At 46.5% G+C, this 117,896-nt stretch overlaps 2 protein-coding genes across 5 annotated transcripts; both read right to left on the bottom strand.

The window, feature by feature from the left end:
* Positions 1-7,032: 7,032 nt before the first annotated feature.
* On the bottom strand, positions 7,033-27,161 carry LOC119464895 (juvenile hormone acid O-methyltransferase). Of its 3 annotated transcripts, XM_037725769.2 has the most exons (4): positions 27,020-27,161; positions 20,002-20,627; positions 17,376-17,535; positions 16,511-16,790 (listed from the first exon to the last, which is right to left on the bottom strand). In XM_037725769.2, exons 2-4 carry the CDS (start codon positions 20,566-20,568, stop codon positions 16,627-16,629), a joined length of 891 nt encoding a protein of 296 aa, XP_037581697.1. In that variant the 5' UTR covers positions 20,569-20,627; positions 27,020-27,161; the 3' UTR covers positions 16,511-16,626. The 3 variants fall into 3 exon arrangements, with proteins under 3 accessions (XP_049511442.1, XP_037580547.2, XP_037581697.1); XM_049655485.1 differs by lacking the exons at positions 16,511-16,790; positions 17,376-17,535; positions 20,002-20,627 and adding an exon at positions 7,033-8,831; XM_037724619.2 differs by lacking the exons at positions 16,511-16,790; positions 17,376-17,535; positions 20,002-20,627; positions 27,020-27,161 and adding exons at positions 7,036-8,831; positions 11,916-12,306.
* An 18,298-nt stretch (positions 27,162-45,459) lies between these two features.
* LOC119464894 (juvenile hormone acid O-methyltransferase) lies at positions 45,460-96,566 on the bottom strand. Of its 2 annotated transcripts, none has more exons than XM_049655487.1 (4): positions 96,491-96,566; positions 49,474-50,099; positions 48,120-48,279; positions 45,460-45,758 (listed from the first exon to the last, which is right to left on the bottom strand). In XM_049655487.1, exons 2-4 carry the CDS (start codon positions 50,038-50,040, stop codon positions 45,595-45,597), a joined length of 891 nt encoding a protein of 296 aa, XP_049511444.1. In that variant the 5' UTR covers positions 50,041-50,099; positions 96,491-96,566; the 3' UTR covers positions 45,460-45,594. The 2 variants fall into 2 exon arrangements, with proteins under 2 accessions (XP_049511444.1, XP_037581696.1); XM_037725768.2 differs by lacking the exon at positions 96,491-96,566 and adding an exon at positions 51,231-51,381.
* Positions 96,567-117,896: the final 21,330 nt, after the last annotated feature.

The raw sequence follows: 117,896 nt of genomic DNA, 5'->3' as shown, positions 1-117,896 counted from the left end.
CTGTGAATGCTACTTGAAATGTAGGACTGCAGTCCAAACTTTGCATAGCGAACTTTTTACTGTACTCGTCAATTCTAGCTTATGCTTGTTAATTACGAAGAAATCCAGCTTTTTCGGCAACCCTGTGGTCCGTATACTTTTGCTCACGGGTGTACATCTACACTTTTTATTTCAGAAGCTCGTATTTAAGCATAATAAACATGTGGTTACAGATAGGCAAACAGATTTGTTTCGGGCAGGTAGTAGGGGACATGCATTCAGCGTTTCATATCAGGATGCGGCGTCCAGGGTGAAGGCCTATCGTACGAAGGTAGCCAGACGGGCTTGATGAAGTGCAGGAAAATTACACAGCCGGTGCATTTCGTACACATTTTCAATACACGTGTCGCAGGACAGACAAGAAGAAACATGGAGGCCGCGGTACAGTTGCCGCCAGAAAGAGGTAACAGCCGGCGTAAGTGGTGTTATCAATATGTGAGAACAGCATAGGCGTGTGCGATCGTCACTGTTTTGAATATAATTTGATTTGGTCGAATGGTAGGTGTAGTGAATTACGTTAGAGTCTACATAAAGTTAACATAAATGAAAAGATAGCTGCTTAGTAACAGTTCGATATGCTTGTCCTTCAAATTTTCCTTCCATATTTTATTTCGAATGCAAAAATAATCACCACGACGTTGATTATTATTCTCTTGATGGAGTCCATCGCGTTCATACTGGTAATCGGATGCCTTTTGAAGCAGTTGTTAGGTGAAATATCCAGAATTTGTGTTCGTGCGTAAATACAAAACCAAGATAGGTCCCACGATTCCGTGTATAGTTAACGAGATCTGTTGTTCTCGTAATCGTGCTCGTACAAAATGCTATAGTCTCTCTCAGGGGGGTCGTTAAAGCGCAGCTGCAAATTTGAGAGCACATTGGTGTACTTACACTTGCAATTTGTAATGCGTGTTTGCGGTAACGTTATCCCGCTTCCGTATTACCGGTAATGTTACTCGGCTTCCGCATTTCATTAGTCATTCTTTCTGCCATTATTTTCTTCTTTTCGGCTTGTTAGCTCAAGTCAATGTTTTCTGGGAGATTACCCCTCAATTACGTTGGATAAGTTTTGTATTCGAACATGCTTATGAGCTAAAAACCAGCCAGCGTGTTAAAAATTACGGGGGATACTTACAACTTTCTAAGAATGTGAAGGCGAAGGCCTAGTTGGACAGCGCCCTGTGGACAGCGCCCCCCGAAGCTCGTTCCGCTCGCTCACTCCCCATCGCCAGGAGTCTCCTATTCGCCCCCGTCGGCACCTTTCGCCTCCTAAGGCGGCTCATCTTCCACGTGCGGTAGCGGCCTCTCTCTCCACCAATTCTGCATTCCCAGGCCGCTTGCGTCGCATTAGGGCCGCCTGGTGTTCTCAACGGGCGGCTGCCGCAGCTTCATCCATAGTTACTCCCTCTCGACAGCGGTTACGACGAGCGGCATTTCCAGCTGCTGTAGCCTCTTCCGCTGTGGGGTACTTTCTCGGTATTCCCCGCCCGCGACTATAGCCTGGTCCGTCGTCACCCATAGCGATCTGGAATGAAACACTGAGCTCACGCGGCGACGTGTACAAGGCGCACGAGCGTGTTGCCGCCGTTTTGAGAACGTTCTGCGGGCTCACAGCTGACATACGCCGTATACGCCCTCCGGCGACGCCGCTCACATTTCCCTCCTCCTCTTCAGCGCCGATGTTGTCATTTCGCTCCACGCTCCTACTGCGCCGGCGTTGCCATTTCCCTCAACTCTTCGACTGCGTTCCGTCGCCATTTCACTAAAGCTCTCCACTGGCGCTACCGTTTCCCTTTCCCTGCGCGCTCCGTTTTTCTGTACCTCACAACGCGACCTTGAAACATAGAGATGTAAGGCCTTCGCCTTAAAAAAGTTACAGTGCCGCTTCACTACGTGAACGCATGTTACGCGCAAGCGTATCCGTGTTCGTCGAAGGACAAACGGAAAGGGCGCGAACGCGGTCGCGCACGCTACATGGATCGCGACTGGTGCGAGGCCCGGTGTGCTACAGGGAACGCGCATATTGCTACACATGCAAACAAGTGACGCCACGAACATGTACAGCGAGCACCGCGGCGTCGAAGCGCAAACGGAAAGGGTGCGGAATTCACCAGCATCACAACTAATAAGCCAACGAAGTACGACGCTACGATACAACACGCATTATTGACGAACACAATATCATCGATGCATCATGCGCTAACACCTGTAAAGTCTATACGGATGCTGCTATTCTCCCAGATGGCGGGAGGACATCATTACTCAGTACTACGCATAATTTCATCAGCCGCCACCAGCGCTATTTATCTACGGAAGCCAGCGCTCTAGTAATGGAACTGCAAGCCATCCACGACGCTGTGCAAGATGCGACATCTAAGTTGCCTACCATGAAACAACTAGACATCTTCACTGATTCTTTAGCGGCTATTCGGGAACTCAAGAAGGCTGACAAGGCGATGGAAATCTGCGAGACAATACACACTATGAATAGTAAAACAGCTACTTGCGTCAAGGTACACTGTATTCAAGGCCATGCAGCGAACCCTCACAACATTGCGGCTTACCAACAGGCACACTGCCCTCCTACTCCAGATCTTCCGTCTATTCCCCTCCCACCTCCAGCCCCTAACTCGCTCCGAGCCCGTAAAAATTTTCGTCGGCAGGACACACGCGTTCTTATCCAACCGTGTGTCTGCTCCCTCCCCCTTCACCTTATACCAGGGCGGAGGAAGTTGTGCTTAGGAGGCTTCGGGCAGGGGTGGCCCCTACACCGGCTGAGATCTCAAGGTGGAACTGGTCGCATTTACCACTGGGTGCTACGTGTCCATACTGCTCCGTCCCTGTGACGGAAGCAGATGCATACCACCTAATATGGACATGTACTGGTTTACAATCGGAACGCTCGCGTCTCTTACTGCAAGCCGACCTCCGCTACAGTGTGACAACCAGCTATGACCGCTGGATACAAGATAACAGATTCCACAAAACACTGCTTCAATTCATACACAACACAGGCCTCACAGCACACATATAATCCACATATACACATCAAGAATTAGGCGTTAACGGCAAGTATTTATCGCAATAACAAAAAAAGGACGCGGTCGCGGCTGCTACATGGATCTCAACGGTGCGACGCCTGGAGCGCCACAGGGGAAGCGCACATTGATATACATGCTAAGATCAGCACCGCACAGCGATCACTGCGGTGGCGAAGCACAAACGGAAAGGGCGTGAACGCGGCGATTCTCTTCTCCACCTCCTGGCGCCTTTCTCCTCCAGCGCGATCGCTTCCCTCTCTGCTTCAAACATAATCACGCCGATTTCATAGACAGGCCATCTACACTTACGCGTAAAAGAACGGTGGGCGTGTAGAATTCTTAAATATGTTTCGGTACCGTATGATATAGCACCGGTGTATGGGCCGCACCTCCAATTTGGCAGATGAAAATAATTCGCCGTCGATTACGATACTCCCTGATGCGAAGTTTGAGCGTAGCTCTATACATGTTTTCATTTCGCGATATACTCTGGCAATGCATTTGAGAAAGACATGTAGCAGAGTCGGCGATCGTAGAAAATTTGACCTGCGGGTCAAGAGCGTCGGCTTTTATACATGACTCGTCGAAGGTTCCATTGTGTAATCGCTGGTTGCCAGCGTGGCTTCCAGAACGTACTACATGATTCGCGTCGCGCATAGAATCAGGCGCACGCGCGGAGATCGTTGTTCGGAATGCGCGTTCAGTTTCGCCGCACGCGATTGGCCTAGGCCGCGCCGACGTCATCAGCCGCGGGGCGCGCCCACGTTTTCGGTGACGTCAAAATGACGACACGCTCCTGTCAATCATTTTGAAACCGGGCACGCCGTCTGCCATGAGCAGAATGCGTCGAAAGGTGCTCCGTTTGAGCGATCACGCGCTCGCTATGAGACCGGCTTCGCATGGCACGTCTGGTGGATGGATTGGATCGAAACGGCGGCTGCGGCTACGGAATGGCACGTTCGGATCCAATCCATTGTCTAATTCGAGAAAATGGCGCTTGCAATGGGAGCTTCGGTTGTTGCGTTGGCGATGCTCAATGAGGAAGTGGAGCGGTTGGAGTTGCGAAGTGCGTTTGAATAGATGGCAGAAAGCGAATTCCAGCGTTGCTTTCATTTCTGGAAATGAACAGTGCGTTGAACCCTGACGCGCCGAGACCCGGGGGCCCATTCGGATATTGCGGTGGGACTACGTGTTGCTGTTGCCTCTTGAAAAGTGCGCCACTGTTCCCGTCGTTCTTTTATTTTTCGCTGTGCGCGAGACCACCTAGCGACCACGCAGGGAAACAAATCGTAATAAATTGTAATAGTCATATGTGTTACTGTTTGAGAACGGCTTTAATTTTGAGAAGAAAAAACATACTTTTTCATATAAAATTTTATTCATTAGAAGGCGACAAGCATTTTGTTTTGCAGTATATTGTCTACAAGCAGACGACAAACGAGGCGCGTCAACTTCCGGGGAGTGCACCGCTTGCCGATTGCTTGCTCTCTCTCTTTTTGCGGCCCGCCTAAAGTGCGACGTTGCAGCGACTGAACCCGTTATTTCCGAACAAAGACCTCCGATCGCGCCCCAGATTACAAAAGGATTTGATGACAACATCCAACGGATAGAACAATCGAAAACATTCGAGAAACGTGTGATACATGCAGGTGCGTCATGCGTCGAGGGATAATGTTTAACGAGGAATAACGTTAGCCGTTCAAAAGCAGTGACCAAAGAAAGATAAAGAAGTTATCGGTGAACAGACAGCGGCACGCTACTCCGCCATCTCGTAGCGGTCGTCGCCGCAGACACTACGCTTTTTTTTTCGCGCTTTCGCCACACCCTCCTCGCCCGCTTTCCGCCTCGCACTTTTTTCGCTCTCGCCGCATTTTTCATCCACTCCTTCTCTCTGCGTTCGCTCTTTCATTTGCTGCGCTCGTTCGCTCGGTTACGCCGGCAACGCCGACGCTCAACACAGGAACGGGCGCTTAAGAGCTGCGCTCTAGAATTCTGGGGAAAAGATCCAACCTTGAAGCAGTAGCTTTCGGTGCGCTGATGCCCGCGTGCTCATCAGCGAATGTTCGCGCGCAGCTGCTAGACGGCGGGAGCAGCGCTTTGAACTGAAATCCCCTGGAATTTTTTCCCAGGGGCTTTATTTGACCTCTGACGCCGTTACCTCCGATTTTCGGGGCAAGGACCCGAACGGTTCATCCGTGGCAGTGTGCGAGCCGCCGGCGCCTTCTTTTGTTTGTGCGGTTAGTTTTCGTAGTCATCTTGAATTTATGCTTCGGCTCATCTGTCAGCTGCCGGGAGTCCCCAGTGGAGAGGAAGCGTTTGATGGCGTACGACGCGGCACTTAAGCTCAAGACGCCGGAACTTCGGCGTCGACAAGTGCGTACGTTGGCGACAGAAGCAGAAAGAGGCGCAAGCTGCAACGAGAAAATCGAGGCAAGTCTTCCTTGGGAATGCGTGCGAGCTCTCGCTACTCGTAGTCGGAAAAATTACACCAATGGACCTGGTCTCGTGTAAGGGCCGCACCTCGTCAAAATCCCGAAACAAAAGTGCGGCCCTTGCACGTGGCTATACAGTATGTGCCGTACTTCTCAGTGCGCACATGATGATGATGGTGACCTTAGAGTCTTTGGCGCATACCCACTCACGGGGATCGGCCAAGAGTCGGGCAGTCTTGCATATATTACCATTCTTCTCTCGAGAAGCATCAAACATCGTCTTCGTCCACATGGCAGTGCTTCATCGACGTCTCAAAGTGCGTATTTGACTGATCCGGTGTTTTCATCTGGGTATCGCTCCTGACTGGTGAAGGACATGAATCAAAAACTTGCTTGAGATTATTGATGTGACCGGTGGGGTGCATAAATACTGCACGAGGTTGCATGGCTCGTAAAACGAACACAAAAAATTGTAGGCACCTTATTTAGTTGTTAGATATATAGTTAAAGGTTTCACAATAACTCCAGTTCACATTAACTCTAAAATGTCCGTAGATTTTGCGTAATGTTAAAGTGAATGGTTTTCATGGTTCTTTTCCCTGGCTTTCGGGATTGTCCGACTTTAACCCTAGATAACAATTATGCAGTTCGAACGCACAGCTTGGAATCTAGTATGCTATGCGAAGCTTTCGTGAAGTCGTAATCAAATTATATAAATTTGTTCATTTCATTCCTGCGTTTATGACGTAAAAGAGACGTGTGTTCGCATGTGCTCATGCGCACCCTTGCTACGCAATGTGACACACGCGGCGACCCCCTGAAAGAACTAGCTGGCATTGGCCCGACAGAAGTACACGTGCGATCGTGGTCTAATGGTTAGATCATTGGACTGCTGTGTAGGGGGCCAGAGGTTAGCTCCTATACCATCGGCCACGTAATTCAAGCGATTAAGTGTGTTATTCAGCAAGACAGCAGCAGCATGCAGCAGCCACGGTCAGGAAAGTCAAAGAGAGCTCAAAAATAAAGCATCGCTATAAAAGGCGCAGATGCAAAGGGCGCGTGCTCTGGTGCTACCGAGTGGTGGGGCGAGTTCGTCGGCGAATGTCAACTACGCTATCTCTTCGAGACGTACGTGCTGTCGCGGGACAGATTTGGGGTTTCCGAAAGTTTTGAAGCTGTGGTTGGGTGCTCGGGAAGGACTGCCTTCCTCCCTCCACCCTCTCCGACAGTATTGGCTGCGGGAGAGGAGGATGGCTGTGGCAGAGGAGAATGACAGATGCCTTCCACGCCGGCACTCGCGCGGCATGTGACAACAGGCATATGACGAATCGATTGAGAAGTAGAGCCACTTGTACTACAACCACATATGTATTGGTGAACGGCTCCCTTCTCTACGGAAGTACTCAACGAATCACCGAACGCTCCCTAAATATTATCACTGCATGAGATATACGCCTACAAGCGCATCTTTTCTCAAACAAGGCGAATAGGTTTCCACACACGTTAGCCTTTTCGGTTTCATTGAAAAGCATCGTCGACAGTTCTGCTGAATTCTTTATTTAAAACACAATTGGAGAAAGAGATATCGACATACAGTATTGGCAGCGCACTTTTCTGCGCATGAAGCAATAGGAAAATAAAAGAAGGCATGAGAATGCACAGTAAGATTAGTAAAAAAAAGCAAGACAGCTGATTTGAATAAATTATGTCCAGCGTTGTCCGTACATACAGCAGCACGAAGTAAGGACTAAGGCCAGACAGAGAGCTGATTGGGCATATAAGGTCTCGGTGGGGCGGAATTCACAGGTCAGAATGGCACATAAAAAATAAATACATGACTTCAAGTCAAAACGAGAGTGAGAAGAGTCAGAGGACATAACGCTGTCAATGTCGCCGCGCAGTATGACACTGAACTTTCACAAACTGTATCACACAATGTGTAACACTTCACAGCAGAGTACTTACTACAAGCCGATTATGTCGCTATTATCAAAGAAGATTGCGTAATAGCACCCGGTGGTTTCTTCTATACTGCCTTCAATGAATATGGGTTGGTTAGATTCGCCATTAACAGAGATGGATTCACCTTATTACCGCCACCCTGAGTCCACTTCAGGGTTCAATACAAAAATGTGAAGCGAAATGTTAGGTCGTCGTGCTCAGTGCTTGCGCCATCGTCCAGATTCTGAATGGGAATACAATCCGACACAAAGTCCCGATGTCTTAGCTCCCCTTGGTCTCTTTCTCGTGACAAGCTTATCTTGCATTCCATGTCACCCCCATTTTCATTGACAATGTGCAGTTTAACCATTTTGGCTGATAGTGGGAGAGGAGCATCTACCTTTTGCTCCACATGTACATAAAATTTAAACCATGAGTTGTGATATACAAGATTAAAACTGTACTTTATCGCACAGCCATTCAGAATATTGACTACCGCTTGCTCGTAGAAGCCGTTTCGCAGTTTCATGCCGTTCCTGAGCGACGACCACCTCTTCACGCACCATAGGAATTGGCTGGGAACCTTCGGTACTTCTTCGAAGACACGAATAGTTCCCAGTGGTTGATTGTTCCTGTCACTTTCTCTTGTCCCTGAAAAGAAGACGCTGCTTGTTGAGACTTCTGACAAGGCGTGGGCGACCAAACCTTCCTCTTTTGCTGTTTCACGGAGGGTTGTCTTCTTCCTCTTTAATTCTTCCAGTTGGCTTGACACTCTCTGTAGTTCACTCTGCAAAACTCCCAGGACCTCGAGGAGTTCTTGACCCTCCATGGTCGCCTCGTTGGCTGAGGCTTCACGACACCGTTCGTCGGCAATTCTTTCGATTACGTCCAACTCAGTGCACAAGCCTGCTCCGAAAAGCTTCAAACCGGCTATCTGCTTTTCTTGACTTCTGCCGCTGACTTCGACTGCACTCAATGCCAGCCTCATCGTCTGCGACACCTCCTTCATTTCATTCGCCATCGTCGATAGAGGGCCGAGAGTTTCTTCGTGGACAGCTGTGATTTCCTGAAGCCGTGACTGCAAAGAAGTGCTATTGTGCGATACATTTCGAAATGTCGAGTCTAAGCCCTGAAGACTCATCCGAATGTCTTCCATCTCCTTCGCAACTCCTTCGCTAGGTGGTGGTTTGGACGTTCTGGTCAGGACGTGCTTGGCGCAGTGGGATTCCAGGTGGGCGATAATGTTTCTCTGAAGAACCGTCGCCTCACACTTTGGGCAACACGCGGAGTGGTACGCACAGTCTCGGTGGAAGTGCTCGGCTATGCTCGAAACCGCCGTGCTGGTCTGGCAGCCGTTCTCTCGGTTCAAGCAGCTGACCTGTCACAATAGAAGGGAATTAGAAACCGTGGCGAACATTTCGGACATTAAAACAATGTGATAGAACACCTATGTCGCACCACACTTCACTGTGTTTTAATATAATATCTGCGTTGTATATTTTTTGACGATGTTAAAACAAAACGTCTTTTTTTTTATTTTAAGCGTTGTTTACGGGACAGCTTTAGCTCGGGTCTTCCTATCTAAGCACATCGGAAAGGAGAAATCGTTTTTCTCGACAAGCACACCGCCAAATATGATGAGGTTTGCTGCATATTTAAACGAATAGTTGGAATCTGGTGACTGTTGCGAAATTTTCTATTTAAGCCGTAAATTTTTAAATAAAAATTTACAAAGATTGCAGACTTTCAGGAAACGAAACTATGAGGTTTACAACTCCCTCTCTGTAATGAAAAGCGATATCACGATTCTGTAAATTTCACCTAAAAGTACATCTAAAGCAGACAAATTTGATATTTTACACATGACTCTCAAATAGTCCACTAATTTGTGAGTAGAACGATTGGCAAATCCCTTGTAAACTAACTTGTAAATCCTTTGCAAGCTAACTCCTAACTTTCCCTCCTATTATGCGCCATTTTGATCAGGACGCTCATACAGAAATCCACATGGACGCAAGTGGCGTCGGCCTCGGCGCTATGCTTGCTCAACGCAAGTCTGAATTTGACAAATACGATGTCTCTTACGCCAGCTACACTCTCACCAGAGCCGAAACAAACTATACTGTTACTGAGAAAGAATGTCTGGCCATCGCTTGGGCAATCACAAGATTTCGACCTTATGTCTACGGCCGACCTTCCGACGTCGCGACTGATCACCACGCCCTGTGCTGGCTGTCTTCCCTCAAAGATCCGTCTGGTCGCCTGGCTCGTTGGGCACTTCGTCCCGAAGACTATGACATTCGCATCGTCTGCAGGTCTGGCCGTAAACATGCAGATGCTGACGCCCTTTCCCGCTCTCCGCTTGCCCATGAGCCTGGAGCTGCGGCTGTACCCAGCAGCTCCACCAAATGCAAGCGCACGTTCAGGCCAAGGCGTGATTTACCACAATAATCAAGCGACGCGAAAGCGGTCCGGTCGTTGTTGTTGTTGTTGCCTCAAAACATGGCTCCGGTCAATGGCAAAGCAGGGCGAGCGCGAGCACCAACAATACTCTTCGTCCTCGTCTTTGGCTTGCGTCCGTGTTTGTCACTACAAATGTGACAAATTCCCCTAAGATATGAAGTGGCATATCATATTGGTCCACTCAAATGGATGAAGTTGACAGAGCTGCGATATCTGTTCTAGGTGCAGGGTTATGAATTTGTAAACTTCGTGCTTCTATTCGATATCTGTTCTAGGTGCAGATGTTATGAATTTGTAAACTTCGTACTTCTATTTTTTTTAAACTTACCAATTTCTGAAAACTTGAATTACGAGATTCAGGCCGTAAATCGAAATTCTGTTTACAAGAGTCACTAAAATTTAACTTCCTCTCTTAAATGCAACAAATTTAATTAAAATCGGTCAGGTGTTATCCCAGAAAAGTGTTTCTGCGTTCTACACCTATTTGAATAGGCGGCATCGGAGTTGGACTTGCGCTAAAGCTTCGTCTTAAGTAGAATACAATACTTGCTTGTACGAGAGACGAAAGGAAGAAATGGTTTTAAAAATATGCGCATAAAATATTGAACAATATTGTGCTTCTGGCTGTATTCTTTGTTAGTTTGTAGAAGCTGTCTCATAGAAAGGCGTGCGTTTTCTGTGGCCGTTGCAGGCCAACGTGAAACGTGAAACGTTGCAACGCAGGCCAGAACGGGAAAAGGACAGCTGTGCTTTAGCTTTGTTTGAAGCGCGTTTTGTTTTTGTCGTGTATAGTACTGTCAGACAGCACGGAATGCCGGGCGCGTCCTTACTTCCGTCAACCGATCATAATTGCCAGCTCCATCGTTGCGACCAATGACAGCACGAACCGTGCTCTTCACAAAACATGTGATCACCAGAGCAGCTCATTTCCACATATCGCCTGTCTTGACGCGTACACTACAGGTTTCTCATCTCCACACTAAAACAACCAATCACAGCACGCAAATCCCTCCTCCAAAAACACTTCGCTTTACAGGAGCCACCGGCAGATCTATGCAAATTCGTACATCATATAAATAAGTTGGCGTCGCATACATCAAAAGCACTGTAAAGTTCAGTGAACCCATTAAGATCTGGTAGAATTTCATAAATGCATTCTTTTTGTTATTCTGGAGTCGTCACACCCAGTGCTCAAGAGGGCAGAAAATAACACGAAAACTGTTACAGACTTCGTGAAAGCTATCAGCGGGCTCTTTCCGAACTTACTTGTAGTTCTAAAGCTCAACGCAAATTTGGTCATCCATTATGCATTTCCGTATTTTCCCACTTGCTCTTTAGGTTTCTTATCGTTCAACACAGAAAGTACATTCGGTTTTGGTGCGAAAGTTATTAATGGTCCCAAGTTCGGTTCACGCTGGTGTCCCACGACCATTTCCGCGGCATATCTAGTCCTTCCTATCACCCCCTTCCCCTTCCAACTCCCTGAAACAAGTCAACTGTGCTCCTACCACGTGACTTTGGTGTGCACGTGGCGCAGAACGTGTTCACGAACAAAATGGAGCATGCTGTGACTGTGCCCCCCCCCCCCCCCCTCTCTCTCTTTCAATTCAATATGCTTCACTCGATACGCCTCTCCTCTTGGCGCTGCAAGGCCTACCACTAGATGCAAGCGCTGCCGTGAAGGTAATTAGATACACCTATCTATTAGGTGACTCCACATATTTCAGCGTTGGCCATTCACAGGCTTCGTGGAACGCTCTACCAAAACGATCTCTTGGGATATGTGTGTAGCACACTTTCAGGTGCGGCCAGACCGGTACATTAAAGCCGGTCTACAGAACCTCTAGGCTACGCATGAGAGTTTCCAAGACAAGAATGGAAACCAAGCGAGTCAACAGCCTATATAAGAGACCCATATATATAACTTTCATATATATATATATATATATATATATATATATATATATATATATGAAAGTCAGCGTTGCGTATCGCCTACCTCACTCTTCATCATCTTCTCCACGGGAAACTCCCTCCAGTGGATTTCGTCTTCAGGGCAGAGCTCGCCGTCGAGAACGCAGACGTGGCCCCGGGACTTCAACTGCTCATAGCAGGGCTCGCAGAGAACATGGCGACATGGCAGGAAAGCGCTCTTTCTGGCGACGAGTCTGCATGCACTGCACACTCTGATGTCGTCCACGGGTCTGAGGAAGTGCAGGGTGCACCAGTCAAGGTCTTCGGAAAATCCGAACACAGTGTACGGATGAACTTGTGCAGGCATGGCGACCCACGGATACACGGCCAAGGCGCTAGCACGGCTACAGCGGCACTGCGACTGCGGAGCTGACAGTGCTTATCTGAAAACGGCGCTCAGACCTTGCACCTGGTCTCCATCGTGTTGCTGGGGAGACAATCAGCTGTCGCTGATAGTTGAGCCTTGTTTACTCAGGGGATAGCACTGTCCATCCTAACGGTAGACAAACCTTATCGGCCTAAGCAACAAGGAAGGGCTACGTGTCTGATCTTTCGTATGAAAAGGCAAACGAGGAACTACTCTTTGATTATTGGCATTCAAGGATATCAGGAATCATCAATATACCACCACAAATTAGACAAATAATTCATTCCAGTCAATGTTGATTTTTCAACCTTTTTCCCGATTTTCTTTTGTCGTGATCCCCTTCCATTTTTCACGGTGATGCGCAACCGTGACGGTGGCGCTAGTAGCCGGGCGCTGCCTTTCAAAGCATTGATGATTGTACTAGCTTAGAACTCAGTAGAAAAAATACTACTAGTACAACAACAACAACAAAAACTACTACTACTACTACTACTACTACTACTACTACTACTACTACTACTACTACTACTACTACTACTACTACTACTACTACTACTACTAATAATAATAATAATAGTAGTAGTAGTAATAATGATATTCAATCAACCGATCAATCACCTTTAATAACGTGCCCAGGAGCAACTTGCTGTTCTTAATTGGCACTGGTGCACGTGATAATTGCTATAATATGCAAACATTGTTGGTCAAGCGTCCACCCCGTTTGGCTGGGCACAAGAAATGCGCTCATTGTATAACATAAATAACATAACATAGCGTAACGCATAAAATATCAATATATAACATGTATACCGTACAAGAGGAACATTGATTGAAATTTCTGAAACTGCATATGGTAACTGTTATATGGAACAAGTCACCCGCCGTGGTTGCTCAGTGGCTATGGTGTTGGGCTGCTGAGAACGAGGTCGCGGGATCGAATCCTGGCCACGGCGGCCCCATTTCGGTGGGGGCGCAATGCGAAAACACCCGGGTACTTAGATTTAGGTGCACGTTAAAGAACCCCAGGTGGTCCAAATTTCCGGAGTCCCTCACTATGGCGTGCCTCATAATCAGATCGTGGTTTTTTGGCACGTAAAACCACATAATTTAATGTAATTTTTAATGGAATAAGTCGTCCCGTAGACGAGGCGATCACTTCTATCGTCCCTCACGGTGACGTAGAAATCGGCTACTTGTTTTTATCATGAAATAGTTCCTAACAGGAAAAAAAATATGCCGAATATTCGCGCGTTTCGTAAGCCAGCGCCCAGCACTTAACTTCCGGCACAATCGGGAGCAGCGATCCGCCGTCATTTTGTCTCGCACACGGAAACCCAAGCATCGGCCGTCTCAGCGAGGCGGCTCGGTTGGCTTGCAAGTACTACCTTTCGTTTGCTATTTGCACCAAAAACACCGAGTAAACCAATTCATTTAAGCCCACGTTAATCGTGTTGCCAAAAATAAGCGCACTATGATGAGCTGCAGGGCAGGTCGCAAGTGCTGTCGGCCGTCACTGCGGCGGTCAGCGAGCAAGGCCGTTCGTCTCGTTCGGCCTTGTTCCAATAGGGGCGAAATGCAGGAACGTGCACTGGGTGCATGCTAAAGAAACTCACATAGTCAAAATTAATTACGGCGCCCCCACTACCGTGTGCTTCATAACGAAATCATTGTTTAGGACCCGCCAACCCCACCCCTTTAAAAAAAAAGAAGAAAATAAGCGCCATCCTCTCGTGCAAGCGGGGGCGGAAACGTGGGCGTAGCCTACGCGACGTCGCTATAGGGCCTACAATGTATTGACGGTGCCTACCGCTGTTTACAAACATGGAGTAGGCCTATAAATAGTGAATTCCCATATCATGATAATTCTTGACTGATCCTTCATATTCGTTATACACAGATGCTGAAGTCCGCCGCCACGCAAGATAAAAAAAAAACTGTCAGCCCTTTGATCACGTGCTCTGGTTGTGCCCAGCCCTTAACGCCTCTCCACCCATCACGAAAAAGCAATGGGAGGAATCCCTCAAGAGCAGCACTCTTCAAATTCAACTCCAGGCTGTCCAGAGGGCCCACGACATCGCGACGAGACTTGGTCTCCCGGTCCCATCGTGGGCGGAGCCACCGACTTAATCTGGGGGAGCCTTCGGCTCGCCTAGATCTCAGTTCCTCAGGACTCAAATAAAGTTCTTGTCATGTCATGTCAGCCCTTCCACTGGGGCGGAGATGGAAGACCAGCAAAGCTGTACTATGGTGGGAATTATATATTTCCAATTATGACTATTAAAATGTGATGGTGTAATTGTTTACTTAAACTATTAAAGAATGAGAAATATATATGATCCGATGGTTTTCATGTATTTAGTGACCACAGGGACGATGACCTTATGGTCGCTAAGGTACACCGCCATAGGGTGTACGGCAAGGGTTGGCACGTTCTTCATAAATACGTCACCAACGCCGCGCGCATTCGGTGCGAACGCGGGCAAAACGCCGCCTCCGTCGACAACAGTTCTGCGCGTTATTTGTGTGACCGCACACAACCGCTGTCAAAACGCTGGCCAGGCGACGAACAGCTAAACGCCGTTGTCGACACTGTTCGGGGAGAGGCGGACGAGAGCCCAAAGAGAGTCGGCGGCAGAGGCCGGCAGGGCTGCGCGCATGCGCCGCAGTGGGAGAGCGGGCACGCACACGCACAGTCCAGGGTGCCTCGATGCCCTCCTCGCCCACCACTCCCCTTCCACTGGCAAGTCGCGTTTGCTCTCCACCGTGCGTTCGCTTTCCGCGAAAGCGCAAGTCCCTCACCCTCGCGCGCTTTCACTCGCACACACAGCATACGGCCAATGAGAGTTTTTTTCTATTGCCGGACGCGACGATCGAAAGGTGAGCCCTTAACAGCTTCGCTGTAAAAGACCTCTTCAGTCTTGCTTTGCGTTGCTCGGTAATCATTTGAAATATTTCTTGAAATACACCGTACAAACAATCAGGCCAGTGCGACCAGCTATCCGAATGATCAGTGCATTGTAGCATATCAATATTGCATACAATGGAATCGATCAATGGAATATTAGACATATGTAGGCAATAATAAATAAAATAAAATTGAAATGAAAAAAGTAAGTCAATTTAAACTGAGGAATTAAAGATCAACAATCGAATTTTCTACGAAAACAACAAGAGGGAACTCTGGCCCTAGTGTCTACGGCAGCTGCAAGTATTGTGCTTCAGGCCAGCATAAAAGTGATGCACAGTGCACGGATTTCCCTTAATGTTGTCCTTGCTGCTTGAAACCGCTTAGCGACCTTGCAAATTTACAATATTTACTGGAACTCACCGAGGAGTGGTCAGAACGCAGGCAAGGGCTTCTGTGGACATGGAAAGTGTGCATAACACAGGCTTGCGAGAGCGACAGCGAGTGTGACATGCCATCACGGATATGCACACTTCCCTCACGCAACGCCTCACGCCCTACCGCGGCATCTGGTGTTGCCTTTCGACCGCTCTGCTCCGTCAAGGCGCGCCCATGCCCGGCGTTCCGAATCAGTTGCATTGAAAGGGTCGGGTAGACCATGGGTAGACGTGCATAAGCTACGAAAGGCAAGTCAGCAAAATTAAGCAAAAACGAAGTTACAGACGAGACAAACAATGATTACGCTTTAGTAGACAATTTGCAAAATTTACCCGCCAGGTTGGCTCAGTCAGCTAAGGCGTTGCGCTGCTGAGCACGAGATCGCGGGATCGAATCCCGGCCGCGGCGGCCGCATTTGGATGGAGGGGAAATGCAAAAACGCCCGTGTGCTTGCGTTGTAGTGCACGTTAAAGAACCTCAGGTGGTCAAAATGAATCCGGATTCCACCACTACAGCGTGCCTCATAATCAGAACTGGTTTTGGCACGTAAAACCCCAGAAAGAAGATTTGCAAAATTTCTGTAACTTTTTTTGTACCGCCGGTACAACACATTCATATGGTTAAGATATATTCACCTTCTGCAAGCGTGTGCACTTGGCCAAGTGGGTAGGACACTGACCTTCTGATGGTGGGGTCATAGAGTTCGATACTCACCACCACCGACGTTTTTCCTTTGAATTTATTTTGTTTTATGCATTTATTTCTTTACAGAGATTCGTCCTACGTGACGGACGAACGGACTGGTTTTCTCGTTGGGTCGGTACAGAAAGGCTTACTCATTTCATAAGTGTGAAGTTAGTAAGCAGCAACTGTATATGATAACAGACAATTTCACTTGACAAAATCATTAGTACGAGGATTTATTCAATGTACTCCTTCGGCCGAGCACTCTTCCACAAGTGCGTTCTTTTCTTGTCTCTTGAGTTGTCTGTGAGAGGGGCCCAAACTACCGTGTTCGCTCAGCCCTCAGCACGGGATCTTAGATGCCTTGATGATGAATATCTTGTAGCCCCCGCTGTGATTGTCTGGAGCGTGCACTCTACGGATTACATCCCTGACAACGCCCTCGAGCTCAGATTTCTCTTCCTGGGTGATCAACTTGATGATGGGGAGAGTGCTCATATACACCGCTGAAAAAGAAGTTCACAGGAAAGTACATTAGGCTGCTAATTAAAAAAAGCAACACATCACGCAAATTTTACACCGAGCTGTTGTTATTGCCACACTTGACGTGAAATGTGGGTTTTCGGATGAGAGCGCGCAAGGCTATGCAGATTTAAGAGGTATTTTACTTCCTAACGGTGAAAATGTGCATTTGTCGTACAGCCTAATGTTTATCGAATTTCGAAAGAAATTATGGTCATGAAGTTTCGGAGGACTGAAAATATAAATGGTGGAATATGGGAAACGTATTTTCAAAGCTGTTTTCCAGATTTCGTGCCAGAACAAAATGAAAAAAAAAAACTTGAAGAAGCGGTAGTACCGTTTAGGCTACTTGTCAATTCAGCATTATATTTAGTAAATATATAGTACTGTGTATTATTACTATATCGTAAATTAGGAAATTTGCAGGTGCAAGTTGGAATCAGCTGGCGCAAGACAGAGGCGATTGGAGGTCGCTGGGAGAGGCGTTCGTCCTGTAGGGGACATAATGGTGAGTTGATGATGATGATGATGATGATGATATCGTAAGATGTGGGAAGCACGCTTATTACCATGAATCTCATCCTCATTCAATCCACGAAATGCGCTGGCCTTCAAAACCTCCTTGATAGTGGCAAAAAGGCCTGCCTCTTGCAGAAGTCTCGATACGAAACCGAGAAGCTGGCGCGTGCCCTGAATGTCTTGTGCTTTAGGGACGAACTTCAGCAACGTCTGTCAAGAAGAAAAAAAAATATCCAAACGATTGTACAATTTGTTGTTATCTACGTGAAGCGAAACTTTTTGAAGCGTTTCAATGAAATGTGAAGCCAAGAAGCACATGATACGTGCATTTTTTTTTCATTAACCTCTAGTCGAAAGCAACTGCTCACATTTCTCTCCCATCACAGAAGTGTGTGTCCTATGACTTCGTGAAGGCACATGCGACTGTTCGCTTTCTTCGGCGCGTATTGTAAGATACCCCACTGCGCAATTTTGTGTCGGTAAACTCACCTTGCTTAATAAAATTCAAGCTCAGCCTGCAAATTTTTGCAGTGCGGCAGAGATGCTGTATTTCAGGAAAATTATCGTGGAATAAGCCATACCCATTTTTGTGCATTGCTTCGTGACTGAGCTGTATTTATTCTTTGTGTAAGCCCTCATGCATAAAATGCGCAGTGCGATGCAACGAATACAGGAAAAGGAGACGACACACGAGCAGAAGGGACAGCTGCTCTAGTTGAAATATTGCATGTGTTCGTGCCTGTGTTCAAGCTTGAACATACAGCGGCTAATTGGAAATTGTATTTGCTACTAGTCGTTGTATTAAACACCATGAACACATGTACAGCTGCGTGTGTGTGTCTCGTCTTCTTTCTCTGTCTCTAAATCGTGCTGCACATTTTCATCCAAAATTCGAACCACCTAGTCAGCCAACGTGCGTTAAAGTGCAAAGCTTGTTGCTATTCAGATATTTTCACCTGCCCTGTGGTTTCTTTGCAAATCAAAACTTAGCATGCTTCATAACGGTGAGTGCTGTAAAGCGGTCAAGTTCGTGAAATGAGTGTGTGAGCATTTTCTGCTAGCGAAGTTTTAGAAAAGTTCTAGAAAATCCGACTTGTTAGAAGCATACAGCTGCTAATTTGTTTGTCCATCAAGTTTAGTACAACATAAAGGCAATAACTTCATTCACCAGATCTCTTATGCTGTCAAGCTTCCTTTGCAAAATCTCAGCAGCCTCAATTCTTGAAAGAGTTAACAAGCGCACAGTAGATTTACATTATTTTTAAAATTCGTCGGCCCTTCCCCTCCGTGAAGACGGTTATCCAGCGAAGTTGAAAAGTGCGGCCCCGGTGTATATCACTGGGTTAATGCCGAGGGTTCGATAAAGTATTTCTCAATTATGAGGTTACTCACACGTTCGGCTGTGACAGAGAGAACGGCGTCACTGACGGTATGCCGCAGTCCGCCGTTGTCGCTTGCGTTCGCCGTCTCGAGTTCGCTATAGGTGGCGTGGTTAGGAGCACTCGCGCCACGCCACTGCCGCTTGCGATTCTTCGAAATAAATTGCTTCGAAATGAACTCTGTCCGTCACGTCAGACAATCAATGGCTCATACTCCCTTAAGCAATGGCTCATACCCCCGTAAATGGCGCCTGGCCATTACGACGACTGAAGAGAAGTGAAATTCTACGCTGGAATGATGGGCGGCAACACAGCCTGCTGCGGAAGAAGACGACGATGCACGAGCCAATGCCGATGATGATAGTTTTCTGTACACAGGCAATTTCACCTAGCCAGATACGATTTTGCATAGACATATAAAGCTTCGCTTTAATAATTGCTGGCACTCCCGTAATCGAGAGTAGACGTAAGCATGAAATGGCTACCGGCAAAGCAGATTGGTGCTGCTACGCAGGCACGAAAGCTTAATGTGCCGAAATGAACCTGTTTTGAACGGGACCTCGTTGCAAGTCTCGTCTCGGCCAAACAACCATCCGCAGCGCGCTGGCGCTGCGGCCGCTGCGGAACGAGGCGGCACAAAACCCGGGCCGCGGAACTCACGGACCGCTGGCGTTGCAAAGAGCACATGCAACACTGTCTCGGCGCCAAAATATGACAATCAAGTGCATAGTGCACTCTATTTGCCTGTGAACTCCGCTATTGGAAATAACAAATTAAAGTTCAGCGTACGAGAAGGTAAAGCTTGAGTGATACTATATATACATATATGAACAAACACTAAGAAGAAATGGGAAGCAATATTTTGTTGTAACCTGTTTGGGCAGTAACTAGCGTATGTAATGCGGTCCAGTACAAGAGTTGGGGGCCAGAGATCACGGCTTTCTTAGGTTTTGAATGGTTGCCCGGATGATCTCGTTTTACTCTCGCAACGATGCCCAGATGTTCTCGCAGGTCCTCGTTTCATTCTCGCGCCCATTCTCGTCTTCAGTGCCCGGATAACAGCTTTGGATTTTCGCTCAAGATCTCTTGAAGGTCACCGACAACGGAAGCTAAAAGCATTTTATGATTAAAAACCTCCGTGCTGGCTCAGTGGTCCCTGCGTTCGTTGTTGAGCGCAAGGTTGGGCGTTCGATTTCAGGGCGCGGCGGCCGAATTATGATGCAGACGATTGCAGTAGCTACGTTTAAAAACAATATGTGGCCATAAAGTCTACCCTCCCCCTTTCTTTTGGGCATACCTCAGAGTGCATCGCCCAGCGGTCCATCGCTGCAAGCGTCCTCCAAGCCTCGGCAACCTCTACCACTGCGTAGAACACAAGAAGACACTCGCCTGCAGGCGACATGAGCCTGCTGATGTTCTTAAACGCTGCCTCAAGGTCAGCAACCCAATTGAGGCAGAAGAACGAGTAGACCCTATCGAAGTGGCCGAACTCTTTCAAGAACTCCGATACGTCACCTGCGATGTCGAGCACTCGGAAGCCGAGCTTCTCGTGGGCCGAGTTCATTCTCGCGTACTCGATCATTTCGTGAGAACAGTCCACACCGATGATTCTCCGGCAAGGCAGGCATCGGGGCAGCAAGACCTCTCTCGTGAAGTCGCCCGTGGCGCAGCCGATGTCGAGGAACTGCTGAGACGAGTCAGGCTCGGTGGCAAATGCCAGCTGGCAAAAGTCGAGCACGAACTGGTTGTAATTCCGCTGCATTAGGTTGTGCTTCGCGTACTCGGTGGCAGACAGACGAACTGTGTTTTCGGAGTGGTGACAGGTGTCACTGTCTCCTTTGTAAGCCGGGGTTGACTCAGACATCTCAAAGTATTTTTCCTCGAAACCCTTGGGGATGTACTCACAGCTTTGTCTTCAATTATCTGCACACACAAGGACATGAAAACGTAAATGTCTCCATTGATAATTGTAATTATCAGTTCACACACTCTCCTGACCACTAAGTCTATTTTTAGACAAGCTGACCGTATTAAATTAGCCATCTTCAAATTGTTTGTATTCATTTTAGTTTGACTGTGGTTTAATGTCATGAGTGTAGAAATACGATGATTATTTTCTTATTTCTGTACATATGTTACACACACCTTCGGTAGGCACAAACGGGCTTGCAGTGTTAATGACTAAGTAAATAAATAAATAAATAAATAAATAAATAAATAAATAAATAAATAAATAAATAAATAAATAAATAAATAAATAAATAAATAAATAATAAGAAGTCTTTTAGGAAGCGCTGTTCTATACAATGATGCCCAAAAGCAACTAGAATACCGATGCATTTCGTCGGACAATTTGAAAATTAATATGTCGATACTAGTGCAGTCCAGATAATTCGTTTTAAGTGGACACGCCTTGCGAGCTTACCGGATATAATTCGTACGTTTAAATATGTGCTGTAAAGTACATAATTAAAAAGTAAATTATTCTGTTCATGTTAATTATTTAATGAAGCATTTTGAGTTCTTGTAGAACTAGTAGAGGCAGTTACACTACTGCATCACCTCAACTGCGTGTAATCTTGGTGCCAAAAATGGAATATGACGCTGAATCTCTCGAAATGTTCTCTGGTCCGGTTTTCGAAAAAGAAACAATTGCTTCAAGCAGAGTACTTCTTTGGTAGTACAGAAATATCTGCTGTCTCAACTTATAAGTACTTAGGAGTCAATTTTTCCACTGATTTATCATGGAATACACACGTCAATTATATCACCGCGAAAGCCAGCTGCCCATTAAACTTCCTCCGACGTAACTTTAAGGATGCTCCCGTTATGCTCAAGGAAACTTTATAAATTTCGAGCGTTCGTCCTATACTTGAGTACGCTTGCGCCGCCTGAGACCGCATACAAAGCTGAATGTTGAACTGCAGTGCGTCTAAAAACGGGCTGCCAGATTCGTATCTGGTGACTATAATTTTCAAAACAGCTCTTCTGGTTTGCGCGAAAAGTGGGGGTGGCCACTACTTGAAAACAGGCGAAAATATCTCAGAATCTCTTCGTTTTATAATGTTGTAAACAATAACACTGGTATTCAAAAAGGGAAATACATAAAGGAGGCCAGCTACATTTACTTCCGCACTGACCACCCACCAAAGGCACGCGAATACAGTTGCCGAATGAACGCATTGAAATATCACTTTTTTCCACGAACAGTGCATGACTGGAACGGTCTACCTGCGCAAATTGCTACTGCCACTCCCATATCCTTTCTAACGGCGTTACAGAACCACGTGTTAATATGAGTGCAATATTGCTTGTCCTAGTATGTTTAAGTCCTTTTGTTGATTATTCCCAACGATGTTAGCCCAGATCACTATGTTGAGATGTTCTTCTTTTGTGTGTGCGTGAGATGCTTTTTCATCTTTGTATAATAGTTTTTGTTTTTGTTTTTCACCCAAATAGTGCATAGGTATTTAGGATGCTTTATATGCTGCATCATTTGCCTAACCCATAGTATACGTCTCTTGTTATTTATTTCTGATGTTACCCCTACAACAATGCCCTAGAGGGCGCTGTAGGCGTTGTATATAAGTATAAGTAAACTAATGGCCGCCTCATCGAGTAATTTAAGTCAAGGGTTAGAATTGTGCTATCTGGAACAGGCAATCTTTAAAATTTTCGACCTTCTAAAAGAAATACCAGGTATATTATGCTACGCATTGTATTGGTCGAACCAATTGTCTACGTTTATGTGTTTCAGATAGCGTTGCAAGACTGTCGGTTTACTATGCGAAGTAAGGAGAGTAGTTTTATCAGCCGTATAAACTTGGAAATATTCGCTTACTAACTAAACTAACAAGCATGGGGTCAGCGCGCACAGGCAAACATGCACATATCTCACTCGATGACCGCGGACACTCGCTGTCAAAACGCTGGCATGAGGAAGCGTGGGGGAAGCAGCGAGCGAAGTGACCTTAGCGCTGTTTATCGCTTTCACGCAAACTCAGCGACGAGAACACCTCACGCACAAAGGTATGCGCCGCCTGCAGACCGCTTTCAAGATAAGGCCCCTCTCTCCCGGGCTGTCAATCTCCCTGCGCGCGCGAGATTGAGCGCGTGATCGTCGGTTCTCCATGCGCGCGGTCGCGAAATGCGCAGTTGCTTTCGAAGAACAACAAGAAAAGGGTCAGTGGCAGTCGCGTCATGAGCTAGTCATCCTACGCAATAACAAACTTCAGGTTGAGCGGAGTAGCCATGTTTACTAACGAGAGAAAACGATGGAAGGAAAGACAGGAAGGTTAGCTATATTTCTTCCAGCTTCCAGCTATGTTATTGCGATAGCAATTATATGGACACTTCAACCGGATTTCTGCCGTCGGCGTCGCCGTCGCCGTCGCCGTGAGGTTACGTATAGATAAAATCTTCGCCGCGCGCCGTATGCCCCAGCGGAAGCGTGCGGGGACGCGCGCTATCACGGAGAGCGAATGCACTCAATCTCCCACGCGCAGGCAAGGAAGCGGAAAGCCAGCGCCGGAGGGAGTGGGGGGGGGGGGGGCACTTCTCTGCCAACAACCGCGCTCGTCGCTCGCCTGCACCGTCTCTTATCTCCACACGGCTCTGACCTTTATGCACTGTGCATTCGCCGTTCAGTTTCTGTTGCAGCGATAGACCGCACGTACCTTCGCCCGCTGCAGCGTATGGGTTTGCTGCCAGCGTTTTGACAGTCGTTGTCTGCAGTCATTCAGTGTGATCTATTCATGTTTGTTTGTGCGCGCTCACACCACGCTTGTTCATTCAGTTAGTAATAGTCGGGCCACATTTTCCAACGCACGCTACACATGTAATGCTGCCCGCATCGGCAATGCAGCGCTACAGGTGTGTCCCTGCCCACGGGAAGCGCTTCTCATCAACACCACCGTTTCACAGGCGCCTTCTCGTGGTCATCGAGTCTCTCTTCATGTCGGTATACTTACGCCGCAGCACACCTGCTTACTTAATCTGCTCATGTTTACTACAATTCATATTGCTACCAAAACCGCTCACCTTACATCGTATGACATTGCTGTGTTGCTATCGCATTCATTGCTTCGCCCTTAAGGCGAAACTGACATTTTTTTTGTTCCTTTATTCAGTTTGCTACCCCTCACGTAGGTAAGAGAGGGACATTTAGAAAGAAAAAGAGAGGACATGAGTTTGGAATAATCACGCGCACTATATGGCCAAGGCGCAGTGTGTCTGCAGTCGGGCCCAATACTCTATATAGAATGACTCGTGCGGCTTTTCCGATGAGGATCTGTAAGGCCAGGCTTTCATGGCCTTTGTTTCTGCAAAGGCCTATTGTGAAGTCTACTCAAGGCACACTGGGGAGCCTGGCGTTAGTTGCCGAAGCGGGAACAGTGGCAGAGGGGATGATCGATCGATAGTCGATTCACATCTGCGCCGCGAACACATGACGCAACCAGCAAACACTTAGTGGTGTCTTGCGCTGCTGAGTTGTTACAATAAAGATGTTGGAATGAACTTAGTATAATGCCTTGAAAGAGTTACAAACTGCAGTAGTTTCCGCCTTTATAATAACCTTTTCTTCTAACTAAGTGGTCTTCTGTAGTGGGCAGACTTGTCCTGTTTCGTGATTTTTGAACAGCAGGTTTCCTTATTGCGAGTTTGAAGCGCAATGAACAAACTGACATGCACTGTGTTATTGTGGAATTTTCTGAAAAAAAAAAGCAATGCAATTCGCACTCCAGGCCACACTCCGGGCCATGGTGGCCATATTCTTGTTGGCCCGGAACACAAACAAAACAGCAGACGTTATTGATTCAACGCATTTTACGGTGACAACAGTGGTCTCTCACAGTGCATGAAAATGCGCTTCAAGCTCTAAGGCTTTAGCTGTGTGGCTTGCGTACGCTACTTTCTACTAGGGCGCAGATATAATTCTCGTGCGCTTTCAATAAACGGGAGAATCTCTTACGAGAAGCCATGCAGAACGTCGTCCTTAATGTTCATGTGTAACATCTCATCTTATAGGATCACGACGTCTACTGACCTTGCAGAGCATGCAGCGCACAGCGAAAATTCCTTCCCCCATTGGAGTGTAAACAGGACGCAACTACCATTAACACTCTTATAAGCACCCTCCTGTACTTGCTATGCAACAAATGTCCTTTTAGATTAGGCTATACCGCAGATTTAATTCTCTTGGGCAACAGCATTGTTCAACAAGGGTGCTGCTATTGCTGGTACGAGTTACCACTTGATATACAGGGTGTTTCACTTATCTATGGCCAAACTTTAAGTATGTGCAAATGCTACGTAGCTGGATGGAACCAGGCTAGTGTTGTTTACAGTCGCTTCGACATACTCAGATTATTTTCTGCATTCCGCCTAATTAGATTATCAGTCCTAATTAACAATGTACTTATCAATTATTATAATTATGTACTGAAGAAAAACGAGCAGTATGCACAGCTTCGAGAAAGACGGCGACGACGAGTTGGTCGAAGCCTTCTGTCTGTTTTGCCTCTACTGTGTAACCTCTCGTTGCGGTGCTCTACTCTAAGGGTTTCATTAATTAAACTAGAACACCTCCTTACAATTATATGAAAAGTGTCAATGAGAAAGTTGTAGAGCAACATGAAAAGCTCCGTGTTGCAACTTTCTGTTGCTCACTACGTGCTACTTAAAAGTGTTTTACCGAGCATGAAAGAAGCCCTCGAATACACGCAATATTGCCGCTTGACTGGACGCTCGATGCACTTCTGTATTCGCGGGCATCTTTCACACTCGCAAAAACACTTTGATGTAGCACGTACTGAGCAACACAAAGCTGTATCCCGAGTTTCTTGCGGTCTTCTACAATTTTCTAATGGACATTTCTCATCTAATTATAACGACTGAGAAGTTGATAAACAATTGAAAGGAATTATTGAGTTGGCGGAATGCAATAAATAATCTGAGTATCTCCAAGCGACGGCAAGTAACATTACCTTGGTTTTGTACAGCTTATGATGTGTAGTGCGCGACACGGCGCGGCGGTAGGAGACAGTGATATGTGTGGTGCGCGACGCGGTGCGGTGGTTGGACACAAGGAGCAGACAAGGAGAGCGCGCGCCGCTCTACCGTGGCGCGCCGAAAACGACGACGCCGAAGAGCGGCCAGCGCGTGAACACGCGGCACAAGAAAAGAAATCAAAAGAAAAAAGCCAATCCAATCACAAAAGAACACGGAGCCTCGAGCAGCCAATGAGAAATCGACGAGTCGACCAGAGCAGCAGAAAAAGGAGCCGCGCTGGCAGTAGGGGGAGGAGTTCCAGAAGCGGCACCAGGACAAGGTCGGCCACCGGATCGGGAGTTGAAGACGGCCGTCGGGTTCCGGACCCGAGCCACCAGGACTTCACCCGGCCGGGGCCTCCTGCCAACCCGTTCCTGGGCGCCGCCACTCCATCCGTTCGAGAACTGCTGCCCGAGGCCGGCAAGCGTCTGCGCCCGTGGGCAGAACGAGAGCTGTCGGGCTACGGGCCCGAGCTCTACGACCAGCTGCCCGGTCAGAACGCCGCCGCCGTCAACCCCTGCTGCCAAGCCGCCTGCCTTCCCGGGAATCGCCACCCTGCCCGATAATCTACTGCTGCTGCCCGAGGCCGGTGAGCGTCTGCGTCCGTGGGCAGAACCTGAGCTGTCGGGCTACGAGCCCGAGTGCCACGATCAGCTGCCCGACCAGAACGCCACCAGCGTCGGCTCGTGCTGCCGAGCCGCCTGTCTTCTCCCTCCGAGCCAGAGCTGCCACGCTCTGGCAGCCTGTACGACGTTCCGACACAACGTCTTTTGGTGAGATCAACAACGCTTATCTCGTCGTCTCGTCTCCGCTTCGCCGCGTCAAGACAGTAGTGCATACGCACACCCGCAGCCTGCCCGAACTTGCCTCATATCATGAGCGTTCTAGCTACATGTTTTCATGTTATCTTTGTGTGTTTGTTTTTATGGGTTAATTTTCGTTTCTAGTTTCATTAAAAGTTTGTGTGTATTTTTCACAACAAACGGCTTTGTCCTCGATTAGGTTCTGGGAGGCTCCGCCTCAGAGAACCGCCAGAAAACATTAACACAAAAAAGAACCTGCTCATCACAAGCTGCGTAGCCATTTGAATATCTTCAATGCGTGACCCAAGTTAAGTGAAACACCCTATACGTTATACGATTTGTCAACAATGGCCTATAAGTTGCAGCCCAGCATATCAAGGCGCTTTCATGTAGTTTTCAACCAACTGCTCCACGAAAAGAGTCAATACTGAAGCTACTTATTGATATAAAGAACCTACTTACCTATAGTGCTTACTTAAAGGACCAAACGTTCAGTTTGCTGCAGTCACTCTACTGATTCCTGTCGTGTTTTTTTTTCAACCCAAAGTTTGCCGTAATGTGATGGGGCGTGTGCAAAAGAGAAGCGCCCACATTGAGCGGTCCATCAGCCTTGCAGGGCCTTATAAGTTCTGCGATGGAGAGATGATGTTATGCAAAACAAGGCTACCCGGCTCCATTCCTGAGTGACATGCACCGGTCAGTGACAGCTGTGCGCGTGCGGATCAGCGTCGTCTAACGCGGCTTTTCGCAATCGTTTGACGTGCGTTTGGTTCAAGTCTGACGGTTGCTCTGCGTCCTATAAATTGTGGCACACAAAGATTACGTTTGATCAAATACTCTTTAAAAACAGCCAGTGATGGAGAAATTTTGTTGTGACAGGGGCGCGATAAAACGTAAACCCAAAACATAGGGAACTATAATGTAAAACTTTTTCATTCTGTTTTTATTCCCGTCTCCTGTTGTCAAATTTACGTAGCCGCCAACCCAAGCATCAGGCGGTGACTCGCAGCCGTGTTTGAACAGGCAAATGAAACCCTCTCCTTGATTATAGGAGGTCACTTCAGTTTGCTTTCAAAGCGAATTGCATTGCCTTACTTGACAGCTTTTTCTTATCTAATTGGCTGACAAGAGGCGAGGAGCACGCGGAGGTGAAGAGGTTTTCGGCGGCGCCGGGCTAGAGCAGTGAAAGTATACATAAAAAAAAATTTAGGCCAACCATGTACGGCTGATTGCCGAAATGGAATAGAAAAGTTTCGAGCAGCTTTTCTTTATAGCGCGCATAGTTAAGTTCTTTTGATGTCTGTGAACTGTTCTGCGTCCCGCTGGTTATATAAAAAGAGTTCTCGCAAGTAGCGTATAAGTAAACTAATATATATTCATAAGCATAATCCAAACCTTCCTCTTTTGCATACCTATAGGAATGTCAAATTTGCGTCTCGTAATATATTTTCTAGCAAATATCTCTCAGAAGTCTCAGTGTTCTTTCAGTATGATATGATAAAGACCGCGAAGCAACCCTTTTTATCGTGATATATCTACTTTATTTGTTTTCCCAACCTATCCTTTGCCACTGCGACGTTGCTTGTCGTTTTATACCTTCGCTCTAGTTATGTGCGTTATCTTACAGTTATTCAGAGTTCGGAATATTAGATATGTATCTGACAAGTGGATTTCATTGCTGTCATCAGCATCATCATCATCGGCCTATACTCATGTCCAGTGCAGGACGAAGGACAAAATGTCGGGGGTTCGATTCCCAGCCCTGGCCGCCGACAATCAATAGAGGCGAAATGCATGTGCGCTCGTGTACTGATATACAAATGCAGGTTAAAGAACCCCGGGTGTTCAAGATTAATTTGCGGCCGTCTTCTGCGGTGTCGCTTACAGCACCTGAGTGTCTTTGGAACGTTAAACCCCACGAATCAATCAACGCTGTTGGGTTTAGGGATGGTAAGGCAGAGTTTAGAAGGTGCAAGTCAGTACAGAAAATGTGTAAAAGAACCCTTTCCAAGTTGCGTTTGCAATATAAGTGATGGTTAATGTTAGCTGTGGGACAATTATACCAAACCGTTCCTCCAGATATAAGGATCGCCTTTTCGGTAGGGAGGAGCAAAGCACGACATGAGGCAAAGCGGAATGTGTGGAAATCTGGAAGTGTGCGTGACGCTGAAACACCGTTATCATTAGAACCCATGTGAATTTTAAGATTCCTTGGGCACTTTCGATCACGTTTCTATATGCTTAATTAGGAAGCGAGCACTGAAACATGCTCTTCTTTAGTGTTGTTCACCTACGCAGCAATAGGTTAATTTCATTTATTAATTAATGTATTTCACATACGTATGTTCTTTTGCCAGCTGCACGACTGAGGTTATGCAGGTTAACGAGCCTGTGAGATAGCGTGCTGATGTCGTCTCTTTTGCATGACATACTTGCATGACATGAGAAGAGACGAGTCGTCTCTTTTGCGTGAGATATTTTTCCACCACAGGGGCTGTTTTTCAACTCTCGAGTTCATTACTCAGCAATTCTCTGCAGTCGTGTGAAGTGCGCTGCACTTACCTGCTTACGTCTTTTACATGCCATGAACATGTTTGCCTTAATATCGCTATGTGGCTATTTCTATACTACTGCACGCATTTAAAGTGACCAAGAGTGGTTTTGGACGAAAGGTGTCTTACAAACAAACGGTCTGAAAAGGGCTTAACGCTCAACATAAGGCTCTTTATTCAGAAGTGATGTAGGATTCTATGCATTCTATGCTCCTATATTGGCACCTTTACTGGCGTGTGAAAATTTATTAAATTGAAGTTAACCATCACACAATCGCCATAAGTTCTTTGCGTATCCTATTACACTTCGTTTTGCGATAATGACGCAAACAAGAAGCTAAGACAGTCAACCTTATATTTTCTCTGCTCTGGTTCTCGAAACAAACAGCCCAATGACCTCACTTTCGTTGCAGAAAAGTTGGTATGAGAATACCTAATTATTATAAAGAGAAAGATTTGATGTTGAATGCGGTTATGGCTATTTGGACGGGAACAATACGAAAAATTAAGAATAACAATATATCTTGCACTAATCGCCTTTACCTGAATCCTTATGACATCAGTCGACCCGCTCGTCCAAATAAAATGGTGGCTCCTCTCCCAGAGCCCAAACTCCCCAGAAAGCTACTTCTAGAATGAACCAGTAGGTCTCGATATATTCTTATTAGCCTGGGTAGGTTGATCATTCACAAGAACTGGATCGTAACCTGGATCACACTCAGCACAAGTCTGCGCAAATATGAGGCCTAAGTATTCATGTCGTCTATTGTATAGACTCGTGTAAGGGCTGCACCCGTGTAATGGGCGCACCCCGAGCTTGGCAGCCCAAAATTTGGGGAGGAGGAGGAATAAATGTTTATCTTCGAAACAGTATCCCGAGTGGGATACTCTAGGTGGGAAGTCTCCTCATTCCAGGAACCCTCTGGCCTTAACTGCCTCCTTGGCTCTGGCGACGACGAGGCGTCGTTGCTGTTCCAGATCCTCGGAGGCGAGCTTGGCCTCCCACGTTTCGATGAGGTCTTCGCTTTATTGTCTGGCGTTACAGCCTTTCGGTGACGGCGATGCGTCTGTGTTTAGGTGCCATTGGTAATCAAAGATCAGGTGCGCCAAGGTGTCCGGTACGCCGCAAATTGGGCAGAGATATCCTTGTAGTGTTGGGTAGATTCTACGCATGAATATTCCGTGGGTGTTAGCGTTACTTTGTAGCCTTCTAAGTTTGGTGCTTTCTTCTTTGTTTAATCTTGAGTGAGGTGGTGGGTTCACCCTGCGTTCCAGCCTGTGATGTTGAAGGATCGCTGAGTAGGCGATGGGTACGGTCTCTGCCCCCGTTGACGCCGGCCGGGCGTCTCGAGAATGGAAAGCGCTGGCCCAGCCGGCGTGATCGCCGTTTTCCTCCCACCCGGCCCTCGTGCCCAGGTACCCATGTCACGCAGGTGTACGGGAACGGGGTGCTTCGGCGCTTCAACATATTTAGGGCTTCTGTCAACACGCGACCCTTAGCGAAGTTTCTGACAGCTGCTTGAGAATCAGAAAAGACGACAGCTGTGTCCACGCACGTTGTAGTTGCTAGGGCGATCACCACGTCTTCTGCAGTCTCAGAGTTTTGTGCGCGGACTGTGGCAGACGCTAGCTCTCTGCCCTGGGAATCTACTAAGCTCAGGGCGTAAGCGTTTCATTGCGGGTATTTGGCTGCGTCGATGTATCTGGTGGCCGGATCTTGCCTGTGTCTTCGCCGTAGGGGACCCACTCGGTCTTCTTTTCTTTCCTTATTGTATGTGGGGTGCATGCTGCGTGGGATTGGTGCTATGTACGGAGATTCGCAGATGTTCGGGGGAATTCTTTCTTTTCGGTCCGTGGCGGCTATCTTACGGTGGGCGTGAGCTCAGCCTTTTCTTGCCAGGTGTTGCGTACGCCCATCTCGAGAATCCTCCTGGTCGGAGCCGTGGATGGGAGCCCCATGGCGATTTCGATGGCTCTGCGTGTTAGAATGTTGAGTTTTTCTACCTCTGCATACCTCAGCATGAGGTAGGGCGTTCCGTTGTTATTCGACTGGTGAGGAGTGCTTGCATCACGCGTAGCGAATCTTGTTCTTTAATGCCGCTTGTATGGCTTTCAAGTCTACTGACGAGATGCGTGAGCTGTGACATCGTTCGCTGAAGTCGCGGGATGGTGGCCGCCCCTGACCTGTCTTTGTGGATGTGTAGCCCTAGAACTCGTAAGGTTTCCACTTTTGGTATGGGCGTTCCATTGAGGGTGACGCTGGGATCAGCTTCATTGTAGCCAGGTGGTCTGCCTCTCGTTCTTGACTTGAGGGCGAGATGTTCAGACTTCTCGGGAGCACAGCAGAGGCCGCATTTTTGCAAGTAGCTCTCGATAGTATTTATTGCTTCCTGTAGGCGTGTTTATTGTGTTCCGGTGTTTGAGGCCCTTGTCGATAACGTGATATCATCTGCATAAAAAGCGTGCCGTAGGTCTCCTATGGCGATGAGGAGGCTGGGAAGTTTGATCATGGCGTCGTTAAAGAGCAATGACGGTATGACCGGCCCTTGCGGGATGCCTTTGTTTAGTAGTTGGAAGCTGTCACTGCGGAGGTTGTTTATTCCCACTGTGGCCGTGCGGTCAGCGTGGAAATTCGTGACATAGTCGTATGTCCGTGACCCGCAAGCCAGGTCTTCAAGGTTGCAGAGGATAGCTTCGTGACTGACATTGTCAAAAGCTCCCTTTAGGTCGACGGCTAGGATCGAGGATTGGCTTCGGGTGCTCAGGGTCGTCGATGAGGTCTTCCTTGAGTAGAAGGAAGGCGTCTTGCGTTGACAGGTTCTGCCATAATCCGAACATAGGGTTCGGAGAATATCCGTTGTCTTCGAGGTATGGGGTTAGCCGGTTGCGTATCATGAGCTCGAAAAGTTTCCCTACGCAGGAGGTAAAGGTAATTGGGCGTAAGTTCTCGATGCTGAGGCGTTTGGTTTGGGGATCATGGTGAGCTCCGAGTGCTTCCAGGCAGCCGGTAGCTCTCCTTTCTCCCATCATGCATTGAAGTACTGGAGTAGGGTTGCGGTGGTCTACTGCGGAAGGTTACAGAGATGCTTGTGGATGATACGATCCTTGCCCGGGCTGGTGTTTCTGGTGAGCATCGGCAGTGCTGCAGAGAGTTCAGCCTGCGTAAAGGTTTCGTCAAGTTCGGGGTTTGGTTTCCCACACTAAACATTGCCGGGTGCCGTCGTATTACCGGATGGGTCACCGCACAGCTTCTTCTGAATTTCTCGAAGGAGGATCTCTTCCGATCCGTCGTGGTTGTGCACGAGCCTACAGAGGTACTGTCGCTTCTGCCTCTTTGTAGAGCCATTGTCGAGAAGGGCGCGCAGGAGTTGCCTTGTCTTCTTTGTGCTCAGGGTTCCCTGGAGTTTGTTGCAGAATGCGTGCCAGTTCTGCACTCCTAATCTCTCCGGGTATGCCCGCGCTTGCTCAGTGAGGAGGGCAATTCGCTTCTTTAATTTATCGTTTAGCTTCTGTCTCTTCCATCTTTTAAGGAGAGCTCGTCTGGCTTCCCAGAGGTGGAGGAGGTGCGTCTCGGCAGCTGGGGTGACTTCATTCAGCTGTATTCTCTTGCTGTGGCATTCCGCCGTGTCGAGGACTTTCTTCAGCCAGTCATCTATGTTCTTGATGGTGGTCTCGACATTTAGCCCGTCTCTGAATGAATTCCACTCCGTTACCCGGGCCATTTCAATCCTCGCGGGCTTGCGAGTGTGGGCCACGGTCAGTTGGAGGATGTGGTGGTTGCTACCCAGGGTTTCTGGGAGTCGGCTTCATTCTTCCGAGGGCGCGTTTATTGTGCACGTGAGATCTGGGTTTGTGTCCCTTGAAACTCAATTGACTATCCTCGTGGTTTGGAGTGGGTCGTTCCACATGGTGAATCTGTTTCGCTGCGCAGTGTCGTGTAATGGGGCTCCCTTCTTCGTGGTGGTCTAGTATCCCCAGGCCGTGTGTGGGGCGTTGAAGTCCCCCACTACAACTAGTTGATGACCATCGGTAAGTTTCTTAATTTCTCGGACAAGGTGGTCGAAGTCTGAAAGGTTGTCTCTAGGAGGGCTGTACTCACTCGCTACGAAGAGGCCCTTGTTCGATTTCCTCTCCGGTATCAGTTGCATTTCCAACGGAGAAGCAATCGCGTTCGGTGCCTCGATGTTGCGCCGAACGATATCGCTATCTTGCTTCGCAAGATAGCGATATCCATCTAGTAGCGAAAGCTATCTTATACTGACCCTTACAATGGAAGGAACCGAAAGCCGTGGAAGGGCAGCACCTCGTCATAATTGTTAACGAAAAGTGCGGCCCTTATACGAGTCTATCTGGTAACTTGGGTAAGTTCATAGGCGTCTATGGTATATGAAAAGTTTAGAATATTTTTCTTTTGAAAAGCAGACATTAATACTGATACAGTTGGGTGTAGCTGTTATTGGCCAGCCTTGGCCTTTTTGTTATTGACAAACCATGGCCTTTTTTTCGCAGGTTGAGATTAGGGTCGGTATAATTGGTTCGGTGATTCTTTTAAGTGCAAAGTACTTTAGGGGCCCGGACAGCCGGCGTCTAATGTGATGTCATGTCGTCATGGTCACGCGAAAAAACAAGATCTGCCAAAAACTCGCGTCTCCTTGACTTGGTACATACCCAAAGTGACATGGAAGGGTAGGAATGTAGGATTAACATGACTGATAAGTCATGACATCAATAACATCACAGGATCATCAGTTACGTCAAGATTAACGATAATAAAATCACGTGTGGCGCATAGCCGCATTGGATATGTGGGTATGAGTGAGGGATATGCGGGAATTAGCAGAAACTTCTGAATATATCACTTCCGGAACGCCAGTCTGGTACCAGCGCAGTGCAAGAGAGGGTGGTACCACCGCACAAGGGCTCGATTCCTCCTCACTTGTGCAAGATTAGCGCAAGAATAATGTAATAAACCCGCACATATCGAATAGATCAAACAAGCGTCATGTCGCAATTTCTAACTTCTTAGTCTCTTCTATTCTCCCGCTCTCTCCGATGTTCTCAGATTTCTTCTCTGTCGGCACGCTTCACTGCCCCCACATTTTTTTCTTTCTTCGTCCTGGGATGGTATTTAAACACATTTGCTACGGAAACAGATCTTTCATTTTTGTTCACGCCGATATACCAGACAGTTTTTAAGCTGCCTTGCTGACTTGTGGTTTTCACGACACGATACGTCCCTTTATAGACAGAGCCAGTGTTTGATAGTCCTTTTCTAACGATAACCAAGCCTCCTACATCCAGCGCTGGTAACGTTGGGTTTTGCTTGTTATCGAAGTTTTTTAGGGGCGAAGCTCCTTATAGCGGCACCCGTTCCGTCCCCGTCGTCGTAGTAGTAGTGTGTAACCAGTAGTGTGTAACCAGTCTGAGAAAAATGAGAAAAAAAATTCCGAAGTTGTGTCCGTAGCGCGGAATCGAACCAGGGAGCCCCTCGCTTCCGAGCGCGCGGCGTTAGCCCACTACGCCACGAAGCGGACATGGACACACGCACCACGATGGCAATAAATACCCAACATTAACGAAAGGCCGCGTTTCTAGCGCGTTTCTAACGCGTTTGTGCTAGCGCGTTACGGGCCGTGTAAGAAGCTGGTGTAAGACGCTGTGGCCTCTCCGCCTTACCTTCAACGCGTTTCGAACGCGCTGCCCAAAGCGGTGGCAAGTCAAGTTCAAGTCGAGGAGCGTTTATGAATACGGGGGGTATACTCTCTCAGCAGTCATGTGATGGCGTCGGCAAACGCGGTGCACGTTCCGGCATGTGTAAATGGCTGCGTAAGACGCTGTGGCCGCTCCCCCTTACTAGAGAGTACTGCACGTTTCTAACGCGTTTGTGCTAGCGTCCCCTTAAGCGGGAGATCCGATGATTCCTTCCGGAGCTTCGCCCACTCATCATCATTCACCCCGTGGATATGCTGTGATTTTTTCATTCTTTCATGGCATTTTGCTTGGCTGTCTTCTGTCCTTGTTTCTGTAAGCTGTACCATCTTGTCGACGCCCCAGGATAGATCAGCTGGAATATAAGTTGGTTTATCAGTAGTAACAAAGAAGGGTGTACATCCTAGACCAGTTGTGTGCGATCGATTATGACGAGATACCGCTGCTTCAAGGCATCACTTCCACTCTCTTGGGTACATGCTGATGTATTGCTTCAGGTCCCGAATGCTTCGTTCCGCCAATCCATTAGCTGCTGGATGGTACGGGGCCGTGAATTTCAGTGTAACTCCACGTCGTTCTGCCCATGCCTGCAGTTTATGGCTTCGAAAGGCTGGACCATTATCCGATACCAAAACTTTCACTTTGTCAAACATGTTATGGCTGAGGAATGAGATCACGCTGTTAGCGTTCTCTCTTCCTGGCTTCGCTGCTACAGTCCTTGTGCACTCATCCACGCACACAAGGAACGCTTGCGTTTTATTCACACCTTCCGACTTCTTACGGAGTTCGGCGACGTCTGGGTGCACAACTTCGTAGTGGCGTCCCTGAATGTTACGGCAATGTCATTTGTTGATTTGTTTGTTTGTATTTTACCTTATTTAGTTGACATTCCTGACATGATTGCACATACATCTTCGCGTTCGTTTCATCTGAGGCCACGTAAATCGCGTCGCGAGCTTCATGTAGGTTCTCCAAAACTCATTATGCCCACCTGAATGAGGTCTATTATGGTACAGATCCAAGATTTTCCGACACAATTGTGGCAGGCACTTTAACTTTCCCCGTCACTGTGGGCTTCAGTTCCTCCCAAGGTTTCGAGGCATTTATTTCTTCTTGGTGAACAGGAACAGGCGTGACCGCGAACCTCGACATAGCATCAGCGTCCTCCGTGGAAGCTCCTGGGCGATGGCTGAATTCAAAGCAAAACTGCTGAAGCTCGTTCATCCAGCGTGCGATTTTTCCTTTAAGTGCCTGCCAACTTCAAAAGGTGTGCCAGTGCTTCATGATCAGTATAAAGCTTGAATTTTGTTCCTTCTAAGTAGGAGCGGAAGTACCGAATAGCCTTTAGGACAGCGAGAGCTTCTTTCTCAGTTGTTGTGTTGTTTACTTCCGTGTTGGTGAAAGTGTAGCTGTAGTAACCCACCATGCGAACCTGCTGATTGATTGCCCGGGTGGAGTCTCGTTGATACAGTGCCGCTCCCGTTACATAACGCGACGCATCTGTATTTAGTTCAAATGGAAGAGAAAAGTCCTGAAGGTAAAGCACAGGATCAGAAGAAATTATCTGTACCAGCCCTTCGTACGCATAATCGCAGTCTTTTGTCCCTTGAAAAGCTACATCTTTTTGCATCAACGTTGTTAAGCACCGTGTCTTCATAGCACAGTCTTGAATAAATGCTCTGAAATGGCGGGCTAGTCCCAAAAACACGCGAAGTGAATGGACGTCATATGGCTTCACAAGCTTAACGATGCGCGCCACGGACTCTTCCTTGGTATTCTTAGTGGTACCATTCAATACTCGACGCAAGAAAATGACCTTGTTTTTGAAGAACTCACTTTTATTGAAGTTTACATTTAGCGTGACTTCGGACAAGGCAGTGAGAACATGCGGAAGGTGTTCTTCATGTTGCTGCTCACTCTTAGAGTATACAATGATGTCGTCTACATATACATTGCAGGAAGCGATCAATAAAAGGGTTCAGAACTGTAATCATCATCTTCTGAAACAAACTGGGAGAGTTTTTCCAACCAAACGGAAGACGATTATGTTCATAAATGTCAAATGGAGTCACAAAGGCGGCGTATTGCTTGGTTTCTTCTTAAGTGGCATTTGCTAGAAACCTTTACACTTATCTATCCTGGAAAAACAGGTACAGCCGCCTGTTTCGTCAATGATGCTGTTTATTCAAGCCATTGGAAATTGGATCAGATGCGTCTGGTTGTTGATATCTCTATAGTCAGCGCACATCCTGAGGCTACCGTCTTCTTTTGGGGCGATGGTGATTGGCGATGCAAACGGCGATACAGATGGACGGATGATACCAGCACCTAACATTTTTTGGAGCACCTCTTTAACCCATTTCTTCTTTTCTCTCGATAGATTGTACGGCTTTTTCCGAACTATACTGATGTCGTGTAATTTAAAGGGGGCTTCAAACTTGGTGGTACCAGGAGGATAGCCCCCCAAGCAGAACAATTCCGGGCAGAGTTTCTGAATGCTCTCTCCATTTCTCGGCCTATGAGTTCGGTTTCCATCAGTCAAAGGTTTGGAATAATCTTCATCGGGGCGTACAGACACAGTGCCGTCCCAATGAATATTTAGCCTCAACGATTTATTGTCCGGGCCAGAAAGAAGGAAGTCGTATTAGACACCTTCTATCACCAAGGCGAGAGCTTCTGCGTACTGCGACTGATATTTTAGCCTTAAGCTTATCAATTCTCAGTGCTCTTTTTCACGACCATCATAACCTCATACAAGGACTGATATGCCTGTGAAAATGTCTTCTGCATTTGCCCTGCTTCTCTTGAGTATTGATATTGTTACGGGGAGATTTACAGAAAAGGTCAGTTTTCCGAAGAGGGACGGCGAGGGTATGGCGACGGTGAGCGACGGGCAATCGGTGAGCGAGAACGCCGGTTCTGTGGGGACGGCGAGCGGCGGTCGTAGTGTGGAGTCGGAGCAGCAACATCACAGTGCGGCAGGTCATTGCGGGCATGAAAAGGCGAGGACCGGCTGTCTTCCGGGCGGTAAGCGTACGCGGGACGAGGAGACAAAATCTGACGATAGCGACAATGGGGGGAAATATGACCTACTCCATTGCAATTAAAGCATATTGGCTTGTCGTCATGTGTGCGCCACTAGTTTGGGTCGCGGTGCGTCATGTGTGCGCCACTGGAGGGCTAACCTGCCTTGTTAAAAGAGCGTCTAGGGAAGGAGAGATGACGTAGTCACCGTCGCAAATGGCGGAATCTGAGGTCAGTGGGACATACGTCGCGGCGGCTGGTCGAAGGTGAACAAACTCGGCGACACATAAACGCGGCTGTGACTCGGTGGGGAGTTGGGGTACAGAAAGAAGTTCCAACTGGAGATGGCCAGAAGAGCAGTCGATGAGGGCAGAATGGGTACTCACGAAAGTCGTGGCCGAGGATGACTTCAGGTGGACACTGCTGCAGAACGGCGAACAGAACTGAGGTCTGGTGGCTGGCGAAGCTCACACGCGCAGTGCACATCCCAACGACGCAAGATGTACCGCCGTCGGCTACACGAACGACAGGCGACGCCGCGGGCGTCAGCACCTTGCGGAGACGACGAGAAAGGCGAGCGCTCATAACCGATAATTGCGCCCCCATGTCTATGAGCACCGAAAAAGACACGCCGTCCACTTCTATGTCCAAAAGGTTTTGTCTGGTGGTCAGGGTCAACAGAGGATTTCTGGGTTGGTTGGTCAATGCAGCAATATCGAAGCTCTACTGTCGACAAGAGCTCGCAGGTTCTGTCCGTTCACTTGAAGTTGTACGTGAAGCAAACTTGAATAAATCAGTAAGGTGGTCTCGTTTCGTTTTGGTTGAACACGCTGAGGCTTTTGTGTCATTTGTTTCTGTTTGAATAGTGCCGATGACTGCAAGGCGTCACCAGGTCCTGAGTCGGTCGCACGAAGTCTAATATTTGCACTCTCTTTAAATTGTGGTGACCTTTCATCCAAGTTGCTCGATTGAGAATCGCACTGTTCGTGAAGATCTGGCCGCATCTTGCAGCTCCTCTCAGACCAGTAGTGAGGGCATACTTGGAAGAAGAAGAAAAGCGTTTCTGTTCGGTCGCTGCTTTTGTGCGGTGCTCAGTCTTTTCTGTTTTTTGACTTTTACGGACAGCATTGACGACGATTGACTAACAAGAGGTCGGGTGAAGATTCAGCGGACCGGACGCCTTACAGGTACGACGTTTCTTCTTCGAGGACTTGGCTATTACCCTGCCACTACGGTGGTCGGCAGCCGAGAACATCGCCATGAGCCTTATGTTCGTCCAAGTGCTGCAAGCCATATGAATGATACTACAGGTCGTAATGTAAAGCCTGGGGGCTTGCAGGCGTCACAAAGCTTCGTAAAACCGGCGCGTTTGGTTCTTCACAACTCAGAAACAACTTCGCCGAATTCAGGAGTAATGACTGATGGTGAACTAGAGAGCAAGAAACCTCGCCTAGAGGACAACGACGTCGATAAAACATCGAATTATGATCTAAGTGATGAAGAAGATATGGGTGAGGATGAACCGTTTACTTTGGTCACGTAGGAGAAAAAACGAGCAGAAGGCATCCCAATTGTCTTTCGCCCAACAAACGAAGGTACTACTTTTTGGCAGGTGAACCCTAACCGAGTGTCTGCTGAAATAGTTTCCGCTGCCAAAGAAAAAGTGCAGTCCTTCTGGACGACCAGAGATGGAAGTTTCAGTGTCAGCGTTGCTTCCATAGCATCCGCAAAACGCCTTCTGATGCTCTCAAGTGTAGGTGGCCTAGAAGTCAAGCCCTTCATACCCGAGTCATACACGCGAAACGTAGGAAAGGTAAAACATGTGCCTCTGCAATATACAGACGAGCAACTCCTAGACTTCTTGAAGGATGCTGGGGTTGTATCGGCACGCAGGCAGATAAAGTATTACCGCCAGGAAGATGGAGCAGTGACGTCGCATCCACTTCACACGGTAATTCTGACTTTCAGCGATGATCGCCCGATTCCAGGAAGAATTTACTTAGGTTTCACCAGTCATCCAGTCGAGGAATATCTAGGACCAGCACTTCGCTGCTATAACTGCCAGCGATTTGGGCACATGGCGAAAAGCTGCCGCAGCACACGTCGATGCAAAGTCTGCTCAGAAGATCATGACCACAAGGAATGCAAGTCCCTCCTTCAGCCTAAGTGTGCGAACTGTGCGGCGAACCATGCTGCCTCCTACTCAGGCTGCCCACAGAACAAGGCTGCGGCACAAATGCGTCGACATGAACTCATCCATGGAAGGGAACCACGCCGCAATGAACCCTCCCCAAACCTTGAGATTGTTCATCCAGTGCAAGGCCACCAGCCTCAGCGGGCACCGAAACCACCACAGCCAAGAGAACCAACAACATATTCATCAAGAGAACCACCCAGAGTGCAATCAAGAGATCAATCAAGAGGATCGCAGTCAAGCGCCCCGACTAATGCGTCAATGCTGCGGAAACCCACGAAACAACAGGCAGAAAGTAATACACCAGAAAGCTCCCATGTTCGCACACATCATTCTCAGCGACCTTACGTGCCTCCTGCAGCAGTAACGCCAGTTAATAGCGACCATACCACCGCATCGGTGACGCAACTGATTTTGCCGATGCTTTTCGCAGCTCTTAAGGAAATCCTATCTGCTCTGCCAGAAGCAAACAACCTACCAGAAGTGAAAGCCTTGCTGCCTCTGGAAGCACTATTGTGTCAACAATCCGGACCAACCCTGCGGCAAGCAGTACATGAATAACCGCTACAAAAATGTCTCCATATTTCAGTGGAATGCCAACAGTCTTCGAAGGAAGTGTGCTGACTTTCGAAAACTACTTGTGCAATACAACTTTCCGATACTTTGCATTCAAGAGGCGGGAATCAGTGACGATTTTCGCCTCTCGAATTGTGTGATATACAAGTCGTCTCGTCAGGGTGCTGTTAGCAGAGTGCTCCTGTGCGTCAGAAAGGACTTGCCATCTTATCAAATTCACTCAAGTGATTCAGACTTTCCAGTATTCGTCGCATGTAAAGTATCCTTTGGTAAGCTGTGCATAACAGTGATTAATTTATATCTACAAGCTTCAGGCCGTATCTCAGTAGAAACGCTAGTGGATATCTTCAAAATAGCTCACTCTAATCTTTTTATATGTGGACACTTCAATGCACACAACATTATATGGGGCAGTAATCGCTGTGATGCACGTGGTAACGCTATTGAGTGCGCCATAGACAAATGCAACTTGACTGTTTTAAACGATGGATCGCCAACATTTCTTCGTGGATATAACTATTCAAGCTGCATAGATGTTACCCTGTGTTCCCAAGATCTAGTGAATGGAGTGGGATGGACAACAGACGTGGAAACGCGCGGAAGTGACCATTTTCCTATCCTTGTTAATCACCCTATAGCATGCACAATGACATCAGGCGTTACAGCAGACTAACCAACTGGAAAGCTTTTCGGTACCGCCTAACGGATCAAATTAGTCAACATACAACTGTTGAAAATTTTACTGAATTTTTGCAGGATAATGTTAACATATGCACAAAGAAGGTCCCAATTCCAAGAGATTATGCTGCAGTGGACGGAGAGTATGAACACCTAAGAGCCATGAGACGCCGATCCGAAAGAGCCTACCGACGGAGCGGAAGTTCAGAAGCATACAAAAACGCTCAGAAAATTCTCAATATAATGCACAGACGCATGGAAAATTTAGGCAAATGGCGCTGGCGCAATTTCTGCAGCACGCTGTCTCCTCACACGTCTGTCCCAAGAATTTTTCTAGTAATTCGCTCTTTAAGCGGCCCTGTAACACAGAGCTTCCCATTTCGTGCTCTCTCTGTAGCCCGGGACACATTTGAGGTAATAGTTGCAGATGAATTTTGCGAGCTTATTTCCAGACCTGCTTTTTCATCACGATGTGCAGAATTTGAAAATTCAGTAGTGTTAGCTCAGCAGAAAATAAATGCTTGTTATTGGGCACAACATTCTCAATTAGACCCTGCATTCACAATAAGCGAGCTTCAATGTGCAATTGCATCATGTCGGCAAAAGTCTGCTGCTGGGCCGGACGGCATTACATACAATATGCTAAGAAACCTTGGGCCGACAGGCACAAATGCTCTCTTAGACATTTATAATAATCTATGGATAGAAGCAAGTGTACCTGATTCTTGGAAAGTCGCTCGAATTATACCAATTTTAATATCGGGTAAGACGCCCTTGTGCCTTGAATCCTTCCGCCCCATTAGTGTGACAAGTTGTTTATGCAAAGTAATGGAGAAAATGATTGACGCGCGACTACAGTGGTGGTGTAATGAAACGGATGTGTTGTCCAACTACTTAACAGGTTTTAGAAAACAGAGATGCACAATGAATGCAATGTTGGATATAGTAACCTGTGTGGAACATGAACGTGCATGTGGCAACTTGACGATAGCAGTATTCTTAGACATCAAGAGGGCATTTGACAGTGTTATAGTCACGTTCATGTTCTGCTAAGTATGTTAGAACTCGGAATGTCCGGCAGGTCCTTGCGATGGATTTCTGAATTTTTATCAGGACGCAAGATATTTGTTCAGACGAGTGAAGGAAAGAGTGCTGAACATGTTGTCAAGCAGGGAGTACCACATGGAAGTGTACTCAGCCCTTTTCTTTTTAACTGCGTCATGGCTGATTTAGCGAGAAGACTGCCATCACAGTTAAGATTCTCACTGTATGCAGATGATGTGTGCATTTGGACATCTGGAATTACTTCAGATGGCGTTACAAGACGGCATAAATATTATTAACCGCTTTTTGAGAGAGAGAGGAATGGTTCTATCATATGCGAAGACTGCTGTATTGCCCTTCACTCGGAGACAGCTAAAAAATTTCACTCTTAATCTGGAAGGACAACCTCTAATGATATTCAAACAGCATCGTTTTCTTGGAATAATACTTGATCGGCAACTATCCTGGGTACCCCACATAAAAAAAACTCGAAAACGAGGTCAATGCGATAGTGAATGTACTTCGCAGACTTGCTGGCACATCATGGGGTGGATCAGTATCGACCATGCTAACTGTTTACAATGCATTAATACTACAAAAAATTGCGTATTCCGCGCCCATCTTGCACGGACTTTCACACACGTCAGAAGAGCGACTTCAAAGACTTTTAGCTAGAGGACTGCGCATATGTCTAGGAGTTCCACGAGCGACCTCTAGCCGTCTTGTAATAGCTGAGGCTCGCCAATCACCGTTTCCAGTTATGAGAACTACAGAAACATGCCGGCATTATTTTCGTCTTCAAACACAACATAAAAATCACCCATTGGCTCTAAACATAATGAAACGAGATAGACGTTATGTTAATAAAGAAATTCAGGAAAATCTTCATGTATTGCCAAGAAATGAATTTTGGAAATCAGATGTCGAATATCATCCATGGCTGCTTACTCGTCCAAAAATCGAATTGTCAGTAGATGGCATATTCAGAAAAAGAGACATGTGCATTCAAGCTGCTCAACAACTAGCACTTTACCAGATTTATATGCGGTATTCAGGATACGTACACGTCTATACAGATGGCTCCAGTACAGCAACCTTGTCAACTTCAGCATTCTATATACCGCGCCTCAATAAACACGAATCGTTAAGTTATCTCGTGCGACTTCGTCCACAACGGCTGAACTGTTCGCAATCCTATGTGCGTTAAAATTTATAACTTCAGTACGAGATGCGCAAAAATGGGTAATTTTCAGTGACTCACAGGCGGCACTCATATCACTCTGCAGCACAAAATCAAAAACAATCAGTGATAGTATAATATTTGAAACAATTAGAGACCTCACGAAGGCAAGCCAAGAGAAGCATGAAATAAGATTCCAGTGGATACCAGGACATTGTAACATTCCTGGCAACACAGCAGCCGATGAAGCAGCACGACAAGCACACCTCAAAGATGATGCAATTTCGCTCCCAATATCAAAAAATGAATTACGCTGTATCATAAGGGCAACGTCTTTTAAAATGTGTAGAAATACGTGGTTTGACCAGAATTCGAAGAGCTCTGATTTATACCATATTGATCCGCTTATTGAATTCAAATTTCCGTTGTCATTAGACAGAAATATGTAAACCCTTATTCATCGATTACGACTAGGCACTGCCTACACAAAACATTTCTTACATAGAATTAGCCGTGCGGAAACCCTCGAATGTGATTGTGGATTTGTAGATGAAGACGTATACCACCTCCTTTTAGATTGTCCACATCACGACACAACAAGACGCCGACTTAAATCAACTTTATTGGCATTAGACAGCAGACCTTTCAGTTTACGGAAACTTTTGGGCCCTTGGTCAACAACGGCCTTGCAAAAGAGCGCTCTAAAAGCGTTAACAACATTTCTCGAAGAGAGCGGCATTGTTGGCCGTTATTAACGCTTATAATGTTTCTTGTATTTCAATGTAGCTGTGTATGTGTTTGTGGATTATGATTGTGTTGTATGTATGATTGATTGTACGTGTTGTGATTATGATTGGTGGATTTGTGATTTATGTTTATATTCTGTGCTGACTATATGTGAAAATGCATGTACACGATGTGTGCACCACCCGCTGATTAGACTGTATTGTAAGGTGCCATTATTGTTTATATTCTTGAGACTTTCTTCTCCAGTGCAGTGGAGTGATTGAACTTCTACATTGTACGTACCACTTTTATTTTTCCTCACCGTGTTGCTGTGCAAACGTTGCTTATATGAGAAGGCTATTTTAAACCCTGTATGTTGTAGGTTAGACGTATTCAAGAGTTAAGGAGTAGCCGGCGCCTTACTTGTGCGTCAACATCTCCTCATATCATATCAATAAAAAAAAAGAGGGCATACTTGTAGCAGCTCTAGTAGAGCTTCGAGAGTTTCCGGCTCTTTTATTTGTGGATGCCGCTGCAAATCTCTTGGGAGACCTTGAATTACAAGCGCTAAGACTGTTTTTAATTGCAACTCTGGTTCAGCAAGTCGAAGCAGTCGCTGCTTCTCAAGAAAGTAGTCAAGCGAGAAACCAGTCCTAAAGCGGTAAAGCAGCGCCTGGTAATACCGCTGTACGTTATTTGTTTGGAATGTGGACAGGAAGTTCTCTTTCCACATGCATCAAGGTTCGCAAACATGCTCTAAGAACCGCAACTCGTGCCACTTTCTCGCTACACCACTGACAAATTGGTACATGACCCGGTCTGGGTCAGACAGCTACCCATTGTATTTCGCTTTGGCCTCATAGAAAATGTTCCATCTTTCTGCATTATCAGAAGACCCGTCAAAAAGTTCAGGCTGTAAAACTTCAACTGTGTGGTTTCTCTTGTGGCGTAAAGCTGACAGAAGAGTTTCAAAACTTTCAAACGTTTTTCAAACGGAGAGCTTCAAGGTTTGAAACTCACCACCACCAACGTTTTTTCCTTTGATTAATTTTGTTTTATACATTCATTTCTTTACAGCGATTCGTCTTACGTGATGGACGGACGGGCGGACTGTTTTTCTCCTTGGGTCTGCATTGAAATGCTTACTCATTTCATAACTGGAAAGTTATTAAGCAGCAATTGTATATGTTAATAGACAATTTCACTTGACAAATTCATCAGTGCGAGGATTTATTCAATGTACTGCTTCGGTCCAGCACTCTTCCACAAGTGTGTTCTTTTCTTGTCTCGAGTTATAACGGCGTTGTGTATAATGTGTATAAGAGGGGCCCAAACTATCGTGTACGCTCAACCCTCAGCATGGGATCTTAGACGCTTTGATGATGAATATCTTGAAGCGCCCACTGTGATAGTCTGGATCATGCACTCTATGGACTATATCTCTGACGACGCCGTCGAGCTCAGATTTCTCTTCCTTGGTGATCAACTTGATGATGGGGAGAGTGCTCATATACACCGCTGAAAAAAAGTGCACAGGAAAGTACATTAAGCTGCTAATTCAAAAAGCAACAAATCACACAAATTTTATATCCTACTATTGAATATTTCTGCTAAGGAATGCAGAACCATTGCCCAATATAACAATCTTCAAATAGAAGAATTTTCCTCTGTAAAGGAGATATATGTTACTGTTTGCGTCTTCCATACCGGGCCGGGCTGTTGCCATTCTGGTTCATTGATCAACTGCGACCAGAAAGACTGAGTCTTGCGTACCCCTGAACTTTTCTTTTTCAGCTCGGTGAAGTAAGTGTACAGGTGTGACTTCAAAAGGTTTTTCCGAGCGTTCAGGCACCACAAGCTCGTCTGGTCATGGCCGGAACTTGGCTTTGTTTATCTGGCCCAAGGGGCATGAGTTTACATAGCTCTCAAAGTTAGCAAGCATTTGCATATTATTCAATCGTGGTGCATGATAGTTTGGACACCCTGTAGAGCGTCACACGTCGCGGCTCTACCAGTCGGTGCGGTGATTGGTGAGATGCTTCGATAAATCGCGCAATGAAAACACGCATAGAGCTGTGCTCAAATTTCGCATTACGGAGTATCGTAATCGTCGGTAAATGCAGTGTCCCTTGGAACGAGTGCACATTGCCAGTCTGTGTCATTCACAGGCTTTCACAAGGAATGGTTTTATGACACTCGCTCCAGAATGAACTCCTCAGTCAGTGTGTTTGTTAAAGAGACGTCAACGCGTCGAAGTGTGGTAAATAACTTCTGGGGAGTTACTAGCCAAAACTACGATCTGATTAGGAGGCGTGCCGTCGTGGTGGGCTCCAGATTAATTTTGACCACCTGGGATTGCTGAACGTGCACCCAGTGCATGGTCCTTTGCGCTCTTTGCGTTCTTTGTGTTCAGCCCCCATCGGAACGCGGTGGCCGCGGCCGAGCTGCTCAACGCTGCAGCCCTGGGTCACAACGGTGGGTGTCAAAGTGCGTAGCGTCGATTGCAATACTTCAAAACCAGTACTTATTGCACAGTTAATAAAGCTTTTCAAACTTATTCTGTGCTATTTCAGATCTCATAATCGCCCCTGTATGATGGGCAATGAAAACCGCCGTTCATCCTGTGCTCGTCTTGGATGCAGCTCTGTCTTGTTTTGTCTTGTGACGAATAATCATGTTAGTAGGTCTGTAAAGTATCACCATTATCACCCAATGTTCATACTAAAGTTTATGCTGAATATTGCGTTTCAGTATAACGTGGTTGCTTTGTAAATGCTGCCTAAAATAGCAAATATATATTGTTTCTGCTCATTTACCCATCGACATCAGCCTTAGTTCCAAAGGACACTTGCCGTTTCCATGTAGCTGTGCGCCGCCAAAGTGACACTTGCCGAGGCAAAGTGCTCTGATTAAAGGTGACATTAAATTTGGTCGCAGGACTGTTGTATAAATATTGCGCTATTTCGCTGGTAATATCCATTCTGGTCTAGTCTATTCTAATATTCTATCCTGTCAAATCTAACCCGCCACGGGAGCTCAGTGGTTATGGCACTGCGCTGTTCAGCTCCAGGAGGCGGGTGAGATCCCAACCGCGGCGACCACACTCAGATGGGGGCGAAATGCAAAAAAACGCTTGTTTGTGCATCGGATGCACGTTAAAGGGCCCCAGGGGGTAAAAATTAAACTGGAGACGCCCCTTCACGCTCTACGGCGTGCTTCGAACATAATCAGATCTTGGTTCTGGCACATAAAGCCCCACAATTAATCATAGTTTTTGGATATTCAAACCAATTTTATGGACAATCCCCCTGATTGGATGCGCGGAGCTAACTGGAGTACGGGCTCACTGTGAGCCATTTTTGCCTTCGGAGCTCACGTTGAGTAGTTGTAAACGCGGCGCAATTGGCTGCAACGTCAGCACAAGAAAGAAAGGAACTCCCTCCTTTCGTAACATGGCTATTGGACCTGGTAATCTTTGAACTTTATATTTCGTTTTGTAGGTATCTTACGAAATAGGAATTTCTTGTTCCGGACGGGACACTTTGGCTTGCAAGGGTCGTTACCGGCTGTTTCAAAACAGCGTTCCGAAATTCCTACGAATTTCTATTCTGACTGCGCATTATGAGAGAGAAGAAGCGGTAGTACCGTTTAGGCTACTTGTAAATTCTGCATTACAATATAGTAAATATATCGTACTGTGTATCATTATAATATCGTAAATTAAGAAATTTGCAAGTGCAAGTTGGAATCAGCTGGCGCAAGACAGAGGTAATTGGAGGTCGCTGGGTGAGGCGTTCGTCCTGTAGTGGACATAAAAGTGGGCTGGTGATGATGATGATATCGTAAGTTGTGGGAAGTGCGTGGAACGCGCTTATTTACCATGAATGTCTTCTTCAATCCACCCATCAAAAGTGTTGGCCTTCAAAACCTCCTTGATAGTGGCAAAAAGACCTGCCTCTTGAAGAAGTCTCGATACGAAACCGAGAAGCTGGCGCGTGTCTTGAATGTCTTGTGTTTTAGGGACGAACTTCAGCAACGTCTGTCAAGAAGAAAAAAAATCGAACGATTGTACAAAGTTGTTGTCTACGTTAAGCGTAACTTTTTAAAGTGTTTCAATGAAATGTGAAGTAAAGAAGCACATGATGCGTGCAATTTTATTGCATTTTCATCTATGCGAAAGAAACTTCACATTTCTCTCAAATCACAAAAATGTGTGTCATATGACTTCGTCAAGGCACATGTGACTGTTTGATTTCATCAGCGCCTATTGTAACATCCCCCACTGCGCAATTTTGTGTCGGTAAATTCACCCTGCTTAATAAATTCAAGTTCAGCCTGAAATTTTCTGCTATGCAGGAGAGGTGCTGTGTTTCAGAAAAAGTATCGTGAAATAAGCCATACTGATTTCTGTGTATTGCTCCGTGAATGCATTGTATTTATTATTTGTGTAGGCATTCATGAATAATATGCGTAGCGCAATACAACGAAGACAAAAAAAAAGGAGACGTCACACCAGCAGAATGGACAGCTGGGCTTGTTGAACTAGCATGTGTACGTGCGTGTGTTCAAGCTTCAACGTACGACGGCTAATTGAAAATTGCATTTGCTACTAGCTGCTGTGTTGAAAACCATGAAAACATGCACGGCTGCGTGTATGTGTCGTCTTCTTTCTCTCTCACTCCAAATTGTGCTGCACATTTTCATCCCAAATCCGAACCACCTAACCAGCCAACGTGCGTTAAAGTGTAAATCTTCTTGCAATTCAGATATTCTCACCTGCCGTGTTTTTTTCCTTGTAAATAAAACCTCGCATTCTTCATACCCGCGAATGCTCTAAATCTGTGAAGTTCGTGAAGTGACTATGTAGCATTTTCTACGAGTGCAGAGAACATCCGACTCGCTAGAAGCATACGGCTGGTAATTTCCTTTGCCGATCAAGTTTAGTGCAACATAAAGACAACTACTTCATTCACCAGATTCTCTTACGCTATCAATCTTATACAGACTCTCCGCAGCCTCAATACTTGAAAGAGATAAGGAGAGCACAGTTGCTTGAGATTACTTCAAAATCCTCCACGCTGGCTCAGCGGTCCCGGCATTCACTGTTGAGCGCAAGATCGGGCGTTCATTTCAGGGCGCGGCGGCCGCATTATGATGCAGACGATTGCAGTAGTTGCGTTTAAAAACCGTGTGTGGCCATAAAATCTACCCTCCCCCTTTCTTTTGGGCATACCTCAGAGTGCATCGCCCAGCGGTCCATCGCTGCAAGCGTCCTCCAAGCCTCGGCAGCCTCTATCACTGCGTAGAACACAAGAAGACACTCGCCTGCGGGCGACATGAGCCTGCTGATGTTCTTAAGCGCTGCCGTGAGGTCAGTGACCCAATTGAGGCAGAAGAACGAGTAGACCCTGTCGAAGTGGCCGAACTCTTGCAAGAACTCCGAGACGTCACCTGTGATGTCGAGCACGCGGAAGTCGAGCTTCTCGTGGGCCGAGTTGAATCTCGCGTGCTCGATCATTTCTTGAGAACAGTCCACACCGACGATCCTCCGGCAAGGCAGGCATCGGGGCAGCAAGACGTCCCGCGTGAAGTCGCCCGAGGCGCAGCCGACGTCAAGGAACTGCTGGGACGAGTCAGTCTGGGTGGCGAAGGCCAGCTGGAAAAAGTCGAGCACGAACTGGTTGTAATTCCGCTGCATTAGGTTGTGCTTCGCGTACTCGGTGGCAGACAGACGAACTGTGTTTTCGGAGTGGTGACAGGTGTCACTGTCTCCTTTATCAGACGGAGTTGGTTGAGACATCTCAAAGTATCCTACCTCGAAACCCTTGGAGATATACTTATGGCTTTGTCTTCAATTATCTGCATACAAAGACCTGAAAACGTAGATGTCACCATTGATCATTGGAATTATTATTAGTTGACACACTCCCCTTACCACTAGATCTATATTTAGACAAGTTCGCCATATTATATTAGCTTCGTTGAAGTTCTTTGTATCCGTTTTAGTATATTTAGACAAGTTTGCCATATTATATTAGCTTCCTTGAAGTTCTTTGTATCCGTTTTAGTTTAACTATGGTTTCATTTCATGCGCGTATAAGTAAGACGATTCTTTCTGTACATATGTTAGATACCTACCGCAGGCACAAACGGGGTTACAGTATGCGTAATTAATTAATTAATTAATATTATTTATTAATTAAATATATAAATAAGAAGTATTTTAACAAAGCGCTCTTTTATGCATTGAAGCGCAAAAGTAACTGGAACAATAATGCATTTCGTCGGACACATTGATAATTAATATCTCGAAACTGGTGCAGTACAGATAATTCGTTCAAAGTGTATACGCCTTGCGAGAGCACCGGCTGCAATTCCTCGGCTTAAATATGTGTTGTAATGCGAATAAATGAAAACTTAATTATGTATCTATGTTAATTATTTATTGAGGCATTTTGATTTCTCGCAGAACTAATGGCCGCCTGATCGAGTAATTTAAACCAACGGTCACAATTGTGCTATTTGCCACAGGCAATCTTCAAAAAATTCTTGGACCTTCTTAAAAAATACACCCGGTATATTATGCTATGCATTGTGCTCGTCGAACCAGTTGTCTGCATTTATCTGTTTCAGATAGCGTTGCAAACATTCTTATCAGTACCCTGTTGGTACTCGCTATGCAGCAAATGCTGTTTTAGATGAGGCTGTTCCGTCGATTTAATTCTGCAGGCACCAGGAATGCTCAACGAGGGTGCTGCTTTTGCTGGTACGAGCAGTAACTTGATATACGTTAGAATTGTAAGATTTGTTGTGAATCGCCTGTAAGTGGCAGTCCAGCATATCAAGGTGCTTTCTTATAGTTCTCAATAAACCTTTCACTAAATGAAAGCGATTATTGCTTGGCAGTAGTCGGGTACCTCAGAAGTACCTTACCTACACTGATTGATATAGTACTGAATGATACTTAGTGATATAAAAGAACGTACTTACCTATAGTGTTTACCTAAAGAACCGAATGTTCAGTTGGCTGGAGCCAGTTACTCTACTGATTTCTGTCGTGCTTCTTCTATACACAAACTTTGCAGTAAGATGTAATGGATGTGCAAAAGAGAAGCGTCCCACAATAAATGGTCCTTCAGCTTTGTAGGGCCGCATAAGTTCTGTGATGGAGAGATGATGTTTTGTAACACATGCCGCCGCCTTCATTCCTGAGTGACGTGCACCGGTCTGTGACAGCTGTGCGCGTGCGGATCAGCGGCTTTTCGGAATCGTTTGACGTGCATTTGTGTCAAGTCTGACGGTTGCTCTGCGTCCTATAAATTGTGGTCAACAAAGGTGGCCTTTGATCAAATACTCTTTAAAAACAGTAATGCCATATTTCGCAGCAGTAGTTTCACGTAGGCGAGGGGATCGGTATTTGATCCACGTGTAGTTAACACCCTCGTCCCTGCCCTCAAGCGTCATTCACGGCCCATCCTGAAAATAGGACTGGCGATTTGATAAAGTCGCAGTCGGACTGGCGATAAAATGGAGCCCAAAGCCACTTGTACTAATCATACTGGTGAAACTCATGTACGCCCGCACGCTTTTCACCAGTGCGGTGAAGCTTAGGTCACCTAAAAGAGAGCAGTTACTATCGGCGTAGCTGCAAGCCAGTGAAGGATAAACTTTGTTGGGACAGGGGCGCCATAAAACGTATACCTAAACATAGGGAACTATTCCGTAAAATTATTCCATTCTGTTTTATTCCAGTCTCCTGATGTGAAATTTACGTAGCCGCCGACCCAAGCATCTGGCGGTGACTCGCAGCCTTTTTGAAAAGCCAATGAAACACTCTCCTTGATTATAGAAGGTCACTTTGGTTTGGTTTCTAAGCGGATAGCATTGCCTTACTTGACAGGTTTTACAGCGAAGCTGTTAAGGGCTCCCTCTTCGATGGTCGCGTCCAGCAATAGAAAAAAAAATTAATTGGCCGTATGCTGTAAAAACGCGCGAGGGCGAGGGACGCGCGCTTTCACGGGGAGCGAACGCATGGCGGAGAGCAAACGCTACTTATGTGCGAGTGAAAGCGCGCGAGGGCGAGGGACGCACGCTTTCACGGGGAGCGAACGCGAATTCCCATTGGAAGGGGAGTGGTGGGAAAGGAGGGCATCGAGACAGCCTAGACTGTGCTTGTGCGTGCCCGCTCTCCCACTGCGGCGCATGCGCATCAGCTGTATAAACTTGGACATGCAGCAGCACCGGCAACGCGCAGAACTGTTGTCGACGCCGTCGGCGTTTTGCCCGCGTTCGCTCAAAATGCGTGCGGCGTTGATGACTGTTGCCGGAGCCTCTGATATAAATAGGCACTTGGTGCCGCAGCTAAACGTCGCCTCCCTTCCCTCCCCCTTCCTTCCCTCCCCCACGGCCTCTCGCGCATCGGAAGAAGGCGCGTTTGCTCCACATATATGGTGATTTTAAAGGAGGAAAGAGACGCCTACTTCTGCAGCCCTTAAGCAAGCACGGCGCGGAACGCGCGTTTGTTCTCCGCCGTGCGTTCACTCCCCGTGAAAGAGCACGTCCCTCGTGCCCTTCCACTCGCACATACAGCGTTCGGCGGCGCGCGGTCACGATTTCATCTCCATTGACGTCATACGGAACCTCACGGCGACGGCGACGGCGACGGCGACGCCGACGGCAGAAATCTGCTTTTGAGTGTCCATATAATTGCTATCGCAATAAAAGAGAAGTACTGCATTATGACACTAACGCGCACCGACAGTGAACGCTTCGGTGGTCTCAGCACTACGACGCCTCGATGCCAGGATTCGAAGGGACGCTGGCATCAAGAAGCACTACCAACGCCACCTAGGTGGCGTTCACCGTACTCAGCACAGCGGAGCGTGGCCTCCGCAATTAGCTCTGAAAATGTTTCTGAAGTTGATCGCGGAGGCTGCAATTACGACGCGCTGTACGCGCTGATTTGACTCGGTGACGATTCAGTTACGTGCTTTGTCTTGCGCGTTGTATTAGTGTGTCAGTTACGTGCTTCGTCTTTCGCGTTGTGCTAGCGTGTGCAGCGTAGTGCAGCTTCCATATGCACGACGGTTGCTCATGGTCATCGACGTTGGTAGTCGCGATGGAGGAGACGTGCCACCAGGCGTCAGCGTGGGTGCATCAACGCCTAAGGGCGCTTTAGCCACAAAACACCAATAGACATTATATATCAATGTGCAATAAACATTACACTACTTCTGTGAAGACACGTTTCACTTTCGTGTTCTATACCGATTCCTATATAAGAGGGATCAACCACATTTTTTTTAATTAAAGCGATACACAGTTAGATTCATTCAACAAAAATAAAAATTCTTAATCAATTTTATATACGCATGGCGAGAAAAGAACAACTCTATTTTACTTCATCATTATCAATAAATACCTTTTTTCAGCGCCCACCGTAAGAGCACCCACCGATAGCGGCGGGCGTTGACGCCGCTATCACTTGCAATGCAATGCAGCTCTTGAAGTGGGCAGAAAGGGGCACTCGTAAAGTTCACTTGTTACAATACGCCCCCCTCACATGTTGTATTGCTTTGCTTGTCGACGTTTGTCTGAATTTGGTGACGTGTGTAGTTTCATTGTTTCTTAACCTGTTCAGTCAAAAGTAGTGAGTTCTGACCGCCAGATAATTGTTCACTTTAGTTGTTTTCAAGGGACAGCGCTGGCCGACGGGCTTGGCGTCCGACGAAAGGACGAGCACTCTACGCCCAAAGCGTTGGTCGGACTCCAAACAAAGTATGTTCTGCGCAAGGGTGCGGTTTCGACACCCGTATGGCTGAACTTTTCCTGCATCGGTTTCCGCGCTGAAAGCTCTAAACGCTCATCACGTCGAATGGCGGGGCATTTGAATATACAGCTCTAATGGCAGGCCCCCGAAAACAATTTTCGCGCCTTTGAAAACAAAATGGCGTCACCTCTGTTTTTAACGGATGTGGCGTCACATCCGTTTCTTCCGCCGGAAGTGTCCCCTCCTCACACAGATGGCGCTAAGCCCCATTAACTGCTAAAGTCCCTGAAAAAATTAAAAATAAAGTAGCGCCAACCGCACCCCTTCGCCTCTGCCTCCTCTCTCCGCAGCTGCAGCAGCGCCCCTACAGCGTCCAGGAGGAAACTACGTACGCGAAAGCGAAAGCGGCGCGCGGCCGCGTTCGGGCAGCCGCTCGGCGAACGGTACGCCGGTGTCGTCTGCGGAACGCGCGCTCGTTTCGCGGATCTTCGGCGCGGTTGTTGAGCTAGGGGACAGACAAAATGGCGCCTTCACTACCTTCAGAAAAGCTAGTGCGTCATGCTTGAAAAGCTTGCAGATTCTTAGCGCCGCCGAGTTTACACGGCGATAGTGGCGCTGCCATCGAGAGCGTCAGCGCCGAGCGCGTCCGCAAGCAAACGGTCGGCTCTCGCATCGAGTATTGCTTGCTTGAGGTGATGTTTTTTGCAGTGCAAGCGTTTTTATTATTTCACTGGTCTACAAAGCATGATACTTGCCGTATTTATCTCTCGAGCACTCTTCCAATGAATCGCTTTAGACCGCAGCGCTCTAGTCCGTTTAGCGGAAAGATTTGAACAAGCCGATCTTTTCGGCCAACAGCCATGCCACCCCTCAACTGGCTCCATTTACAATCTGCATGACACGCGGGAGAGGAGGAGCCTGCATGGGCGACACGAATGGCGCTACTTTAGGTTTTTTTTAGGGACTTTATTAACTGCCGATGAACCGCCATGTTTTGAACGTAAGGACTTCTATGGAAGCTTCGCTAGCAGGTGACGTTACCTTGCCGACTCTCTCTGGCCTCTCACCCGCCTCTCCCCTAACAGTGTTGACAACGGCGTTTAGCCGTTCCGTCACGTAGCCAGCGTTTTGAGAGCGGTTGTGTGCGGTCCCACAAACAACGCGCACAACTGTTGTCGACGGTGGTGGCGTTTTGCCCGCGTTCGTACCGAAAGCGCGCGGCGTTGGGGACGTGTTTATGAAGAACGTGCCAATCTTTGCTGTACACCCCACGGCGGTGTACGGCAAAGACCATGGTCACTGTGGTCTCTAAATAAATGAAGACCACCAGATCATATATATTTCTCATTATTTAATAGTTGAAATAACCAATTACACCAACACATTTAATAGTCATAACTGGAAATACATAATTCCCAAAATAGTAAAGCTTCGCTGGTCTTCCATCTCCACGCCAGTGGAAGGGCTGACCGTTTTTTCTTATCTAATTGGCTGACAAGAGGCGAGGAGCACGCGGAGGTGTAGAGGTTTTCGGTGGTGCCGGTCCATGTTGCTTTGGAACGTTGAACCCCAGGAATCAATCAACGCTGTTGGATTTAAGGATGGTAAGATGGTAAGATGGTAAGGTAGAGAAGAGAAGGTGCAAGTCAGAACAGAAAACCTTTAAAAGAACCCTTTCCAAAGTGCGTTATTTATTTTATTGGCATCAAGAGTACTGGTTAATGTTAGCTGTGGGAGGTTTCTACAAAACCGTTCCTGCAGATATAACGATCGCCTTTTTGGTAGGCCGGAGCAAAACACGACATGAGGCAAAGCGTTAGACTTTATTCAGTGTGTTACTTGGAGAATAAATCTGAAAGTGTGCGTTACGCCGAAACACCGTTAGCATTAGAACCGCCTATCAATTTTGCGATTCTTTGGGCCCTTCATATGCCGTTCCAAGATTTTCCATGACGAAGCGATCACTGAAACATTCTGTTCACCTAAGCAGCATTACGTCGATTTCACTATATAATTCATTGATTAATCTATGTCACATCGTAGGTTTCTTTGCTAGCAGCACACCAGACGTTTGCAGATCAACAGGCCGATGACATAGCGTGTTCATGAACGAGTCGTCTCTTTTACATGACATATTTTACAATGACAGGGGTGTTTTTCAACTCTCTAGTTCATTAATCTGCACTGAAAGATGCCTGTCGGACACGTGTGGGAAGTGCACTGCACTTACCTGCTTACATCGTTTACATGCCATGAACATGTTTGCCTTAATGTCGCTATTTGGCTATTTCCGTACTACTGCACGCATTAAAAGTGTTCAGCTGTGCTTTTGAACTAAATGTGTCTCACGAACGAACGGGCCGGGTAGGGCGCTCAACAATGAGGCTCTTCATTCAGAAGTGATATAGAATTAAATAAGGATAAGCTTTTGACGTAAATATCAAGGCTAGGCTTCGATATTGACATTCTTCAACTGGCGTCTGAAAATTTATTTAAATGAAGGTAACCACCACACGAGTGCAATAAGGTCTTAGCGAACTACATTACACTACGTTTTGATATAATGAAGCAAACAAGAGGCTAAGGCCGTCAACCTTATATTTTCTCTGCTTTGGCTGTCGAAACAAAAATCACAATAACCATACTTTCGTTCCAGAAAATTTTGTATCAGAATACTTAATTATTATACAGAGAAAAATTTGATGTTGCTACATGGTTGTGGCTATTATTTATTTATTTATTTATTTATTTATTTATTTATCAAGATGCCCTCAGGGCCCAGGGGCCAATACAGATGGGGTGGGTACATTGTGTTTATACAAACGCAATAACGTAAACAACATTTTTATATAGGAATAACGCAGTCGATAACGGAGCCTTTGTCTAAAACTGATACTATGTAATTGGTAAACGATAAAAGCTCAGTATCACAGGATTAGTACTTACGAAAGCCGTGCTGAGATTCGCTGAAAAAACAGTTGTATTGCAAAAATTACACATGATGAGAATAAATGACGTGTTCCAGAAGTTTGCAGGAAATGCTCGTTAAAGAAATAGTCTGTAATTTAGAGGTGACTGGGGTTACCGGATTTAATAATCAGGAACCACCTTTCCCACTTCCCGATCGTCTAGGATTTAGAGCACCGTAGAGATTGTGTAATAAGGTGCGACAGAAAGATGCAGGAATACGCTTCAGTATTTTTGAGTATTTTTGAGGTGATCAATACCACAGCTGGATGCCAATTTCAATGCGCGAATTAACCTGGCAATGTCTGAAAAATGAATGATTACAGGATCCACAGAAAAAAACTCACAATCGTGAAGTGTCGGTAGAACAGTAAAACACTCTGAAAATTATTTCGCGAATACTTCATTTATTACATGGCAACAATCTTATCTGCTTATAGCTTCGTATTTTAAGAGATATCGCTCTCTTTTTTGTGGGCTTAACGCTGTCCTATAATCTTGGTGGGTTAGTGTTCAAGAGGGACGGGAGTCTATCATCAAAGAAAACCTGTCTGGCCTCTCTGATAGCGGTGCGATAAGTTTTAAGGCTATCACTATAGGCGCGCCAACGTGCGAGGTTGTTGGCACGTTTTGCTAGGCGAAACTGTCTTTCCTTTGTGTTTAGCAGCCTTCTTAATGTTGTGCTAAACCAAGGCAAGCGCTTATTTTCAAAATTATACGTGTTGGTACATGTTCATTGATCAGCTTCCAGTTAATTAATTAGCGTGGCAATAATGCCAAAAATTAAGAATAACACAAATGTCTTGCAGAAATCGTCTTCATGTGAATCCTTATGGCATCAGTCGATCCGCTTGTCCAAATAAAAATGGTGCCTCCTCTCGCATAGCACAAACTCCCAAGACAGCGTTTTTTTTTCATGAACCAATCGCTCCAAATATTTTCTTATTAGATAGGGTTAGTTGAGTCCTCATAAGGACTCGATCATACCCTGGATCATACCCAGCTCAAGTCTTGCGTAAATATGAGGCCTAAGTATTCATGTTGTCTAACTTGGGTAAGTTCATGGGCATTCTCTGCTATATGAAAAGCTTTGAATATTTATCTTTGTAGAAGCAGACATAAAAACTTTTGCAAGTTGGGCTTAGCTGTTATTTGCCAGTAATCATACCATGGCCTATTTTTTCACAGGTTGAGGTTAGGCTCGGCAGGATTGGTTTGGTGATTCTTGATATATATATATATATATATATATATATATATATATATATATATATATATATATATATATATTGTTACGGATGAAGAATGGATTTATTTACAGTGAAAAGCGGAGACAAGACATGGGATGGTCCGAAACAACCGATCAGCCCCAAAACCTCGCGCCCCTTCTACTTCCTCTTCTACGCTCCTCCTGTGCGGCGTTACAATTTCCTCCGGGGCAGACGAAGCTCACCGAGCGAGTCAGAGTTCGCGTTCATGGTACGGCTTCAGCCGTGCGACGTGCACGACTTGCGTCTTGCGTGAACGGCGGTTATCGGCCGTCAGTTTAGCGATGACGTAGGTCACTTCACTCAAGCATCGCAGAATGACGAACGGGCCCGAATACTTGGCAAGAAGCTTTTGGGAAAGTCCCCTTTTCCGAACCGGCGTCCACAACCACACGAAGTCACCGGTGGCGAATCTGACGGGCGAATGCTGTGCGTCGTAGCGAGCCTTGGCATGAGCATGCGACGATAGGGTTCTGAGCCGGGCGAGTCGACGTGCTTCTTCGGCACGACACAATATCTGCGCGACAGAAGCATCTTCGTTAGGTGAAAAAGGAAGTATGGTGTCGAGGAAACTTTGAGGATGGCGAGCGTAGAGGAGAAAGAAAGGTGCGTATCCTGTTACATCATGCTTGGCTGTGTTGAAGGCATACGTGATGAACGGTAATACGGTATCCCAGTTCTTTTGATCCGCTGAGACATACATTGACAGCATGTTGACGAGGGTACGATTCGTGCGCTCGGTTAGGCCATTGGTTTGCGGATGATAAGGCGTGGAATGGCGATACTGAGTTCCACAAAGGCGCATTAACTCTTCCACGACGTCAGCGGTGAACTGCCGGCCGCGATCACTTATCACCACACGAGGAGCTCCGTGGCGGAGGATAATAGAATGCAGAAGAAACCCCGAAACATCGGCTGCTGTAGCTGAGACGAGTGCCATTGTTTCAGTATAACGTGTTAAGTAATCCACACACACGATTATCCAGCGGCACCCGGTGGAAGACTTGGGGAAGGGACCGAGTAAATCGATACCCACTTTCTCAAAAGGCGAAGTCGGCGGTCTAACTGGTTGTAGAGTTCCTGCAGGAGCCGTAGTCGGTTGTTTGTGGCGTTGGCAGACATCGCAGCTGGCAACGTACTGCTTGGTTGTCTTCCACAATTGAGGCCAATAGAAACGTTGTCGGAGGCGGTGGAGCGTTCGAGCGAATCCAAGGTGCCCGGAAGTAAGGTCGTCGTGCATGGCCCGAAGCACCGCAAGGCGCAGGCATTCTGGGACGACGAGGAGCAGTGGAGCACCATTGTTAGAATAATTCTTGTGGTAAAGCAGACCGTCACGAATCACAAATGGCGTAGGCCGTTCGGATCTGCGAGTCGCATCAATAATCGGCTTAAGTGAAGGGTCGCGCTGTTGTTCGTTCTGGAAGACAGCGAAGTCAGGAAAGTCGGATGAGATGGCACTTAGGTAGTCGTCGAAATCGTCATCATCAGTGCTGTTGCTCTGAGCGGGAAGACGAGATAAGCAGTCGGCATCTGTGTGGCACCGACCACTCTTGTATGCAATGGAAAAGTTGTATTCTTGGAGCCGCAAGGCCCACCGAGCCAACCGGCCAGCTGGGTCACGCAGTCCAACGAGCCAGCAGAGAGAATGATGGTCGGTAACAATCTTGAAATGGCGGCCGTATAAATATGGTCTGAACTTGTGGATGGCGAAAACAACAGCAAGACATTCCAGTTCCGTGACTGTATAATTTCTCTCTGCTTTCGTCAGAGTACGGCTGGCGTAGGCAACGACGTGTTGGCGAGCGTCGTGAAACTGGACGAGCACAGCACCAACGCCCACACCACTGGCATCAGTATGCAGTTCGGTGACCGCCTCCGGATCGAAATGGCGGAGAAGTGGCCCAGAGATGAGCAAAAACTTCAGCTGCTCGAAGGCAGCCTCGCACTGAGTGGACCATACGTAGGGAGTGTCCTTGCGAAGCAGGTTAGTCAGGGGACAAGCAAGCTGGGCGAAGTCTTTAATAAACCTGCGAAAATAAGAACAAAGGCCCAGGAAACTTCTGAGGTCTTTCACTGTCTTCGGCTTCCTAAAGTTGCGAACAGCAGAAATCTTTTGGGGGTCTGGCCGTATACAGTCCTTGTCGACGAGATATCCCAGCACAAGGGCTTGACGCTCACCAAAATGGCACTTCTTAGAGTTTAAAATGAGGCCAGCCTGTTGAATGCAGTCCAAAACAACGCCGAGCCGCTGGTTGTGCTCGTGGAAAGTGCGGCCGAAAATAATCACATCGTCTAAATAACACATGCAGATCTCCCATTTGAGACCGCGGAGGACGGAGTCCATAAATCGCTCGAAGGTTGCTGGGGCATTACACAAACCAAATGGCATGACGTTAAATTCAAATAGTCCGTCAGGCGTAACAAAAGCGGTCTTTTCTCTGTCAGACGGGTGCATCGGTATCTGCCAATACCCGGACCGAAGGTCAACCGACGAAAAGTACGAGGCGGAGTGGAGACAGTCAACAGCATCGTCAATGCGCGGTAAGGGATACACGTCTTTCTTTGTGACGGCATTGAGGCGGCGGTAGTCGACACAAAATCTCCATGAGTTGTCTTTCTTCTTCACTAGTATAACAGGTGCGGCCCAAGGACTACAAGACTCCTGAATAACGCCTTTCTGCAGCATGTCATCAACCTGTTCGGCGATCACTTTTCTTTCCGAGGGAGATACGCGATAGGGTTTCTGACGTATCGGAGTCGCTTGCCCTGTGTTGATGCGGTGGTGCATGCGGGATTCCGGCAACATCCGAGACCGCTCGCGTTGAGCAAAATCAAAGACTGACGTGTAGCAGGCAAGCACTTCTAGGAGTACATCTTGCTCGGAAGACGGCAACGACTTGTTAATCATACGTCGCAAGTCATCCGAATAGTTGGGCAATGGTCGACTGATGTCTGAAGCCGCTGCAACTATTCGTACGTCAATTGTGGCTTGCTCTTCAAATGTTCCCAATTTAAGGCCGGCGGTCAGGGCTACAGGCTCCGTAGAAGCGTTCAAAGTCCACAAGAATGCGCGCCCGTCGATGGCTTGAACAACAGATCGAGGGACCAACACATTATTCTTAAGCGCGTTGTTGTGGTCTGGCTCGACAAGACCGCTGCATGATCCCATCCGGACACGTGAAGAGCACACCAGAACAAACATGGCTGTCCGACCAGGCAGGAAGACATCTTGAGAAAGCGAGAACACGTCGGCTTGATCGGTCTGCAAATCATCAAGTATGGCGATTGGCAACGCGCTCCGTAGTAAAATCTCTCCAGTCCCGCAGTCAAGTGTAGCACTGGATGCACGTAGGAAATCTATGCCTAAAATAACATCATGAGTTGCGTGGGCCAAAACAGTGAACTCCGCTCTGAAACTCTGTCCTCCAATCGCAACCAAAACCGAACAAACGCCAACAGGGTATAACACTTCACCGCCAACTCCACGAAAAGTTTCTTTACCATCCCACGCAAACATAACTTTCTGTCCTAAGCGATCTTTGAAGCGCAGGCTCATAATAGAAATAGCGGCACCAGTATCGACAAGAGCAGCAGTATTTACACCGTCTATACACACGCACACCTTGTTCTTCAGCATAACAACAGACGGAGGAATTGGCGAGTCTGACCGTCCCGCGACCGCACCTCCATCGGCCGCACCAGCTAGTTTCCCAGCTGCGGCGGGGAAGGCGACCGACGACGGCGCGGGGATGGCGAACGGCGCAGTCGGGTCGGCGGCGGTGTAAGGCTGCGCTCGGAGACAGGGGACTCATCGCGCGAGTGGTACGACCACTGTTGCCGAAGCGGTTGAACTCCAAATGGCGCGGGCGCGTCTTCGTGCACACCAGCTGAGTACGCCGAAAGACGTGGCGCTCGCTGCGGGCGGCGGCGACAATAGCGCGCAATATGTGCTCGGGAACCACAGGCGTAGCAGACAGGTAGGTCCCGGTTGAAAGTAAATGGAGCAGGTTCGCGGCGTGGTTCCGGGTAAGATTCCGCAGGAGCTTGTCGTGGCATCGAGTATGCCGCTGCAGCACGTCGTGGTGGTGGGTAGTAGTCCGTTGGACCACGACGGACTGGTGAGGGCTGACGGCGACTGAGAGTAGCCGGGAGGGACGGAAAGCTGGCGTTGGTGAAATGTGGTTCCTCAGATGGCGGTCGGCGCTCGCTGCGACGTTCTCGCGACCAGGATGGTGGTGTGTAGGGAATGCCTTCGTCAAATGCGCACTGATAAGCAGCGTCTGCTCCCTGAAGTCGCGCTAGCTCCTCTTGAACCACTCGACGCACGATCGAGGCGATGTCCTCGCAGGCAGCGACGTCCATACTTGCAACTGTGGTGACGTTGTCCAAGCGCCCGAACTTCGGTAAGATCCTGCGGCTCTTCAGAGCTTCGAACGCGCGACACTGCTGCAGGAATTCGGAAGGAGTGTTCAGGTTTTCTTTTGTGATTAGAAAGTTGTACACGTCTTCGGCGATGCCTTTTAACAGATGTCCTACTTTGTCTTCATCGGACATATTCGCGTTGACAATTCCGCATAGCTTTAATATTTCTTCAATGTACGTTGTACACGTTTCACCAGGCAATTGCGCTCTGCGCGAGAGCGTGTGTTCCGCTTTCTTCTTTTTCGAATTCGAGTCACCAAAGCAGGCTTTCAATTCCTGGATAAAGGTCTCCCAAGTGGTCAGCACGCGTTCATGATTGTCAAACCAAAGTAGTGCGGTGCCGGCAAGAAAAAATGCAACGTTCACAAGCTGCGCTTGCGTGCTCCACCCGTTATGGCGGCTTACTCTTTCATAGTGCCTTAGCCAGTCATCCACGTCTTCATCTGCTTTACCTGAGAATATGCGGGGTTCCGGCGTCCAGTAGCTAGGTGGTCTTGGTTGCGGGCTGGCTTGATCGATGCCCTCTTCGTTGGTGCTCGTTGACTGGCTTGCTTGGGCAGTGGCCATGCTTGTTGGCTCTGGTGGTAGTCCGGCCAGGCGTCTGCTTCTTCGAAGATCTTGGAGGACTGGGTTGTCCAGGGCGTTCAGTACCCCGCACCTCCACCACTTGTTATGGATGAAGAATGGATTTATTTACAGTGAAAAGCGGAGACAAGACATGGGGTGGTCCGAAACAACCGATCAGCCCAAAAACCTCGCGCTGCTTCTACTTCGTCTTCTACGCTTCTCCTGTGCAGCGTTACAATATTATTTTTGCACTGTAGTGAACACTGATAAAAATGCATAAGTGATAAACAATGCAGGACATGTGAAAGTTGCATAGTAACACAAGAGTACGGAACAAATTTTCACTCTAAACAACTCTCTATATATGGATTTGTGCCCCCTCACTCAATGCTTCTTCGGGAACCATGTGATGTACTGTAAATAAAAAAAAAAAAAATAGAAAAAAAGTCGTCGGCCCTTTCACTCCCTGAAGATGGTTAACCAGCGAAGCTGAAAGATGCGGCCCCGGTGTTTATCACTGAGCTAATTCTGAGGGTTCATTAAAGTATTTCTCAATTATAAGGTTACTGCCATGATCCAATACAGAAAATGTGAGAAGCAGAAAAAGAAGATATGAAAAGAGAAAGAAAGCACGGGATGGGTGTGGAAGAGATAAAGAAAAAGAAGTGAGAAAATACGAAAGTTTCTGATCAATTAGAACGGAAGATATGAAAAAAGAAGTGGGAAAATGCACGTGGAACTACGTGGCCAACGATGCGAAAGGACACGTAGCAGAAGAGAGGAGCTCAGCTACGCTCTGGCACGACGGAGGGCAGAAGGTTCTGGAGGCCGGACACGACGGGTGGATCGCGGAGACGACGGCAACCCAGTGGAAGCTGTGCTTCAGCTGCCGCGGCCACGATGGGTACGATCCTGCGGCTACGAGCGGAGTCGACCGGGCGGTCCAAGCGCATCGGCCAAATATAAAAACCGCATGCAAGCGATCTTGCGCGCGACAGCGACAAGCGACGCGATGGAGATGGCTGTCGCGTGCGCACGTCGCCTACAAGTCGTACCGCGTGCGAGCGACGACATTTGAGCTACGTCTCCCCGGTGTTGCCGGTACGAGGGCAGCATATATGCACCGAAACTGGCGTGACATGTGCTTTATTAATTTAAGCTCACGTGTTTTACTGTAAAGAACGGCATAAATATTTGTAAAGGGCTTGCACTATAGGGTCTTATCCTTGCACGTATCAAAATTTTGTCCTTTGCTCGTTCCTGGAATCGGTAGTACTTGGTAGTATTTGACTGAACAATTGGCAGTACTTGACCGGTGTACATCCTGTTCCGGCTTCGCGCTATTGGCTGGTCGCTCATAGCACTTCCGGACGATGAGCGACGAATTAGAGATTTCCAAAACCGAGCGATCGAGCGAAAAGAAGGAGCGATCTGTTCGCCCGACGGCCCGTTTCGTCGCTTGAAGCCGTTCTCGTCGCCGTCGCGCACAAAATCGCTCTCATGCTGTTTGAGCTTCACTCTACCGCACTGACCTCCTGACCAGGTCAACCGGGAGCTGAACGTCGGACATAGCGAAGTCGTGTCTACTACGTATCGGCGAGCCCAACGACGTGTCGTCGGAAGCAGTGAGGATGAGGTGATGTGGCCACGTCGGTGGACTCAATGTAAATATTTAGGACTTGTCAATGCATGGTATCTGAGCGCTTTGGTGAACTTGTAGAATTAGCTCGTGCTGTGCCTTGTTTGTTTTGTGTTGTTTTCTTTGCCGTTTGCTTTGTCAATCATAAATATTTTCTTAAACGTGCGACTTGTCCCTGTCTTTCTTTGCTTTGCCGAAATTCGTCACAGTTACACGTTCGGCTGCGACGGAGAGAACGACGTCACTGACGGTATGCCCGCAGTTTGCAGCGGTCACTTCCGTTCGATGTCTCGAGTTTGCTTGGTGGCGTGGTTAGCAGAATTCGTTCGCCATTGCCGTTTACGATTCTTCGAAATTAAATTGCTTGGAAATTAAATCTGTCCTCTACCGAAGACCATGAATGGCTCATACCCCATGAAGGCGCGTTCACACTGAGACATTCGGTGTCTGGAGTGGTGCGGAACTCAGTTTCGGCGGCGGCGAGATCCGCCGGAATAGCCCTTTTCGCGCCGATCGGTCGCGGACCGATTTTTGCGGCAGCTGCCGCCGGATTCCCTCACCGCGAACCAATCGGAGCGCTAGTAAGAAATTCGGAGATGGCGGCCGAGTCGAGTCCCATATCGAGGTATCCAATTTCCCGTAAATAATTGTTGTCACGAATAACAATACGTCTCAACTTACTCTCTGTAGTACTCCACGTCGCGATCTCGCAGAAGGGGTAGTCGTTTGGTGGCGTGACCAAGCTTTTCGCGCTCTTGCAGGGCAGGGCGAACCTAACACCCCCGCTGGCGTCGCCTCTCCGGCGAATGCTTCTGCGCGTCATGCATCGCCCGAAAGCTGCTTGCTAACAGGCCTAGCGGTACTGCCTCTTCTTGCTCAGGGTTCATCGTCGTTGGATGCAGCAATGAGGCGCAAAATAAAAACACACGAACTCCACAGGAGCGGAGATAACTGCGCAGTTTCGAGCCGCGGGAACAACTGGGTATTCCCGCGCTTGCTTGGAGGTTAGCGCTTTACACCACAGATGGCGCTTTGTCGCTTTCCGGCGGCGCGGTGGGCAAGCAGTGTGAACGACGCGAATTTTCAGCGGCAGGAGAATTTCGTTCGCTGTAGACGCCGGATTCCCCAGTGTGAACGTGCCAGGGCACGTTCACACTGGGGAATCCGGCGTCTACAGCGAACGAAATTCTCCTGCCGCTGAAAATTCGCGTCGTTCACACTGCTTGCCCACCGCGCCGCCGGAAAGCGACAAAGCGCCATCTGTGGTGTAAAGCGCTAACCTCCAAGCAAGCGCGGGAATACCCAGTTGTTCCCGCGGCTCGAAACTGCGCAGTTATCTCCGCTCCTGTGGAGTTCGTGTGTTTTTATTTTGCGCCTCATTGCTGCATCCAACGACGATGAACCCTGAGCAAGAAGAGGCAGTACCGCTAGGCCTGTTAGCAAGCAGCTTTCGGGCGATGCATGACGCGCAGAAGCATTCGCCGGAGAGGCGACGCCAGCAGCGGTGTCGGGTTCGTCCTGCTCTGCAAGAGCGCGAAAAGCTTGATCACGCCACCAAACTACTACCCCTTCCGCCAGATCGCGACGTGGAGTACTACCGAGAGTAAGTTGAGATGTATTGTTATCCGTGGCAACAATTAATTACGGGAAATCGGATACCTCGACGTGGCCTCGACTCGGCCGCCAACTTCGAATTTCTTACTCGCGCTCCGATTGGTCCGCGGTGAAGGAATCCGGCGGCAGCTGCCGCAAAATCGGCGCGAAAAGGGCTATTCCGGCGGATCTCGCCGCCGCCGAACTGGGTTCCGCGCCGCTCCAGACGCCGAATGTCTCAGTGTGAACGCGCCCTTAAATGGATACGGACACAAAAGTTGGAGGGTGGTTTTTTGCGTCGGAACAAAAGTTGAACTGTTGAAAACGACGAATACAACAAGCTGCTTTGGAAAAAAGAACGAGAAACATCTTTATCTGCGATTTTATGTTGCACCTTGCCTACAAGCGGCCGCCGGCACAAGCTGAAGTTTGACGTCATAACACCCACCCGAGCGCGCGCGCGTGGCCAAGGTCGCCCACAGCCGTCGTAGTGTTTCCGGGGGTGTCGGTCCCTTGCAGCGTTTGTTAACCCCTTTCGGCGATCTTCGCACGTGGTCCATCCGAAACATTATCCCCGTCGGCATTCCACGTAGGTGGTGCGTCTTACATGCGCCTTCCCGCGGTCGTCGCTCGGTAGTGACGCTTCCGTCGCGGCGGAAGGAAATGCCCGGACATTGCTGGTATAACAGCATCGTCGCTCGTGACACGCCGTCGCACACGTTTCCCAGAGACGAGAAGGGGCGTAAACTATGGATACCTGCCTGTCAGCCATCACACCCAGCCTGGAGACTTCTAAAAAATTACTTCATTTGCGCGGACCACTTCGTCGACGATGCTTATGTGACCAGCCCGGCTTTGCTGAAAAGCCTCGGCATGCCGCTCAAAAGGCAACGCCTAAAGCCTGACGCTGTGCCATCGGTCCTCTCACGAAAATGCAAGGCAGAAATGATCAGCAGCGCATTTGAAAAGAGGAGGCGAAAAGATGTCGGTGCTGTTTTCGTTCACTTGCAGCCTTCTTGAGCAGTGTGAGGGCGAGGCTGGGGCGAGATGCCCGAGGCTGGGCACAAAGGCAGTAATGTCTTTAAAATGTTGGCAAAGTATAGTAAAACAATACAAGGCTATCAAGGGCGAGCGCGACTTACGAGATCAGACACACACACAGCTCTGCTTCTCCACAGGCTAAAAGCAGGAAAAACTGGCGAGAGCGCCAGACAGGTGCTCCCATCTGTCGGTCAGCTGGCGAAGTGGACGTGAGAGTCTCGGAGGTACTGATACCTCACAGCAGTTCACGCCGATGGCATAAACTACTATTCAGTCATCTACGCAGTGCTGAAGTACACCACAGCTGCCTCGCCTGAGTGCGCTCTTGAAATAGCAAGTTTACAGAGGAAATGACAAATAATTCTTGCACAAGTGTCTGGTGCAGAGCGAAATCTTCGCGCTACGGTTCGCGAAACCTGACCGGCGCTTCCCCGGCTGCTTGCTCTTCTTCGTCGCTTGACGCGGAAGGCTCGTAACCGTAAGCGGTAATATTTCTTGCCAAGTGGGAATGGTCCTCATCTTAAGACGTGTACTCATCGCTGGTAGAGGCACCAGAACTCGAATACATATTCGTGATGGCGGCGTCGGCGCGCTTTGAATGACAGCGGCCGGCCGGCTGGTTATCCGACGAGGGCCGGTGTCGTGACGTCACGCCTTCCAGCTCCCGCGGGTAGGGCGGCGAGGCAGGCGCTCAGAAAAAACGCCAAAAATAAAACCATCGGTTAAAAAATGAGCTGAGTGACTTCTTTTCGGTGTAATCACACACTGAGGATTTATTTTCTGCATTTTCGTATAATTTTCAGATTTTGTGTCCGTATCCCTTTAAGCAATTGCTCATACCCCCGTAAACGCGGCCTCCCCAAACGCGTGCCTATGCATATTAAACCCTGCTTTTAAGGGAGCGTATGATGAACCAGGGGTTCAGCCACTGAGGCGACAGACAGAGAGATAGACAGATAGATAGATAGGCTCAAAATGCTTGAAATAGGCGAAGTGTGCTAATCGCATTAAAACACCTACATATCCTAGCGCCGATCTATACATTTCAGTGGCGGGATACTAGATGCACGTAAGGGATCAATCACCCACATTAGACGCTCTTTTCACATGATTACTTGAATGTGGCAGTATGCCACCACGCGTAAAAAAAGGGCAAGTTTACACTCGGTCGTGCAAAGCTGAGGCACAACGAAACTGTCGATCATCAAATCTTACTGGCTACTACTGCTATAGGTATTAACTTGATTGCTATTAGGTCTTAACTTGGTTTAACTTACCTGCGCACGTAGGAAGGTATTCTCGCGCGATCATTTTCCGAGGTACCTTCCCTTTCGCGACATTTCGCGTGACTAGCGCTGGAGGCGTCGGCGCCTACGAGCGACAGCGTTCCTTGCATGCCACAAACGCAGACAGGCTAACCAAGGTTGGCATAGTGCCAAGAACGCTGTTGCTTGCGACGCCGAACGCTTTGGAGGCCAGCCGCTCGATATCAATCGGCTAGCTTGTTTTTTTTTTTTTTTTCTCCTGGCTCATCGCGCCGCTGAGAGAAGAAAGGCGGGGGTCGGGAAGGGAGAAAGCTGGCGAGGAGGAGACCGCGTGTGCACGCACGCATTCTCCTCCTCCTCCTCTTCTTGGTTGCCATGGCTACGGCGCTGCAGTTTCTTGATACGAACCACAAATTACGGTTGGCTTCAACAGCGAAGCTGTTGAAGAATTGGGCCCCTTTGCAGAAAAGCCCGCGGTTGCTGGGGAACGCCAATCTACTGCAACGCCATTAGGCGCTGCAGCCTAGAGCCATTGTTCGCAAGCACAGCCTTGCACGAGCAATACAAGACCTCTGGGATCGCCATTCTCAGTTGTTGATGAATTCAGACTGCTAATTATTGCAATACATTTTTTGTGTTGGACCCATCACTAGCCGCTTTAGGCTATGGGACCAAATATCTCTGTACGCATTTTTCATACTATTGTGTAATAAAATTACCCTTTGATTTGATTGATTTGATTAGATTTTTTTATTTAAAAAAAGGCGCAGTTTCGCTTGAAAGGCGAAGCATCGATTGCGATAGTAAATTAGTAGACAGCTATACGAAGTAAGGAAAGCAGTTTTATCGGCCGTATAAACTTGAAACTATTCGCTTACGAACTAAATCAACAAGCATGGTGTCAGCGCGCGCAGGCAAACCATTGAACACATCACACTCAATGACCGCGGACACTGACTGCCAAATCGCTGGCTTCAGGAAGCACGACATGCAGCAGCAGCGAACGAAGTGACCTTCGGGCTGTGTATCGCTTCAACGCAAACTCAGTGACGAAAACACCGCACGGACAAAGGTATGAGCCGCTTGCGGCCGTGCAAAGTACGTAGTTGGTGCCCCAGTAAACGCCGCCTCCTCCCCCCTCCCTCCCACGCTGCATGCCCGCTTCCCTCCTTGCGCACGCGAGATTGAGCCACGATGGTTGATTCCCCATGCTCGCGGTCTCGTAATACGCAGTTGCTGCCGGAGAACAACGACGCCCCTACCCTCCTCCCCCCCCCCCCCCCCCCCCCCCCCGCACGGCCATTTGCGCTTTCGTTCCTTGCGGGCGCCACATTGAGCCGCGATCATCGGCTCCCCTCGCGCGCTTTCACTCGCACATACAGCATACGGCGCGCGGCGACGCTGTTATCGCCCTCGGACTTTATATGGAGCATTACGGCGACGGTGACGGCATGCAGACATGCGCTTGGAGTGTCCATATAATTGCTATCGCAATAAAAAGCAAGAGACAAGGTAGATGGCAGCATTACTTTTCCTGTCGTCATCCTGAGCGCATGTTCACGAACCAGAATTGGAAAAAAATAATCGTAATCTTCATACTATGGCACTCCGCATATCAATATCCTCAATTTCAGGCGTCAAACCCAATCAGTTGTAATTATAAATTTTGTACATAACAAAAAGCCTTCAAGCTCTTTAAATATGATGTGATTCGGTGCAACCATATTAAGGGGTGTTCTACTTTGTTATTTAAATTTATCCATTTATTATTTATTTAATTATCCACTGGCAAATAGACATTGTATTGGCGGGTATATTACAGCGCGAACACAGAAAAAAATTTGCCATGAAAAGATACAATGTAACAAAGAAAATATAACTAAGCATGATGTAAGGAAAATTAAATGATTCAAACTTCAAACTCGTACCAATAAAATGATATCTAAAGATGTAGTTAACACATTATTTGACACAACTAGTTGCAACATCGCCAGGCAGCTACTTACAGCTCAGATATCCATACGTGGGAAGGACATTCGAAACAACTCCTTTCTAATCTAACTTCTTTAAGTTTCTCTACATGATCTGTAGCGGAGAGATGCATAATATGGTTGCAATAAATGCCGCTCTGTGTTTATGTATGTTTTTGAAACAAAAATGTTTTATTCAAAAACTTTCGTCTTAGTGTTTTTCTGCGTTCAGGTAGACTTTTCCATCATAGTGTTTCTCTCTCTTTTGTTACGTGGAATGCACGACTGCAATTGTTAAATATTTATTAAACACATTAAGACATTAAGGGAGCAAAGGGAGAAGTGTGTGGGGAAGAGCAGCGGTTATTTCTGCATCTTTGACGCTTTAATTATGAACATCCTGAACCCGTTCTTGTCAACGCCGGGAGCGTGGGCTACGCGGACGTACTCCCTGGTGAACTCGAGCAGCTCCTCTTTCTCCTCAGGCGTAACGAGCTTGATGATTGGAATGATGTTCATGTAGGTTGCTGAAATAAAAGATATCAGATGTACGGAGTGAAACATAACATGCGTGTGTACCAAGAAGATATAGGAACGCCTATGCGTATTATATGTTTAATGTAACGCCCTCAATGAAAGCATCTTGACTAACCTAGTGTAACAACACGAGATAGTGTAACAACGCGAGAACAAAGGGAAAGCAGGACCCAACGTTTCGACAAGTGCACTTGTCTTTTGCAAGGCGACATATGCGCTCCTCTGCACAGTATATATAGGTACGGTTCTACTAAAGTGGAGAGAGGGTAATGTGGGTGGGCGAGGTAACGAGCGAGGGTGCGTTAGTGGCGAGGATGTAAAAGTGAACAGAAAGATAATGCGCTAATCAACGTCGGTGGAGGAATGTGAAGCAGCGCCGTGTGTCAGCCGGTTGACGTGTCATTGTGGTTTCCTCTTTTCGGGGAAGGGGCCTGGACGATGGGAAGGGGTGGGGGGGAGGGTATCTGCTCCGCTGGAGGTCAGTGAACTATCGTCTCTCTGAAAGAGAGAATAAAAGTAGCAGCACAAAAAAGGCACTCGTGGGGAAAAAGGGAACAAATATATAAATAAAAGAACGAAATGAATGAATGAAAGAAAGTGGAGGTTGGAATATTATTGACAACCCAATAACAATAAACAAAAAAATTGCAAGAAAAGCAAACAAACGAGACAGCTAAACAACTCAATGAAAATAACTTAGTGATGTTGCTTATTGTCTGAAGTTTAGCATAGCGAATACATTCTAAAGCTCCGTTTGAAACGTTTGTGCCTATTGGTTGCAATGTCTTGAACTTATAGATCAGGTATGATTCTTTATATTTTCTGTCTCACGCAGAACGTAAATTCGACAGTAGTATGTAGAGTTTAAGTTCATGAAAGTTATGACCTAGTTGGTTGAAATGCTCGGCGACGGCGATGAAATTCAACACGATGAGCAACACGAGAACATGGTGAGAACCTTGTTCTCGGGGCGCTCATCGTCTTGAATTTCCCTCTCCCGCATTCCCCGTGTTTTCCCTATAGTATAACAGTTCTATCTAATTATTCTCCTTTGTTCGCCACTGGTTCAGATAAGATACCTGAAGTATTTTAGCAGCTAAGATGGACATGTGTGGACTGAACAATACTTGGTTTATTCACCTAATTGAAAAGAAAGGAACATTTTCTTCAATATTAAAATAAAATCAATATTTGCTCCTATTTTCAAAATAAATTGTTTTATGCTACTTTACAATTGCAATTTTGTCCGTGTTCAGAAAGAATATATAAAAATGCTTGAGACGGAACTAAGCAAACGCCTAACAATTAAAGTTTGCCTTGTTATCAACTTATCAATTTGGTTTCCATGCTGGCTTTTTGACAGATATCGGCAATGCTCTCTTTACACAGTTTGTTAAACTTATCATCGATTCAGGTTATCGCACCGTGCTATGTTCGCAGATTTATCCAAGGGCTTCAATTCAATAGTACATGACAGGTCATTAACTAAACCGACTGCGATAGGCGTTCAGGGAAGCGCCCTTACTCTAATCAGCAATTGCCGTTATGGCAGGTAAAAAGTAAACTATGTCCAAATTTAAAATTATTAATATATGAACCACGATCGGCTCAATGCTTCATATCCTTCTTTTGTTTTAATTGAGATAAAAATAAACACAAGAGTTGTCGTCGTTTTCTGGCGACGGCTACCACCTTTTACTTGGTTAATATTACAGAATAAAAATAAAAAAGATATATTCTTGCATTGGTTTATGAATAACTCTTTAACTGGCAGCCTAATAATGTTGCTGACCTGACAAAAACATCTGCAAAGCCTACACAAACCCATATATTGGTCTGTTCCTTTATATTTGCCGTCGTTTAGCTATTTGCTCAACAGGGGTATTTACAAAAATGTTTGACCGTGAGCAGCAATAGATGTTTTGGTAAAAACCCAGCAGGCTTCGTAGTTCTCTTCTTAATGTACGTGGTGGTCATATTCTCGCAAGGGCAAAAATGTTTTCCTTTGTTTAAGCAGGTTCTTAGAGGTGCATTTCCAAAACACACATTGACCTTGTCAAAGCAGGTACTTGACACCAGTTTTGGGATGCTATGCAAGTAGAAATAAGTTTGGTAAAGTTCACGATCTCTTGGAACTCTGGCGGCGCCCTCTGATGAATGAGCTAATGGTATCAAAAATTAAAGTTCAACCCTCGGCACAACTCCAGTTTCATTGACTCATCTAGAATCATTTTGGGGTATCATCACTTGGGTGATTTCTCATTGGTGGCAGAAAAAGGAGTCACGTGGTCTAACCGTCGCTGCCTTATCTCGTTTGTTTATCGTTGCACCCCGTGCATTACATGTGCAAATAAGTTCTAGATAAAATGTTTTTGGCGTGTTTTTGTCGTAGTTTATAAAATTTTTCAAATGTACAAGATGTGCACTGAATGGACTTTAAAATACCTTGAAATTTATTGCATTTTGCGTTGTACTGCGAGGGTATGGTGGATAGATAATACAAAGTTTTAGAATTGGAGACCCAAGCGGCTTGGAGATCCCCGAAAATTGCGGGCAGCAAATGCGCATGCGCAGAACCCATACCCGTCTTGGGTTCTTGCGTTAACGTTGATCCAAGACCCAAAAATCGAAAACTAGTGTGGGTCATGCCGTCGTAGGTAGCCCTCGCGGGCGACGATAAGTCGTGAGATAAGCAAGAGCGGCAGCCATCCAAATCCCGCATCGCTTAGTAAAGTTGGTTGCAGAGCAAAGTTGCCGTGTTCCAGGTGATTTTCGGTATTCTTAGAGGCAAAAGACTTCACGGCAACGCTCAAACACGCTAGCCGTGCTCGAGTCTGCGTCATTTGTCCACTCTAGGCTTTAAAAGGGCAGAAATAAGTCGAGCAAACAATTACAGTAATTATTTTTACTACAAATTAGTCAAACCTTTTTTTTTTCTTAAAAATACATTCCCTTAGGTTTCACTCGTAAAACGACTCTTCCTGTAGTTCTTTTTTCTCAGCGTCTTCTATTTTCGCCACTGCGGCGCCCGGGCGCGCAAACCAACGCTGATCTACTACTTTTAAAAGTTTGCAACTTCGACAACCCATTCTACAACTTTGATGCTCCTCCGAACCGAGAAGCAGCGAACGCAACGCAGCTTGGGCCGCCAGTCCTGGGGCCGCAGTTTTAAAACTAATGCCTGAAAGAAGGAATATGTCCATGACGCGCCCCAGAAAGCCGCGGCAAGCAGCTTGCACCGAGCGTATGGATAGATAGTGGGACAGTCACGGTATTGCGATATTGCGAATTTGCGTAGATACCAATAAGCTTTAATCTTAAAGAAGTTTGTACCATTTCGGGCCTGTCGTGTCCCACCACGATACTCGTCATCTGCCTTGCTTTCCTTTCCTTTATTAAAAACATTGCGCTCGCTACTCTCCTGTCGAGAGTGCTCTACCATGCTGACGATGCGCATTCCGTTCGTCACCTGGAAGTACCGGGCGCGCAACATAAAAGAAAGGAAGCGCGCGCAGAACAGATGACGATTGTTGTGTGACAAGGTGAGCCCCGAAGGGTGCAAACTTTTTCAAGAGTGTCCGATATCGTTGAATACGAAGGAAGACTCAACCGACCCACGTATTCCTCGTGTAACGTTAGAATGACAATGGCTGATAATAAACTTTCTGTGGCAATGGAGCCATCCGTGCGCTCAGAATTGAAGTCTCGGTACCTTTCAAACAAATGTTGTGAAGTCAACTAAACCATTGCGCAGGCTGGTACTTCATATTTTACTTATAAGGTCTTCTGTTGACGTTTCACGTGTTGGTAGTTTCTGAAGCCAGAGAGGCCGCTTTAAATGTGGATGCCAGAAAGTTGGCATAATAAAATTCGGAACGTGCTGTTGGGACACAGCATGTATCTGTGTTCCAGAACGACGCAATGCCTGAAATACCCGTCGTGGTTGCTTAGAGGCTGTGGTGTGCGCCTAAGCAGGAGGCCGCGGGATCGAATACCGGCCACGGCGGACGCATTTCGATGGGGGCGAAATGCGAAAACACCGGTGTACTTGGATTTAGGCGCACGTTCAAGAACCACAGGTGGTCTAAATTATTCTGGAGTCCCCCCTGCGGCCCGCCTAATAATCAGATCGTGGTTTTGGCACGTAAAACCTCATTAATGTGTTTTAATGCCTGACACGAGTGGTTGTGAAGAGTGCCTGGTGACTAGTCAAAAAAGGTGACATGTTTCCATGTACCGGATCAGTTTATTGGCTGGTTCTCGTGCCTTTGGTTGTGTCAAGTAACTTGATGCTGTTTGCGGAACTCTCAGACATACGCACATTCTGCTTGCGTAGCACCCCAAGTAGGTGGAGAGAAGTCTTGGATTGGTTCTGAAGAAATGACCCAGAATAGGCAATATTTTCTCGGATAAGATTACGGTGGACATGGGGAAGTGACGCTGATATTTCGGCCCACTTGGCATGCGAAATGCCGATGAGAACATTTGGGGTGGCGTTCATTCGGCCTTGAAAGAGGAAACGCGTTGGCGTCAAACGTTTCAAAACCTTTCAAACCTTTCATCTAAGCTGGGAGTCTAAAGTCACACCACGAAAAGTTTCATGTTCCGTACTTTTTTTTCTTGTGAACGGCAAAAACAGTTACGTCGCATGAGAAATCAGAATGCCTCAGCCCTCTAGGTAATCGCTTACTCCAATTAGCCCTTGCTAGAGACAGTACTGGACAATATCAAGCGGCTTATGTGATGTCGATATGCATATGTAGTGTCCGTGCATATATATATATATACCCAAGGCCTTAGGCAGCACGGTTTTGTAGCCCTGTCATTGCAGTGTTGAAGAGAAGCGGGCTTAGAACACTTCCTTAGGTCACACCTTTTCTCACTCTGTTCTTAACGCTTCATTCATCTTTGATTCTAATGTAGATCTGCGTGTCAAGCAGAAAGCTTCCTATCAATTTTATAGTACGCCCATGCACTTCAAGCAAGCAAGCCCGTGCGGAACATACAAGGGGCTGACCGAGTCTTGTCTTTCTAATATCCATGAACACAGTGGCTGCGATGGTCCCAATGATCAGCTCATGTTTCACAAACGTCATAAGGTCAATTATGCTGTTAATAGCGCAACGACGTCTTTTATTTCTATTATATATTATTGACGTCCCGAAGGGCTTAAGTTTTTATCAGCCGTTCCCAAAGGCTCAAGATGCTACCATAGTTGCTAATGACAGGTCAATAAACTGCACAAATAAAACAGAACAGAGCACTGATCTAAGATTGGTACCCTTCCAATGGACTAAAACCTAACATGAGCAAAACACAGTTTGTAGTTCTCCACTCGGGATCCAACCACCTCATGTTTATTCCTTCATTATTTTAAATGACCAACATCATTGTAACGTGTAAGACTGTAGATTTCTTGCAGTTATGCTTCACGCAAGCTCACATTTTTTACCACCTCTCCCATCTAAAAACAAAACATTACTTAGAGGTTCGAGGGTCCCGTTGCAGTCTTTGACTTTGGGACCCTCGTCTGTATAGTATCGTTTACATAATCATTGTATTGAATGGATAATAAACTGAAACTAAACTGAAGCTGAAAACACTTATTAAAGCAATTCCATAGTTTTCCACACATGCTTTACTTACCATGAACTACGTCTTCGTTTACATGCATTTGTGATGCTTTATAATGTCACAGGCTCATACCCTACTTGCATTTCACCACTACAAGGCCTGCAGAACCAAGCAATTCGCCATCTAACATAAAGCCTGCGCCTAACTGAAACTTCAAATACTTCCTGTATGTTGTTTGTTCAGATAGAAACTTGGAATACTGCTTGACAGAACCCTTATTCAGAATTTTACCTTTGATGTGTTCAAAACGGCTACTGCGTCTAATTACAACCCAACCAGGCTCACATCAAACCATAGCTTTCACCATCGGTACGTACTAACTATGGCAAACATTGTTGGTCTTTGCAGCGATTGAGCTCTGGAAGAAGAACCCGTTGGACATCAAGCAATGATTATCATTATCAAAGTTAAACAGAAGCTTTTATCTATCTACTAACCCCTAAAGGGTTTGGTGATCAGAATGACATCTTTTGTTTTTGCTGCAATCACTATAATCCTTGCCCCATTCGTTACTTGATTACAGGTATTATATTTTTTTAGCGTTATTTTTATATATTATTTCACTGTAAATTTCTGTTGCGTACTATGCTGTACGGTTGCACCGTATTTTTCAAAGCGTTTTTGTATTCTGTTACAGGCAGTCTCCTTACAGTCCTTTGCTTTGATACCTCCTTTTCTTACTCTCATATCCATGACATATCCTTTCAAAGGGTCTGAACCTGAGCTATTTCGTATGGCTTCATTTCTGAAAAACAGCACGAGAAACACGGGACAGCGCCCGTCCTGCCTTGTCTTTTTTGACCCGTTTTTCTTGAGATTCTTTTTCAAAATGACATGTCCATAAACATTGTATGAATGGACGAGTGATTGTCTTGTGCTGAGCGATTCGGCAAAACAGCTTCATCATAGTCGCGGCAGCAGCAGCACCCATGGTTAGCAGAATCTAGAATGGCTTGTTAAGAAATCTTCGCTTTTAAAATGAACTTACGAGCAGAGCGCGAAGCGGGACACATTTTCATTAGAACCGCTGCGTTCAACAGAAAGTTGTGGCACTCTATTATCCACGTGCCACGCATACGACGGGATAAAATGTTCAAGTACCGAAATGTTGCACTGCAGAGCCAATGTGCTTACGAATTTCGCAGTTTTTCGTAATGAGAATGACGTATATCCGTGAAAGTACATTTAAAACGTCACACAACAGGACATATGAGGGTACTGCCGGACTTAGCACAGGGACGAATGACATAAATGTGATCTCGGTTAGGCCATAATCATCATCATCATGACATCATCATCCGATCATTGATTACCTGACTGCTCTGGTGACATGTTGAAGCTGTGGTCCTTGCCTTATTTATACGTTTTGCTCTTGGTAAGTCAAACCAAACTGTAGATTACTTTGGCTTTACACATCTGTGCTATATACTGTGCGAAAAATGTGCCTTAAACATCATGTAGAGCTCATTGCTTTGTCTGTTTACCCCTGCGTGCTGCTCCGATATACACTAAAAAAGAAGCAAAAGGGTGTTTTGTAACAGTATAGCCACCACCCGGTCATCGTCTCTGGGATCTCTCGACTTACAGTCATCGCATGGTCCCCGCATGAAGCAACTAATCCAATAAAGATACCTCACTCTTTTTCCATCTCCAGTACATACCGACAATTTCGTCTTCGCTGAAGCCATCAAACGTTGTAGCACGCACAGTTTCCAGAATGCTGGGCGAAAGGCCGGCTCCTTCCAAGAGACGCGACATAAAACGGAGCTGCTCTTGCCTGTCACAGATGTCTTGCGTTTGCGGAGAGTATTTCAACAGAATCTGTGAAAAATGATGTTATCAAACAATGGCAATATGAATATATATGGCAAACTGCAATATCTCGCTCGACAACAATCACAAATAACTGTCAGTTTCGCTCATAGGCCAAGCACTGAAAGCGCTAGCAAGACCTGGTGCCCTGCTCGAGCTCCTAACCTGGTGTTCTAACAATACGCAAAACTACATGGCGCGACACAGCACGTGAGACAACAGCTGATGCGCAGCAGAAACTAATCCTTGGCAGATACCAGGCGTCTCACACTGTTAGCACACTGAGAAACGCCGGGAAGGTGTTGCCGGCTTCGCACCTAGATGGTGTACCAGATGAGACGGACGGCAAAACAATCGATATTTGTCAGTATGCAATGGAAGGATCGGATGTATTTAGTTTGGCGTTTACTGTTCGTTCCGCTAAGACCAATGTATGCACCACTGTGTGGCTTGCACATAGCTGCTTCAGTAGGAACGCCAATGTACGTGTGCACAATTCTCATGCCAGAAGCGGAAGCCAGAACGCTGCCCTGGCTCCAGCGGAGCTGATTCCGCGGAGCGCGACCATCCGTTCAGTTGACTTTGTCGTATTTGCAGCCAAACCCATGGCGAGGTTGTGGAGGTCCCCTGACCCTTCATGCTCGGGTCGTGCATGCGCCGTCGATTCCATGACAGTACGATCGTGACTGCACGACAGTTTCGACGGCGCGAAGGCGCCTCGTGTGACGCTGTAATCGCTATCGCAATAAGCACAACTACAATACAACGACAATTACAACAATGATCAACGGAACTGAATGTTTCACTTACTAAATATTCTACCTGTTGCAAAAGTGATTTCCGACAACATAAGTGTCCTTGCTTGCCGCATGGTACTCGATAACGATCTACTGCATATCGTATAATGGAAAAAAGTGGTCGCCACAAGTTTTAGTTATACACATTTGTCCTTACAAAACAACATTTTACTAGCCAAAGCACGCACTAATTGCGCACAAGAGAAGTGTGAGTTTAGCTACATTAAAGGTATGGTACACTTTACCCTTATTGGCTGAAAACTTGCCTTCATTGCCAACTTTTAAACAAGTATTTAGCTCATTCATGAACACTTCATCTCCATCTGCTTTTCTTGCAATTTTTTCGCTTCTCGACATGAACATCGTACCTCATTGTAACTCATTGCATCCTATATTGAAAGAAATGCTTTATGTACTGTTCAGAACGTAACATGCATCGACACAAATTATTCCGTGTCATTTTGGGCCAGCCCTTAGAGTTGTCCTTTCTTTTTGTACACTGATAAGAGTATTGCGTACTTTAGTTCTATTCTTCCCTTGTCATGTATCCAACATATGAAGGTGCCATCCGCCCTTCTTTGCGTATGATATTGAAGTTATGCATTGAAAAGCTGACGAGCAAAACGATGCTCATTGTCTTGATTTTCCATCTGCCACCTTTCCCGTGTTTTACCTGCATTTATAAACTGTGTCAAATATACCTATAACGGAATTAATATATTAATTAGGTTTTTATCTAGTAGGTAGTTGGGCTCTGTATAAAAACTAGTCTGACTCTTTTTTATTTCTCCGAATGATACATGACACTTTTTTACCCAGTTGTTCTTTTTTATTATTCATTAATTGTTGTAATCTTCGCATGGTAGATAGAATACCATAAAGCGGCCTGTGTACTTTTCATGTTTTGCAATTCATAATGTTTTATTTTTCGGTTATGTATACTATAACAAAACGTTCCATTACAGTATTTTCACTGAGACCTCTTCATATATGTTCTACTTCATCTCTACATTCATACAACTCTATGATCAATAAACTCAAACTCAAACCATCATGGCGCCATTGCGATATGACAACACGGTGGTTCACGCGTTGATTACTAATAGGATCGAATCATTGAGATAGGAAAAAATGGCTTTCTTTTGTGGAGGCTTCTGCACTACTTCAGTGTCATTGCTTCGCGCTGCTTAGGTGCCAAAAATAAGCCTTTCCTCAGTACATCAAGCCATTGCCATCAAGTGTCGAATGAGTCGCGTTTGTACCGAGGCCCCAAAGGAATTGTGTGTTAATTACTATTTGTATGAGAAACATTTTTGTTTCTCTCTCTATTGGCCTTTCCTCGCGTGTGAAGCCAATACAATGTAGTGAAATATCGTTGTCACCCTAGTTGCTTATTTGGCAAACAGTGAGTGACTTTGTTCTCGTAACACCTGGGTTGTTTGATCAACTTTTCAAGTATTTTTATGTTGTCTTCTGAACACCATGCGGGTCAAAGTATAGTTACAGGAATAGACATGATTTTCACAGTCTTTAGCGATGGTAAGCCTCTCTGCAAGAGCCTTCGAAACTTATGGTGTGTATATCCTTGTATCAAAAGAAGAAATCATCGTTCAGACATGATTTATAAAGTATATTCCGTAACACGAAAGCGCGTTTTTTAGTCGTGTTCTTGTGCATTCCAAACCTTAGTCAAACTGCTTAGGTTCACGAAGCACATTAGAAATGTAAAATTGTCTCGTCATGTCATCCGCGCTGTGCGTTTCGAATTCTTCAGAATACCTTCCTAATTATACAGGGCATTCAAAACTAAGCTTCACGGAATTTTTTTTTAATCGCCTGTGGCAGGTAGCACAATTCTTATTGTTGAGCTGGGTTATTCGAAGAGGCGGACATTAGTAGCACGAGAAATCCAAGCACATATTCAACTAATAAACAAAAATTCACTAATTAACTTTTTAGTTAATTAGTTTACGATACCTATTGCAATTCACGAATTGCAGCCGGTGAGCTTGTGAGGTGTATTCACTTGGAATGAATTTCCAGAATGACACCAGTTCGGAGGTATGCGCAATCAAACTCACCGTAAAAATGCACTGTTGTTGCACCTACTTTTTAACCAAAATGCTGCTTTATACATTGAAGCACAAAAGTAACTGGAGCGCCCATGTATTTCGTCCCACACTTTGGGAAATAATATCTCCAAACTGGTGTCATCGTGGAAATTCATTTCAAGTGGATGCGTCTTGCAAGCGCACCGGCTACAATTCGTAAATTGGAATATGTCGTAAAGTAATTAACTACTTAGTTTATTAGTTAACTTTTCGCAATTAGTTGAATATGTGTTTCGATTTTTCGTTCTACAAATGTCCGCCTCTTCGCATAACCCAGCTCAATATGATAAGAATTATGCTACCTGCCACAGGCGATTTTGAAAACTTCCGCAAAGCTTAGTTTTGAACACTCGGTATACAACTAACTCTCCGTGTATCTCAAGGCCATAAAGGTTGGCTTCAACGAACAGAACGGCATCAGGTGAAATACATGAGAAATACTTTAAACTGCATGCCGAATATTGACTACGCAAATAAATTATGTTACTGCATACGCGTATATGCACGCTAATCTCGCATAGATACGTCCAGACGTAAAATTCCAGACTTCCTTTAGCACCACTGCGTTCAACTTTCCTCCCGATGAGCACACTGTCACATCACAGTTCTATATTAAAGCATGAGAGCTCCTTAAAGTTGCACGAGCTCGTCTCGCGCTCCAGGAAAGCACCCTTACTCCCGCATTCTAGTACCTTCCTTCACTCAACACTCTATCTGCACTAAGAAAGTCGATGACAGCGCCACCCTTCAACCGAAACGGTAACTGCGATTCTTTGAGAGTCCACGGCAATTACTGAGAAACATGGCGTGTTCTCTTAGTAAAGGTGTAGTAGAGGAAGAGCTTCGAGTCGAGCGTTGTTTGAGAACCCACGGGACACTGGACAAAACCAGGCACTCTAGTTGCTTGTCACTGCGTGTGCTTGTTGCTTGTGTATGTAGTGTGCGCCTGTAAAATGCATGGGCGGGTCAATTCATGCGCCACCTTTGCCATTAGGAAGAACAAGCAAAGTCATTACTTCGTCATTGCTGACTAAACGCGGCACATCGAACTCCCCATCCAACACGGTACTGTTTTCACTAGAGTGGTCGAGTGTAGCAATACGCTGCACATTGAACTGCGCCAAAGGCACACTTGGCGAACTGGGGTTTGGGTTTGCCCAGTTCAAAATAGAAATCACGTATGAGATAGTTGCAGCTTGTCGGTAACCATATGAACTTATTAAACAGCGCCAAAGGAGACAAATGACGGCAAAAAAAGGTGGGACGTAGACAGAGCTTGTCTTCTTTTTTTTCTCACTTTTTTGCGCTGTTTAACAGGATAGAAAACCAAGTAGACCAGTATCATACCATATTAACGTTCGAGGTATGCTGGTTTATCGTATATACTGGTGCACGGCATGGATGGATGGATGTTATGAGCCTCCCCTTTGAAACGGGGCGGTGGCTTGCGCCACCAACGTGTTTTTCCTTTTTGCCGTATGTCTTGCCCATCATATTTTTCTACAAACAAACATTTCCAGGCTGAAACTTTCTGAGCGATTATTGTTAAATTCGGTATTGTACGCCTCCGTTGTTCGTGGTCTCCATTATCCAAACCTCCAAGCGCCTTTACTAACCTCTATTCTTGAGATGTTTCAAGGGCTTCAAGCAGGCCAGCTGAGCCTAAACCGACCGCCAGGTAGATATGTTCATATCCCAATAAAACATGTTCCATCATTTTCCTAGCTTCACCGCTGCGAGCACATGCTTATTCTTCCTTTGTGTACCTCGCTGCATAATTACACGTTCTGAGGCATCCTGAGCTCGCTTCAAAAAGTAAATTGGTTCCTTTGAGCTATCATAACATGTGTTCCATTTGATTTCGTTTTAGCTCTTATGTAGTTGCTCATAGAAGGATTATTTTCCATTGGAACCATCCAGGAAATTGTCTCAGTGTCTCTGGCTCTGCCTTTAACGTTATTTATTGCCACGTTGCTACTACACCGATGGTATACTTGCTGGTAAGTTACCTAGTATTTTTACTCCACCTGAGTCAACACATTTCCTGTACAAATACTTGAACACTCTCGCAACTCATTTGCTTTTTTTCATATTCCTCGGCCGTCCTTCGAAATCCAATTTTCTCTGAGGTTCCCTCCCTTCAACACTTGCCTAGCTTGCATCACCCTGCACGGCTTCATTTATAGTCTTACCGCGGAGCGCCCAATGCGAGGCGTCCCACAAAACTTTGGTTGCCATCGAGTCTTGATTGTACCTCTGACTTTAAGCAAACAACCACATTTTGAAATGTAAATCCTCGAACCATTGCATCTTTTCACATACCCTGGAACACTTCGTACCTATTGTATCCCTATTGGGCTCTGTGTTTTAGTATAGCCGTATTTCCCTTCAATTGTTTTTTCCTGTGTTTCGACATATCTATTGCCCTCATTTATCCATACACTGAGGTATATGTATTATTTTACCTGAGGTATTTCCTGGTCTTGTATGACGCTGCCTATTCATTGTTTTCACTGAATACCATCAAACCGGATTTTAGCGCTAAATTTCAATCTTAAACTATTACCTTCCGGCCTACAAATATTAGCCAGACGTTGCATATCACTTTGCCTGTCAGCAAGCAACACAATGTCGTCTGCATAAAACAAACCTGAGTGCTGCTGCTTTATTATCGTGCCCGCCTGCTTGTATAAGAGAATAAACCCAATATTGATTCCTTCTAGCATCCTCTCAATCCTTACCATGTACATCATAACAAACAGCGGAGATAAAGGGCATCATTCTTAAAGTCATTTGATGATACCAACTTTGTACTCGCTCCTCATTATTTCCCATTCAACGCAATCAGTATTTTCTAGATTTATCTCCCTCAATAGCTGTATACAGTGTTTGTCTAAGCCTTCTCCCAGAACATCCCACAAAATGTTGCCGTTAACGTTTTCATACGCTCCGGTTATGTCCAAAAACTCCGCGTATAACGGTGTCCTATCTTGTTTTTTATATTTCAGTACACAGAGTAAAACCAAATACGACATCATCCAGACGCCTAGTGATTCTGAAGCCATTCTGGAGTTCTGACAATATGCTATTTTATGTTTTGCCCATGCGTGTAGTTTTAATTTATTTGCCAGCATTGCGAACCTCTGTATTAACGATGTAACATGGTCAACGGCCAATACGAGGGAATTGTATCTGTTCCCCCTTACCATTATAAAGTAAATTAATTCTGCTTTGTCGCCAATTGCCTGGTATTCGCCTAAATTGTAAATTTTTTTCTACTGCTTTGTTAGAGTACGTGGCACACGGAACAGCCGACAAAAAACTCGAGACTCAGAGAGGCGTTTATTAGCGTCCACCTGAGCCCAGAACGTCCAAGAACGCAGGCTCCTTCTTTCGAACGCGCTCACGCGCTCCCTGCTCCGATCCTCGTCCTCTTCTTTCTTGTAGGAAGAACGCGGGAAATTCAACACATTCCCGGCCGCGAAGTGCGGTCATGCCTGTAGTTCAAGTGGAAACAGTCTTTGGATGGCCCTTGTCACGAGGTCGTCTTGTCGCTTTATCTTGCAAGAGCGAACGTTTCCATCTTCTCCTGCGTAGACTTCAATCATCCTTGCATATTGCTCCCTGATGATTTGTTGCTTTAGTTGCTCCACTGCATGCTCAAACTCTGACAGCTTGCTTCTGAGAAAACTGTCCTCTTCAATTTGGGCTGCCCTGCTCGTGGCTCCTGCTTGCACCTCCTGCTTCATGTTTTCCATCTCGGTAGAGAGCCTTTCGAGGGCAATGTCTGTCTGGCAGCACTGCTCCCGAGATGTGGGAACCAAGCGCTCCAGACTGGTTACGTCGGAGCGAGCCGTAGCTGTTTCGGTACATGCCAGAGAAATATCGTCCTCTAGGTGCCTCAAGTGCCCAGAAATCTGATTGTTGGCAGTTTGTTCTTTGGCGAGCTGGTCCTGAAGCGATTCCACTTGCTCGACGAGCCTTGCGCGCATGTCTGAGCTCTTCTGAAGTTCCTCCTTCAGCCGACTTCCCTCGGCAGCGCTGTGCTGCAAGGACTCTTGCAAGACTGCCATAGTTGCTCCCAGTGAAGCCAGCTTCTGCTTCTCCTCTGTCGTCACACTCATGTGTCGCGCAAGCTGCTGACGCAGGCTATTGAGTGTGGCATCACTGCTGTCCTGTTCTTTCTCGCTCTGCTCGGCCTGAGTCAGCAGATCAGCATTGGCCGAGATAAGGGACCGGTGCTGGTTCAAAAGATCTTCCCTCTCTCGATCCCTTGTACGCAGGAGCTCTTCTATTTTGGCCACTTTAATCACATGCTCCTGGATTTGAAGTTCAAATTCTTTCTTCTGTGGTACAGCATTCTCCAAGTCAGATGCCATGTTCTTGTGCTCTTTCGCCACAAGTGTAAAGTTCTCATGAAGCCTCTGGTTTTCATGCAGGAGGTGGGAATGGGACTCGGCTCCTGATGCAGCTTCTGTTTCCAACTCTCTCACTCGACATGTGAGCCTCATGACATCACTCTCCTTGCTGTTTAGGTTGTCTTGCAGCTTGTCAATGTGTGATTCTGTAGCTCGGCATGTTAAGTGGGCAGTCTGTGTATCTTTATCCTTTTCCTTGAGTTTTTCAGTGAGCAGGGCAAGCTGGCGAGCCTGGCTGTCCCTCTCCACAAGCAAGTGATCATGCTGCTTGGACAGGTTCTCCACTGTGGCTGTCAGCTTGTCGACTTCCCTCTGGAGCAACTCCATCCGAATCAACAACTGCTTATCTTCTGCAGACGGTTGGCTTGCTTGCAGATTCATGACTCGTGAGTTGACTGGCTTTGACGACATGGGCTCGGTGCTCCCTTGAAAGATCCATCCGAACTTTGAGTTCATAGCGATGAGTGTTTCCTCGTTTCCCGGTCTGGAGAGTTCCCCTGTCATCACCGCCCACATCTGGTCTGAGCCAATTAGTACACTTACTCCGTTTTCTCTTTCAATGGACGGGTGGATCAGTTCATCGGCGATATCGTGGCCGGTTCCTTTGAATGATGTGATGAACGAAGGAGTCATCGTGTTGGCTGATATGTCTCGGCTAATGTGGGGTATCTCGATGGCTCTCAATGCCACTTCAACGTCGGAATGCTGACTTCGGAGGTGAAGCTCGACGATGCGAAATCTTTTCGGTGTGCAACTGCTCACACTGGCGAAAGTGTTTATTGCTATGGTATCAAAGCCAAGACACCTCAACTTTAACCGCCTTGAAAGAGCTTCTGTTACGAACGTACGTTCACTTCCTCCGTCGAACACGCCTCTGATGTAACGGCATGAATAATCTGTCACTGCCCATGCTCGGAAAGTCTGTAGGAGCACGCACGTCAAAGTGTCACTTCTTTCGTTGCTCTTAGTTGTAGCTGCGCATACAGTCGTACTGCTGCCTTTCACGTCTTCATGGGCCTTTCGGTTTAGTTTGTCTGGGTCGCAAATACTAGACGCATGACGACCTCTGCAGCCGGAGCACGCAATTCTCCGTCTGCAATCCCTTGCACGGTGGCCTTTAATGGTGCATCGAAAGCACCGCATGTCGGCGGCGAGAAGTTTCTTCTTCTCTGACAGCGATAAGTCTGTACGGCAAGACTCCGTCAAATGCTGCGTTGACTTGCAGAAAATGCAGCCCGTATCCGGAGGTGGTTTTGAAGCTTGGTTATGAAGCACTGATGACGTTGGGATCGCACTGTCAAACTGGCGGTTCTTATTGTCTCTAGGATGAGTCGCCTCGTCGTATACTTTTTTCTCCCCAAAGTCACTCTTTTCAAGGCTTTCCAGTTCAATAGAGACGAACTGCAGCAGTCGCTCTATCTCCGTGGCTTGCTGAACGTTGTCATTGGCGGAACTTGCAGCTTGTGTAGCGCAAGATCTGTGATACGCTACGACAATGTCATGTGGCAGTGCCCTGAGCAGAACGTCGCATAGCATCGACGAGAAAGACGACTTGCTCACGCCAAGCGTCTCTAGTCCCCGCGTGTTAATGAGCACCTGGTCGTACAACTTGCGAAGTTTCGTTACTTCATTAGAAGAACGCACAGGAGTGAGCCTTCGAAGCCTTGTGAAATACTCCTGCTCCAATCGCTTTTTGTGCCCGAAACGTCTTTTTAGCATGTCCAAGGCGTCAACGTAACACGCTTCGGTGGTAGGCAGCCCCGCGATAGCTGTCGCCGCGTCTCCTTTCAAAAATAACTTTAGGTAGTTGAATTTGTCGGTTGCTGTAAGAGTTCCGTTCTGGTTGATGATCTGGTCGAATTGCTCCCAGAACGCGTTCCATTTGCTCAGATCACCGTCGAAAGCATTAATTACCAGCTTCGGCAACTTGACTCCTGGCCTTTCAGAATGCCCTGTGGCCACCGGCATGTCGCGAACATCGACTGGCGATGACAATGAAGTGGTTTCGGACTGCTGGCGGCGTTTGCTCTGGAGCTCGGCTAAGATGCGGGTCGCGTTGTCCTCATACTCAATTACGGTTGCGTAATCCGCCTCGAATGCCTCTTCACTTATGTGGCTTTCTAATTCATCATTGATCTTCTTCAATTCATCGTTATTGGTCTTGAGCCGCTCGTAAATACAGTCGATCTGTCGTAATGTCGCGGCATTGTTTTCTAGCACTGCACTTGCCTCTTGAATGATCCTGGTGTTTTGGGCCCTCCTTGTGGCTCGCTTCAACTTGAGCTTATACATGGCGGTCCGCTGATCCATGTACCTCCGTGGTTCGTGGCAGTGGTTCCAGTCGGTAGCCACCAGTGAAGTCCCGTGACGGTAGCTCCCGGCTGTTGCCTCCCGGGTTTCGGCACCAAATGTTAGAGTACGTGGCACACGGAACAGCCGACAAAAAACTCGAGACTCAGAGAGGCGTTTATTAGCGTCCACCTGAGCCCAGAACGTCCAAGAACGCAGGCTCCTTCTTTCGAACGCGCTCACGCGCTCCCTGCTCCGATCCTCGTCCTCTTCTTTCTTGTAGGAAGAACGCGGGAAATTCAACAGCTTTCTACAGAACTTCGCTACTTTGGTCCTGCTTCATTATCCACCCTATCGGGAGCCTCCTCGTCTAACCCTGTGGCTGTGTGCGTAAGCGTAAGCAGACGACGTTTGTGAGGCCCACGCACCGCGCACAGGTGCAAAATTTGGCTGAGATACTCACAGCAGCGTATAGTATTTGCAGAATGTGTTTTCTTTTTATGTGCACAAATTGTTTTAGGGGTTACAGACCCCGTCAAGCCTATTTTTACTTCGTTTTGCCTGTGCTCCTGACAACTGTATTTTTTGTGCACTGTTGTCCAACAAACGGAGTTTAAACTTTGACTTTGTTCACCAAGCCGGGTTGATAGAGTGGTTCAGGGCCCCTTTACGGAAGCGCGAAAGAGCAGTGCCGCTGCCGTACACTCGTCCGTCGACAGTCGTCGTGAGATTTTAAAAGATAATTACAGGATAATTAAAGAATATTAGCGAATTTCGACAACAAAGCTGGTAGCGCCATATTGTGGTGCAGGGAGCACACAAAGGACACACTGCAGTGACATACCATATTCTACTTAACCTGTGGTGCATGGAGCATTTGTAGCGACACAGTCGTTAACGTGCCGTCCTTTTATGATTTCTCTGCAACTAGAGCACTCACGTGACACAAAAATTTCAAGCGCATTATAGTTGAACAAAGTGTCACAAGCTACCAGCTTCGCTACTGCCATCTATGGCTCCGGTACCCGGTATTCCGTAGATGGTAAGAAGTTTGCAGACGACTTAGGACTCTCTGTTTTAGACATGTAGCGTTCCTAACTAGAACGGCTACATAAAAGACATAATCTCAGTGAGACGGGTTGGATGGATGGATGGAAAACTTTAATGAACGTCCTGAGGTACGCGACTCAGTGAGACGGGTGTCGTCCGCCATTTAATCTCACTTCATCATCCTCACTTCTCCCCTAGCCACCCTCTTCGTCTTCTTTCACGCATCCAGCGCAGACCGCTTCACAATTCGCTTTTTTTTGCGGTAAATTACCTCCCGGGACCTCTACACCTTAAATCAACACTGGCAAGCCTCCAAGTGGCCTAAATAATATTATATAATAGCTTTCTACCGCCAGTTTTGTTTTCAATTCCCATGAGATGACTTTGCCGTGACGTCGTGACATTGAACGTGGTCACGTGGGAGCAAGAGATCGAGACGTTCAGGCCCTCGCTTCTGCTCGCTCGGTCGTTTCCTATGCTGCCACTTGTTCTGAGGACTAATGTAGCAGTATAGCAGACACATATAGCGTTGTGACACCTACCTCGGAGTATTTCGCCCAGCGGTCCAGTTTAACCAGTCTTTTCCAAGCAATGGCAACTTCGTGGCACGCGTAGAACGCGAGAAGGCATTCGCCCGTTGGGGTCAACAGTTTGGCTATGTTCTTGATCGCCGCGCCAAGGTCGAGGGCCCAGTGGAGACAGTAGAACGAGTACACCCTTTCGAAGTGGCCGTACTTCTCGGCGAAACCAGAGACGTCGCCGCACACGTCGAGCACGTGGAAATGCAGCTTCTCGCTGGCCGAGTGACGTCTCGCATGCTGGATCATTTCCGGCGAACAGTCGACACCCACGATCTTCCGGCAGGGTAGGCACATGGGCAGGAGGACATCTCGAGTGAAATCGCCCGTACCACAGCCGATGTCGAGGTACTGATGGTTCTCTTGCGACGGCTCCCGGAACATCGACTGACAAAAATTGAGCACTTGTAGGTTGAACTTACGCTGAGGCTTATTGTGTTTCGCGTAAGCGGACGCCGACAGACGAAGGCTCTCAGCGACTTCTGCGGGGTCAAGTTGAACCTCGTTGGGATCTTCGGAAGCTTGCCTTGACAGAGCCATTTTCAATAATTGTTGTTCTTTGCTGCGGCTGGTAGACCTGCGAGAGTCCGAGCCATTTTTTAATATAATTCTGTGACTATAGAGCAAAATCATTTTATGGGAGAGTGTGCATGCTAAAGCTTGGGAGGAACCTCAGTCGTCAAACACGAATAAACAAAAAATAGATGTAATAAGACAGAAAGCTTGGATCAACGTCTACAACGAAATTCCCCGATCACACATGTCTGCGGTTCAACAGAGCTACTAGTCTACTCAATGGGGAAACTTATGTGCTGATATGAACAAGAGAAACAAAACAAGTATGGAGCACTCAGGTTACTTTTGATCCTTCTTGTACAGGTCGTATGTTCGAATCTCAGCCGCAGTGCACACATTGTGATGCGGGCAGAATGCAGACACCCTTGCACGGCACGAAATTTCAGGCACTCAAAGTTATTCTATGACCCTCCAATAGGTGTCCTACATAGTTCTTGTGTTGTTTTGGGTCGTTAAACCTTATCCATGGATCAATTTGTCTTGGAGATAAAAGTTGGTTCTCATAGATACACGCAAATATCTGAGCATGACTAGATTTTGATTTTTGTGTCTGTTTAGTTCGGTTACTTGTTTTGGAGTGCCGTTGAGGGCCCACGCAGTAAGTGCACAGCATAAATGTAGTTTGCATAATAATGAGCATAAATGTAGGTAAAATAGTAGTTCTCTTGGAATACTTCTTTGTCAACGCTTTTGTAACTTCCTTCATAAGCTCGATGCCCCATTATCACCTATCGCGGTACGCCCAATAAAATTGATGTTGCGCTGCTATAGGGACACAAACACACACTGACACTCACAAGGAAACACAAGCAAACACAAAACAATCACAGACTTACTTTGTTTACGTGCTGTGTGAGCCTGTTCACGTGCCCATATACACACAGACATGAGTGCACTGCTTCCGTGGCGGTTTATCTACGTGCGTCGCCCTAGACGCGTGATTTACACCATGACGCCATGCTATACTAACTAGCACCCGTTGGAGCACTTCTCAACACTACAGACTGGCAATAGTTATTAGCAAAATTAACGTTTACACTGATTTGCGACTGCTCGTCATAAAATGACGGCAAAGCACCAAAGACATCTACAGACCTCTCTCCATCTATCCTATTTTGAAGGAAGTGACATGCGCAAATGGTTTCCTCCCTACAGAATGCGCTATTCCACTGCTCCTTAATACTGCTGTGGCTGTCAAATATGAAAGTTTGGCGCATATTAGTGTTTTGAGGGCCCCGGAAGTAGTCCGCAGAAACAAAGAATACCATTAAGGGCACTGTTATAAGACAGCGCAAGCACATGATTATTATTTCGATATCACGTATATGGACATCCCACGCGCATATCCCCACGCGCCGTCGTTGTGATGTTCCGTAAAAAGTCCTAGTGTGATAGCATCGTGACCGCGTGCCGTCTGCTGTGGGGGCGAGTGAAAGCCTTTCGTATGGCGTAGCTGATCGTGGCAGTGCGGGCGCTATATTGAAATTGATCTGCGGTGGGTACAGAGTCCGGGCGTGCCAAGGGCTGATGACTTCGTGTGCGCTGTGTGTTCGCCCCTTAGTTCGTGTTGAAGTGAGAGGCAGCACAACGAGAAATTCGCTCGCTGCTGCCGCTCGTCTAGATGCCAGAATTTTGATAGCGAGTGTGCGCGGTTAGCGAGTATGCGTGTTTGCCCGTGAGCACGTCACGCCATCCTTGCGAAGTTAGTCAGTAAGCGAATGTTTACAAATCGATGCGGCCCATAAAACGACTATTCGTAGTTCGTATAGCTGTGTAATAGTTTGCTGTCGCCATCGATGCAAACTGCGACGTTTTTAGACACTAAACATGTCGGTAGTGGTGCCTTCCATGTCCTGTACTTTAGAGTGACTTGGGAATGAATAATTGAACAAAAGGAATATTGCTTTACTAAACGTTACAGCCTGCAAAGAGTGTGAATAATTTGTGTAGCGGCGCCGAGACCGTTTCAGCATTGATTGAAATATGCGTCATATGTGAGCCTTACACTTTGTACAGCATAGCATAGAATAATTGTGCTTGAAAACGTCCGCGCAAAACTGCGCCAAGCGTCCGCGCGAAGTCGGCAAAGCTTCTGCCCGCTCCGAAGTTTTTGAATAGTTTGTTTAGCGAACCATTGGAGCTGGAAGCTGTAACCGGAAATCTAGAAATGCTGCGATGCTGCGAGGTGGCGGAAAACGTACCACGTGGGCCTAGGCATGGGCAAAGCATGGGAAATTTCTAGGACACCTGGAATTTCGTGGTTCTGAAAAGTCGCTTAAAGTTGCTAGGATTGTGGCTAGGTTTACAGCGAAGCTGTTAAGGACTAGTTCCCCCAGGATCGTGTCCACGTGTAGAAATAAACTATCATCATCATCATTTCGGCTCCGTGTGTGTGGCGGTTTCCCGCCAGTTGTGCCTTAGCACAAGTGTCAAAACGGCTAACATAACTGATAGGTCATGACATCAATAACGTCACAGGCTCTTCAGTTACTTCAAGATCAACGACATCGAAATCGCGTGTGGCGCATACCCGCATTGAACATGCGGGTGTGAGCCAGGGACAAGAAACAAAGAAATAAAGGGGGAAAGAAATAAAGAAATAGAGAAGGAAAGAGAGAAAGAAAGCAGGAAGGTAAGAAAGAAATCACGTGTGGCTCATACCCGCGTTGGATATGTGTGTGTATATGAGCCGCCGAGAGCAGCAGCGGGACAGATCTCACGGGATCCTGACGCTGCCGTGCAGTATGCTAAGGCTATGAACGCTGTGGCTCATACGCTAGTCTATGACGATGGAGTGCACTTGGCGCAGCTTGCGCACTGCTTGGCCGTCGCGCTGGGCGGATACAAGACGCCGGTGTCCTTGTTCTTTGACGAACATCCCAAAGACACTCAATATAATCAATAAGGATAATATATAAATTCGCTATAGCAATATTCACTACAACAGACCCACCATCGTCACAGCTTCGCTGGCCTCCATCTTTACAGTATATGGAAGGTCTCTGAATTTTTATTCTTAATCTTAATTCGTGTTTTATCATATACTAGAGATAATGAGAAAAAATTGGGTTATTTTCTGCCTAAGTTTGTGAAAAGGAACATATTTATAACGGAATAAAATGAAATAGTCTAATAAAGAAACCCACAAAATAAAAGAAGAAGCACGCTGAGCTCGCACTAAGTCATTTGAATAAAGAACTACTAAAGAAATAAAGCGGCCACCATGGAACACCCTTTTATTGCGATAGCAATTATATGGACACTTCAACCGGATTTCTGCCGTTGCCGTCGCCGTGAGGTTCCGTATAGATAAAATCTTCGCCGCGCGGCGTATGCCCCAGCGGAAGCGTGCGGGGACGCGCGCTATCAGGGAGAGCGAACGCACTCCATCACCCACGCGCAAGCAAGGAAGCGGGAAGCCAGCGCTGGAGGGAGCGGGGGGGGGGGGGGGCGCACTTCTTCTCTGCCAACAACCGCGCTCGTCTCTCCGCCCGCACCGTCTCTTATCTCCCCACGGCTCTGACCTTTAAGCGCCGTGCATTCGCCGCTCAGTTTCCGTTGAAGCGATAGACCGCACGTACCTTCGCCCGCTGCTGCGGCGTATATATGCGCTTGCTGCCAGCGTTTTGACAGTCGTTGTCTGCAGTCATTCAGTGTGATCTATTCATGTTTGTTTGTGCGCGCTCACACCACGCTTGTTCAATCAGTTAGTAATAGTCTGGCCACATTTTCCAACGCACGCTACACATGCAATGCTGCCCGGGTCGGCAGTGCAGCGCTACAGGTGTGTCCCTTCGCACGCGCTGCCCACGGGAAGCGCTTCTCATCAACACCACCGTTTCACACGCGCCTCGTCGTGGTCATCGAGTCTCTCTTCATGTCGGTCTACTTACGCCGCAGCACACCTGCTTACTTAATCAGCTCATGTTTACTACCATTCATATTGCTACCAAAGCCGCTCACCTTACTTCGTATGACATTGCTGTGTTGCTATCGCATTCATTGCTTCGCCCTTAGGGCGAAACTGTGACATTTTTTTCTGGTAATATCTAGTGATTGCTGCAGGCTCTGAAAAATGTGCCAACTGATGCAGTGACCGATCGTTGACTTTGCAAGTGTCATTCCACAGCATAACATGTCGTGCTTGGATAACGTAGCTACTAATAAAAAAAATTGCAGCCGTCATGAAACGCGGTGTGCACTTCAGTAAAACAGTAATATTATTTTTATGTATTCATTTATTTACCGTCGTCACGTTTTGCTCAATAACCGGTTATTAACCTTTTGGACGCAGTTGGCGACATGGGACCGCCAACTTCGTTGTGTGCCTTGGCACATGGGCAAATAGCAAATTCATTTGACCAATGGAATTCGATTGCATGACCGACGACTGTGCTTGTCGCTATTGTCACTGAAGCGCTGTTTCTATGTCTGGTCGCAAGTTGGCCGATTCTACCGAATTTTCAATCGCTGTTTCTGTGATTATTTCCGCCTCTGCTTGGTCGCTATCACGTGATAATCTATGAATGTCAGGGGCGAGAGAGATGCTAAAGTTCGCTTTGGAAATTGTGAGCATGTGGTTAAGAATTAGGAACGTTAATGACAGCAGTATTGCTGGAAGTTCGCTATTTCAGGGCTACAGGCGCCTTGTGAGATGCTGCATTTAATGTGAAAGCATGGCACTTAATTCAGCGGGAAACGTTCCGTTTATATCCCGTTTGGGACCCCTGTCACCTCACCGTCAAATATCAGAAACACCTGCTAATGAACCCGCGGCCAAAGAACATGCGCGTGTGGACCGGTCAACGTGACTCGGTATTGCTGCAGCGCAAGATGTCAATCAATGGAAAAGTTCTCTCGTGCATTACACGACAACATCTATTTGCATATGGAATATTTCATTTCATGAAAAGAAATAATCTAAACAAAGGGTAGGTTATCAGCATGAGTGTTATCCAAAAGCATTTCATGTCATATAGTAGAGCGCTGCGTCCAAAGGATCAATAACCGGTCATTGAGCAAAACATGACGGTAAATAAGTGAGTACATAACAGACTCATATTATTGTTTTGCAACGTACAATGACGCAGCGGTGGTGAAATGGTAGAGCGTCCATCTTCGTAGAGCGTCCATCAAATAAGAAGTCTTTTAACAAAGCGCTCTTTTATGCATTGAAGCACGTGCAAAAGTAACTGGAACAATAATGCATTTCGTCGGACACATTGAAAATTAATACCTCGAAACTCGTGCAGTGCAGTTAATTCGTACAAAATGTATACACGCCTTGCGAGAGCACCGGCTGTAATTCCTTGGCTTAAATATGTGTTGTTATGTGAATAAATAGAAACCTAATTAGCGTATTTTTGTTAATTATTTAATGAGACATTTTGATTTCTCGCAGAACTAACGGCTGCCTCATGGAGTAATTTAATTTACACCAAGGGTTACAATTGGGCTATCTACCGCAGACAATTTAAAAAAAAAATCTTCGACCTTCTTCTTCTTCTTCAAAAAATAAAAAAATACACCCGGCATATTATGCTATGCATTGTGCTCGTCGAACCAGTTGTCTGCATTTATCTGTTTCAGATAGCGTTGCACACATTCTTATCAGTACCCTGTTGGTACTCGCTATGCAACAAATGTCGTTTTAGATGAGGCTGTTCCGTCGATTTAATTCTCTCGGGCACCAGCAATGCTCAACGACGGTGGTGCTTTTGCTGGTACGAGCAGTCACGTGATATACGTCAGAATTATAAGATTTGTTGTGAATCGCCTGTATGTGGCAGTCCAACATATCAAGGTGCTTTCTTATAGTTCTCAATAAACCTTTCACTAAATGAAAGCGATAACTGCTTGGCAGTAGTCGGGTACCTCAGAAGTACCTTACCTACACTGATTGATATAATACTGAATGATACTTAGTGATATAAAAGAACGTACTTACCTATAGTGCTTACTTAAAGAACCGAATGTTCAGTTGGCTGCAGTCAGTTACACTACTGATTTCTGTCGCGCTTCTAGAGAAAATTTACAGTAAGATGTAATGGCTGTGCAAAAGAGAAGCATCCCACATTAAATGGTCCATCAGCTTTGTAGGGCCTCATAAGTTCTGTGATGGAGAGATGTTGTTTTGTAACCCAGGCCACCGCCTTCATTCCTAATTGACGTGCACCGGGCTGTGACAGATGTGCGCGTTCGGTTCAGCGGCTTTTCGGAATCGTTTGACGTGATTTGTGTCAAGCCTGACGGTTGCTCTGCGTCCTATAAAGTGTGGCCAAGTAATGTTGCTCTTGATCAAACACTCTTGAAAAACAGGATATGCCACATTTCCTGGACGCAGCTCGCTGGCTAGTCCCTCAGGACCTCAATAAAAGTTAATTGCCTGTGTCTGCCATATCTCGCAGCAGTATTTTCACGTAGGCGAGGCGATCGGTAGTTGATCCACGTGCAGTTAACACCCTCGTCCCTGCCCTCAAGCGCGATTCATGGCCCATCCTGAAAATAGGACTGGCGTGTAGATAACATCACAGTCGGACTGGAAATAACATGGAGCCCAAAGCCACTTGTACTAATCGTACTGGTGAAACTCGTGTACGCCCGCACGCTTTCCCCCAATGCGGTGAAGCTTAGGTCACCTTGAAGAGAGCAGTTACTATTGGCGTAGCTGCAAGCCAGTGAAGGATAAATTTTGTTGGGACAGGGGCGGCGATAAAACGTATACCTAAACATAGGGAACTATAACGTAAAACTATTCCATTCTGTTTTCGTTCCAGTCTCCTGCTGTCAAATTTACGTAGGCGCTGACCCAAGCAACGGGCGGTGACTCGCAGCCTTGTTTGAAAAGAAAATGAAACCGTCTCCTTGATTATAGAGGGTCACCTTGGTTTGCTTTCTAAGCGGATAGCATTGCCTTCCTTGACAAGTTTTACAGCGAAGCTGATAAGGGCTCCCTCTTCGATGGTCGCGCGTCTGGCAATAGAAAAAAAAAAAAAAAACACCGCATATCCACGGGGTGAATGATGATGAGTGGGCGAAGCTCCGGAGGGAATCATCGGTAAACCGTGAATCTTCCGTGTAATTCGCCCAGTCTCGCCGCACTAAATCGAACGATTGACTTCCACCAATGACACGCGCCATATGTGACGTCAATCCTATTTTATAACCGTGCCCTTCATTATAATTGCACCATCTCCCGCTTAAGGGGACGCTAGCACAAACGCGTTAGAAACGTGCAAGGGGGAGAGGCCACAGCGTCTTACGCAGCCGTTTACACATGCCGGAACGTGCACCGCTTTTGCCGACGCCATCACATGACTGCTGAGAGAGTATAACCCCCGTATTCATAAACGCTCCTCGACTTGAACTTGACTTGCCACCGCCTTCAACGCGTTTCGAACGCGCTGCCCAAGGCGGTGGCAAGTCAAGTTCAAGTCGAGGAGCGTTTATGAATACGGGGGTAAGGCGGAGAGGCCACAGCGTCTTACACCAGCTTCTTACACGGGCCGTAACGCGCTAGCACAAACGCGTTAGAAACGCGCAGTCTTTCGTTAATGTTGGGTATTTATTGTCATCGTGGTGCTTGTGTCCATGTGAGCTTCGTGGCGTAGTGGTTAGAGCCGCGCATTCGGAAGCGAGGGGTCCCTGGTTCGATTGCGCGCTACGGACACAACTTTCGGATTTTTTTTTTCATAAAAGTAGACGTGGCTACCTACTACTACTACTACTACTACTACTACTACTACTACTACATACTACAGAGGAGGGACAGACCCACACCCTAAGGAGCTTCGCCCCTAAAAGAACTCTCATTGGCCGTGTGCTGTATGTGCGAGTGAAAACGAGCGAGGGCGAGGGAAGCGCGCCTTCACGGGGAGCGAACGCACGGCAGAGAGGAAACGCGACTTCCCCGTGGAAGTGGAGCGGTGTCCGAGGAGGGCGCCTAGGCACCCTAGACTGTGCTTGTGCGTGCCCGCTCTCCCACTGCGGCGCATGCGCGGAGCCCTACCGGCCTCTGCCGCCTGTGCCGCGGACTCTCTTATGGGTTCTCGCCCGCCTCTCCCCTTAACAGTGTCGACAACGGCGTTTAGCCGTTCCGTCACGTAGCCAGCGTTTTGACAGCGGTTGTGTGCGCTCACACAAACAACGCGCACAACTGTTCTCGACGGTGGTGGCGTTTTGCCCGCGTTCGTACCGCAAGCGCGCGGCGTTGGTGACGTGTTTATGAAGAACGTGCCAACATTTTCCGTACACCCTATGGTGGTGTACAGTAGCGACCATAAGACCATAGTCCCTGTGGTTACTAAATATAAACGAAAAGCACCGGATCATATATATTTCTAGTTATCTAATAGTTCAAATAACCAATTATACCCTCACATCTTAATAGTAACAATTGGAAATACATAATTCCCACCATAGTACAGCTTCGCTGGTCTTCCAACTCCACCCCAGTGGAAGGGCTGACAGTTTTTTCTTATCTAATTGGCTGACAAGGAGCGAGGAGCAGGCGGAGGTGAAGAGGTTTTCGGTGGTGCCGGTCCATGTCACTGGTGCCGGTCCAAACCCCAGGAATCAATTAACACTGTTGGGTTTAGGGATGATAAGGTAGAGGTTAGAAGGTGCCAGTCAGTACAGAAAACCTCTAAAAGAACCCTTTTTCAAGTCCGTTGGCATCAAGAGTACTGGTTAATGTTAGCTGTGGGAGGTTTCTACAAAACCGTCCCTGCAGATATAACGATCGCCTTTTTGGTAGGCCGGAGCAAAACACGACATGAGGGAAAGCGTTCGACTTTATTCAGTGTGTTACTTGGAGAATAAATGTGGAAGTGTGCGTGACGCCGAAACACCGTTAGCATTAGAACCGCCTATCAATTTTGCGATTCTTTGGGCCCTTCATATGCCGTTCCAAGATTTTCCATGACGAAGCGATCACTGAAACATTCTGTTCACCTAAGCAGCGTTACGTTCATTTCACTATATAATTTATTCATTAATCTATTTCACATCGTAGGTTTCTTTGCTAGCAGCACAACCGACGTTTGCAGATCAACAGGCCGATGACATAGCGTGCTCATGAACGAGTCGTCTCTTTTACATGACATATTTTACAATGACAAGGGTGTTTTTCAACTCTCTAGTTCATTAATCTGCACTAAAAGGTGCCTGTCGGACACGTGTGTGAAGTGCACTGCACTTACCTGCTTACGTCGTTTAGATGCCATGAACATGTTTGCCTTAATGTCGCTATTTCGCAACTTCCGTACTACTGCACGCATTAAAAGTGGTCAGCTGTGCTTTTGAACTAAATGTGTCTCTCGTACGGGACATTTCTCGGCTAGGGCTTAACGCTCAAAAATGAGGCTCTTCATTCAGAAGTAATATAGACTTGAATAAGGATAAGCTTTTGACGTAAATATCAAGGCTAGGCTTCAATATCGACATTCTTCAACTGGCGTCGGAAAATTTACTTAAATGAAGGTAACCACCACACGAGTGCAATACGGTCTTAGAGAATTACATTACACTATGTTTTGTGATAATGACGCAAACAAGAGGCTAAGGCCGTCAACCTTATATTTTCTCTGCTTTGGCTGTCGAAACAAAAATCAAAATAACCTCACTTTCGTTCCATAAAATTTTGCATCAGATTACTTAATTATTATACAGAGAAAAATTTGATGTTGCTACGTGGTTGTGGATATATTCATTTATGTGCTTATCACGATACCCTCAGGGCCCAAGGGCCAATACAGATGGGGTGGGTACATTGTGTTTATACAAACGCAATAACGTAAACAACATTGTTAAATAGAAAAAAAGCCAATAATTAACAGAGTAGATTACTCTCGCAGAGGTCAATACCAAAGGCCTTGAAATACCGTAAGCAACAGTATTGTACATGTAAAACACAAAAAAAATTATTAAATTTACAAATAGCAGCGCAGGTTATTCTGAGAAGTGGTCAACTGCTGCAGCCTTGAGTGACTGGGCATCTTCAATGCTGGCGATGGCACTGGGAAGGTGGTTCCATTCTGAGCTAGTCTTGGGTATAAATGAATCATGAAAAAGGGTATTATGGCAAAAAGGAATGGCGACTTCATACTGGTCATCAGTGCGTGCTGACAAATACGATGGTTGTGATAAAAGTTCGCGTTTCAGTGACTGGTTGAAGAAAAAAATTGTATGAAAGAAAAAAAAGAGCTGACATTTTTGTTCTTAAGAGCAAGTTCGGAAGGCCAAGATTAGATTTCATCAGTGAAACACTGGTAGTATGGGAGTAGTTTGATAAGATAAAGCGAGCTGAGCGATTCTGAACAGACTCGTGCATCTACAAGTCTACGTAATCCCGCATACCAGATAGCAGATGCACACTCGTGTTTAGATCTAATTAACGTTTGATATAGTAATAACTTTAAATGACTTGGTGCTTGAGCAAAATTGTGGTGTAGGTATCCTGGTGCGCGGTTAGCATTTTATTGCGATAGCAATTATATGGACACTTCAACCGGATTTCTGCCGTCGGCGTCGCCGTCGCCGTGAGGTTCCGTATAGATAAAATCTTCGCCGCGCGCTGTATGCCAGAGCGGAAGCGTGCGGGGACGCGCGCTATCACGGAGAGCGAACGCACTCAATCTTCCACGCGCAAGCAAGGAAGCGGGAAGCCAGCGCCGGAGGGAGCGGGGGCATTTCTACCCTGCCAACAACCGCGCTCGTCGCTCGCCCGCACCGTCTCTTATCTCTCCCACGCGCAAGCAAGGAAGCGGGAAGCCAGCGCCGGAGGGAGCGGGGGGGGGGGGGATACTTCTACTCTGCCAACAACCGCGCTCGTCACTCGCCTGCACCGTCTCTTATCTACACACGGCTCTGACCTTTATGCACTGTGCATTCGCCGCTCAGTTTCTGTTGAAGAGATAGACCGCACGAACCTTCGCCCGCTGCAGCGTATGCGCTTGCTGCCAGCGTTTTGACAGTCGTTGTCTGCAGTCATTCAGTGTGATCTATTCATGTTTGTTTGTGCGCGCTCACACCACGCTTGTTCATTCAGTTAGTAATAGTCGGGCCACATTTTCCAACGCACACTACACATGTAATGCTGCCCGGATCGGCAGTGCAGCGCTACAGGCGTGTCCCTTCGCACGCGCTGCCCACGGGAAGCGCTTCTCATCAACACCACAGTTTCACACGCGCCTTCTCGTGGTCATCGAGCCTCTCTTCATGTCGGTCTACTTACGCCGCATCACACCTGCTTACTTGATCAGCTCATGTTTACTACAATTCATATTGCTACCAAAGCCGCTCACCTTACTTCGTATGACATTTCTGTGTTGCTATCGCATTCATTGCTTCGCCGTTAGGGCGAAACTGTGACATTTTTTAATGATATAATTAATGTGAGTATGCCATGAGAGGTCGTCCGTTATGTGCACTCCAAGATACATATGGGAGGTTCCGTGCATTAGTAATGTGCCATCGATATCAGAAGCAAGAAATTCAGCAGGATTAGAACGGCGAGAGAATGTAATGCTCTTACATTTATCAGTATTGAGAGTCGTAAACCATTTGCTACACCAGTTTGAGATATGGTCCAAGTCAGACTGGAGGACAGAGTGGTCGGATTTGTTAGCTATTTCGCAGTTAACAACGCAGTCGTCAGTAAATGACCTTATATTAGGAGTAACTGTGTCAGGAAAGTCATTTATATAAATTAGGAAAAGGAGATGTCCCAAAACGGACCCTTGCGGAACGCCAGATCTTAGCTCGCAAGAATTTGAGTCACAGCTCTTGGTTGTTGCGTACTGCGCGCGATTAGACAAAAAAACACTGAATCCATTTTGAGATATTAGGGTCAATATTTAAAATGCTCATTTCGTACAGAAGTAATTGGTGGTTTACTTTATCAACGCCTTAACAAAGTAAAAAAATACGCAGTCGATAACAGATCCTTTGTCTAAAACTGATGGTATGTAATTGGTAAACGATACAAGCTCAGTATCACTGGGATTAGTATTTACGAAAGCTGTGCTGAGATTCGCTGAAAGAAGAGTTGTATCCCAAAAATGACACATGATGATAATAAATGACGTGTTCCAGAAGTTTACAGGAAATGCTCGTTAAAGAAATAGGTCTGCAATTGACAGGTGACTGGCGGTTACCGGATTTTTTAACCGGAACCACCTTTCTCACTTTCCAATCGTCTTGAATTTAGAGCACCGTAGAGATTGTGTAATAAGGTGCAACAGAAAGATGGAGAAATACGCTTCAGTGTTTTTGAGCATTTTTGAGGTGATCAATACCACAGCTGGATGCCAGTTTCAATGCGCGAATTAACTTGGTAATGCCTGAAAAATGAATGACTACAGGATGCACGGGAAAAAAACTCACAATCGAGAAGTGGTGGTGGTAGAACAGTAAAACACTCTCAAAATATTTCGCGAACACTTCATTTATTACATGGCAACAATCTTATCTGCTTTGTATTTTTAAGAGATATCGCTCTCTTTTTTTGGGGGGCTTAACGCTGTCCTAAAATCTTGGTGGGTTAGTGTTCAAGAGGGACGTGAGTCTATCATCAAAGAAAACCTGTCTGGCCTCTCTGATAGCGGCGCGATAAGTTTTAAGGCTATCACTATAGGCGCGCCAACGTGCGAGGTTGTTGGCACGTTTTGCTAGGCGAAACTGTCTTTCCTTTGTGTTTAGCAGCCTTCTTAATGTTGTGCTAAACCAAGGCAAGTGCTTATTTTCGGAAATTATACGTGTTGGCACATGTTAATTATTCAGTGATACTAAACCTGTTTTTGAAAAGCTTCCAGTTAATTAATTAACGTGGCAATAATGCCAAAAATTAAGAATAACACAAATATCTTGCAGAAATCGTCTTCATGTGAATCCTTATGGCATCAGTCGATCCGCTTGTCCAAATAAAAATGGTGCCTCCTCTCACGGAGCACAAACTCCCAAGACAGATTTTTTTTTCATGAACCAATCGCTCCCAATATTTTCTTATTAGCTAGGGTTAGTTGAATGCTCATAAGGACTCGATCATACCCTGGATCATACCCAGCTCAAGTTTTGCGTAAATATGAGGCCTAAGTATTCATGTTGTCTAACTTGGGTAAGTTCATGGGTGTTCTCTCCTATATGAAAAGTTTTGAATATTTCTCTTTCTAGAAGCAGACATAAATACTTATGCAGTTGGGTTTAGCTGTTATATGCCAGTAATCATACCATGGCCGATTTATTCATAGGTTGAAATTAGGCTAAAATTAAGAAATTACGCATTGCATATATATATATATATATATATATTACATTCGTCGGCGAACATTCTTATTTGAGTAGTGATGTCTGTAGAGAACTCATTTATTTGTTGTTAGTTGTTGTCTACTGCCATAACTCTCTATATATTGATTTCTGCACCCTCACTCAATGCTTCTTCGGGAACCCTGTGATGTAATGTTAATAAAAAAATAGACAATCGTCGGCCCTTTCACTCCCTGAAGATGGTTAACCAGCGAAGATGAAACGTGCGGTGTTCATCACTGGGCTAATCCCGAGGGTTCATTAAAGCATTTCTCAAATATAAGGTTACTGCCATGATCCAAGACAGAAAAAGTGAGAAGCAGAAAAAAGAAGATATGAAAAGGGAAAGAAGGCACGAGGTGCATGGTTGCAGAAGAGATAAAGAAAAAGAAGTGAAAAAATACGAAAGTTTCTGATCAAAAAGAACGGAAGATATGAAAAAGAAGTGGGAAAATTCACGTGGAATTACGTGGCCAACGATGCGAAAGGACACATAGCAGAAGAAAGGAGCCCAGCTACGATCTCGCAGGATCCTGACACTGCCGTTGAAGTGAGCCACGGCTATGAACGCTGTGGCTCATACGCTAGTCCGTGACGATTGAGCGGACTTGGCCCAGCAAACGCACTACTTAGCCATCGCTCCGGGCGAAAACAAGACGCCGGTGGCCTTGCTCTTGTGAGGAACATGCCGAAGACGCTCAATATAATCAAAAATGATAATTATTCTTTCCGGGGTTTTACTTGCCCAAACCAGTTCTGATTACAAGGCACACTGTAGTGGAGGGCTCCGTATTAATTTTTACCAGCTGGGGTTCTTTAACTACAACGCAAACACACGGACGTTTTTGCATTTCGACGCCATCGAAATGCGGCCTCTGCGGCCGCGATTTGATCCCGCGATCTCGGGCTCAGCAATCGTGAATTTATGTATAATCAATAATGAAAATACATAAATTCCCTTTAGCAATATTCACTACAGCAGACCCACCATAGCCACAGCTTCGCTGGCTTCCATATTTATAGTAGGGGAAGGGCTCTAAATTTTTATTCATCATCTTAATTCATGTTTCATCGTATACTAGAGATAATAAGGGAAAATAGTGTTATTTTCTGCCTAATTTTGTGTAAAGGAACATATTTATAACGAAAGAGAATGAAATAGCCTAATAAGGAAACACACAAAATAAAAGAAGACAGTACGAACGTTGAGCTCGCACTAAGTCATTTGAAGAAAGAATTACTAAAGAAATAAAGCGGCCACCATGGAACAACCTTTTTCTGGTATTATCCAGTGATCGCTGCTGGCTCTGAAAATTGTGCCAACTGATGCAGTGACTGATCGTAGACTTTGCAAGTGTCATTCTACAGCATAACATGTCGTGCTCGGATAATGTAGCTACTAATAAAAAAATAGCAGCCGTCATGAAACATGGTCTGCACTTCAGTAAAACAGTAATATGAATCTTTTATGTACACATTTCTTTACCCTCACGTTTTTGCGCAATGACCGGTTATTGACACTTTGAACGCATCGTTCTACCATATGACATATGAACTGATTGGATGACACTCATGCTGATAACCCACTCTTTGTTTAGATAATTTCTTTTCATGGAATGAAATATTCCACATGCAAATAAATCTTATCATGTAATGCACGAGGGAAACCATTGAGTGACATCTTGCGCTGCGGTAACACCGAGTCACGTTGACCGGTGTACACGCGCAAGTTCTTTGGCCGCTAGTTCATTCGCAGTTGTTTCTGAAATATGACCTTGAGATGAGAGGGGTCCCAAACGGGACATAAACAGAGCATTTCCTGTTCAATTAAATGCCGTGCTTTCAGGAAAGGACGGACGCTGCTGTTCTAAAAGAATAAGATGTTTATGTAAACGCAGGCCCCATTCTGTGAATGTTTGCAGCATCTCAGGTGGCGTCTATAGTCCTAAAATTGGGAACTTACACAAATACTACTGTCATTAACTCACTAACGCTCCCAATTCCTAACCACGTGCTCACAATTTCCAAATTGTTTCTGATATATGACCGTGAGATGACTAGTGGTCGCAAACGGGACATAAACGGAGCATTTCCTGCTCAATTATATGCCGTGCTTTCAGGAAAGGACGGACGCTGCTGTTCTAAAAGAATAACATGTTTATGTAAATGCAGGGCCCCATTCAGTGAATGTTTGCAGCATCTCAGGTGGCGTCTAAAGTCCTAAAATTGGGAAGTTACACAAAGACTGCTGTCATTAACTCATTAACGTTCCTAATTGTTAACCACGTGCTCACAACTTCCAAAGTGAACTTTAGCATCTCTCTCACCCCTGACATTCATAGATTATCACGTGATAGCGACCAAGCAGAGGCGGAAATAATAACAGAAAGAACAATTGAAAATTCGATAGAATCGGCCAACTTGCGACCAGACATGGAAACAGCGCTTCAATGACAACAGCGACAAGCACAGTCGTTGGTCGTGTAATCGAATTCCATTGGTCAAATGCATTTGCTATTTGCACATGTGCCATTGCACACAACGAAGTTGGCGACATGGGACCGCCAACTTTGCGTACTATGACGCAGCGGTGGTGAAATGGTAGAGCGTCCATCTTGTATGTGGGAGGTCGGCTCGATACCGGTGCCGCCGGAAATCAACTGGTTTTTTGTTTTAATGAGTAGAGATGTACCACGGCCTGGCGTTTGGTTGCTTATATGGGTTCTCATCTTGTGAAGGCCTCTGGGCGCCCCTTCTCCCACCCCACATTGGTGAGACAGTCGAGCCTCCGCCACTGCTCTGGGAGGCCGACGAGTGCTTCCGCCAGGTACCTGCCGGTAGAATAGATAGAAGCGCGCTCCCGGCCAGGAGCTCTGTAACTACGGGAGTTTATTGTACATGGTTGTAGGGGTAGGGCTAAACATGCACGGGACGAAATACAGACACCGTACGAAGGACAAAGCGTTGATATACAAGTGACGGATTTCAGTAAGAATTCCCCTGCAACCATGAGCGGCTACCAACTCGCCCAGTTTACTATTCTTAGTTTATCGAAGTTGAACTGCGATGTGGCCATCGCCGGACGCTGCCGGCCTGGTCACGCAGCGTGGCGCCATGTTTCGAAGGAGGTGGCGCAAAACCCGCGCCGCGGAACTCACGGACCGCTGGCGTTTAAAAGACCACAGGCAACCCTTTCTCAGCGCCAAAAGATGACAATCAACTGTATGGTGCACTGTATGTGCCTTTTTGAGCGTCTGCTATTGGAAACAACAATTAACAGCGTACTAGAAGTTATAGCTTGAGTGATATTGTGAACAAACATTAGGAAGGAATCGGAAGCAATATTTTTTGTGACTTATTTGGTCAGTCACTAGCGTATGTAATGTGGTCCTGTACAAGGGGTTGGGGACCAGAGACCGCATTTTTTGAAGTTCTGACTGGTTTCCCTGACGTTATCGTTTCATTCTCTTCTTGATTGCCCAAATAACAGCTCTGGATTTTGGCTCAAGGTCTCTTGAAGGTCGCCGACAGCGGTAACTTTTTAGTTATTTATTTAAGGCACATATTTAAATCTACGAATTGTAGCCAGTGAGTTCGCAAGGCATATCCACTTGGAACGAAGTTCCTGGACTGCACTAGTTTCAGGATAATAGTTTTCAAAGTGTCCGACGAAATGCATTGATGTTCCAGTTACTTTTGTGCGTAAGTGCATAAAACAGCGTTTTCCTAAAAACAGTAACTGATAGACAGCAAGACAGCGGTCTGGATTAGAGGGCAAAAGGGGTTAGCCTATATTCTAGATGATATGAGTGGAAGAAATTGGGTTGGGCCAACACCACCTAGATAGTAAAAGGCCGGTTCACTCCAAGCCATGACGTCATGTTACCTGGCCCGAAATTTCTATTGTCAAGCATAGCGTGACGAAAGCGATGACGTCGAAATCACCGCTGCTTACTCGAGAGCATCCCCATTAAATTCTATGGCGGTCGGGCCAGCTGGCATGAAGTCATGAATCGGAGTGAACAGGCCTTGTGCTATCTAGGTGGTGTTGGTTGGGCTGGCGGTGTAATGAGCATAGAACATAACCGTTGGTTTATTAGAGTCACAGAAGGGGTGACAAGGGAATGAAGACACCGTCGAGGATGTCAGACAATTAGGGGGTGTAATTAAACAGAGAACTTTGCAGGCACAAGACGGAATGAGCTTAAGCCGCGAGATCCATGTTCCATGATAACACAGTGCAGCGCGATTGGACGAAAACAGAGAAGAATTTGACGACACATACACACGTGGCCAAATTCTTCTCTGTCCTCGTCCAGTTGGGCTGCACTGTGCTATTATGAATCCCAAGAAAATAGCACACAAACGTACTTTAGCCAAGAAATCGCCCGGGAGATGTTTTCATCCTACAGTGAACATCAAACAAGCTGGTGGTGTTGTTGATTATTATGATGATGACTTTAAATTCTGCGGAAATTTATAAAAAAAGCCGGATAATAATAAATATAGAGGCTCCAAGAAGGAAAAGGACTAGATGACACGAGGAGTGCACGAAAAAAAGGAATCAATCCTGATGGGTTGATTCGCGACAGCCATGGATCACAGACACTTACCTCTTTTTGAGGCTTTGTATTGTAGAGAACGACAGAAGAACAATACCGGAGTGCAACTTAGGGCCATGCGTTTCACTGCCCGATTTTTGCCCCATTGACCAATCTGCTTAAAGATGCACTGCACATACAGGTAGACATGCTAGAGGCTGAGATTCGTTTGAATGATAAGTACGACCCTTGCGTATCAAATGCTTAGTTTCTTTTTTCATTGCATCGGGTGGCAGCATTAATAACAAAAGTGGCGTCACCCATGTCGGTGATATTCGCAGGTAGACCCTTTATAATTGGGTTCACTGAAACACCTGTCAAACTTTGTGTTCAAAACGCGCATATGACAGCTCCTGGGATAAATAAGAAGGGGAAAAAAGACAAATACCATTCAGTTACAAACAGCGGAACAAAATAGCTTTGTCTAGAAGCAGAGAATGCACTCGCTCTCCGTGAATATCGCGCGTGTCATAATTGTCACACGCCTCAAAGGGCCGCGGCATTGCCCCTTACTATCGGTCTTCTTTGACATCAGTTTGTGATAGACCAACACAAGACAACAAAAACTACCCATTTATTAACGAACTACTGTCACATGAAGAGATTGCACGCCGAGCCAAAGCGTACGTCTGTAAAGTGCTCCGCACTGACTGTATTTCTTTAATCAGAAACAACAGGGCTTGAAATATCCCCCAACATTGTAACATTCCAATGTGGCCATTTAAGTGCTTCTGTGTGTATGACAAAGCTCCGTACGTGCTGGAGAAACATTTCTGATGGAGAGGATGAGAAATGATAGCCCATAACCTCTGCAACCTCCTTTCGAGTTTGAAAGGCGTGCTACTAATGGCTGAAATGTCTTATGTTAGAGTTACACGGCAATGTTGACTTTTTTATCATTAGTGCACATATTTTTACCAATATCCTTCTTCAGATATCATTCCTTTTTTTCTCTACAGCCTCTTTCTCCACTTGCCCTCTGTAGGCCACTGATGCCACTGGAAGGCAACCGAGAACTAAGACAGCTTCTTGCAGCTTTTGGAGCAAGTGACGTATGCCCGGGAATGGTGACGTACACTGTGGTAATCTCGTCGGTGTGTGCATGCTCTTCAGTTGCGAGTTCTGCACGTGTGTGCGTCCCTTTGATAGTGGATGGTCCCTCCCCGATCAGCCAACATAAGCCAGCAATAGAAAGTCTAAGGAAAGGTGACATACAAAAGCCGCCGCTTCGGAAACATCATCAACGCACGAAATGAACCTAGCTACAGTGAAAACACGAGAGAAACAATGCTTCAAGGCATTAGCTTCTGTCTGCTCCACTGTTTGCTTTGCAAGAGAGCTAACATGTGTTGAAAGCCGACGGCTTGGCTAGTTGGAAGCATCACATCCATGACGTTTCCAGCGCTTGTCAAGAAAAAAAAAGACACTTCGAAAGAGAAAAAAGTAAAAGAGGACACTGGCCTTCAAGTTATTTTACATGAAAAATTACAGCCACAGGTAACACGGGAAAGAGAGAAGGGTACAGTCATTGCACCTGTGTTCCATCATTCTTTACATTAGCGTTGCACGCAGCCACTGACTCAGGTAGCCGAACTGTTTCTTGATCAAAGTGACTGATCGGGTGCTCACTCTGTAATCGCATTCTTTTTTGATGCAATAAGCTTCATGAATTAGTCAAATTTTTTCTCATCTGGTCTTAACTAGGACACGCGTGCAGTCAAATAACAGCGTGCATCGGCATCTTCTGCGGTGATCTGCAAGATTGCCCGACCCAGCCATTGCCTGTACACGAGCACAGTGCTCCCTCAACTTATCATTGAGACCCCATAGAATCACTTAAGCGGAAAAGCTGTCCACGTGCCTTCTATGTTCCTTTCCGTTCTTAAACGTTCTCAACGCTTGAGTAATCATTAGGTTGCTTGTTCAATTATGCGGTTTTACGAGCCGACACCACGATCCGATTATAAGGCACGCCTTAGTGGGGGACTCCGGATTAACTTTCACCACCTGGGGTTCTTTATATAGTGCACACGGGTGTTCTTGCTTTTCGTCTCCATCGAAATGCGGCTGCCGTGGCCGGGATTCGACCCCGCGACATCGTGCTTATCAGTGCTACACCATAGTCACGAAGCAACCATGGCGGGTAGGTCATTTGTTGCCGCGAAACCATGTTTCATTCAATGAGTAACTTATCGAATTGATAAGCGTTTCCAAGTATCGGCTTTTTATTTTCTAGGGATACTCAACTGTTTTCTTTATGACAAGACTAACATGTATATAAAGTCGACGGCTGGGCTAATTGGAAGCTAGACATCTGTGAAATCTCCAGCGCTTGTGTAGGTAAAAGAAAACAAAATGATGAAAGGTTTAGCTATTAGCGGAAGTTAAGCAGTTTGCAGACATAAAAGTGCATTAGCTGACGCAATAAAGGGGTAACTCGAGATCACCAGGAGAGGCGTTCGTTCTTGCAGGGGGCATAATAAGATGATGATGACAATAATTACCGATCAAAATAGGGCCTTGACCGGCATCCTGCATGCGCCGGAACTATATTTTATGGCTTCGAAGATGCGGGTAAAGATATTCTAGTGTAATACTCATGCGGACCTATTGCAACGTCAAAGTTTAAGGCTAGCTAACGCGTGCAAGCGAACCCTCTATTATTTCATCGCAGAATGTATTGTAACTTGGCGGTGGAGCGCAGGCATTCAGCGTAAGCGATAGCGAGTCAAGTTTATTATTATTTCTACTTAATATGTGCTGCCCTACTTGGTTGTTCTTCCGTTCTTTGTTTGCAATTCCCTACACCTATACATGATTGCTCGTCTGTAGTCAAGGTTCTCAGTTCAAAGTAAGCGCTTGCCTTTAGCTTTGGGGTCTCGTTCGTGCTGTTGTATTTTCTTTTGTATATTTTGTTATAGTTCGTGCTGCCCAAGTCGCACTGTTATACTTCTAAGGTTGATAATTACCTTAATTAGAGTTACGTTACAGCTAGGGTAATCTGGCGCATTCAAGCAAAATGCAGTTGTGCAGCCAACGTTGTCTCCCCGTCAAATTCACCTGTGGAGAACGCCCAATCGCGAAAACAATGTCATCCTTGGCCAATTACGGCCACTTTTGTATATTGGATATGTTCGTTTCCAAATGCTAGCCTTTTTCGTGGTCTGAACCCGGCGATATTGCAGTCTAAACGCGTGGGCCGATCTCGAAGGCAATACGGTCATTCGAGAGGTCACGTGAGTGAGTGCCGTGCGCAGTGACTCCACCTTCAGCACGTGGAGTAGCGCTACATCACGCTCGCGCTAACGAAATTTCAGGACATCGGGGGGAGCGGCATGGAATGCGGCCGGCGCTAACTCGCTCGCTACTCGCCTTCTCATTGCCTAGCCACGCCCGAACAAATTGCTCACCGAAGCAGACTTCGAAAAGTAGAAAAAGAAACACGCAGAGGGTGGCATACATTGCGATGCGCGCGCGGCCACACACACACACACACACACACACACACACACACACACACACACACACACACACACACACACACACACACACACACACACACACACACACACACACACACACACACACACACACACACACACACACACACACACACACACCACACACACACACACACACACACACACACACACACACACACACACACACACACACACACACACACACACACACACACACACACACACACACACACACACACACACACACACACACACACACACCACACACCACGCACCACCACCACGCACCACACACACACGCACGCACGCACGCACGCACGCACCCACAAAGTTGGAAGGTGATTCAAGCTCTGGTTGAAGTCGATCAAACGTGACTCCAGCGGGTCTCTCGCAATAAATTACAAGGCTCATACACATCATGTTCACCCCCAACTTAGCCAGAAAAAAATGTTGTCTTTCATCGACTTCAACAAGACGTCGAAGTGCCATCCAACTCTTTCTGGAGATCAATACCAAGACCTCCAAACCCAGCATACAAGAAACACAAATCGAGCATAACGACTACACCACATTGAGCATTTTGCCCTCTATAGTTTTGCGTCGGCATCGGTGTAAACGTTTCGAAGAAATCGCCAAGGGGAATCTTGAGAGAAATTCATTACAACATTAAGAATCCCTTGTGTGTGCAGTAAAAATGGCAGAGCTGTAGTTTTCGAGGCCTATCTCAAGAACGCTATTCCGCTGCTCAACACCGCTGAGCAGCTTTCTAAAACCCGAGTTCTTCCTCACAACGTCTTTCCACAGCGCAAAGTACCACAACGCATATCTATCGAGCCTTCGCGTCGACACGTGTCCAAGTTTAACAAATGCATAGTAGTTCCAGTTAGAGTCCAATGATATATCGCGAAGTGTAACCACAGGGACTTTCCTTATGCCGAACGATGTGCCCCTGTGCTGGTGCTGGAAGAGAGTCGGAGCAGAAGCCGCTTCAGATCCCTCGGATAGCAGGGCTCTCAGCAGCTTCAGCGAAGCCAGTACGACTGAGTCTGCGCAGTACCGTCGGCAGGCTGCCTCGAAACCCTCGCCCTTCGCAGCCAGCACTACATGATTCCTTGGGTGAACAGTGGATGAAACACGCATGTCACAGTGAACATCTCCCATTACATGTCGACTCGTTCCGCTCAGAAACTCCTTGAGCCGCAATGGATGCACAGCCGTGTCGTCAACCAGCTTGATGACATAGTGGGCCCCCGCGCAGTGGTCTAAAGCCCATTGAACGGCCATGTGGAGAGCATCAGATGCGTTGGTACTTCCGTTCCCCACAGACGGAAGCACGATCAAGTCACCCGCGACCCGACCTTCGACCTCAATCCACTTCCCGACCAGTGGCTCCTTCGTTTCTTTCAGAACGAATGCACCGGCCCACCTGAAAGCCTTCTTGCTTCGGTCGTCCAGAAGAGTGTTCCTGAAGTCGGCCCGGCTGCTCCAGTCGGACGCCTCCGAAGACACCATGAACAGGGCGTCCAGGGGTCTTTCGCACTCTTTCTGAATGGACCAGTCTGGCGCGATGACGCCGCTACCTTCACCGTCCGATGGCTGCAACCCGATCTTGGCTGAAACGGCGAATGACTCGCTGGCTAGAGCGGCTTTCAGCATCAGGTTGTCGGCATCTCGTCTGTCATAGAGGAAGGTAATCATGATCAAGATGGTCAAAGTAGTGAGCCAAGACAACCAATAGAGACTGCTCCTCAGTTGCAACATCGTTGTTGTTGCTGCTGTGCCTTAAAAAGATGGCACGTACCCACTATGGGGTTGAGCCAAGAATTCGAGCGCTGTGCATTGAGGTATCTTATTATTTTTTTATTTGGTTTGTACACATAAAAAACAATCATAAAGAAGAGGAAGAGAGCTAGCTGGAAACTGCCCCGTAGTGGGTAGGAGCCACATACGAGATAGGCGACACCAACCACTAGAAAGCCTGCCGGCTCTAGAATAGAAAAGGTACATAGTAAATCAACAGTGTAAAGAGCAGGATAGATATTAAGATGGAGGAGAGAACAGTTAAGATCTAATAATAAAGTAATTAATAAAAAGGTGTGACTGCGAAAAAGAGTTTTGTGTAACTGAGCAGTGAAACCGGGTAAGTGGACAGTGAAATTTAAAAGAAACACAAGAACATTGATTGCAAAGTTTAAAATGATAGTAATTTAGAATAACTACAATAATAATAGTAAGGAAAGACGGAATTAGCATTGTATGCGCTTTGTTGTTTGGAAGAAAGCACTCAGTGCGTCAAACACGCGCCTGTGACTAAATCCGGTACCGAGGGACCGAAAGGGAGTATTATTTCAGCCCCCTGAATTCAAACCAAGTTTACCAAGTGGTGCTTCAAAAAGTATTTCTCTTTTTTACTGTACGACACAGTAAGAAATAATTATCTATAGTTTTCATCTCCTGACAGAACTGGCATATGAAGATAATTCCAGATGAGACCTGTGTAAATACAGCTTTAGCGGGGAAATGCGGCAACACCACTGATTCTTCCAGGGGAACTTGAGGTGTTTGAATTCTGTCCAGGTTGTAGTTGAATAAATGGAATCTCTACCTACTGAAAATTTCCGCTACCTAATCGTTGTGATGTATGTATGCTGAACTGGAAGATTATTGGTCTATTCAGTGATTCTCGCTAACGACTTCTGTCCAGGTTGTAGTTGATTAAATGGAATCTCTACTTACTGAAAATTTCCGCTACCTAATCGTTGTGATGTATGCTGAACTGGAAGAAGAGTATTGGTCTATTCAGTGATTCTCGCTAACGACTCGGCCATTTCATTTAAATGTATCTCACAGTGACCCGGTACCCATAATAACGTAATAAATTTTTCCTGCAAGGAAACTAAGGATAGAAAAGCTTTCTGGACTGGTGAATTAGATGAAGTTGTAAGTGCACAGGGAAAGAGAATCTGCAATAACCACGACAGTAACTGCGTCCAAAGGGAGTTTACACAGTTAAAAAAAAAGACGCAGTTTCGGCCGAAAGGCGAAGAATCGATTTTGTTAGCAAATCAGTAGACAGCTATACGAAGTAAGGATAGTAGTTTTACCCGCCTTATAAAGTTGTAAATATTCGCTTACTAACTATAAATAAACAAGCACGGTGTCACGCGCGCACAGGTTAACATGAACACATCTCGCTCGATGACCGCGGAAACTCGTCAAAACGCTGGAGTAAGAAAGCGCGCCAGCAGCAGCAGGCAAATTGATCTTCGCGCTGTCTCTCGTCTCACTTCAACGCGAACTAAATGTCGAAAGCACAGCGCATACGAAGCTACCGGCACTCGGCCTATGCACTTGGTACGCATCGCAGATCGCTTTGAAGATGAGGCTCCCGCGGGCGCACACTTCGGCCACATACCAGATCGCTTTCAAGATAGGGTGCCCGCGCGGCAGCTCCGTCAGCAGTAGCCCCAAGAGCAGAACGCACCACCCCCCCCCCCTCCCACCCCCCTGCTTCCGTCGCCTCCTCCCCGTGCCCCGCGAGCGAACGAAGACCGCACGCTTCCGGTCGCTTTCCTCTCTCGCGTGCGCGAGATTAAGCTACGGTTGCCAGCTTACCCTCGCCCGCTTTTACTCGCACACATACGTACGGCGCGTGGTGACGGTTTTATCGCCGTTGGACTTTATACGGAACCTCACAGCGATGACGACGATGGTAAAAATGCCCTTGGAGTGTCCATATAATTGCTATCGCAATAAAATGATTGCCAGAGGATCAGCTTCGAGGACAGGATAACATCTGAAAGTCTTAAAAAAATCACAGCATATCCACGAAGTGAATGATGATGAGTGGGCGAAGCACCGGGGGATCATTCGGGTAAACCACAGCTACGGACGAGAGATAAAGAGAGCGCGCGTCGGGAACGAGAGAGAAAATTACACCATCTTCCCGTAGGGGAACCCTGAGTAGTATGCGAAGCAGCCATGGGGTCGACTCAAGGTAGTGTTATCAGCTGTATAAACTTGGACATGCAGCAGCACTAGCAACGAGCAGAACAGTTGTCGACGCCGTCGGCGTTTTGCCTGCGTTCGCACCGAACGCGCGCAAAGTGGAACCGGAACCGGAAGTGGAACCGGACGTGGAACCGGAACCGGAACGCCATCTAGTGAACACTTCATAAAACTACAGGTGGCTACGGACACACAACGCCATCTATTGAGCAATTCATAAACTAGAGCTGGCTACATACTACTACTACTGCTACTACTACAGAGGAGGGAACGACCCACACCCTAAGGAGCTTCGCCCTTAAAAACTATCATTCAATTGAAGGGAGAAAATACCCATACACACACCTTATCCTCACACACCGAAGTGTCAGTGCCTATTCGGCTAGTTTGTACGTGTGCTAGGTAATCTTCTAAGCGGCATTTAATAATAATAATAATAATAATAATAATAATAATAATAATAATAATAATAATAATAATAATAATAATAATAATAATAATAATAATAATAATAATAATGATCTTTATTCGTGGATTTACAGGGTACAAAATACGGGCCTGCCCAAGCCGACAATGGCTTGTGGGGCAGTGTCCGGCAGCAGGGCACAAAACGGAGCATGCGCCACTGTCAATTCGTATCTGTTTATTTCTGAAGTGAAAAAAAAAACAGGGAAAAAGCAAGAAAAAAAAACAGGTAGGAAGGAAAAAAGAAATTAAGCATACAAATCAAATATAACAGACTTTACGTCTTTCCGACTGCCTAACGAGAAAACATTGGTTGGGAGGTCATTTAGAGCACTTGGCACATAAAAAGCACGAACACGTTCACCGTACCTAGTGCGCACTCTAGGCAAAATGAAATGGCCACGTGGGCGCAGTGTACGAACAGGGACGTATGGGAGGCAGAATTCATTATTCCATAGATACATAAGAATGACGCTTTCTTTAAATAACAATCTGAAGGAAGGCATGCGTGATGACAAAAAGAGATTAGAGTTGTTGGGAATTTGAACACCATACATTACGGCACGAATTATAGATTTTAGTAAGCAATCAACTCTTTTGCGCCAAAACACTGAACAAAAGTAAAAAGAACAAATTCCATAGCGCAGCACACTGTATGCTAATGTGTGAGCTATCATTTTCCTTATATAAACAGGGCATAATGCTTTGATAGAGTATAGTATACATGCTATTTTTCGCAGCCGGTCACAAACGTTAGCCAAATGACTATCCCAAGACATACTTGAATCAAAATGAACACCCAGATATTTGACACTTGAGAGGTATGGAATAGGAGAGCAGGCACAATTATTACACTGAGGAGAATGAAGAAACAAGGGAGTGATGCGAGACACACGTTTTAGGGGATTATGGAAACATACAAGTTTAGTTTTATTTTGATTGATAGAAATTAAGTTATTAATGTACCAACTCATGACATTTACAGTGTCAACTTGTAATTCAGTCACAGCTTGATCGTAATTAGCATGACGCGATACCAGAAGCGTGTCGTCAGCATACTGGAAAACTCGGCAATGAAGAATGGACTGAGCGAGATCGTTAACGTGTAAGTTAAATAGAAGGGGTGCTAAAACCGATCCCCGAGGAACACCCCTGGACAACTGTGTGGGCCTACTTTTAATATTCCCGATTACTACAACTTGACTCCGACGATGCAAGTAGTTCTTAAGGAGAGACAGGAAAGGCCCTCGGAAGCCATAGCTATGAAGTTTACAAAGTAAGACATCGTGATTCACGGAATCAAAAGCTTTGGATACGTCTAAAAATAATGCGCAAGCAAATTCGCTGCTTTCAAGAGCATTACTAAGGAAATCAGTTAGCTCATCTAGCGCTAACTTAGTGCCGCGCCCGGAGGTAAATCCATATTGGTTGGCCGATAAAAGGTTATGTGCATCAATGAAGGTTTGCATTACCTGAAAAATATGCTTTTCAAGTA

Source organism: Dermacentor silvarum, chromosome 9, assembly GCF_013339745.2.
Source record: "Dermacentor silvarum isolate Dsil-2018 chromosome 9, BIME_Dsil_1.4, whole genome shotgun sequence".
NCBI lineage: Eukaryota > Metazoa > Arthropoda > Arachnida > Ixodida > Ixodidae > Dermacentor > Dermacentor silvarum.
Note: the sequence above shows the minus strand (reverse complement) of the source record. Positions and strands in the feature narration are given on the sequence as shown.

Excerpts from the sequence above, each read along its gene's own strand:
- LOC119464894 (XM_049655487.1), bottom strand. The coding sequence starts at position 50,040 with ATGTCTCAACCAACTCCGTCTGATAAAGGAGACAGTGACACCTGTCAC. Across the intron at positions 48,280-49,473 it reads GCTGGGCGATGCACTCTGAG|ACGTTGCTGAAGTTCGTCCC; the intron begins GTATGCCCAAAA and ends TCTTCTTGACAG. Across the intron at positions 45,759-48,119 it reads GATTGAAGAAGACATTCATG|CGGTGTATATGAGCACTCTC; the intron begins GTAAATAAGCGC and ends ACTTTTTTTCAG.
- LOC119464895 (XM_037724619.2), bottom strand. The coding sequence starts at position 12,197 with ATGCCTGCACAAGTTCATCCGTACACTGTGTTCGGATTTTCCGAAGAC. Across the intron at positions 8,832-11,915 it reads AGAAGATGATGAAGAGTGAG|GTCAGCTGCTTGAACCGAGA; the intron begins GTAGGCGATACG and ends CTATTGTGACAG.